Source organism: Acanthochromis polyacanthus, chromosome 21 (genome assembly GCF_021347895.1).
Source record: "Acanthochromis polyacanthus isolate Apoly-LR-REF ecotype Palm Island chromosome 21, KAUST_Apoly_ChrSc, whole genome shotgun sequence".
NCBI lineage: Eukaryota > Metazoa > Chordata > Actinopteri > Pomacentridae > Acanthochromis > Acanthochromis polyacanthus.
In genome coordinates, this window is record NC_067133.1 from 24192471 (window position 1) to 24323078 (window position 130608).

At 41.0% G+C, this 130608-nt stretch overlaps 3 protein-coding genes and 1 long non-coding RNA gene across 4 annotated transcripts in view; all 4 read right to left on the reverse strand.

Annotated features, from left to right (window-relative positions):
• Positions 1-2214: 2214 nt before the first annotated feature.
• slc25a17 (solute carrier family 25 member 17) lies at positions 2215-9496 on the reverse strand. The gene is made up of 9 exons (XM_022214514.2): positions 9229-9496; positions 8683-8743; positions 8533-8599; positions 7440-7591; positions 7064-7180; positions 4723-4871; positions 4355-4450; positions 4126-4211; positions 2215-3024 (listed from the first exon to the last, which is right to left on the reverse strand). The coding sequence occupies exons 1-9, from the start codon at positions 9289-9291 to the stop codon at positions 2871-2873; spliced, it is 945 nt and encodes a 314-aa protein (XP_022070206.1). The 5' UTR covers positions 9292-9496; the 3' UTR covers positions 2215-2870.
• A 1677-nt stretch (positions 9497-11173) lies between these two features.
• rpusd1 (RNA pseudouridine synthase domain containing 1) lies at positions 11174-14998 on the reverse strand. Its single transcript, XM_022214515.2, has 6 exons — positions 14859-14998; positions 13272-13493; positions 13053-13176; positions 12797-12899; positions 12543-12644; positions 11174-12104 (listed from the first exon to the last, which is right to left on the reverse strand). Exons 2-6 carry the CDS (start codon positions 13460-13462, stop codon positions 11701-11703), a joined length of 924 nt encoding a protein of 307 aa, XP_022070207.1. The 5' UTR covers positions 13463-13493; positions 14859-14998; the 3' UTR covers positions 11174-11700.
• Positions 14999-23183: 8185 nt separating this feature from the next.
• LOC110965450 (rho GDP-dissociation inhibitor 1-like) lies at positions 23184-89110 on the reverse strand. The gene is made up of 6 exons (XM_022214511.2): positions 88466-89110; positions 70689-70862; positions 66385-66468; positions 31463-31539; positions 26969-27032; positions 23184-25524 (listed from the first exon to the last, which is right to left on the reverse strand). Exons 1-6 carry the CDS (start codon positions 88536-88538, stop codon positions 25328-25330), a joined length of 669 nt encoding a protein of 222 aa, XP_022070203.1. The 5' UTR covers positions 88539-89110; the 3' UTR covers positions 23184-25327.
• A 40547-nt stretch (positions 89111-129657) lies between these two features.
• LOC127531615 (uncharacterized) overlaps positions 129658-130608 on the reverse strand; it is a 4648-nt gene continuing 3697 nt past the window's right edge. Inside the window, exon 2 of the long non-coding RNA XR_007938747.1 lies at positions 129658-130608. This exon is cut by the window's right edge and continues 2385 nt beyond it. This is a non-coding gene — a long non-coding RNA (uncharacterized LOC127531615).

Genomic DNA, 130608 nt, shown 5'->3' on the forward strand with positions numbered 1-130608 from the left:
ATTCATATTTAACTCACATGCTGTCCATTTCTTCTGATCCTCCTCGAGATGGTTCTGCTTCTTTATTGGAGTCCAGCTGTGTTTAATTAAACTGATTGGACTTGATTAGGAAAGGCACACACCTGTCTATATAAGACCTTACAGCTCACAGTGCATGTCAGAGCAAATGAGAATCATGAGGTCAAAGGAACTGCCCAAGGAGCTCAGAGACAGAATTGTGGCAAGGCACAGATCTGGCCAAGGTTGCAAGAGAATTTCTGCAGCACTCAAGGTTCCTAAGAGCACAGGTGGCCTCCATAATCCTCAAATGGAAGAAGTTTGGGACGACCACAACTCTTCCTAGACCTGGCCGTCCAGCCAAACTGAGCAATGGTGGGAGAAGAGCCTTGGTGAGAGAGGTAAAGAAGAACCCAAAGATCACTGTGGCTGAGCTCCAGAGATGCAGTCGGGAGATAGGAGAAAGTTCCACAAAGTCAACTATCACTGCAGCCCTCCACCAGTCAGGGCTTTATGGCAGAGTGGTCCGATGGAAGCCTCTCCTCAGTGCAAGACAGATGAAAGCCCGCATAGAGTTTGCCAAAAAACACATGAAGGACTCCCAGACTACGAGAAATAAGATTCTCTGGTTTGATGAGACCAAGATTGAACTTTTTGGTGTTTATTTTAATTCTAAGCGGTATGTGTGGAGAAAAGCAGGCACTGCTCATCACCTGCCCAATACAATTCCTACAGTGAAACATGGTGGTGGAGCATCATGTTGTGGGGGTGTTTTTCAGCTGCAGGGACAGGACGACTGGTTGCAATTGAAGGAAGGATGAATGCGGCCAAGTACAGAGATATCCTGGAGGAAAACCTCTTCCAGAGTGCTCAGGACCTCAGACTGGGCCGAAGGTTCACCTTTCAACAGGACAATGACCCTAAGCACACAGCTAAAATAACACAGGAGTGGCTTCAGAACAACTCTGTGACCGTTCTTGACTGGCCCAGCCACAGCCCTGACCTAAATCCAATTCAGCATCTCTGGAGAGACCTCAAAATGTCTGTCCACCAACGTTCACCATCCAACCTGACAGAACTGGAGAGGATCTGCAAAGAAGAATGGCAGAGGATCCCCAAATCCAGGTGTGAAAAACTTATTGCGTCATTCCCAAGAAGACTCATGGCTGTACTAGCTGAAAAGGGTGCTTCTACTCAATACTGAGCACAGGGTCTGAATACTTATGACCATGTGATATTTCAGTTTTTCTTTTTTAATAAATTTGCAAAAATTTCTACTTTTCTGTTTTTTCTGTCAAGATGAGGTGCTGAGTGTACATTAATGAGAAATAAAATGAACTTTTTTGATTTTTGGCAAATGGCTGCAATGACACAGAGTGAAACATTTCAAGGGGTCTGAATAATTTCTGTACCCACTGTGTGTGTGTGTGTGTGTGTATATATATATATATATATATATACAGGCTGTCCTAAAAAATGTATACACACTTTAAATAATTGTAAACCAGGTGTTTATTATAATTCGTTTAATTTTCAATATGTAAAAGAATTTACAAACATCATTCTATTGTTTTGTCACTGCCTCTTCTCAAATTGATGTCTGTTCTGGTCCAGACACTGCCGACAACACGAAGCGATGGAATAGCACACATCATGAAACAATTCCCTTGGTATTTGTGTGCATTCACATTCAATGGTTGCTCTCAGTTCAGTTTTGTTCAGGTTATCCTAAGTGTGTTGAAAAGTTTAAAATAGTTTTTTGTCTGTGTGTTGTTACTAAAACCATGACCTATATTCAAATCAAATACGTGAATATTAAAGTTAGTGGTTTCAGGAAGCCACTAACGTTGAGAAGTAACAGGAATGTTGTACTCATGACCTTGTGATAACAGTGAATCTCTGTCAGGATTCTTTTTATTTTTGCACCGTCCAATAAGGTCCACTGTCTGCATATTTAACTAAAGAGATGTGTGATGCATTAACCCACTACCTTGTTTCTTCAGGGAATTTGAAGACAGCACCAAGAGAGACAAATCAACATTGAGCTGGACTTTTATATGAGTGCAGAGGAAAAGCCAACTGTGGTGGAAACAGTCCAGGAATCTAATTTGAGATTCAGATCTCAGCTGCCACACAACCAGACACATTTTTACAGAACCCCCCCCCCCCAAAGAACTGAAATCGATATAATTAGACACAAAGGTTTATGTTGGACACTTCATGAGTAGAATGCTTTATTGGACGGAATATTTGCAATATGAGGTCACCATTAAAGATTCACTGACTACGTTTATATGCCATCAATATTCGGGTTAAGGTCAATATTTCGGTTCTGAAACATTTGGAATAACCCGTTTACATGCCTAAACAGACAGTTACTCCTGTTGTGTGACGCTGTGCTGACGCTGTGTGGGTTTCGCCATGTCTGTTTACCTCTCCTTGTGTATTTCCGGTGGGTCGCGTGGCATACAAGTAGTTGCCGTACTCAAAAGACCAAGATTCCTTTCGGATGAAACATGCGCAGAACGCAAATTAATATTTCTTTCTATGGGGATATTCCGATGCACGTTTATATGACGAGATATTCGGGTTAGAAAAGGAGTAACCCAGGGGTCTTATTCAGGTTTTTAAAAACCGGAATATGAGCATAATCGGGTTTTTGCGGGTGTTTACATGGCCGTACGCAACCGGGTTATTGCTAATATTCCGGTTATGAAAGGGTTTTTGACTGCATGTAAACGTAGTGACTGTTTGGAAGAGAGTGACAGGTTTGCAGAGAATTGAAGCCTGTATCATGGGGTTAGCAGTGATTTTTACAGTTCTTCAGTGCTTTAATGCTCTCAAGTGTCTTGGGTTATATAATGTTTTGCCAGCTAATGCTTCTTGTAGTGGTTGCTGTTCAGTCCCATGGCTCTGAAGGTACAGGCGGCAATCTTCTCATAGAGAAGAAACATGAGGGCAGCAGTCAGCACCGTCTGCAGCAGCTTGGCCTCCAGGCCTTTAAACAGACCCAACACGCCGTACCTCCTATAGCAGAAAATCAGGATCAGAACATCAAAACTGTGTTAAATAGTCATGTGAATCTCAGGAAGTGTAGTTTAGTTTAGAGTAAGCAAAAGAGTAAAAGCTTGTTGGTACAAATTAATGTAGATTACATGTTACAATATTTAAACTTATGTTATCCTTCAGAGCATCACATCAGTGGATTTTAATACCAGAGTCACTTTGACAGTCCTCATTTTATTGTGTATTTAAGCATTTTTAAGAAATAAGTCATTGGATTGATTATTGACAATGATGCTGTGTTCTTCCAACTTTAACAAGATTACGCTCATAATATATTAGTTTTTTCAGATGTATTCTAGTGTTTCCCCCTTTATGAACTGCCCATGTTTATTTGTATTGGAGATGCTTTTATTAGAATATAGGTTGAATTAACTAATGCACATAGAAAAGATAATGAAATGCATAATCAAGGGTGCGATTCTACATGTACATATGTGGCCATTGATGTAATTAATATAATGGCTAAAAATTGATTTTTAAATGAATTCCTCAAGTTTCAGTCTCTAGTTAATTGGATGTAACCAGGGAAGATTAATGGATTCAGAAAAGTGCAATGGTTTCTTTGATAGCAACATGGACATACAGCATTTACACATTCCAACATGAGATTTTCAAATAAAAAATACATCGCTGGTTAGATGAATAATAGAGATGCATTCATACAGACATAAAGTCACATTGACTAATTGTACTCTATGTTACTGTATGTGTCTTTTTAAATATACAGCACGGTTTGAGAGACAATACAGAGATATGCTCTGTTATGAGTGGTTCAAATTAAAAGATTCAATTTGGTAGTTGTCATCCCCGTTACCCAAAGGCACACTGATTCGGATAAATATATGCCCAAACCAGATTTGGCTGCTAGCCAAAGTTAGCTTGCCACTCGTTTTTTCAAATTTGATACCTTGTAATTTGCATGCTAAAAGCACTCTAAGTCAAATGAATGCTCGGACATTGCATTATGCACTATATCTAAATAGAGCTTAAATTGAGCCAAACAATTAGACAATTACAATCAAATATGAAAACTCAACATGCAGGTTGTGTGTATATACTCACCTCGCCCTATTGAGCAGCAGACACTTGACAGCCCTGAGACCGGACAGTAGCTTTGACTTCTCTGTTGATGTGTTGAACTGACCAAACTGTGGTAAATTTAAAAATGTATGAAAAACATTAAAATAGGGTTACAGCATTTGCATACAAATTTATACAGTGCATGCACATAAATGTATTCATCTAAATTTTAAGACATGTGAACAACACATGACAAAGACACAAAACCTACCCTGAGAACTGACTGTATCGTCTGCAGTGGGTACGTAACAGTGGTGGCAACAGCTTTGGCAACAGCACCAATCAAGAAGACCTCCAGAGATGACAGCTTTGAAGAGACAGAAGAAAACCTAGCACATTTTGTTCTGGCAAAAATCCTGAGATGTGGTTCCAAGTCTTTGGCAGACTGCAAAAATGTCAAAGTGCATGCAGTGTGAAATAGAGCAGGTGCACATGTGGAGGCTAACCTCTAACCTCTCCCTAATCCACACAAAAAGTCATGTGAACAGAATTACCAAGTGTCGGCATATCGAGTGTCTTTTCATCCAGATAATGTCTACATACTCTTACAGCTCTCTCACCTCTCTGTTTCTCACTCACCTCTCTAGGGACTCCTTTTCTTAGCTGCCTCTTCAGGCCTTCGTAAATCATGAACTGGATGGCAGGATTCAGCACCAGCAGCAGGGATGGGAAGGTCCCGTTCCACAGTGCTCCCACACCCTCATCACGGATGATCTGCACAAATGCATCTGCATAAACAAAAAATAAAATAACTTTAAAAAAAGAAAATGAAGGAGATCAGATGATATGGGCATCCAAGTATTGCTTGCTATTAAATAATATATTACTGCATCTGTCATAGATAAACACTACCATTCAAAAGTTTGGGGTCACTTAGAAATGTCCTTATTTTTTGAAAGAAAAATATATTTTTTAAATGCAGATAACATTAAATGAATCATACACACGTGGACAAAATTGTTGGTACCCCTCAGTTAAAGAAGGAAAAACCCACAATTCTCACTGAAATCACTTGAAACTCACAAAAGTAACAATAAATAAAAATTATTGAAAATTCAATAGTCAAAATCAGCCATCACTTTTGAATTGTTGATTAACATAATTATTTAAAAAAACAAACTAATGAAATAGGGTTGGACAAAAATGATGGTACCCATAACTTAATATTTTGTTGCACAACCTTTTGAGGCAATCACTGCAATTAAACGATTTCTGTATTTGTCAATGAGCGTTCTGCAGCTGCCAACAGGTATTTTGGCCCACTCCTCATGAGCAAACAGCTCCAGTTGTCTCAGGTTTGATGGGTGTCTTCTCCAAATGGCATGTTTCAGCTCCTTCCACATATGTTCAATGGGATTCAGATCTGGGCTCATAGAAGGCCACTTTAGAATAGTCCAACGCTTTTCTCTCAGCCATTCTTGGGTGTTTTTGGCTGTGTGTTTTGGATCGTTGTCCTGTTGGAAGACCCATGACCTGCGACTGAGACCAAGCTTTCTGACACTAGGCAGCACATTTCTCTCCAGAATGCCTTGATAGTCTTCAGATTTCATCGTACCTTGCACACTTTCAAGACACCCTGTGCCAGATGCAGCAAAGCAGCCCCAAAACATTACTGAGCCTCCTCCATGTTTCACCGTAGGGACAGTGTTCTTTTCTTCGTATGCTTGGTTTTTGAGTCTATGAACATAGAGTTGATGTGCCTTACCAAAAAGCTCCAGTTTGGTCTCATCTGTCCAAAGGACATTCTCCCAGAAGCTTTGTGGCTTGTCAACATGCATTTTTGCAAATTCCAGTCTCGCTTTTTTATGAGTTTTTTTCAGCAGTGGTGTCCTCCTTGGTCGTCTCCCATGAAGTCCACTTTGGCTCAAACAACGACGAATGGTGCGATCTGACACTGATGTACCTTGGCCTTGGAGTTCACCTTTAATTTCTTTGGAGGTTGCTCTGGGCTCTTTGGATACAATTCCAACGATCCGTCTCTTCAATTTGTCATCAATTTTCCTCTTGCGGCCACGTCCAGGGAGGTTGGCTACTGTCCCGTGGGTCTTGAACTTCTGAATAATATGAGCCACTGTTGTCACAGGAACTTCAAGCTGTTTAGAGATGGTCTTATAGCCTTTACCTTTAAGATGTTTGTCTATAATTTTTTTTCGGATGTCCTGGGACAATTCTCTCCTTCGCTTTCTGTTGTCCATGTTCAGTGTGGTACACACCTTTTCACCAAACAGCAGGGTGACTACTTGTCTCCCTTTAAATAGGCAGACTGACTGATTATGAGTTTGGAAACACCTGTGATGTCAATTAAATGACACACCTGAGTTAATCATGTCACTCTGGTCAAATAGTTTTCAATCTTTTATAGAGGTACCATCATTTTTGTCCAGCCCTATTTCATTAGTTTGTTTTTTTAAATAATTATGTTAATCAACAATTCAAAAGTAATGGCTGTTTTTGATTATTTAATTTTCAATAAATTTTTATTTATTGTTACTTTTGTGAGTTTCAAGTGATTTCAGTGAGAATTGTGGGTTTTTCCTTCTTTAACTGAGGGGTACCAACAATTTTGTCCACATGTGTATATCCAGTCTAGACGTTGTTAATGTGGTAAATGACTATTCTAGCTGAAAACGACTGATTTTTAATGAAATATCTACATAGGGGTACAGAGGAACATTTCCAGTAACCATCACTCCAGTGTTCTAATGCTACACTGTGTTAGATAATAGTGTTGAAAGGCTAACTGATGATTAGAAAACCCCTGTGCAATTATGTTAGCGCATGAAAAAAGGTGTAAATTTTCATGGAAGACATGAAATTGTCTGTGTGACCCCAAACCTTTGAATGCTCGTGTATGTGCAAATATGTGAGTAAGTATCAATAAAAATATAGACAAAAGCTAATCTAGATAATGTCCAATTACCAAGAGTGCCAGAGTAGTTGGTGGGCCGGATGTCTGCATTGCGAAAGTTGGAGCCCTGAAGCTTCAGTCTGGTATTGACCACCCACAGAGGGGTGGTCACTAATACATTCACAATACCTGAAGTGACAAGGAGGCAAGTGAAAATCAATGGTGGCTATTTTTAACATTTGCACATCTTGTGGCATTCACAAGGAAATGTGGAAGACAAAATTAAGATGTTAAAATGCTAAAATGGCAAGATAATGCGATATACTGTCTTAGGATGCTCAGTCATTGGAAAAGAAATGTCGGAGTTAAATCTCAAATTAGATAAATTTTCTTGTCCTGACTAAGTAACACAAAGTGTGTTTAATTATCTGGACAGTGATGTTCTCACCTGCAGCGATGCCTGTGATTAAGTCAGTTCTGGGTGTTGACTGTTTTCCCTTCTGCCAGCTGGCCTTTAGGCAGTGGAAACAGTAGAAGTAGACAAAGTTGGAGCAGCAGAGGCTGCAGATGACCGGGAACCATCCTCTGTAAGGAGCAAGTCTGAAGGGGGGCAACAAACACAGGAACACAGCTTAAAGCCCTTCCCCTGCTCGCTACACTCTATTATGATTTGTGAGTGAAAAATATATAATTTGTAATGTATAACTTTGACAACTACTTCAACAGAACAGGCCTAAAATGTGTCTGCACTGATGAATAATAATAAGTGGTCCAAAAAAAGAAAAATGATTAAACAAACAAAGGTTCCGTTGCACCAACAAAAATGTATTTATTCTAAGATGTGTTCTAATCAGGATTAAGCAAAACTAGGTTTAAAATTAGTAAATCATGATTTAAATGTAAGCAGAGCTTCATTCCCCTAAACACTTTGCTGACAGTAGAGCTGTGTTTGGCCAAAGAGATCCTTGTCCATGCACTGGAAACATCCAGTGGTACAAAATCTCAGGGCCAACATGAGTTGCAGCATTAATGGTACAGCTGTATTCCTTCCACTTCCATGTTTACCAAGTGATCCATTTATCCTGCAGCTCCTTAACAGTTTTCTTGCTTAATTGATATCATGAGAGAAATTCAGCAGCATCATAAAACTCAATTGGTTTGAGTCTGTTCCCTGACTTTCTTCGAGAACCTTCAGTATTTTTTGCTCAATTTACTCCACAAAGTAACAACTTCAAGTCTAAGGTTAAAGGTAATACTGGATCACATGTTAAATTGGGGTTCAATGTTTTGGAGCAAAAGAATACTATTTAATCTAGGTTTAGAATAAAAACTAAATTGAACTTAAAAGAGAGATTTGTTTGGAAAATGGGTCAACACAATTTAGTGTTAAACCATGACTTAATGACACAATTAATGACGTAATATTTCTGGTGCAACCCAATATTATTTCCAAATTCCCAGCAAACACAAGCAAAAACACACGCTCTGACATGCATCTGCCAGGAAACACATTAAATCAGCAATTTCTTCATTTCACTTACAGCCCTTCCTCTTTGACAATTTCTGCCAGGATGGATGGAGTTGATTTTGCCTTCCTGTTCTCATCCACTGAATGCAAACGCAGGAGAAGCTGTTTCAGGCAAATACATTACACTGATTTCTTAAACTACTGCTACTAAAACTTGTCTTACCTTGAAGTCTTAGTCTGGCAGTATCAAGAGGGAAGAACACTGTCATTGCAGTCACACTTCCCTAAAAAAAGGTTAGTCAGAATTCACTGGAAAGACCAAGCCTTTATATGCACTTTTGCACTTTTTTTCCATATACAAAACAACCAAAATCAAACTTACATGTGTATGTGTGTGTGTGTGTGTGTGTGTGTGTGTGTGTGTGTGTGTGTGTGTGTGTGTGTGTGTGTGTGTGTGTGTGAGAGAGAGAGAGAGAGAGAGAGAGAGAGAGAGAGAGAGAGAGAGAGAGAGAGAGAGAGAGACAGAGAGACAGAGACTCCATTATTGCCTTATTGAAAGGTTGAAGCTAACATTTCACACTGTTCAAGCAGGTATTTTAAGCAGCATCTGGTCAATTATGTTCAAAACACGAGTGCACGATCAATTTTGGACTAACTTTCTCTTGATAGGTACAAACACTGACACGAGAACTATTGTTATAGCTACGGCCGTTTATATAGTTTCACTATTCTTTTGCAGAAACAAGTAGTGACAGTGAAACTAACTTACCACTGCTCCTGATACAGCATGAACCAAGCTCTCATACGAAAAAACCTCGGAGGCCATTGTCATTGTTATTTTTGTGTGTGTGTCCGAGATATTGCGCGACAAGAATAAAATCCCTTCTTTCTCATGAAAACAGTGTGTTTTTTTGCCCTTCTTCTCTCGTTTCTCCTGTCTGCTACTGTCAGCTGTTTGGGTTTTTAAGCCCTCGCTTCCTTGTGGATTGTGGCTTTCTGCCGCTAAGGCATCATGGGTAATGTAGTTGTTTTCACACAACACCATTGACTTTATAATAAAGATGGACGTACAACACTGGCGATAGTTTGAGCTTTAAATCCACTTTCAGTTCAGCAATCAAAATGTGTTTTAATTTTTGCAGTTCCTTACTGTTCAACATTTTTGGCATATTTACAGGATCAGCACATGCAGTAATTCTGGGAGGAGGTTCATATAAAACTTAAAAATAACAAAATGGTTTAAAACAATACATAATGTCACTTTCAGATTGATTTTTCTTATATATGCATTTTTTAAGCTGCAAAACTGTTATCCCACACCTTCACACTGCGATTCATGCTTTGCATTTTTCTCCCTCTCGCTTCATTCTGCTTTTTTTCATTCTCCTCGAGGTTTAGCAGTAATGTTGGGCAGAGAAGAATTTAAATTAATTTTCAGTTCAGCATTCAAAATGTTTTTTTTAATTCTTGCAGTTCTTTACTATTTAACATTTTTAGAATATTTACAGGCTCAACATAAGTAATAGTTCTGGGAGGAGGTTCTTACAGAATTTAAAAATAATAAAATGCTTTAAAATAATACATAGTTACTTTAAGATTGATTTTTCTTATATATGCACCTTTCTGTGCCTTTAATTTTTTTTGCATTGTTTGTAATCTGTACAACTGTTATTCCACACCTTCACACCGTGATTCATGCTTTGCATTTTTCTCCCTCTCATTTCATTCTGCTTTTATTCCATTCTCCTACAGGTATAGCAGTCATATTGGGCAGAAAAGAATCTTGGTCCTCCCCAGAAAATCTATTTTTTAATTTTTTGCAGATGTCCAGTCATGTCACTTTCATTTATATCTCACTACATAATTGTTGTACGGTACAAGCAACAGCAACAATGCATCCATTGCAATAAAATGTGATGATAGTCAGTTTTCAGCACTCCCATGCTGGACATCTTAAAGACCCCTTAATGCATATGTAGAGGGTAATGCAGCATTAATTAGGCCTTTTTCAAAAAAGTTGGAACTTGGGCTGCAATATCAGGACATCGAACTGCAATGCAGAATTAAGTCACTTCACAGAATAATTGTGTAGCTTTTGAGGTGTATGTCGTTGCTACCTAATGTGATGCACTACAACAGGTAGCAGGGATGATGTGTGTGGCAAGCTAAGCAAAAACATCTCTCATGGGTAGTTTCACAAACACGTCTGCAAAACCAGTCTATTGCACTGAAGTGATGTTTTCGTGACTGCAGCAGCATGTAGCATCTGTTATCAGGAACAGTTGGTTCCCTCTTAAGCCTGACTACTTCTATATTTTGAGGGCAGCCTGTTGTTGAGAGATAAACTGCGGATACAGTATGATTCAAACTGCTGTTATTGTGCTCTAAATGATATTTAGTGCTCTGGAATTGTCCCTGCATCCCTGCTCCTGATTGATATTTAAGCAGACTTACCATAAATTCATTTGGAGAGCTTCTTCATCTTGTGATGTAGTTTTTGACAAGAAATTGACAAACCAGCAGCTTCCAAATGCAGCTATATGCAGCCTAAAATCTTTGATTCCATATATTTATGCTACATTCAACCTATTGCACTTCTCTATAAATAACCAACAACAATAATACTAAACTAAGATTTAAATAAATGCTTTTTCACATCAGTTGGCATATTTCAAAGCTGTAAAATTGTCCTCAAGCATAAAAAAGACTAAAAGGGGAATTAACATTTTAATAGACACAGTAAGTTAGGAAGGAAAAATATGCTTCTATATGGGGTTTCATGTACATCAGTGCCATGCAGCACACATGGACTTAGCGACACAGAGCACAACAACTGCTGCTGTTCACATCAGAGGCAAATATGTCACAAATTTGGCACATTAACCTAAAATTATTTGCAGACACGTTTTGTTAAGTTGCTAATTAAAAGCTCTCGGGAGAATTAGAGAAATGACATAAACTGAACATCTGACTTGTTAACATGACTTGAAGCAAGGCACTTATTCCTTAGCTGTTGCAAGGGAGTTGCTCAGTGGCAAAGTATAAATAAGTGTTTGTAGAGTCACAAGTAATATCCTCACATATGACTTTGAGAGGAATTGTGAAGGAATTAAGGTGCGAACCCATTTCCTTACACTTAAATGTACCAAACGTGGTAACAGAGAGTGTGCATGCTGAACAGGGCTTGAATGAATAGACAGCTAAAATAAATAAGTAAATAACACAAAAAATAAAAAAGCCATCAGTCTCCAGCCCATTCGGTCAGCCACTCCTGGCACTGCCTCCTTTGCTCATCACTCTCCTCCTCAGTCCTCTGCTTTTTGCTTTGTTTCCTCCTCTCCACCTCTCTCTTTCTCTCCTCCTCTTTACTCTTCCTGTCCTGCTCCACCCTGCGCTCCAGCAGACTCTCCACAGTAGCCGTCAGTGTTCGTAATGAGCGCTCTGGGACCCACTTGGGATCTGTTGAGGGGACAAAGGGGTCTCCTGCAGTGACGTGCAGGGGCTGGAGTTCCAGGGGAATGTGGAGGAGGTGAGCGTGCAGCATCATGCGGTACGGAGCATCGTCTGTTCCCGAGCTGTAGGTAAAGTCACCAACGATGGGGTGACTTATAGCGCTGCAGTGGACCCTTAACTGGTGGGTTCGGCCTGAGAAAACCCGCCAGAGAGAGAGACGGAGCAGACGTTTCACAACTGTGACAGCACTTTCATGAAATAAATGAAGTACCTAGAGGTCTAGATAATCCCCTACAGTCCCTTGATTGTAAGCATGAATTTGTTAGCAAACAGAGCAAGATGCTACATTTGTGTAACTCTTTATTAAACAGTGATGGATAATTCATCTATCAGATTCATGTTACTATACTTTTTTGGCTTATTTTGATAGATGAATTCCAAACCAAATAGGTTAAATTGTTCAGGAAATGAAGTGTCTTTAGTACTGATTACTGATTGTTAATAAAAAAATCTCATGGTGAAAAATAGTCAGTGCAATAAGTTTCTTTTCATCGCAGTATAAATATTTCATCGTGAAAAGAGAAATTCTTAATTTTTCTAATGTAAAAGTAACCAAATGAGGGCACTTACCAGTAAGTGGCTGCAGAAGCACCTTAGTGACAGGATCTCCATCATACATCCCATATTCCAGCACTATCAGTTCAGTTTGGCAAGGCTTAGGGTTCACACAACCTGAGGAGAGAAGGATGGGAAAGATGAGCACATTTAAGTTTATTGGCAGAATGAAAAATGATTTAATACATTTCACAGATTGTTATCCAATTCTAAAATGTAAAGTATTGCAGTTTACTGAAGTGCCACCAAAGAAGGGCAAACCAGTGTACCTTCTGTTCCCTCAATACACATCATGTGTGTTTTTCCCTCTGTGGAGTTCTTGCCAATGGAGAAGTCCAGAGTTTGTGTCTCTTCTTCAACCCACCCACGTAGCTGGAAAGTAATATAAATAATTAAAACCCATTATTTGAGACATTTATATAAACACAGGTTAGAATAATGTTCATTACAGTGTCACATACAGATGGTATCATGAGAGATGATGGTAATAACACTGCTGCAGGTCACTGTGTTTGGGTTCCATACCAGAGCAAGGTAAACTTTGGTGACGGTGCGATCCTTGAAGCAGCAATAAGCCCGGCCGGCAGCAGCCTTATTGAGGGCAACACAAAGAGCCCCGCTGGTGGAGAAATCCAGCTGATGACAGAACCTGGAGAAGGAAGGTGGAAAAAAAAGATAATGAGACTACTGTTCTTTATGATGTATTTGAGTAGATTAATTGTGATTCTTCATTGTGATTCTGACCTAAATCCATAGTAGGTGCTAGGGTCTGCCAGCTGGGGGAAGTGGTGCCGAAGCTGTGCCTGCACAGTCTGTTTCTCGTACCACATCTTGCTGTCAATGCGGATGTCCCAATGTTTGTCCACCACAATGTAGTCCTCACTCTGGTACAGCACACACAGGCTCTCCAAGCTTGCAGGCTCTGTGGCCATCATGTGCAGCAATTAGCTGACAACTCATACAGGCCTGTAGGGACAATGTGGTTGTGTTGATATTTCTTGCACAAGGTTTAGAAAATTATCTGTCAAGCCACACCACAGTGGAAACAAAAGTTATCTTTTACATTTGTTGATTATCTGTTTCCTTTTTACATATTTACGTGAATTTGGAGGTAGGTTTGCAGCTTGATTTGAGTGGACTGTCATTAAATCTACTCAGTGTATGTGTGTGTTACATAATAATCCAAGAAAAGAGAACAAAAGGCTCCAGCTCCATCCAATGAGAGGCTACCACAGGTTAAATTTACAGAAGTATGTACTACCAATCAATTGAAAGGAACTCTTGTGTTTCTGTACGCTATTACAGCTGTCACATTTGTGCTTTTTGCTTACTTCCCTGAACTTTGTTACTCTCCATTTAGCACACAATATTAAACTTACTAAGGACCAATAAAATTTATTTTGCGCTTACAGTCGTAGCTTTTTTCCACCACAGTATCTTCGAGGTGTCTGTCAGTTGTTTGGTACCTAAAACTTGCACAGTATTTTATATGGTGTATAAGTCAAGCAAGCAATTAACTCTATTTTCTGTCACTTTGAGCAGCCTGGCAGGGGAGAAGCTTTGAATCTGAAATAAAGGTTTAAATTCTACAATATGGAAATACTACATTCATGCAAAACTCCTGTATTCAAAGTATTATTCTCAAAATACAACATACATAAGGTAGGAAAAGTATAAGAAATTACAATACCTCATGGCCTACTTCATACTGCTGTATGAAGCTGTTGGAGTAGAGCATGTTGTGTTACTATTGCTAATATGTTAATGTAAAGTTCAATTTATAACAACGTGTCATGTTTTATAAAATAACCAGATTGTTAAAAAATTGAATCTGGTATGTCACAAGTGCTGAAGAAATGCCGAGAGGTGAAAAGTAAAATACTGCTGTATGAAATGTAGTTCCAATGCTATTTCTAAAAGCATAAAGAGAAAATGCGCTTAGTTTTATAGCTGGAAATGCACCAACATAGACGAAAACAAAGTTTCCCAGCCTCAGCAACACTAGTTTAACTGTCTCACCGCAGTGCGTCAATTTGTTCCAGACTGTGAGTGGAACAGAACATTTTCGTGTCTCTAAATATAATAAACAAATTAAGGCTATAAATTGACACCACCACATTTGTGGCTGTTTCGGACCCTTGCTGGTTTTGTGGCAGCAAATTGTCATGAATGTGTTAAGTACAACAAATAATGTACTAACTAGTTAGCACCATTGGTGTGCTAGCTTCCCTGTGCTAACATCATAAGATAACTCGCTGTAGCTATCCAATACTGGGATTATTTGAGTAATATACCTAATTATGAATAGCTTCAGTTACCCAGAGAACTTACCTCTAATAGCGAGCCAAAACGAATATATGAAATATATTTTTTGGCAGATGTAAACAAAACCACAAGTGATACGGTAAACCGCGCAGGCGCAACTTTCTTCTTCTTCCAGTGTATTATGGCGGAATTTGTTCCGCCCGGTTCCAGTAAAGTGGACAGTCCACAGCGCCACCACATTACTGGAGGGTGTAACACAACGACATTGTTTATTTCTATTTCAAGAAGTAGAAAAGAGTTGTCTTGCGACTTAGTTGTGGAATACTCTTGAAATGTCTTCATCCAGCTAGCCTGCAATAAAAAATATAAATAGCAAATCCTTGTCTATGGAGGACAACAATAGGCCGTGTAGTGTACAGTCTGTGGAAATTTCTTAGAAGCAGAAAAAGAAGAATATTAACCACAAAAGAATTAGAAACATATGTTTAAGATCAGTCAACATTATCAGCTTTTTAAGTTTTATTCAAGGAAGCTATTCCAAACAAATGAATACTCCACATACTAACTTATTTATAAGTTTCATCCATCCATTATACACAGCTTTATCCTCAACTGGGTTGCAGGGGGCTGGAGTCTATCCCAGTTGACTTAAGGCGAAGGCAGGGGACACCCTGTACAGATCACCAGTCCATTGCAAGACTACATATACAGACAAACAATCACAGACAATTTAGAGGTAACAGTTATCTTCAGCATGTTTTTGGACTGTGGGAGGAAGCCAGAGTACCCAGAGAAATGCATGCACAGGGAGAACATGCAAACTCCATGCAGAAAGATCCCGGGAAGGCCAGGACGTGAACCGGGGATCTTCTAGCTGCAAGGTGAAAGTGCCAAGCACCATGCCACTGTGCAGCCCTATTTATAAATTTGACAAATAATAAATTAAATAAATGTAGGTTTCCAACCTTTTCACCCCAATATCCCTCAAAATAAAACAATTTACGCTATGTGTAGCCTCTCACTACATGCTGTCTTTGTTATATGCTTTGTGGAGATTTCAACACTAGAGTGATTTTTCCACCTGAGTTTATTTCACTTGGATATGTTTTTTTCATACTTCCTATATTGTTAACTACATTTTTTTTTATGGTTCCAGCTTATTAGATGTGAATATTTGTTGTTTTCCTTTGCAATTATTTACATATTTTAATTATGTTGTATAACTTTAAGGTTTGGACCAAACAAGCATTGCAAAGGTGTCATTTCAGGCTCTGGGCAATTGTGATGGCATTACTTACATTTTAAGATTTTTATTTTTATTTTTACAAACCAGACAATCACTCAAGAAGCAGATTAATCAATAATGAAATATAAGAATGCAGGAAATATAAGATTTTCTTCAGCCTGCTCCTTTTTTGAGCAGGGGTGTGTATGGCATAACATGTGTGTATGACTGGTCATCTGATGATCATAAAATGTGTATTTCTGTGCTACACATCCTTGACGAAATAAATAAATAAATAAAATCTTCTTAATAATGCATGATTAAGAGTATTTCAATATTAAAGTATATCTATAATAATAGCGAGTACTTTCATTTTCAATACTTTAATTGCACTTCCCTGATCAGACTAAGAAGCTTTTAATGCCAGACCTTGTAAAAAAAGAAACTTTTACAGTGCAATATTATTAGTTTTACTTGAGTAAAACATCTAACTACTTCCTCCACCACTGATTAGTGCATGCATTGCATTTTGATACCCAGTCAAAGGGCTCTGCTATCACTGACTATCTTGTGTGACATTTGGACATTGTGCAGAGCTCTATCAAACGCTAAGTGACACACTACAAATACTGTGTGTCTGTAGCTGTGAATGTGTTTTATCTTCAGTCCTGTAACAAATTGGGAGTGTCCAGGATATACATACAGTTACAAACCTGACCAACCATTTGCTTTGCCTTCAATAACAGTATTTTGAAAACCTAAATCTTAATCTTCTTTATGGACTATAATGAGCTTTTGGGATTATGGCAACCTGAAATGTTCATCATTTTGACAGAGGGGATTATGTTTATTGAATTTGTGTTATTTGTTTCTGCTCTGTCCAGGTGACTCACCCATAATTGTGATGGTAATAATCCCTCACCTCGACCTCACCTCAATGCTTCTATCTGACTGGGGTCAACGGCTCCAGAGACAATGTGGTATAATGAGCATGTGATGTTTGAGGTAATGGTGAAATACATGTAAAAATACATGCACAAAATTCTAAATTTTGTGCATGTATTTTATCCAGTATTAAGATGATTTGCACTTTATGGTCACAGTACCTACTCTGTTATCTCCTGTTGATACCAAGTTGTGTTTTCTGATTGTTGTAATTATTTTTATCCCCCAGGTGTAGCAGCCTGTATGCTTCCAGTATGTTTGATCAGTCAATGAAGACAAATCTCTGGACCAGTAGCTCCAAGGGAAAAAGGAAGTCCTGACGCTGCAGCAAGGATATTTGGAGAACAGATACAGTAGGCTCTAAATTTAGGGCCTCACCCATGCATTGATCTTTTTTGAAGCATACATTTTTCTGTGCGGTTTCAATTTCAGGTCACTGAAAATGGAGGTATTTGAAAACTCCTGATGGGATGAAGCTTTTCAGAAACTCTGTTTGATAAACAAACTTCCCATGGCGCCACACAACTGCAACGGTTTTAAATTTCAGTGTGGTGGTTCTGGCTGTTGCCATCTTTACTCATCTGATTATGCGTTGTCTTCTCCTTACTCATAATTCAGTTAGAAATTCGTATTTTCCATACGCAAGGTGCTACTAATGAACGTTGTCCACTTGGTGGACGTGCACTAGCGAGCCACTAGGTGGTCACATGACAGCTGCTTTACCATTCAGTCCTGTAGAGGCATTGAATCAACATGGCAGCTCAATCACAAGCTTTCTCTTTTTTATAAAAACAGTGGCATGAAAAGCATTTCTGAAAACATTTGAGGCGAGAAATAGATTGTGTAGTTGCTAAATCTGTCCTCACATTGGTTCAACAATGACTAAATTAGCCATTGTACGAAAGGTTCGTGAGGAGTGCTTGAGAGTACCTCATCGCTTGATAGCCCTGCCACACTACCAACATGAACTTGACAGATCCTGTGGACATACACCATGAGAGAAGCTGTGGTGGGTCATGTAAATGTCTTCATGAACTTTCCTGTGACAGCAGACACTTGTCTCGCATTATTTTAATAATAAAACTGTCTGACAGACAGTAACAAATAACAATGATAACAGAAATGGGGATAACCGTGGGAAATGGAATGAAGGGGGTGACACGTGACACTAATGTCTAAAGGTATGCTATTTTCTTCATCAGTAATGATGAAGATAATTTATGATTTAAATAAGGTTCATCTGGACAGTCTGAACCTTAGACATGGAGCCAAAGTGCCGGTAAATTTAAGGTGGACCAAAGAGGTGGCGTAGCCCTAAAAAATTCAGTTTAGCCAATCCTACGACTTTGCAATGCCAGGTTAAAATGGAAAACTTGAGCTGCACGTTCAGAGTGAAGCCTAATAAGCATTAAAATGTCAATTGCAGCTTCTCAAAACACTTCTGCAACAATGTCTATTCTCAACGTTAATCATTTCTCCAAACTAATTCCTTGTTATACTATGACCTCCTCATAGGTCAAAGCTAAAGCATTTCGTGACAACTGTTTGAACATATCGTGCAAAAACACGCTGGTGTCACATTGGTGCAGACTCATCCAATAGGTAATCCCCGAACACCACCTGGTATAAATGTGTCTGGAGCTAAGAAGATCAGGAATTAAGCTAGAGACCTACCTGGAATTTCTATTACTCTTACATAAGTAGCATTTCATAAGCTAATCTGTCCCCCTGTGTGTGCGTATTAATCTGTCAGGTGTTACCACAAAACGGGACTCATGACAAATGCTTCAGTCAGATGATGGAGGAGGAAGATGATGAAGAGGTTATGGGCTGAACTGACCGATTCTGAAGAAGGATAGACACATTCATATTAAGTCATTTGTGGATATATTGTATTCTCTTTGGTCCACATACAGGGGTTTTTCAGCTTTTTGTTTGGTCCACGTGAATAAAGACGTGTGGATTTTTTATTACTCTGGATGTTGCAGACTCTATGTGTTTCAAACCAACTTTTTCCATCTTGGATTTATCTTGTGCACAAGTTGCACGTTTGGAAGTCTTGATGCAGATTGGAGGCAGTCTGAATGTGTCAGCAGTAGCAGCTTTTTGGGAGGTCTTATTTGGGGTCTGCTCCCTCAACAGATGTGACTTCAGGTGGATTCAAGTTGTCTAGTTAGAGTATATTTAATTAGAGTGAATTATACCCAGTTTGGTTGGTGATACTGGCTCTAGAAGCATTATTAATTTCATGAAAAACAAGAAAGCCTTTTGTAACACCTTCATTTTGGCAAGATGTTGCATTTCTCAACAGACCGTTGTCTCATCAGACGCTTTGTAAACTGTCTGTCCACCCTGGATAATAAGTCATATCTGCAGGCTCGTTGTGAGGAGCCAATAATGACCTCGGACTGGGGTGTCCCTCTGCTTCTGGCTCTGCTTGTTCTGGCTCTGATCTACTCCTTCATCTACCTGCCGGCCGCAACCCAGCGAGCGCTGCTGGAGCAAGCGCTCAGCAGCAACAACACCACTACTGCAACTGACTGACTCACAGATGGAAAGACTGACAGATGCTTTGTAGGTGGACAAGAACAGCTGCCTCCTGCACAGACTATCACAGTGCAAATACCGTGGATCAGCTTGATTCCAGGTGTGAATTTTCATTAAGACTGCCTTACTAGATAGGAAATGTACGTACAGAACCCTTTCTGGATTGAAAACTGGCAGGTAGGAGGGAAACATCTGTACTGTAAAATTTGGAGTTGCAAACATGCACAGTGAGTTACTCAGAGAATAAGAACAATATGTATCCAACTTACTGTTTTTAAGTAAAATTTTAGAAAAACTGGTTTTTAACCAAGTCAATGACTTTTTAAATAGAATTAACATTTTAGAAAGACATCAGTCTGGTTTTAGGATGAACCACAGTACAAAGACAGCACTTCTGAACATTTTAAACGACATCAGGTGAAATATGGGTAATAAAAAACTCAGTGTTGGTTCTACTGAATCCAGGTGTCGCTTTTGACACAGTAGACCATCACATTTTATTAAACAGAGTCAGACACCGGATCGGCCTCTCAGGTACTGTTTTTAACTGGTTCAATTCTTACCTCACAGGCCGATATTTTTATGTAAGTATGGATATGTGTTCCTCAGGAACCCATGAAAGTAGGTGTGGGGTTCCCCAAGGTTCAATTTTAGGTCCCATTCTTTTTCATCTGTACATGCTACCTATTGGGGACATCATCAGGAGACACGGCATCAGTTTCCATAGCTACGCTAACGATACACAGCTGTACATTGCCGTGTCTCCTGATGACACAGGGCCGATAGATACCCTTTTAACTGTATTTTAGACATCAAGTCATGGATGGCAGTGAACTTCCCACAGCTCAGCCATAACAAAATTGAGGTTTTAGTTATAGGTCCTGAAGGCCAGAGAGAGGAACTTTCATTAAAACAATATGATTTTAAACTGGCAGAATTCATAACAAATCGGAGTGTGATTTTTGACTCTGAGCTGAATTTCATCCCAAATATTAAAAATATAAAAAAAATAGGTTTTGATCATGTTAATATAGCCAGAGTCTGCCTGTTTCTCTCTCAGGCCAGTACAGAGGTGCTAATGCATGCCTTTGTCTCTTCTCATTTAGATTGTCCTGCTCTCCGGTCTTCCCAAAAACAGTATTTTAAATCTCCAGTCATTACAGAACTCTGCCACACATGTGCTGATGAGAACCAGAAAACGGGCCCACATTACACCACTTTTAAATTTGCCGCATTGGCTTCCCGTCCACTTCAGGATTGATTCTAAGGTTCTTTCATTAGGTTTTAAAAGTGTTAGTGGCCTTGCGCCTTATTTATCTGATCTTCTTTTAAGATATCGACCCTTGTGGATCCTGAAGTCCTCTGGCAGCAGCCTTTTATCCATACCAAAACCCAAAACTAAAACCCACAGCGAGTCGGCATTCAGCCATTATGGCCCCCGCCTGTGGAACAGCCTGCCAGAGAACTTCAGGACTGCAGAGACTGTCGACGTTTTTAAAAGAAGGTTAAAGACACATCTTTTTAATCAGGTTTTAAATTGATCTTTTGAATCCTTCTTATGCTCTCATCATTATGTCATTACATTATCTTATATTATTTCACTCTTTTAAATTTTCACCTTTTTACTTATCTTACATCAGACCTTTTATTCTATCCCATATTTTAAAATTTTTAATTTTTAACTCCAGTGTTTCCTCAGGGGGGTCCTCCACAATGGGGGCTGTATCCGGTCTGCTGCTGGGGGTGCTGTCCATAGGTCCCTCGGCCTGGCTGGTTGGTGGGCTCCCCATCTCGGTGTGGGGGTCCCCCTGACTGTCAGGACTGCGCTCCTAGCAGGTATGGCCTGCAACTCCTCCCAGTGTGGATGGCCCCAGTGGTGACGTTTTTCACAATCGTCAGTACCATGCCATGTCTCCCTGTGTGTGTGTGTGTGTGTGTGTGTGTGTGTGTGTGTGTGTGTGTGTGTGTGTGTGTGTGTGTGTGTGTGTGTGTGTGTGTGATGTGTGTGAGTGCATGTGTAGTTGTGTGTATATGTGTATATATGGAGGGAGGGAGGGATGGATGGGTTTTGTTGTTTTTAATGTTTTAAATGTTGTAAAGCACTTTGTGTTGCATTTGAATTGTATGAAATGTCCATCCATCCATTCTCTATACACCGCTTTATCCTCACTAGGGTCGCGGGGGGTGCTGGAGCCTATCTCAGCTGACTCGGGCGATGGCAGGGGACACCCTGGACAGGTCGCCAGTCTGTCGCAGGGCTACATATACAGACAAACAATCACACTCACATTCACACCTACGGGCAATTTAGAGTCATCGATTAACCTCAGCATATTTTTGGACTGTGGGAGGAAGCCGGAGTGCCCGGAGAAAACCCACGCATGCACAGGGAGAACATGCAAACTCCATTCAGAAAGATCCTGGGCACAGGCTGGAAATTGAACCAGGGAGCTTCTTGCTGCAAGGCGAAAGTGCTAACCACAATGCCACTGTGCAGCCTGTATGAAATGTGCTATATTAATAAAGTTTGACTGATTGCTTGAATATGTATAAGTGTGAAAGATAGGACAGTTTCTTAAGTTCTAACAGGAGCTATTCTTTCCTTTATATGGCTTAATGCATAATTCAATAAACCATCTCACTGCAGTACGAGTTCTATGAATTTCTTGACTGTCTGATTGGACGTGTGTGTGTATACATACATATATATATATATATGTATATATATATACATACATATACATATAACTGTATACTTGTACTGTGTAGCTTAAGTTGTGATTGTCTTCATATTTCACATTATTTTGACAATGTGATGTAATAAGGTAGACAATAAAACCATGGTTTACTCTGATTTTCCTTCCATTACAAATAAAAATTTCACAAGTGCATCTGTGTGAATTTATCCTCCATGTCAATGCTTTATGAGGCACACTGGTAGACAATAACAAAGTAAATTTACTTAAGTATTATTACATTTTCTTTACTTCAGCCATTTCTTTTCTACTTCTTCTCCAGTACATTTGAGAGAAAAAATGCACTTTTTACTGTACTACATTTATGTGACAGCTTTAGTTAGTACCTACTTTGCAAATTTAGATGTTGTACACAAAACCTACAAACTTGTTTTCTGGTAAATTAAATTACCCAACAAGCCATATGAATACAATTTAAATGATTAATCAACTGATCTATTAATTAATTAACAAAAAATTGGCAACTTTTGAAAATCTTTCAAAACACCTGTGACAGAATTGATCATTATTTATGGAATGTTTATATATTAAAACATTCAATTAGTAAGAAATCAATGGATAACTAGCAGATTAAGCAAAAATGTAAATAAGAATTTGTTGCAGTTGGAAATGAAATGTAGTTCAACCTCAACCAACAACAGTAAAGTAAATAAACTAACAATATCGTAATGATATGATATATAATGGGATAACAGTCAAGGAGGCATTTTTCTGTATTGAGTTATTGTGTTTTTAATACTTTGAGATTGTTTTTAACCTAAAACTGTTTAAATGCAGAACATATGCTTGCAATTGAATGCTTTTACAGTGTGATATTAGCACTTTTATGCAAGTAATCACTGACACGCCATGGGAAAAAAGTTACCCATTTTGCAAAGAGTCTTGATTCTGCAAAACATATACCCCAAAGGAGGCATCTTACTGGTTGTTTGAATTGCCTTTATTAAAAGATACAGAATACCAGATTCGACACCAATATTTGAAGATGCAGCACTTGATTGTTACAGGCTGAGGCTTGAAATACACTCAGCTTCTTCTAGCCACCAGTACCTTTAAAACTATCCCATTACCTGGCAACCATTGACATCTGGATATTGCGTCCGTATTATTTATTATTCTTTAATTACGTTAAATCTTCGAGTAAAGTTGTAAAAAAGGAAAGAGAGAATCTTGCTAAACCATGCAACACCCAACAAGCCAACATTTACAGTTAGTCTGAGACCACAACGATTCACTCAAATGGTATTTCAATGTTCAATATGTTCGGCTACAATGACAATATCATATCTAAACACAATAATGATATTCCTTATTTTTTAAGGGACCTCAGTTTGTCCCCTGATATACTTCTCTGACAGAAATCCAGCATCTTCCAACGTCAAAGCAGAGATTTATTCACATCTTGTGTCCTTGATACAGGAGGAAGGGCTAACTTTGTTCATTGTTATGGAGTGAGTAGTATCAAATCCTAAAGGACACACATGCATCTCTTTCTACAATATACACAGTTCAGTTACAGTCATTCATTGGTGTGCTCTACAAAGAATTGAGAACACTGGTGCATCGAAAGCAAACAGAAATTTCAAAATACAGCTCGTCCAAGTTCCATAAAACATAAAAATCTTTGTAAAAAAGCGGTTATTGGTGTTTTTCATTCTGGTTTGAAAACACAATGACGGTTTAGTCAGAGGCTAATTTCATTTTAGTGGTCTAAAACTTTATTTTTTTTACTTTCTGAAAAGATTAATATGTCAAATGGAAATAATAATGAAAATGTGGAATTTAGTAGAAGTCAAAACAGTTGTTTGCATTATGGTATAAAAGTGAGAGAAAAGGAAAAGTAAAAAAGAAAGAAGCATGCAAACAAAATATCAATGTAAAAAAGATGCATTTACATATCTGTTTCTTTAATCCTCTAATGCCCTGTTGCTTTTAACCAGGAGGTACAATGATGCCTTTGATTCAGCAAGTTATGGCAGAATGATCATCTGTTATCATTTACTGTCTCTGGATTTTTTGAAACGGAAAAAAATAACACAAAACCTGAGTGATGAGGAGTCTTTTTCTATCATGTTTAAGCTGCTTTATGTGTGTTAATTTGTGTTAAACATCAGACGTGATGGTTGTTCTCCAAGCAGATGTTACACTGAATGAAAAATAGGTTTTAAAGTAGCTTAATTGCCTCCTTCTGCAGTATTTAACTGTGCAACACCAGCATGTATTTTTTCTATCATCTATACTTTTATTTCTCCCCCTGCAGCCTCCTATTTTTTAACCAAATCTACTTACACCCCCTGTTTGAAACAGGTTCTAATTTATTTGAATGAGAAAGTGTCTCAAAACTTTTGACAGGGGGTGTATGTATGAATCCAGATTTCTTCCTGACTCTCTAAAAGCATTCTGCATTGACATATTTCATCTCCTCTCTTTAGGAAACTCTGCCAGTCAGATATTAAATGTCTGCTTCACACCGTTCAGGGCATCTTCTTTCAGGATGCTGAACAATGTTGCAATAAATCAGAACAAATGGATGTTCCAGGCTACAGCATCATCATCATCATCTGCAGTTTGTTGAGGTGTTTATTTAATTTCAGCTGTAAAAAAAAAAAGATTTTGCCGTGTTGATATTCTGTTTCCCTTTACGCCCTAAACTGACTAAGCTCAGTGTGTATACCTGACATGATGAGGAGGAAAGCTCAGAGAAACTGAAAACAATAGAAGAGGGAGATTTCAGCACGTGATGATTCAGGATAGATTGGATCACATGTAGTTATAATGCAAGGACAAATGGCAGAAAGAGACAGGGATTCTCTTCCCTAAATGTCCTGGTCAGACTTTTAGAGGACTGCATTTAGTGCATTAAACAGACCAGGAGGAAAATGTAGAAGAGAAGAGTAAGGAGGAAGAGGAGGAGGAAGACTAGAGCTACCTGTCTTGGCCAGTGCAAGGCTGCTCTATAGCATGAAGAGAAAGAGGGTGAGAGAGAGGAAGGACAAGAGGGGATGAAGGATAGGTGTTAAAGAAGGGAAGAGAGAAACATCATCTCCCTCTCACACTCTCCGTTAATTCCAGTCCTTGCTGATGTTAAGGTTCCACTCCCAGGATAAGTAGACGTTCTTGTCGTCATCGATGAAGCAGGACTTGATCTGATACTGGCCGCGGGACATCAGGCCTTTAGGAGCCTCATCAGCAGGGCATAGAAATTCCTGCTCCTCTGCCCGAGGGCCGTAACTTCCCACCATGCACACCACCTTGCTCACTGAGGGTAGGTATAAAATGACAGTTTAGTGACCTCAGCCTGCATTGATCATACTAGCAAATGTAAAATGATCTGACAAATCTGTTTAGGACTTGGGGAGGACTACAGAATACGTGAAAAAAGTAGTCTTGTCTTGTCTTGCTCCAGAGGAAGCACAGTGAAATATGATAATATGATCAGATAATGTAATCTGATAATGTGACTTGTGAACAGAGTTAGAAAGAAATTAGCTGCTCATCTCTGCTTGAGGCTACTAGCTTTTGAAACATCCAAATCTTCAGCTGTGACATCCAAATCTTTATCTTTAAAAAGAGACATGTCCTTTTTGAGTCTCAAAGATTATAGTAGTAGAATGTTAATCTCTGTTTCTTTTAAATATAAGAATTAAATCAGCTTTTTTCATATCTTATAGTTAAAAAATGGTTTTAAATTGATTTAAAAAAATCCCGTTAGATATCAAAAAAGGTGGGAATACAGAATGAATATGCAACCTTTTACATTTATTTGCAATTTGGTTTGAACATTGACATTACCTGCTACTTTTTCCCCCCATTCATTCAGGATGCAAACACTTCAAATGGAACTAGCACTGATGTGTATTTGCAATACTTTTTACGCAACTTTGGCAAATACTCACAAAAGGATTTCGTGAGAAGTCTTGTTTCCTTTTTCCTTCTTCCTTTCATTTCAGCTAATTCACCACAATATAGATAAGATATATAGTGGCTTGTTGTATTCTGATATCAGTGTTAATATTGTCCGATACACATCAATGTTAAAGTTTTACCTTTACAGAACAACGCAGGAAAAGACGCTTTTGATAATTTAGAAATGGGGTTGTCACATAGCGCAGTATTATAGCAAAGCAGCTCCAAATTCATGTTTAAATTACTCTCGGGGCTGTCGGCTGCATGTGCTACCGAGTGCATATCGCACCTGAGCACACAGTGATGCAGAGCCAAATGGCGTCTTATGATTGATACAACAATATCAAAAAAATTTTTACTACTTAAATTGGTATCACTATCAGCCATAAAAATCTAGTCAGGAGTTAGGCTTTAATTGTAAATGCTGTTGGAGATTAATTGGAATTAATGCACAAACAATAATCTTTTTAAAGACTAAAATTAGAGATAATTAAACAGTAATTGCTGACTAAATTGCCAATGATTTCTCACTCTTATGTCTCATTTACTTGGTAAATCTGTCACATTGTCTTTACACTGTTGTGCTTTCATTCTTGTACACCTGCATGTAAAGAAATCATTCACCTACTCAAAAAACAGGATCCTGAAAAGGATGTGTCATGATAGAAAAAAGGCATATCTTGATGAATAAATGATTTTTTTTCTTGGTCATGAAACTAGAAACATGCTTATTCTTCTCTACAAGTGCACATGATGGTAAATTTCATTTAATCATGCATTGACTGAGCTGAACTCACTTCTTACTCCTTTTCTGTAAGTCACATGACGGTACTTCAGACCAGATACGATTTCTCTGTTCACCTGCAGACAAGCACAGTTTTGAACATTTTGATTGGTTGAAACTTGAAAATAAAACTCTCCCTTCAGTGCTTTCAGGTCATTTTTGCCTTCCACAAGCCAAATCTGCTTATTTGCTCCCAATAGATTTTAGGCAAAAGGTTGGATACAAGAGTTTACCTGCTGATCACATGGTTGACAGACAGAAAAACACACTTTAAATCATATTTAGTGTCCATTTCACTTAAAAGTGTTAGGGAGAGTCTAGGTGTTTGTCAGAGGAAAGTGGAAAATGCAGCTTAAATCCACATAGACACATTTCGACACACGGAAACTCAACACAACAAAATTATACATTTAATAACTTTAGAGAAACTCTTTTTTTAAGTTGCACATATTCATCCAGACCCTCTTTAACAGCTTTCAAGTATGATTTTGTGCTGATGACATTTTTCAGATGAGACCACAGCTGAAAACACTGTTGACGTGAACTGTTCATGGGCTGTTTGTCTGCAATAGCATGTCTTCTAAATCGAGTCTAGTTGTTTTTCCGAACAGTTTGTTCCTATAATGGAGAGAGGTCAACCTTTGGGTCTAACTGAACCTAGACATAAGTAACAGAATAATATAAGGAACATTTTTGGTGTTTTTCGTGAAAAAATGAGAAACACTCCTTTATGTATTGCTCATATAACAGCAGCAGCAACAACAACAAAAACAAAATATAATTCTATTTAATTTATATTAATTATTTATTGCTTCAATGTTATTTATCATAATAGATTTAAATCTGAGTTTGGTTGAATTACTTTGAAATTACTGAATGCAAATTATGTGACAGTTTTTGTAAGTATTAATTTAATCCATTGGACTACAAGAAAATGTAATCTGAATACTTTCCTTTGCAGTTTATACTAAAAATTAATGCTACAGAATTTTTTATTTTACTGCAATTAAAATTAATTTTTGGTAATCAAAATGTACCGTTGGTTAAGTCAAGTTACTTTCTCACAACTACAGGTGCAAAAGTTCGGGCCACATGAAGGACTTTGTTCTTGTAATGCCAGAGGAACACTTACTCAAAACGGTTAATCTTCCATTTGAGTGCGAATAAAAAACAATAAAAATTCCAATATCCAAACACCATCATCAAAAAACTAAATCAAAAACTCGCTAAGTTACTAAAACTGGCAACCTGAGTGGAATACACTGAAATACAGTAGTGCTCTTAGGTTCTCAGTTATTAACAGTTATTAACATTGTTTATCATTCAAAAAAAGTTCTATAATTTTAAAGTCAAATGCAGTCAGGCAACCCTTTCGATGTAGCTGGGTGATTTTTTTCTAATCTGGGCTGCTGATAGCTACTTATTCTGTTAATCTCATTTCATAATTTAATCCTGATTACAGTTTTATCCGTTACTGCCCAACCTTGGTTTCAGTAAGGTGAAAAGAATCACGTGTCAAAGGGAGAACAATTGGAGAAAAAAATGTTGCTATTGATATTACTTTTAGTTATACGGCAGTGAATTCAGCCTGACCCTATGATGATGTGAAGCCTCTGTGAATGAAACACTTTTAAACAGCCTGTAGTGATGCTATTTGTCCAGCAAGTGTCCTCACAACACAGCAGTCATTTATTTAGCATTTATTTAACCAGGTTAGTCCCATTGAGATCAGAGATCTCCTTTACAAGGGAGACCTGGCCAAGAGGGCAGCAGCAGTTACACTGAAATATCAGAAGTGAACTGTTACCTTTGTCAGAATGAGGAAACATAACTCTGCTGGATGCTTCCTGTTTTTCTAGCTTTAATATAGTTATAGGAGGCTACACTAGTAGGCTTCTAAGACCAGCACTCAATTTTATTCTAGCCTTATTTTAGCTCACTTATTTTTATTTTAGTAACGCATCGTACTTACACTACAGTTCAAATATTTGGTGGCACTCAGACAATTTTATGTTTTCAATGAAAACCCACACTTTCATAGCCTAGCCGCGCGAGACAACCCACGGCAACGAATTTAATTCTCTGCCAGGGTGGGTCTAGTTACCCTCCAGAAGGCTCGAGGCTGGATTCTCCTAAAACTGGCCGGACGAATCACCATGAAGTGTAGAGTCAGAAGGCGGGCGTAACGAAGTGACGACAGAGGCGTGACGATTCTGACAGAAACAACCAACGCACAATAAACAGTTATCTTTTGACTCGGCTTTGGCCACAGCCCTTAGAGATCTGAAGCTAAAATTCAACTTGAAAGATAAACAAAGGACAGCACTGAAGAGTTTCATTGAGAAGAAAGACGTATTTGAACTTATGCCGACGGGATATGGCAAATCCTTAATATACCAGTTGGCTCCGCGGCTCCGCTGGTTGGGAAGCTAATGGGACTTAGCCACAATCCGCCGGTGCTCTCGGAACTACGTCAGCCTATTCGTTGCGTTGATTGGTTGTATACCTACCCAATTGCTGCAGAGGGATTTGATAGACAACCTTTTAGCCCACCTCCCTCCCTGTCGAGCTTCCCTAGAGCCTTGTGCCTTCAGAAACATGGGTCTAGCGTGGCTAGGCTAACACTTTAATTCATCTGCTAACAAAATTGTACAAGTGTTTTCTAATCATCAGTGAGCCTTTCAACACTATCAACACTACAACCATTAGCTAACACAAGATACCATTCAAACACAGAAGTGATGCTTGCTGGAAATTGGGCTCTGTACTCCATGTAGATATTCCATTAAAAATCAGTTGTTTCCAGCTAGAATAGTCATTTACCACCTTAACAACGTCTAGACTGGATTTCTGATTGATTTAATGTTGTCTTCATTGAAAAGAACAACTGGTTTTCTTTCAAAATTAAGAATATTTATAAGTGACTCCAAACTTTTGAACGGTTGTGTATATCTTATTGTTTTTCTACTTTTTGCGTGCTGCATTTCTTATGTTTGAACTTTTTGGGGAAGGTTTCTGAGCAATATCTGACACAAAAATTTCCTTCGGGATTAACAAAGTTTGGAACTTGTCTTGTCTTATTTGGTATGTTTTGTTTGGTACTTAAACAACCTGATTTGTTTTGTTTGTTTGTTTTGCATCATTGAGTGTAATTTGTATTATGTATTTTGTCTTGCATGTCCTATTTGCTTTAGTTTTAGTTTTAATCATGACCTTCCAGAAAACTGCACATCAAAATTAGTTTTTGGCTAATTCTAGTACAATGTATCAAATGGTATCATTCATGTTTAATATTGTACATGGTTAGATACAATTAGTTTTAGTGTGCAAATACAAATATCTGTGGGAATGAAATTATAGCTCTGCCTGTGTTTGGTCATAAACAAAATGCTGATATCGTAATGGCCCTAAAAGAAAAGTCATCATCAAAGTGATTCCAGTTCATTCTGAGAAGAACATGAAGGTCATGCCCAACATTTCACAGTGATGCATCCTTCTAATAGCTGCAGAGACATTTAGCCACAAATAGGATCACAAATGGAAATCTCATGGTGGTACGAGAGGAAAATTCAGAAGATCAACAAAGTCATGAGGCTGTTTATTTCCACTGCAGGAGCTCTTAGGACAGTTTAGAATATCCTTTATTAATGCTAAGATTCAGGGCCTTTTATTGGCAGAAAAACGTAAATACACTGGAAAACTGTCAGGCAGAGCTACATGCTGATTGGTTAAAGACAAGTGATATTTTTTTGTGTCAGTTGTGTCCTTTTTCATCAATAATGTCTGCTGTCAGGACTTTAATAATGAAAAAGCTGTTGGGTTCTACACTACAATGAAAACAGAAAAGCTGAAATGGCTGATTAGGGAATCATTTGTATGAATGTTTGCACTTGTCTTGAGTTCCTGCAGGGGAAACCTACATATTAAGACACATCCATCTGGCCAGTATGGATGTACAAAATTCATGGCTATCCATAATTTGGTTGTTGAGATATTTGAAGGAAAATAAAGATGTCAACTCACTGGTGACGCTGAAAGTTAGAGGAAAGAGATAAAATCAGCAGGCTTCATCTGTAGGATGAATTTTTGTCTCAGATTTCTTCTTAATTTGTCAAACTTTGTTGAGATATTTCAGTCTGGACCATCAGTTTCAAACTGTTGGTTTGTCGACTGACAAACCAACAGGCTTCTCATTGATTAACCCCCCAATATAACAATAATCAATTGTCTGATTGAGAAACTTACTTACTGAGATTAAACAGCATCTCCAGGAACTCTTACCGGCACTATAAAATTAAACAGCACTGAAAAACTCATTAAATATGATAATGGTCTTGTTTGATGTTGTGGTTTGATTTTATACTTCATGAGATGGTGGCTGACTCAGCACAGTCCCTTTCATTCTCTTTATCACTTACAGTAAATACCTGATCATCTGTTATATACACAGCAATCCATCTGCAGTTTAATGCACAGTAAATCCCTCCATTTGCCACATCCATCTTACCTTGAAGTGGATCTTTAGTCTATATTTCACTCCATCCTGTAAGGTGAAGCTCTTCTCCTTCAGAGCGCTCAGGTCTCCTGCACAAACAACAACAAAGAGACAATAAAATATGCTCTAAATGACACGTATAACTCTGTCTGCATGATGATGACAACATGCACAGTGACTCATTATAGAGTCACACTGTCACTGACTCACATAGAAAGAAATGTAGCTCACATTTTTCATAGCAGGAGTTCACAAACATTTACAAAGGGCACCTTCAACCTCAAATACTGTACAGCCATGGCCATAAGTTTGGACACAAGTACCATGACGCTTGTGAATCTTAGAAAATACCTACAAAATTGTCACTTACAATACAGTACACAACTCCTGAGAACTATATTAAGTTTCATATTTAAAAAAACATCAAAAGAGTTTGGTGTCATTTTGTTATTCTTACCAAATTCGGTTGTGAAAGTACTGCATTTTTTTTGTTATTTTCTTCTAATATTATGTTTTGGGAACAAAGTTGTTCCAATTGTTGGAATTTATTGATAATATTATATCCCTTGTTGATTTGTTGACTAATTAAACTGGTGCTGTCAAAAAATATTAGTTATGTTCTGTAATAGACATCAAAACAGACATAGTAAGTCATGCTGTGTCCAAACTTATGGCCATGGCTGTATATTATGAAGCAATGCAATATGGTATTATTTTTTTCAAATGAATGTGCATTTATTAAATTTACACTACATTTGAAACTTAATTATTAATTGGAAATTCTGTCTTCATTTATATCAACTGTAACATCAATGGCAATCTGTAATCACTGTTTTATTTGCTTAAGGCAGGCAAATATTTCAAAGTTTTTGGTTACATTAAAGTCTCTTACAATATATAGAAACCATAAAAAACTTACAATATGACCGATACAATCATAATACACCTCCTATGATAATGACAGTATCATGATACAGCAATTTCATGATACTTAGTAAATTGCAAGATAATCATTAAAGGTCTGACTCACATACAAAGAAATGTAGCTCACATTTTTCATAGCAGGACTTCACAAACATGCACAAAGAGCATCATCTTCAGCCTCAAACACCACATGTATTTGTATTTTTGTACAACACTTTAACAGATAATAGTTTGGGGTCTTTTTTATAGAATTTTCAAGCAATACTACACAATATATGCTCTAAAATGATGCAATGCAATACAGTTTTCTTTCAGTTTCATGGACTGTTTTAAAATGAACACAATTTTTTTTTTTTTTAAATACACTGTAAGCTTGGTTTTTCAAGTTTGTCTTTATTTTTCTCTAATGTAATATTTGGGAAGATCTGAAATCATAGATTGTTATTTTTCTTTTGCTTGAGGGAGCAAAATGTTTCAAAGCTTCAGGTTGTATTAAAGTTATTTAAAAAATCCATCCATCCATCCATCCATCCATTCTCTATACATCACTTTATCCTCCTAGGGTCGTGGGGGGTGCTGGAGCCTATCTCAGCTGACTTGGGCGAAGGCAGGGGACACCCTGGACAGGTCGCCAGTCTGTTGCAGGGCTACATATACAGACACACAAGCACACTCACATTCACACCTACGGGCAATTTAGAGTCATCGATTAACCTCTCTTCTTGCTGCAAGGCGAAAGTGCTAACCACTACGCCAGTGTGCAGCACTATTTACAAAATATACTGATAAAATATATACATACTATAGTGATTATGATGATATTACAATATAGTAATTCTACAGTACTCGTTATATTGCACAATAATCATTTAAGACGCATCATGATATCTGTGTACGTGACAAAGAAAAAAATACCCTCAAAAAAGGCAAAAAGTAAGCAAGAAAATCAAGAATTATGTACGCATTGAAAGTATAGTGGTGTCGATGTGAGTGTGTGTTATCATTATTGTTCAATTCTATTCATGTGTCAGTTTAATTAATTTGCTGTCTTGATGTGCACTGACCTCCATTTTCCTCCTGTGAGTTTCGTCTTCAGTGCAATTTAAATATTTTCTGGTCATTATTCCCTAATTTAATATACATAATCAACAAATAATCCTTACTCTGGTTAGTCTGTTTAGAGTGAAAATATCAGAATATTGTCACAGCCTCAGGCTCAAGATAGTGGCAGTGTTGTCCCCTCCCCCTTCCTCTGTTTTAGCCTGGTGTGTGCAGGTGGTGCTGGAAGCAGCAGGTGTGCCTCATTGTCCAATCAGCCTGATTGGCGCGAGCAGGTGGGAGAGGATCCAATCGCCACTCTTCAACCATAAAAGCAGGTTGCAGTCACTACTCCACGCTGGACTGTGAACAACCACTATCTGGTCTCTGCCTCACCCTAGACTCCTACCACAGCCATTGGCCTCCATCACCATCTGGATTCCTGGACTTCTTCACCCCGTGAACTGGACAACCTGCCAACCTCAGAAAACCACCTGCCTTCCACACGCTGTCACCTGCCTCGACCATGCCACCTTCCCTCCCCAACTCTGGACCCCCAGCTACAGCCATGTTTCCCTTCATCTCCCTACTATCAGCTAAGTTCCTCTACTCCGGAGCCAGACTGTAGCTTTATTTATTGTAGTTGTTTTGATAGTCTGATTGGCTCGTATAGGTCGTGTTATTTCCTGGTTTAATTCCAGTTGACTTTCGGTTAGCATAGTTTTTGTATTTCCTGGTTAAACCTACCAGTTGCTTTTCCGGTAGTGTAGTTCGGGATATTTCATGACTTGTTTCGACAGTCTATTCTGATAGAATAGTTCTTGTAATTGAAGAGTTCATTTGCAAAAACAGGTAACTCGGGTTTTCAGAAAACTAATTTTTTTTTACTTGAGATAATAATAATAACACTAATAATTTATTTTTCTCTATTTTGTCATGTATTTTTCTACTGAGTCAAATCCACTCAACTTCAGTTTGATATTATCTCAATAAACAATAAAAAAAGTTTTCTGAAAATTTATCAAAATGGAGTTATCTGTTTTTTGCAAATTAACTCTTCAATTCCTGATTTATCTCACCAGTTGATTTGTCACTCTGTATAGCTCGTTTTCTCTCAATTAACTTGTTAGTCTTTCCTGCCTGGGTCTTGCCTTTTGTGGCAAGGTTAGCTTCTGTGTTTTTCCAGCATTGTGTCATTATCCATTAGTGGGCCTTAGCGTTCTTCCAACTTCCGTAGTTAACGGTGACGTTAGATCACTTCTGTTTGTAGTTCTTTGTTTAAATTTGTAGTCTTTGCTCTCTGTCATTTGCTTATTGTAAAGAAACCTTGGGGATTTTACATTGTGTCGTTTCTCATTTCCCTTACACTTGAGCCTCACTGGTGAACCGTAACAAATATATCTATTTGCTGTGTCACTTATTCTGTTTTTATATATTCCTCATTCCTCTTCATATACATTTGTATTTGCGTGCACAGCATTAGAAGACAGAGCAAATACATTCTATAAAAAATACAGTGTAACTGCCACATTTTTATTTCCCTGTATTTTCTGTGTATTTTGCTGTTATGGTTTAATGCCACTAGTAGGCGCTGTGGCGCGAGAGTAAGCCTTTGTATGCTGAGTAAGGTTAATTTCACGTGAAGAAGCGATCTCAGAGAGAGAATTAAGTATGAGAAAAACTAAGACAAAAGGTTAAAAGTTGAAGGAGATTTAAGATAAACAAGAAGAAAACCCAAGCTAATTCCTCTCTCGGTACTCAGCCAACGAGGTATTTTGTCTGTTTTATTATGTAGTAGTTTTATTTTGTCAGTTGTCTTTGTTTTCTTTAAGCTAATTGTTGTCTCATCTGTGTTTTTAGTTTTCACGGTGCTATTTATGAATCGGTGGATTCAATAAATTCATCAGTTGGAGAAAGCCACTTGTGTCTGTCGGTACCTGGAGGAATTATAGTGAAAACTGGGACTGATCTGCGCGAGTGGAGAGCACATGGCGAGGCAGCATGACCAAAGGAGCAGCAGTCTTGTCGGAGCGCGATCAGCACATGCATGGAGTGGAGCTGTGAAGGGACAGTGGAACCGGGAGCGCGCACGTGACCAAAAGCACGCAGTTTGAAGAGCAACACTTCAAGATAAGGCCATAAGAAACTTGGGCACTCATAAGTTAAGAGTTTGTCAAAGCTAAAGGGCATGTTTAAGGGTTGACTAATCGAACTGTGAATGAAAGTGAAGTCCTGCCATCCCAGTTTTTCTGTTTATATGTCACAGCTACCGTAAGTTTTAAGGCATACAAGTTGAAGAACGAAGATATCTGATTTCATTTTGGACATTTGTGACAGTCAAGTGAATGCTGTATTTTGTTTTATGGTTTTTTAAAACATAATTCATATTTTGAGAGTATTTAAGTTGATTTAAGAGCAATCTAAGTTGAATTCGTATTTCCTTAGTAAGGTTACAAGTTTTATTATATTTAATTTCCCCCTTGATTACAAGGGATAAGAAGTTAATATTTTAAAATACCTACAGCTCGAGCTAACTTCAACTGTACATAAGGTGTTTTCACAATTGAGGGACAAGTTAATGTTGATACATTAATATGACTGAGCCAAGTGAGCCCACAGTTAGCGTAGAGGTTAGGGCAGACCTCCCAAAACAGTTTGAAGAAGAACAAGTCACGGATCTAAGTGAGCAGCAAGAATTGTTGCAACCAAGAAGAAGCCAGAGAGTGAAAACACTCACAGAGAAAGGAAGAGAAATGCAGGATGAAAGAATTAAAGGACTCCAGCAAAGATTTAATTACAACTATGAAAAGTGGAGAACATGTGCTAAATCATCCAAGCAGCCTCTCTCTCTCTCTCTCTCTCTCTCTCTCTCAGACCCCTTAAGTGAAGACCTACTTCAAGACATAATTGGTGATGTTGCAGGTCTAAGAGCGGACGTCACTAAGGTGTATGATGAGTTGCGAAAGCTCACCCAACCAGATCAAGAGACACGTCGCAGAGTGGATCTTTGTGTGGAGATCTCAGGGTTTATTGTAAATAGAGCAACCAATCGTTTGAATGGAAAGATGGAAGAGGATAAAGACTGGCCAGATGCTGGCTCCCTCTTTCAGACAACAAGTAGTAAGTCAGGCTCCTTTAACACAAGTAAGAACGTGTCTGAGCATTCAAGTAGATCCTCTGTTAAGCATCAAGAAGCTGCAGCAGAAGCAGCTGCAAGTGAAGCTGTTCTGAAAGTGTTACAAGAACAAGAAAGGGAACAGCAAGAGATTCAAAGACTTGAAGCTGAAAGTCAGGAAAATGGCTGCAGAGCAAGAAGTGTTGGCTAAACAAAGGCGCTTGGAAAGAGAAGCAGAGGAACTTAAGCTGAGAATGCAAAGGGAAGTTGACGAAGCAAAGTTAAAGGCTCAACAAGATGAGGAGCATGCATCTTTGTAAAAAACACTTGAAGAAAAGAAAGGTACAACACCTGGAAAAGGTTAAAGATCTCAAGGCAGCACAAGCGAGGATGCAGGTGTATGACCGAATGAGTGTGACACAGGAGCATAAATTCATTGTAACAAAGGTTGAAACAGAAGTTCAAGATGATAAACATGTAAGTTTCCCATCTCTGCTTGAACAAGTCTTACCCCAAGCTTCATCCACTTCTACAAGTGATAGTACATCAGATCTTGTTAAGGTGCTAGCTAGTGCGCTGAGTGCTAGTCGTATCCCTGTCCCTGAACCAGCAGTGTTTAGTGGGGATCCCTTAAGATACAGTGACTGGAAACTTTCATTTCAAACACTGATAGAACAAAGGAACATCCCAGACAATGAGAAAATATTCTACCTTCGGAGATATGTGGGTGGACAAGCTAAGAGTGCACTTGAAGGATACTTCCTGCTTGGAACTGAGTCTGCATATGTTGCTGCATGGAAGATTCTGGATGAAAGGTATGGAAATCCATTTACAATCGCCAAAGCTTACAGAGACAAGCTACAAGCGTGGCCCAAAATTATTTCAAGGGACAGTTTTGAACTAAGAGATTTTGCAGATTTCTTGCACAGTTGTGAAGCAGCAATGGTTCACATCAAGTCTTTGGAGATTCTTAATGACAGCAATGAGAACAGAAAGATTCTTTCCAAGTTACCAGACTGGCTCACTGCTAGCTGGAACCGCAAAGTCATGGAAATCGAAGAACAAACAGGTCAATTTCCCATGTTCAGCCAGTTTGTCACATTTCTAACAAGAGAAGCGAAGATTGCTTGTAACCCTGTTACATCGCTGCAGTCACTAAAGCAAAGTGATCTTGACAAGTCAGAAAAGGCGAAACCCACAAGGCAGAGACAAGTTGGAGCTAAAACACTGACTACAACTTCACAAGAAAGGACACAACAGACATGTATATTCTGTAAGAAACCTAAGCACAGTCTATTCAAATGCAGAAGTTTTCTGGAAAGGGCTCTGTCAGACAGAATCAAGTTCATTCAGTCAGAAAAGCTGTGTTTCGGTTGTCTCAAACCAGGTCACCACTCGAAAGACTGTACCAACCGCAATGCTTGTGAAAGGTGCAGTAGACAGCATCCTACCTGTCTTCATGAAGATAGAACAAAAACAACCACCAGATAAGCCAAACTCAAGTAATGAAAAACCAAGTCAAAACGAACAAGCTCAAGAGCAACAAGTTACAGCCACAGCAACAACAAACAGAGTTGTCGGTCAAGAAAGTAACACACAAACCGCTGCAATCATTCCTGTGTGGCTTTCATCTTCTGCAGGATCCAAAGAAGTCCTCGTATATGCCTTACTGGACTCACAAAGTGATACAACTTTTGTTCTCAGTGAAGTTGCAGACTTGCTAGAGACAAATAAAGAACCTGTCAAGTTAGAACTTTCTACTATGTCTTCCCAGACTACAGTTGTTCAGTCTCACAGACTTCAAGATCTTCATGTTCATGGTTTTAACTCACGCAAGAGCATCGCTCTACCTTCTACATACACACAAGAGTTTATTCCAGCCAACAAAGCTCACATTCCAACTAGTGAGACAGCTAAAGCTTGGCAACATTTGGAACATCTGAAATCGCACCTCTCCAAGATTGTGAAGTAGGGTTGTTGATCGGATACAACTGCTCACAAGCTCTTCTTCCAAGAGAAATTGTGTCTGGCAAAGAAGATGAGCCATACGCTCAGCGGACAGATCTTGGTTGGAGCATCATTGGACAAAGTAATCCTTGTCTGAATTATGGAGATGCAATCGGGATTAGTCATCGCATTATTGTAAAGAAAGTCATCCCAGAGCTCGAACCCTCTGTAAAGCTTCAGAAGAAAGTCCACTATGTAAACAGGACAGATAGAGCTCTTTATTGTCCCGAAGGAAATTTGTTTTCACAAGCTGTCATGTCACAACATCATAACATACATACAAAGACAAAATTCACAATATTCACAATATGACACACAAAAATAAAGTTCAAGTTCAGCGCGGTGGCTTATTGAGGATGACGATAGCTGATGGAACAAAACTTCTGTTGTAACGGACATAATGCCATCTCAGTGCTCGAAATCTGCGTCCAGAGGGGAGGAGCTGGAACATGTGATGAAGAGGGTGTTCAGTGTCCGAAATTATTGATCTGGCGAGACGGACTATTGCCTTATCATTAAGTTCAGATATGTTAGGTGTGGGTTGATGTATAATTTTAGATGCAATACGTGTAATTTTAACAAGTCAAAACAAAAGTAAGAGATGTCACTCCTTCAGACATTATCAAAGAACTCGAAGCAGACTTCTCTGAGAGAGCCATCAATGACACTCCTGTGTCCCAAGAAGATTTAAAGTTTCTCAAAAACTCAATGAGAATATCAAACAAAATGAAAACGGCCACTATGAGATGCCTTTACCATTTCGCGACAAAAGACCCAAGTTACCAGACAACAAAATATGTGCAATGCATCATCTTAAGTGTTTGGAAAAGAGACTAAGAAAAGACAAAACATACTACGATGATTACATACATTTCATGGATGACATCATCTCAAGAGGTGACGCTGAAAAGGTCCCTGACGAAGAGTTAGAGAACAGTCCAGCATGGTACATACCACACCATGGGGTCTATCACCCGCACAAACCACGAAAGATCAGAGTAGTATTTGATGCCTCTGCCAAGTACCAAGACACTTCCCTCAACGACCATCTGTCCTGACCTGACGAATGCATTGGTGGGCGTTCTGTGTCGTTTTCGCAAAGGTTCTGTCGCATTCATGTGTGATATAGAGCGAATGTTTCACCAATTCCACGTCGCTAAAGAAGATCAGGATTATTTAAGGTTTCTCTGGTGGGAGAAGGGAGATCTGGAAGCAACACCAGCAGTCTATCGAATGAGGGTCCATCTGTTTGGAGCAGCGTCTTCTCCAGGCTGCAACTTTGGCCTGAAACACCTTGCAGCACAAGGACGAAGTCGATTCCAAGAGAATGCTATACGCTTCATACAAAGAAACTTTTATGTTGATGACGGCTTGGCAAGCGTCCCTACTGAAAGTGAAGCTATTCAGCTTATCAAAGACTCAAGAGAGCTATGCTCTATAGGAAGGTTAAGACTCCACAAGTTTGTGTCCAATAGTGATCATGTTATGTCCACTGTTCCTGAAGAAGAACGCGCCACAGTTAAGAATCTGGACATGTCTCTAAGTTTACCACGCATTGAAAGAGCTCTTGGAGTTGAATGATGCATCACATCAGACACTTTCAAGTTCAGAGTTCAAGTCAAGTCAAACCCACTCACAAGAAGAGGTGTACTTTCCACCGTAGCCTCTGTTTATGATCCCTTAGGCTTTATTGCACCATTTGTCCTTCAAGGCAAGCAGATTCTGCAGCAAATGTGCAGAGATAAGGTTGACTGGGATCAAGAGCTTCCAGAGCATTTAAAACCTCAGTGGGAGTCCTGGATCAAAGACCTTCCAAGTTTATCTGATGTTAAGATTCAAAGATGTTTTGTTCCTACAGATTTCGGACAAGTGAAAAGCTACGAGCTTCATCACTTCGCAGACGCCAGTGTCAATGGGTATGGCGCATGTACTTACCTGCGAGTCATTAACCAATCAGATCAAGTCCACTGTTGCTTAGTGATGGCCAAATCAAGAGTCACACCAACTAGAGTCATGACTATCCCTCGACTCGAGCTCTCAGCAGCAGTTGTTGCAGTTAGAGTCAGCGATCTACTCAAAACGGAACTTGAAATTCCAAATATTCAAGAGTTTTTCTGGACAGATTCCACTGTCGTTCTCGGCTATGTTAATAACGACGCCAGACGGTTTCAAGTGTTTGTAGCCAATCGCATACAAAGAATCAAGTCAAGCACAAAACCAGAGCAATGGGCATATGTCACGTCAGCGCATAACCCTGCGGACTATGCCTCTCGAGGTTTAACAGCGGAACAACTCAAGTCCTCAAATTGGTTCAAAGGACCAGCATTCCTCTGGAAAAGTGAACTACCTGATAGAGAAGTCAAGGTGGGAGAGATCAAAGAAAATGATCCAGAACTTTGCAAAATTTTTGTGTGTGCCACCAGTGCAAAGGAAGATGGAACCATTCTCGACAAATTTGAGAAGTTCTCTGAATGGTCCAGATTGATAAGAGCACTCACGATCTTGAGGAGAAAGGTCAAAGAACACAAAGGCAAGATACAAAAGAGCAAAGAAAGCACGAGTTTGGAAGAAAGAAAAGAAACAGAACTGTTTGTCATTAAACTTGTTCAAGAGAATGCTTTCACAAAGGAGATAAAGAGTCTGAAATCAAAGAAAACAGTTTCCAAGACCAAAGACAGTAAACTGTACAAACTAAGTCCATTTTTGGATGAAGAAGGAGTCCTCAGAGTTGGCGGACATCTGAGTCAGGCTGTGCTACATCCACATGTGAAGCATCCAGCAATACTCCCCAAGGACAGTCATATCTCAGTTTTGCTCATTAGACATTTTCACGCGAAAGTTCAGCATCAAGGTCGTGGAATGACAATGAATGAACTGCGAGCCAACGGTTGTTGGATACTTGGAAGCAGCCGTGCAGTTTCATCATGCATTTTCAAATGTGTCAAGTGTCGCAAGCACAGAAGGAAAACAGAGAACCAAAGTATGGGAGATCTACCAGTAGACCGGACAGAACCTACTCCACCCTTCACTTATGTCGGAATGGATTGTTTTGGCCCGATTTACGTCAAAGATGGACGCAAAGAGCTGAAGAGATATGGACTCATTCTAACCTGTCTATGTTCACGAGCCATACATATTGAAGTGGTAGACGACCTAAGTACAGACTCATTCCTCAATGCTTTATGGGCGTTTATTGCAATCAGAGGGAATGTTCGTCAACTAAGATGTGACAATGGAACCAATTTTGTTGGTGCCCAGAGAGAATTTGCAAATCTTATTAAAGATATGGATCAGGAGAAAGTGAAAGTACTTGGATGTGAATTTCTCATGAATCCCCCATCAGCAAGCCACATGGGCGGAGTGTGGGAAAGGCAGATAAGGACCATCCGTAGTGTTCTTTTAGCCATCCTTGACCGGTCAACAAAGACACTCGACAGTACATCTTTGAGAACCTTGTTGTACGAAGTTATGGCGATTATTAACAGCTGGCCACTCTCAGTAGAACATTTAAATGATCCTACAGGCCCTGAACCGTTAACGTCCAACCACATTCTAACTATGAAGTCAACCATCGTTCAACCTCCTCCAGGAGAGTTCATGAAAGAAGATTTGTATCTTCAAAAGAGATGGAGAAGAGTCCAATATTTGGCCAATGAGTTTTGGATTCGTTGGAGGAAAGAATATTTGCTCAACTTGCAACCAAGACAAAAATGGAATGCACACAGAAGAGATCTGAAGATAAATGATGTCGTGCCTCTACAAGAAGATCTTGCACCACGCAATGAGTGGAAGCTAGCCAAAGTCACAGATGTCTATCCTGGTATAGATAACAAAGTGAGAAAGGTTCGACTTTTGGTTAGTGAGAAGACACATGATAGGCACGGTAGACTTACAACTAAGACCGTTTCACTAGAACGACCTATACATAAAGTTGTTGTTTTACTTGAAGCTGACTAAGTTTTACAGTTATTTTCTACAATTGAACTATGTGTCAGTTGAGTTCAATCACAGAAATCCCACTGTTAGAGTTGTGAGATTTGGTGGGAGTGTAACTGCCACATTTTTATTTCCCTGTATTTTCTGTGTATTTTGATGTTGTTATGGTTTAATGCCACTAGTAGGCGCTGTGGCACGAGAGTAAGCCTTTGTATGCTGAGTACGGTTAATTTCACGTGAATCTCAGAGAGAGAGAAGAAGAAGCGATCTCAGAGAGAGAATTAAGTATGAGAAAAACTAAGACAAAAGGTTAAAAGTTGAAGGAGATTTAAGATAAACAAGAAGAAAGAAGAAAACCCAAGCTAATTCCTCTCTCGGTACTCAGCCAACGAGGTATTTTGTCTGTTTTATTATGTAGTAGTTTTATTTTGTCAGTTGTCTTTGTTTTCTTTAAGCTAATTGTTGTCTCATCTGTGTTTTTAGTTTTCACGGTGCTATTTATGAATCGGTGGATTCAATAAATTCATCAGTTGGAGAAAGCCACTTGTGTCTGTCAGTACCTGGAGGAATTATATACAGAATATGACAATATAGCATATTTAATACAAAAGGAGCTGGAAAAATGCACCTGCATATTTGCTGATCATGTATGGCTCACTGTAGCACACATTGCATTTCAGCTAAATCAGGAGGAGAGTACATAAAACTACTTGCTTTCAATTCCAGTGCAAATTCTGACATTTATTGTTTATTGGTAAAAACCAGAATGGCTTCTTTGTACATTAAAGTGTCTTATAGTTGTGCTGTGAAGTTGAATGAGTTGATATTGAAGGGCTGAAAAGCATCTTGGTCCATTGTGAAAGCACAGAGTAATCAGAAATGCATCCACTGGCTAATCACTTTATGTCAATTTAAACCCAAACCATCAGTCCTGAGTGCTTCCTAATGGACAGGGAGAAGCAGAGGAAGGAAAGGAGATAGGAGAGGTGAATAAAAAAAAAAAAAAACTAATGCGAGAAGGAAGAGAGCCAGACATGGAAAAAGGATGAAGGACATAAACAGGGCTACAGTAGTGTACAGGGTGAGAGGTTTGCTGTCCCCCCACATTAAAAATATATGCACTTGTGGCACATTTAGGCACTTTAAGTAAAAGCCTCCGACAAACAACATATTGCTGTTGATCTCCTTGATCACGCTTGTGTTGACTGTCATGTCTTCACTTTCATTAAGAATCTGCTCGTCGACCTGCGGTTTGGGAGCTTTTATGCCGCCACATGAAATACTTAAAATCCTCATTAGATAAAATCAAACATGTCATTAAGCTGATAAAGCTGTTCCCCAGTAGCTGATATTTTGGAGTTTTTTCACGGCCCCAACTCTTTCAGTCGACCCATCTTCCTCTTTGAACTGCAGAATGTAACTCCCCTGTCAGCCATCCTCCTCCAGATGCATCTCCTTCTCTCCCTTCCTCGTCTCAGGAGACAAAGAGAAGAGAAAAGATGCTGGCCTCCACCGGGAACGTCTGACTGAGAAAATAGGTCAGCGTGGAGAGCTGTCTACCTGTTCTCCTCACACTCAGTCACACGGGAATGAACACATGCAAGTATGCATGCAAGGATGTGCATGTATAGGTAAATCCACATACTGTTTTTCCTGCTTAAACTGCACTCTTGGCAAATATTGCACTGAGAAAACCAAAAATCCCAGAGAATAAATAAGCAGAAACATTTCTCTCCCACGATAAAATACCCATGTAAGTTTATTTTTGTGATGTAGTTAACAAAATATGCCACAAAATGTTCTATTTTCCTTTTAAAATTTATGTTGGGTCACGTACATTAAATGCAGACACACTGAAAATCAAACAGCAAAAAAAGAACACAATATTTCCCCCTAAATCTTGATCCCTTCACTCTCACAGAGCAGGGAAGCCAGATATTTTTTTTTGATATACTGGGCAATGGCGAGTCCAATAACTACCTCCAGTGATGAATTTTAAGGTGTGTGATATACTGCATCTAAGCCCTGGAGTGGGGAACTGGCTGCCTCTTTTTCTTAAATAAAAGAAAGCCTCATTTATCTCTAAACAGAAAGCTCAGGTTTGATAACCGCATGTCAATATGGACTTTAGAAGTCATTTTTCATAACCCCAAATGCCTAGATATGTATAGTGTTGCACCCTCCGTATTATGGTGTTATCAAATGAATACCATTGTCAATATTTCTCGCATTCAAAAGCAGCATCCTTTTTTTTTTTTTTTTAATCTTTGCACAGTTGAAGAGCAGGATTGTATTATAAAGTTGTGTTTTTACAGAGGTTAAATGAAAGCTGTAGGTTCAGAATGGAGGCTGAAATGGAACAGAACATAGAAAAGTAAAGGGCTATATCATCTGCATAAAGTTAGAAGTTACAACTGCACAATGCAGAGGTTAATTTTTTTTTAATACATAATGAATTAAAAAAATGTTGTAAGACTATTAGGGGTGAGGATGTGGTTTGTCTTTATTTTATTAAAATAACAAGAACCAAAACATATTTTAGTGATGTCAGAAAAGCAATATCATTTTTTTCCCAGCTATTTATCTGACAGCCAAAGCTACTATATTAAAGTTTAATGCTTAGTTTATATGTCATGCATTATGACAGATTAAACTCCCAACAGAATATAAAGTAACCACTAGCAGTTTGTGAGCCTGTGCTTTGTTTGACTGTACAGTGGTGCTTTGAGAAAAATGGTGTTTGGTCTTGAACCAAAGTACAGTGCAAGTTACCAGATTTTTTTTCTTTGCACAGTAACAGGGTGAAAATGTTTGACAGAGGTTGAATGTCTGAACCATATTTCGTGACCATCAATTAAATAGTTGTTCAGACACTTCAGTCTACCAAAGTGGACTGATAACGCTGCCATTCTTAGAGCCATGCACCCAGCCTGACTAAAAGTGCTGCCTGCAGGAATGCTGCTGCAATAAACTGTCAAACATGAATATATTTTTAATAGCTGGCTTTTGTACTTAAACAGACATATAACATACACTGCCATTCAAAAAATTGGGGTCACACACAGTGGAGTAATGGTTAGCACTTTTGCCTTGCAGCAAGAAGATCCCTGATTCAAATCCTGACTTGGGCCCGGGATCTTTCTGCGTGGTGTTTGCATGTTCTCCCTGTGCATGCATGGGTTTTCTCCAGGTACTCCGGCTTCCTCCCACAGTCCCAAAATATGCTGAGATTAATTGGATACTCTAAATTGCCCGTAGGTGTGAATGTGAGTGTGCTTGTTTGTCTGTATATGTAGCCCTGCGACAGACTGGTGACCTGTCCAGGGTGTCCCCTGCCTTCGCCCGAGTCAGCTGGGATAGGCTCCAGCCCCCCCGCGACCCTAGTGAGGATAAAGCGGAGTATAGAGAATGGATGGATAATCAGGTTAGTCCCACTGAAATCAAAGATCTCCTTTCAATGTTCTAATGGTTCATTGTGTTAGAAAATTGCATTGAAAGGCTAATTGTTGATTAGAAAACCCTTGTGCAATTATGTTAGCACATGAATGAAAGTGTGACTTTTCATTGAAAACATGAAATTGTCTGAGTGACTCCAAATGTTTGAATGGTAGTGTAAGTTTGAATAACTTGTTTGTAATTATTTTTAAACTATGCTGACACTTTTTAGTTAAATAAAGGAACTGAACAGTACTTTTTGGTAGGTGTAAGAGTATGGCAGTTAATGGTATCAAATGCAACAGACAGTCAGCCTGAGCTCATGCCAACAGTGTAAATTCCTCTCTGTTGTTGTTTCAACCCCTTAAGTCATCTCCTCATATCAAAGGGATATATTGAGAAGGGTTTTTTTTTTTTTTTACATGAAAATGATCCCTCTAAACCCTCTCTCCCTGCTCATTGAAGCTCAAGTACACCAGCTCACCTGCGACTCTGCTCAAACACTGGAAAAAGATTCTGTCATTCATTACAATGGCAAGTTGTAATATTGAAGTAATTCAGCCATGCGTGTTGGAGCTAGAAACCAATTGTGAAGAAGAATATCAATAGTCCCATCCCACTAGCCTTGTGCTAGCAGACATGGATTCTGCCAGCAGGGGGTGCTGTTATTTTTTTATGCTCATTCTTTTTTCACTGCTACAGCCAATAGGAATGATTTAGTCAGGTAACAAGATGGGAGTGGCTTATGTGTAGGTCAAACTGAATGAGAAGAAGAGAATCTTTTTCACTAGTTCTGAAGCTGAGAAGGAGATAAACAGAGCCAGAGATCAAAAAGACCAAGCCATAAAAACTGCCAGGGTCAAATATAAAAACAAAGTGGAGCAGACCTTTGCAGCTTGGAACCTCTGCACAGCCTGGCAGAGCCTGAAGAACATGGCAGCAGTGAATTCTGTCTCCACCAACCGCAAGTCGCAGGCCACAGCTCCACCTCACTCCCCAACGACCTTAACTCTTTCTTCTCCAGATTCGAAAAGGATAATGGCTCCCAACTGAATTCAGTCATCTCCTCACTCAGACATGATGATGAGGTTGATGTTGACTCTGTCCACATCATCAACACAGCAGAGGTGGTGAAGGCCCTCATAAGGACAAAACTCAACACAGCTCGGGGGCCTGATAACATCTGTGGATGGATTCTCAGGTATTGTGCTGAGCAGCTGGGAGGTTTGTTCCAGCATCTCTTCAAGAGCTCTGTGACCAGCAGCACAGTCCCTGCATTGTGAAAACACTCCACAATAATTCGTATCCCTAAGAAGGGCACCACCAAGATCCTGAATGACCTCATACCCGTGGCTCTCACCTCTCCGGCTGTGAAGGCCATGGAGAGAGTTATCAAAGATCACATCACCAAAGTAACCAACCCCATCATGGACCCGCTACAGTTTGCCTATCGGGCTGGCAGAGGTGTAGATGATGCCAAGATATTTAAGCACCATCCATAAGCATCTGGAATCACCTAACACCACAGCCAGACTCCTGTTTGCAGATTTCTCATCAGCATTCAAGAGTATGCAGCCCCACATCCTAGTAGAGAAGCTCATCACAGGCTTTCATCTAAGCCATCAACTCACCCTGTGGATCACAGACTTTCTCACAAACAGGTCACAGAGAGTGCTGGTGAACAACATCCTGTCCAACACCCTCTTCACCTCCAATGGCTCACCAAAGGGCTACGTCCTCTCTCCACTCCTTTACATCTTACACACAGATGGCTGTAGATCTGTTCAGCCAGATTGTCATCTTGTGAAATTTTCTGATGTGACAGTCCTCCTGCCCCTGCTCTCAGGCCACAGACAACACCCCGGTTTGCCCTGCAGAACTCTGTGCAGTGGTGTCACAGCTCCTGCCTTGATCTCAACATTGACAAAACTAAAGAGATGATTGTGACCTTTTCACAAAACAGTTATCTGAGTCTGTCCCCACCATCATCTATCAGAAGCCTATTGAGATGGTTGAGGAATATAGGTACGTGGGAACCATCTTTGACAACGTGCTGAGATTTTCGAGCAACATAAAGGACATTGTAAAGAAGTGCCATCAGAGACAGTACTTAGGAAGCTAAAATCCTTTGGTGTCAACAAAGACATTTTGACTACATTTTATTATGCTTTTATTGAAAATGTGATATCCTTTTCTTTTACAGGTTTGTTTTATTCCATCACACTGCAGTCCAGAAATCACCTGCTGAACACAGCGAAAGTCTGCCCCAAAATCATCGGGCAGTCTGTCTGTGTTTTGTGACCAACAGACTATAAAGACAGCATTGCAGGATCTTACTGGACTCTTCCCACATTCTGTGTCCTGAGTTTGAGTTGCTTCCCTCAGGATGCAGACTAAGCTGCCCAGGCTGCCGGACGCAGAGGAGAAAGTTCTCCTTTGTCCCTAGAGCTGTCCTGCTTCTTAATTCAGCTCAGTCGACTTTTTAAAATTTATTTTGACATAGTATTTAAGAGTAGCTTATTTTATTTAAAACACGGACATTCTTTTTAGCATAGTATTTAAAAGCAGATTTTTTATTTAACACGCATTCTTTTAACGTAGCATTTAGGAGCACTTTACTGTCCCATACAAGAGGAACAAAAGAAAAGCACTTCAAAATTACAGTGCTCTTTTTAATGTTTTGTCTTTTGTTGTACAATTGGTTGTCCTTTTAAAGCTGTTTGTCGGCCCCTTGGGGACAAATAATTTTTTTGAATTGTTCAGTTGTGGCTGTCAAGGACAGAGGTCAGAGTTATCACAGTTAAATCGGCATCCGTCCTTCTTTGTTGTCTTAAGGAAAGCATTGCCTGTGAGTATTTTCACTTTTATCAGTGATTATTGTGATATTGCAATGACTATGTTTGTTTAGGCATATGTTTATTACATAGAACCTTTTGATATGATAAGTGTCTGTTTTGCTGTCTACATTTTGCAATGTCGTCTTTATACACTGCTCAAAAAAAATTGAAGGAACACTTTTTAATCTAAGTATTGCATCAAATCAGTCAAACATGTGGGATACTGATTTGGTCAAGTAAGTAAGTGAGGGGCTTTTTAGTCAGTTTCAGCTCCTTTGGTGTTCATAAAATTAACAGATGCACTGGAGGGGTAACAATGAGACAACCCCCAAAACAGGAATGAGTTTACAGGTGAAGGCCACTGACATTTTTTTCCTTCCTAATGTTTTCTGACTGTTTTTCACTAGTTTTGCATTTGGCTAGGGTAAGTGTCACTTCTGGTATGAGGCGATACCTGGACCCTACAGAGGTTGCACAGACAGTCCAACTCCTCCAGGATGGCACATCAATGCATGCCATTGCCAGAAGGTTTGCTGTGTCTCCCAGCACATTCTCAAGCACATGGAGGAGATTCCAGGAGACAGGCAGTTAGTCTGGGAGAGCTTGACAGGGCTGTCGAAGGTCCTCAACCCATCAGTAGGACAGGTATCTGCTCCTTTGTGCAAGGAGGAACAGGATGAGCACTGCAAAAGCTCTACAAAATGACCTCCAGCAGACCACTGGTGTGAATGTCTCTGACCAAACAATCGGAAGGAGATGTAATGAGAGTGGTCTGAGGGCCCAGTGTCCTCTAGTGCTCGCTGATCGGCACCGTGGAGCTCGGCTGGCATTTGCCATAGAACACAGGAATTTGCAAGTCCACCACTGGTGCCCTGTGCTTTTCACAGATGAGAGCAGGTTCACCCTGAGCGCATGTGACAGGCATGAAAGGGTCTGGAGAAGCCGTGGAGAACGTTATGCTGCCTGTAACATTGTTCAGCATGACTGGTTTGGTGGTGGGTCAGTGATGGTGTGGGGAGACATATCCATGGAGGGACGCACAGACCTCTACAGGCTGGACAGTGGCATTCCGACTGCCATTAGGTATCAGGATGAAATGCTTGGACCCACTGTCAGACCCTACATTGCTGCAGTGGTCCTGGATTCCTTCTGGTGCATGGCAATGCCCAGTCTTATGTGGTAAGAGAACTCATGCAGTTCCTGGAGGATGAAGAAACTGATACCATTAGCTGGCCCCCATGCTCACCTGACCTGAATCCAATAGAACACCTTTGGAACATTATGTTTTGTTCCATCCAACACCATCAGGTTGCTCCTCAGACTGTCCAGGAGCTCAGCGATGCCCTGGTCCAGTTCTGGGAGGAGATACCCCAGGACACCATCTCTCGTCTCATTCAGAGCTTGTCCCGGCATCGTCAGTCATGCATACAAGCACATGGAGGCCACACAAACTACTGAATACCATTTTGAGTTGCTGCCAAGGAATTTCAGCAAGATGGACTAGCCTGCCACATCAGTTTTTCACTTTGATTTGGGGGTGTCTTGAATTTAGCCCTCCTGGGGGGTTGATAATTTTCATTCCCATCAAACAATGTGGCACTTTTCATTCCTAACACATTATCCAGTCTATATCAATGCTAATATCCAGTTTGTTTTTTCCCCGTATTGAAATATGATGTATTTTCAAAGTGTTCCTTTAATTTTTTTGAGCAGTGTATTTTTAAAGAGTTAAAACCCACAAATGTTATTTTCATGCTTATTACACTATTACCCACTGCGTGAAAAATGTGATTTTTGTTTTTCTCACAGTATCACGCTGTTAGCTTATGAAGGATATGTCTCATTAAAGAAGATAATACACCTGTAATTTTGTCGAGGAGTTTATCTGTCTGCTTCGCTGTGTTTACGTCGAACAGTGAGGGCAGAATAGTAAAAAGGCTTTCCGTCTACAGCAACAAAGCTCTCGTGGATACACATGCTTACCCAGAATGTCTCAATCTTGAGATCATAAAGTCATGTTGACACATACTGCGACAGACTGGTGACCTGTCCAGGGTGTCCCCTGCCTTCGCCCGAGTCAGCTGGGATAGACTCCGGCTCCCCCGCGACCCTAGTGAGGATAGGCAGTGTATTGAGAATGAATGAATGTTGACACACAGCCACACATCTGAATCATCAAAGTGCTTCAGTAAGTCAGCAGCCAGCATCGCTGCAGTTGATGCTAAAGCAGAGGCAGCGCGGACAAAAAAATTGTTTGCTTAGAAAGAAATTGACATGAGAGTTTGACAAGCAGAGCTTAAAGTGGAAGAAATTCGTCTGGAAGCCACATTGGAAGCACTTTATCAGCAATGTGATGCAGAGCTTCACATTGCTGAGGCTAATGTATATGAAATTGCAGCATGTAAAATAGATGAACATAAGCTGCGACTTTCTTCAGTCACTGGGCTCAGTGTAAGGCACCAGTTGGTACGTAAAAGACCAATTCTTTTGAAAAGAGGAATTCATTCAACAAGAAGGTACAAGGTCCCGAGAGGTGACAAAGTGTTCAACATTTTTCCCACTCAATAAGTCAGCCGATGCGTCCAATCCTGGTATTGGATCCGACAGCTCACTGAATCATAAAAAGAATGAGAACAATAGCATCTCGCAGCCATTCCAGCGTCTTATGGCACATGAGCCACCTACATTCTCCAGACCTCAGATCCCCTCACAAGACACCTCAAATATGTTTGACATCACCAGATTTCTAGCCAGATATGAGATGCTTTCTGGAGGTTTATCCAAGTTTAGTGACAAGCCAAGTGACTACTGGGGATGGAAATCCTCATTCGAAAATATCATTTGAGGTTTATACTTAACGATTAGCGAAGAATTTGACTTATTGACCAAGTGGCTAGGTGAGGAATCCTTGCAACGTGTGAAACGTCTCAGAGCAGTGCACATCAACAACCCTTCCTTTGGACTGGCTGAAGCATGGGAGAGATTACAAGAGTATCGTGGTTCTCCTGAAGCTGTAGAAAAAGATCTGTTTGATAGACTGGAACATTTTCCCAAAAGCACATACAAGGACCCTCATCTGCTACGTGACCTTGGGGACCTTCTTTCAGAAGCAGACTCTGTCAGGCGTGAAGGCCATTCCAGGACTATTCTACCTCGAGACAGCACACGGAATCCATCCCATAGTGGACAAGCTCCCATTTAGCATGGACTATACACCCTGCCACGGAGCATGTTACCGATGACGACGGGGAGCAGGAGTTGCCTCCACCTATCTGTCTCATCTATGTTTACCCAAAGGATCACAGCGACAAGAGCTTATGCGATTCTGGATGACTAAAGCAATAGGTCTCTGGCCAGGTCTTCCTTTTTCGTTATTATTGGCATTGCAAAAAAAAACTCTTCTCCGTACACTCTGAAAACTTGTGCAGGGGTGACTGAGGTAACTGGGAGGAGAGCGAGTAATTTCATTGTGGAATCAGCTGATGGGCGATTCAGTTTTCCCTTGCCTACACTGATTGAATGTGACATGCTAATGTTAATCGGAATGAAACCCCAACTCCTGAAGCTGCTCACTCTGATCCACACTTCAAGGACATTGCACCAGAGGTTCCAGCACTCAACCCTCAGGCTGACATTCTTTTGCTACTCGGGAGAGATATTATTCAGGCCCACAAGGGGGTTGTTCAGTGGTATGGGCCTCCAAATGCTCCCTATGCACAGAGGTTGGCTCTGCGGTGGATAATTGTGGATGACATTTGTCTTGTTGAGTCTCATAAACCCAAGTATGCAAGCGTTTAAGACAAACATCTTGGATGACGGTAGACCAATCTACTTCCTCCCATGTCAAAACACCATCAATGTAAAGGAAAGCTTTAGCTGCAGAGATCCTCACAAAATCAGCTCTCTCATTCCCTGACAAAGAAACAGGATAGTTCAGGCTAAGGCCATGGGAGAAACAGTTTTTGAATGCACAAGGGCAGATGAAAGACCTGCTCTCTCAATAGCCTTCCTGAAGATAATGGAGAAGGAAGTCTACCAAGATAGCACAAACAGTTGGGTGTTTCCACTGCCTTTTCGCTCTCCGAGACCACGTCTCCCCAACAACAAATGGCAAGTCAGCCAATGCCTTTCCTCCATTTGTCGCATATTGAAGAAGTGACCTGAAATGAGGCAGCACTTCACTGATTTTATGAAAAACATATTTGCCAATAAACATGCAGACCCAGCACCACCGCTGAAGGAACCAGAGGAATGCTGCTATCTTCCTTTCTTTGGGGTTTATCACCCTCATAAGCCAGACCAGATAATGTAAGAGTGGTCTTTGACTCAAGTGCCGAGCATCATGGGGTGTCTCTATATGATGTCCTTCTTACGGGCCCTAGTCTTAACAACAGCTTGCTCGGCGTACTCATGAGGTTCCGTGAGGAGCCAGTGGCAGTCACTGCTGATATCAAGAAGATGTTCCACTGTTTCGTGGTATGGGAGGACCACAGGAACTTCTTGTGCTTCCTCTGGCATTGAAACAACAAGATGGAGGAACTTATTGTGGAGTACTGCATGAGAGGACATGTTTTTGGGAACAGCCTATCACCTGCTGTTGCGATCTATGGACTCAGGAGAACATCTCAAGATCAAGATGATGATGACCATAAGATAAGACAGCTTGTGGAAGGACATTTCTACATGGACGGTGGTCTTACGTCATTCCCAGGCTGTTGCCGTTGTCAAGAAAGCAAACGCTGGCTGCGTTCAATTTTGTGTTGCACAAGTTTGCTTCTAATAGTGTCAATGTAATGATGGGATTTCCCAAGGAGGATCTGGCAAAGGGCCTAAAAGAGCTTGACCTCGGAGCAGACTTTCCACCTATGCAGCAAAGTTTGGGAATACACTGGGACGTTGCCACAGATGAGTTCACTTTTCGGGTGTCTGCCACACAGAAGCCTTACACTTGGAGAGGAGTGCTATCGACGGCCAACAGTCTGTATGACCCACTTGGTTATGTAGTTCCAGTCATCATTCGAGGCAGGGCCTTTTTAAGAGAGCTTACTACAGAGGTCTGTGAGTGGGATGACCCACTTCCAGTGAAAAAGCTTGATGAATGGCACTTCACTGACGGAAAAGTTGTCCTCAGTTACATTCACAATGAATCCCAGAGGTTTTACGTCTATGTCAGTATCCGTGTGCAGAGGATCAGGAAGTCACCCTTACCAGAACAATGGAATTATGTTCCCACAGATGTAAATCCTGCCAACCAAGTTTCAAGGCTGATCCCTGCAAACACCCTATCGTCCAGCATGCGGCTTAAAGGGCCAAACTTCCTGTTGAAACCAGAAACAAAGAAGGACAACACTGACAACAAAGCATCCTATGAGCTAGTTGACCCTGAGTCTGACCCTGAGATCCGTCCTTCTGTGGTAACTTCAGTCACTTAAGTTGTAGAGACTCCTTTGAATCCAAAGCACTTTGAGTCATTCTCCGCCTGGAGATCGTTTGCAAGGACTATATCCAGGCCGATCCACATAGGTAACTCCTTCAAGCAAGCAAATAGCAAGAGTGACTATTGAGGCTGGCACATATACAGAAGTCTCTATCCAGAAGACCTCATCAGAGCCAAGGGTGTCATCATATGTTGCCTTCAATACAAGGCCTTCCCTGAAATCTTTGCATGAATTCAGGCAGGGAAAGAAATCCCTAAACAGTGCCAGCTCAGTAAGTTGTGTTCATACCTGGATAAAACAGGTTGCCTCAGAGTTAAGGGCCATTTGTCACAGGCTGATCTTGAACATGACAAAAGGAACCCATTCATTATTCCTCATCATCACCATCTAGCAACCCTACTAGTATGACGCTACCACCAGCAAGTGCAACATCAAGGCCGTCACTTCACAGAGGGTGCAGTGAAATCGGCAGGTCTATGGATCATTGGTGGAAAGCAGTGCATCAGCACCATCATTCGCATGTGTGTGGCCTGCCAGAAACTCTGATGGAGAACAGAGACACAAAAAATAGCTGAACTACAATTGCACTGTCTGAGCAGCAGCTCCCTGTTTTCTTGTGTTGGGGTGGATGTGTTTGGGCCTTGGACAATCACTTCTCACCAAACACAAGGAGGCTGCCCCAGTAGTAAATGGTGGGCAGTCATTTTTAGCTGTACGAGTACCAGAGCTATTCACATTGAGGTAATCGAGTCGATGGAGTCTTCAAGCTTCATTAATGCACTGCGTTGGTTCCTCTGCATCCGTGGTCCAGTGAAGCAGTTGCGTTCTGACTGCAAGACAGCTTATTTACACGCTCCCACTGACTATGAGATCTACACAGATCAACCAGAAGGTTATGAAGAAGGGGAAGGTCTAGTGTGTAAGCTGGAAAAAAATCATTGTACGGTCTCAAACAATCGGGCCGAAACTGGAATAGGATCTTACATGACTGTCTAACCAAAAATGACTTTACACAAAACCCACCAGATCACCTAGCAGTGATCTGCTGGGTCAGGAGACAAAACAAGGAAAAGTGATTATGATAATCTGGGTGGATGATCTGATAATTGCTGCCAGCAATGAAGAAATAATGATGGATGTGAAAGAGATGCTTTCAGAAAAGTTTAAGATGAAGGATTTAGGGATGCTTAAGCATTTTCTTGGTATCACTTTTACTCAGTCTGATGGATGTGTGAAGATGTCACAGGAAACATGTTAACAAGATATTGGAAAGGTTTAACATGCAAAACTGCAAACCAAGGGAAACTCCTTGTGACCAAAAACTGTGTTACACAGAAGACGCTGCCAAGATGCATGATGTTAAAATGTATAGAGAGGCTGTAGGCAGTCTCATATATTTAACATGTACACGCCCAGACTTAAGTTTTGTGGTAAGCAAGTTATCACAATATTTTTGTGAACCAACAGAGGAACAGTGGGTAACTGTGAAGCACGTTTTCAGGTACCTTAAAGGCACTGCAGACAGGGAGCTGTGTTTCAGAAGAAATGACAGTAAGGGTTTAGGCCGAGTAGCCTACAGTGATGCAGACTGGGCGTCTGATACCACTGACAGGCGCAGCACCACTGGTTACTGTGTGAGCTTAAATGAAAACAGTTCTTTAGTTTCATGGAAAACTAAGAAACAATCTACGGTAGCACTCTCAACATGTGAGGCAGAATACATGGCCCTGGCATCTGCTCTACAAGAATGCACATACTTAGAACAACTTTTGGATGGTATTGATGACTACAAATACACACAAACAGTGGTGTATGAGGATAACCAGGGAACAATTGCCCTCGCTAAAAATCCCGTGAGCAGACAGAGATGCAAACATGTGGACATCAAATATCATTTTTAGTCCATTGTAAACGAAGGGAACGTGACTCTGGTATATTGCACTAGTGAGGGAATGGTTGCAGATGTTATGACCAAACCTGCCACAAAATCAAAACTGAAAAAGTTTGCAGGTATTATGTTTGGAGTTTAAAAGAGTGGAAGAGATCCACATCTAGTGATGTTACGCTCGAGCCAGTTTGCTCGACACAGTGCCGAGCTTTTGAAGCAAAAGTGTTCCGAGACGGTGTTTCGATCCCTGCTTCAGCACGCCCACAATCACGTGACTATCGAGAACGAGGCCTCATTACGTCACATCGTGTGTCGCGCGAACTTTAAAGGGGTGGGACATTTCAGTCTGTCCAGGTCTTAAAAGGCATAGGGGTCTGATTCACTCCTCAAATTGTGGGTTTTTGAGAGGAGGAGATCACGCTAGTGCATTTGCCATTTGTCATTTTGAGAGAAGTTAGGGAGAGTATACATTTAGTTTAGATATATCTAGTTGCATTTCATACATTAAATAACACAGATACATACACATAGATTCACTCATACACAACACACATTCATTCATAGAAACACACTACACATATATGCACACAAACATACATATATAATTTTTAAAACATTTATTGCAAGTACAAAGTCGTGTGAGACAAGCAGTTCTGAGGCTTTTTCAGTTTTTTCCCACTTAGATGCAGTTCTGACACAGGACCAGCAGATGTCACTCTTCTGGTTGTGTCAAATGCTTCGAAGCAATGCATCATTCTTGAAGCAGATGTGTCAAAGTGCTTCATTGCTTCATGAAGCTTCGATTTCACCATCACTATCCACATCTATTGTTACGAATAAGGGCTTGGAGGAGAACCCAGGGACAGACACAATTGACAGGTAACCAGGTGTTAAAGGAAAAGGGGTTTATTGCAACAAATCCAAAAATCACTACAATCAAAAACTGATACTAAGGAGGCACAGCAAAAACTAAACTGTGGAAAACGGCAGGGCTACAAACGGTACTCACAAACAGGAGGCAAATGACAAAGGCGAAAACAAACTTAAGTCCATCCAAACTGAGTCCATGGGGGAAGCAGAAGAGTCCAAAAACTGTATGTAATCCAGAAGGAGATGGTGTGGGGAATGGCATGTGGGTCTATGCAACAATGCTCCCATGACCACTGAGGGAAGCAGAGGGCTTATATACAGAGGAGGGAAACAGGTGAGCAGAATTGGCTGATTACTTCCAGCTGAAGCTCATGCAGCACTCAGCTGTCATCCAGAGGGCGAGCGGCCGGGAGAGAGAGAGAGAGGCAGGAAGGAATAACAGGGCAGGAGCTGGAATAGGATCCTGACATCTATATTATGAATACGTTTTGTTTGGATTTACACAACCTGAGTACAAGTGGGGGTGTTAACAGATATTCTCTAATTTATGTACTCGGTTGTTATACGATGAGGCTGTATTGTTTGTAACAAGGTGCAGTACTTTTTCTTCGCCACTGTGAGGCACACATCTACGTTTCAGGAACTGTATTGTCTTCCTCTTGTTTGTTAAGTTCAGAGGTTGTTCCCTCCACAATGAGAACGAGTAACATGTATTAGGTTGAGCTGTTACCCCTCAATAAATAAAAATGCCAGCAAAGGCTAAAGAGTATAACTGCCTCCACCAAGTTACTCCCCAAGTTCAATGCTGGTGATGCTGCAAAGCTCAACAATCCTTCTTTGTTGTCTTAAGGAAAGCATTGCCTGTGAGTATTTTCACTTATATCAATGATTATTGTGACATTGCAATGATTATGTTTTGTTTAGGCATATGCAGGGGCGGATTGAACATTATTTCATTCGGTCGTTTGACCGAAGGGCCGGTCCACATCTGGGCCGGTGAGCTGGTATTTATTAAATAATTTTGTTTATTTATCCATATGTGGCCGAATGGGATGAGCGTCCAACCATTCATCAGCGCTGTAAAGGCACGCAGGCCCACATGCGTCACACCACACGCACGCTCAGCCCCGCCCTCAGGTGACAGCTCTGGGCTGAGTAGAGTTTAGACTTGATATCGCGGTGTGTGCAGTAAAGCCCAGCCAGGCAGTTGGAGATGGAGAAGAACGTCAAAAAACGTAAAGGAGAGGCTAAAAAGCTCAGAGAAAAGAGAAGAAAAGCTCTCGAAGCGTCCGCTGGACAGAGTAAAACAATAACAGACAGTGCAATTTGTGGCCCGTGTACCTGTGATGGACCGGCAGCAGCTACAGCAAACATTTCTGTTATTGTTTTACTCTGTCCGGCCGACGCTTCGAGAGCTTTTCTTCTCTTTTCTCTGAGCGCATCTTTGCAATGTGTTTCTTCTTGCGTGTTTGTGTGCTGTATCGTGACGTGACGTGATGGCTTTGAAGAGGCTCTAGTGTGGATTGGAAGAGTGGTACATTTACTACCTCAACATTGTTACTTTGGTTACTTCTTTGTGTAATTAGTAATTAGCGATAAAACTGTAATATATTGTAATTTTCAAAATTGTTTTGAAGTTGTAGTGTATGTGTGTATTTGCGTTGCAGTGATTCCACTTCAGCAGTATACTGTATGTGAGAAATTATTAAATACAGTGTACAAGTTCAAAGGTTTGTTGTTGGTTAGTGCCAACCAGGACTCTGTTGAAGAGGTCGGTTGCTGTCTACATTTTGCAGTGTCATCTTTATATTTGTTTGTAGAGAGTTTAGCTAAAACACACAAATGTTATTTTCATGCTTATTATACTATGGCCCAGAGCTTGAAAAATGTGATTTTGTTTTTCTTACAGTTTCACTCTGTTGGCTTATGAAGGATATGTCTCATTAAAGAAGACAATACACCTGTCATTCTGTCAAAGTGTTTATCTGTCTGCTTAGCTGTGCTCACGTCCAACAGTGAGGGCAGAACAAGCCTCTTTCCAGTCTGTTATCAAAACCCTGAAGTCTGAATCCATGTCTTTGAGATTGTCATTGGCACAGTGCAGTTGTTTATTTCCCTCATGATGCCTATCCAACATAAAAAAAAACACCATATGGACATATTAACAAGATTAAACACTTGATTCACCACAGGCAGTGTTTAGGAATCCCGTTGTCACAGTTTCAGTGCATTGATTAGACCTAAAATCACAGCGAAACGAATCATTAACATCTTGCAAATATGCAGACAGGCAGATTAGACATTGGCCTGTTCTAAAAGCATTTATCCTCTTCCTCCTCTGCTTGTTTGCACACGGACTGTTTCATCCTGTCCTGCTCAAATGGCAGAGGAAATTCAGGAAAGCATCCAGTTCTGTTGAATTAATAACCATGTTTCCTATTCAACCCTAATACACTTTATAAAGATCCCTCCCATTATTATATGAATTTCACACATAAAGTGGCACTGAAGGGTTCACGTATTACACACAATGCAGGATATACGTTACTGAGACTGCTTGGTGTCAAGTGTATGTGATGCTTGGGTCCCCAGTGAAAACAACCCTGGGAGCATGAAAGTTTAACTAAGTTAGACTTGCATTTAGGGCACCAGAGTACTGACATGTCACAGTCATGGTGGATGTTGCTTTGTGTAGTGTGGTCTGACAGCAGTTTGTATATTTACTAGAGTGTGCTAAACCTTACTACGAGATCGTATGAGGTATCTAGTGTGCATCAACTGAGATGTCAAGATAAAAATAACTAATAAATGCAATTCAAGAATAAGAATATGGTTAAATAGACATATCTTACTAGATTCATTTCATGAAATTCTGTCACATAGAGTTGATTTTTGTGGTATTTCTGCTTAAAATTTGACATACAATGTGCTCTTTAGATGAATCTAGGTCACTGTATGTGCCCACATGTTTTCCATGGGTGGCCACGTTTGAAAATATATCTGTCTGCCTGCTTTTCTTGCTGCTGCAACTACTGAGACACAAGCTGTTTTTGTGCTGCCGGCTCAGCTTGACAAAAAGCATTTTTCATGTTTCAGTGGATAAACATTCTTTCCCATTGATCAAAATGCAAGAAATAAAAAGCAGAAAGAGTGAAAATGACAGAGAAACACTGGGTCAGTTCCTGTTGACAGTCAGACCTGCACTCATGTAAAGAGATATTGAAAAAATAGTCATAGGCAGGATGAAATTTAAAGCAGAGAGTGGCATGTTCAAAATTAGAAACACCAAATAACTGCATATGAGAGCTGAGGATCAATACAATTAAGCAATGAAAGTTTCTCTGTCAGTAAATTGGAATGCAGGCTTGTTTATTGACTGGGTTTTATTGTTGTTATTTGGCCATCTTTTTCTTTTCTTTTTAAATTTTTTTTTTGCTTAGAGAACCAAGATTTCTGCACTTGTCCAATAGGACAAGAGTGGATTTTGTAAATAATCCCTCCTTGCACATAAGCTCGGGCATACATATTGTAAGTGTTTCAAATTGTGGAGTTTGCTTGCTCGACTTTCTTGTTGCATTTGATTGCTTTTCAGTGATTTTAGTGAATGACTTTTCCAGATCTAAGTCACTGCTTTGGTGAGTATAGTGCTACGATTATAGAGGAATAAGAGCCAAAACTACAGAAAGAAACCAAAGTTGTAAAATCTATGGAATTATCCCCTGAGGTCAAGGTTTTGAGATTACTTGTTTTTAGTTTATATCAACAAAACTGTGATTCATTTATCAGTCATGAGTTAGTTATAAGAGGTCAGAATGACTCTCATTTAAGAAAACAAATGTGTAAATGCATCCGTATACATACAGAAAAGCCCAAAATTACTCATATCCATGCCAGGTTTTGATTTATAGTTAGTTTGTAATTGGACTAGTCGGTTTCTTCTGGCAGGAAATGGCACAAGCAAGACCAAAAGAAGGTAAGACTCGAATTTTAATGATCACCTATAATGTTCCAGTACAATTTTATCAAAAATGTCATGCCCAAAATTCACTTTTAGGAGAATCATTCAGCCCCAAGTACACAATTCTCACAGTGAAACATGGTGGCAACAATGTGACAACCTTGTCATCTTTTCGTCTAGTGGGTCAGCCAGCCTTGTTAAAGTAAACAGCAGAGCCTGTCCTCAAGCAAAAAACGACTACATAGGTCGTCTGTACACGCCCGTATTACGACTGAGTGTTACGTTTTGACGTTATGCGACCTCTAGCGGTTGAGTAAATATCGACACTCCGGTGTCGCAGGTGAAACGTCACCATGAGCAAACTTTTATCTAACACTATCCCTATCCCTAACCCTAACCATAACCCTAAACCCGTGTTGGGAAAGTGAGGAAAAAGCTGTTTCGCGAGGGAAAAGCCGTTTCACGAATGAAATCCCGTAATGCGTTCCTTTTCCCCGTAGGGGCGCTAACGTAAATACGCTCTCATGGGTTGTATTCCAGTGCACGTTACATACGACCTCTGTGGTCGTATGAATTGGAGGACTTGTTGAAACAGCATCATGAAAAAAATAGGGCTGCATTAAGATTCTGGAGGAAAACATTAAGCAGGATTCAACAGGCTAATGATGGAAACATACAGTCAATGTAGTGAAGAAATGGTACAGAGAAAACAATATCAACATTTTGGAGCCAAAGTTCAGGCCTGAATCCCATCAAGAGTCTGTGGAGGAAACTGAAGACCAGAGTGATGGCAATGAAGTCTTCAAAGCTCAGAGGAATTCATCACAAAAGAGAAGTGGAGCAAAATCTCAGCAGAGATAAGCAGAATGAAAACGGTTAGCAATTATAAGAACAGTTTGATCTCTGTGATTACAGAGAGATGGTATGAAGAATTCTACACATGGCATTTTTAGTAATATTGGAAAAAAATATAGATATTTTGTCACTTGTTTATGTCATTTCCATCCTGAGAAAATCTATTGATCAAATCTAAATTTGTTACAGATATGGATTTTTTTTCCAAACTGGACCACAGAGCAAAAGCTCAGAGCACTCGACTTCTTTCTGACTGTCCTGCTGTTATAACAGAGATTCAAAGGTTATATCCAACAAATACTTCACCCCCTCTGAGTGCACGAGGGAATAGTTATGATCTGAGAAGTTAAGGTTGAGACAGAAACCCAAACAACCTTGCAGGAGTGAAAGGTTTGTGATGGGATGACGATTCAAGCATGCAGAGAGACTGTCTCCTGTCTCTTCTCCGTCCACAGCAATCATCTCTACTCTGCTGCAATGAATCTCACCCTGTACTTTTCCATCCCTTTAACATCAACACACACACACACACACACACACACACACACACACACACACACACACACACACACACACACACACACACACACACACACACACACACACACACACACACACACACACACACACACACACACACACACACACACACACACACACACACAACTGCACTGTTAGCAGCCCATAGTGTATAATGGGATCTCTAATGCATTCAGCCACCAATGGAAAGTCCATTTTGCATCCAGTCCAGCACGCCTGGCTATCTTACTGCAACATGATACACCAATGCAGTGGATTATTACACTGCAGCTACTCTAAAGGTTTTGTAATGGAAGATATTTTCCCTCTCACACTGCGTCTCTTTTTTCCCTTTAGTTCAACAACGCACTTTCATTCTAATTAAAAACAATCCTTGCTTAAACAGATTCCAGAGAAAGTACACAGAAGATCTGCAGCTTTGCCATTAAGTGGGCATGACTATCACAGTAATTAGAGTAAGTTTCATATACAGTGTATTAGATTTACAATATAATAAAGAGTTTCTAAAAAAGTCCTCCACTGTCAAAGAATATTTCCTGAACTGGGTTGAAGGCTTTTTCTCTCCCTCGCTGTAGAAAGTCAGATAACACAGAATGCCACATACAGAAGGAACTCTCCACCAACCTTTAATCTTCTTCAAATCATCAGGAGACTGTTTCACAAAAGCTATTTGTGAGCTGTGCTTACATGCAGCCTTTTGAAATGAGAGAAAATCACTTGCTAGCTGCTTTCAGCCTAAAGATGGTCACATCACTTTGTCCAAGACTGGGAAGGATTTCCATTAATGTGTTGGTATGAGTATTCCAAACTGTGTGCTAAAATAAAGCTCATATACAACCAGTTTGCAATAGAAAATGATGGAAAGCAACTTGTGTTCGTTTTTTCCCCCAAAATGACAAGGACACATTTTATTTGACTGTGGCCTTTGTTAAATATTTAAAAAATTCAAGTGTAATTAAAAGATAAAAATGGTCAAATGTTTAATTAAAACACACACTGTGGTATAAGAACCAGAAACTCTCTGGAAAGGCCAGATCATCCAACATAACTAGGAACTATCTTCGATCTCTTCTTAGGGTTGATCAGAATATTTTGAAGCTGTTGCCATGGTAATCAACATCTAAATCAGTATTATATATAATACTGAGATGGAACCATTTGTGTATAGTACAGTCATTTTATTGATAGCCGAATGGACATATTAGTGTATTAACATATGCTTGAAAAAAAATCTAAATTAATTTAAGCACCTTTTTTCTGTTTTGTTTTCAGCCAGGGACGCATAAATAAATGTCGTCAGAGGTCAGTAAAGTGACTGGCTTTACAACTGCCCCCTTGTTCACCAGTATGCCCCTTGTTCACTATTCCTGTTATTTACCATTGTAAGACATGTTTTTCAACCAGTGGTTCTCAAGTGGTAGGTCAAGACCCAAATGTGTGTTGCAGGGCCATTCTTAGTGGGTTGTAAATTCAATAATCTTGTAAATTTTGTACATTTTTTCAAAGTTAAAACTTGTTTTTATATCTGTCTTTTTCAAAAATTGTGACTTTTTTCTCCAAAAATTGTGACTTTTGTGATTACTACCGTTGTTACAGTTCACTATTCATTGTGTTGTAAATGGGGCTGCAGTTTGCTCTCAGTTGGTTCTTATTTATTTCTTCCATTTTAATCTCAATTTTGTTTTACCTTTGTCCCAAAGTCACACATTCTCACATTATTTCAGTTTTTCCAAAGATGCAATGATGAGATCTCATCTATGACTTACATTTCTCCTACACATCTCAGAAACTCAGTCTCACATTATTTCAGTTTTGTTCCTAAGGGGGGTGTAGGAGCCATAATTCAGATTGAGGTGATATTCAGAAGAAAGGCAATTGAAACCTCTCTTATAGCTCCTATGTGCTCCTTCTGACTTTTCAGGAGCAATAAGCAAGACATGAATGAAATCATAAACATACAATGACGAGAGCTTACATTATCTCATGTTTGCTCCTAGACGGGGTTTAGGAGCAATAATTGAGATTCAGATGATCTTAAGAAGAAAGGCAATTGAGATCTCTCTTCCAACTCCTTAGTGCTCCTCCTGGTGTTTTAGGAGCAAGAAGCAAGACATGAATGATATCATAAAGAGACAATGATGAGATCTCATACAATCTCAGTTTTTCTTCTAAGAAGGGTTTAGGAGCAATAATTCAGATTGAGATGATCTTAAGATGAAAGGCAATTGAGAGTCCTCTTACAACACCATAGTGCTCCTGACTTTTTAGAAGCAATAAACAAGACATGAATGTGATCATAAAGATACAATGAAAAGATCTCATCTATGACTTACATTTCTTACTTATGACTTACAGTTTAGCTCCTAAGGGGGTTTAGGAGCAATAAATCAAATTGACGTGATCTCAAAAGATACACAATTGAGATTGAAGAAATCTCATAAAGATCTTCAACTGAGATCTCCTTGCTGTCTTGAGAGTTCAAAAAAAGACTATCTTGAGCAAAAAAGTTTTCTTCGGGACTGGGCTCGTTTGTGATAGCATAGCCTGTTAGATGGTCCTAATACTTGATGTGAGTAAAACCGTCAAAACACTGCATCTTAAATTTTCCATGACATAGCTTTGTTAAATCTTCTTTTCTCTTTTCCCGATGAACACCCACATCTTTTAAACTCCACATTAGCACTTCGTATCAAAGGCTTCCTCAGTCCAAGCTGCAATGATCCCGAAGACTCATGACATCCTCATTTTCTCAGACTTGACTCAGCTCCTCACAGTAGACATCATGCAGCTATTTTCACATCCTGATTAGTGCTTCTATTGATGAGTAAACTAGGGATGTTCAATAAACTCACATTTTCCAACTCTTTTTGGCTGCTGCCCATATATATATATATATATATATATATATATATATATATATATATATATGAAATCTCTAATTCCTGTTGTGGAATTAGGCTCCAAGACAGGAGCTGACTTGAAACAGAAAGCTTTTCAAAGTGCACGTTCACTGCGGAAAAAAAGAAAAGTACTTCGACTTATATGTAACATATGGAAGTATATAAAATTTTCAAACAGAACTGTAAACTTGTCCGTCAGGTCATTTTGAGCAGCTGATGCAGCCTTAATCGGCCAGTACTATCATTGTGCATCTTTAAAGTAAATTAAGCTTGATTATATTTGTCCATTAAACTCCTAACTCCCAGCCTGTATGCAACTTCCAAGCTCAACCTGAGATTACTCAAGTGTAATCCATCTTTCCTTTCATTCCCTCCATCAACTGTGATTGAGATGAGATCTGAAAGCTGCAGATGTGGAAGAACAGAGTGCTCTTCCCACTTCGTGCAGTTCAGCAGATCTTCCATTATAACACGGAAACGTGCGCATTAAAGGCTGTTAGACGCTTTCTGTGGCTCTGTGTTTGTATCAGAGATACACTGCATAGAGTCAGTATTGCCTAGCAACCAGGTGACCTTTCCTATTAGCAGCCGGTGACTGTGTCTTTTTCTGTGTGAATGTGCATTCATGTGTGTCCCTGATTGCAATAGGCAGGGAAATCCTCACACAGAGTGAAATCAAAGCAAATCTTGCATGCATCAAAGTCACACACATACCAAGAGAGGTTTGCCAGACACACCCTGACACAGTCACACATCAATTACAGGCAAACACACACTCACACACACACGTACGCACACACATACACACGTACACACACACACACACACAAATCGTTCCTTCAAACTTAGTCTCCTGAAGATTGACATCATTTTTTTTTTTGCCACCATTACCAGCGAGGCAGACACACATATAAACTAACAGACACACCACTCGCCTTCCCTTCACGTTCACTCAGGGGAAAAAATGCCCCTACTGTCCACTAAGCAAACATTTAGCCGTCTCCTCCCTCTCAAAGCCTCGGCACACCCACTGCACGTGAACTGCAGCGCAGTGGAGTGGGATGCCTGCTCCAGGGTGCATCAGTGATTTGTGTCAAAATTGTACAGAATAGCAACACCAAAATGATTAAAAATAATAATACTGAATACAGTCAAATAAACAGATCGGTGTAATGGAGGAGAATATTGTGTACCTGTCAGGTCCATGGTGATTGGTTCAGGAGCATCATCACACAACAGGGTCAGCCTGGTCACCTTGACATTGGGCCCAGAGAGGTCTGGAGAAGAAAAACAGAATCATTTATTTGTTCATTTCTTCCTTCATATCATTGCATATATGTTTGATTTGACATTTGAAGACATTTGCTTTATTTTATCTTTTTAAAAATTATTATTTCTTCCACTGTTGCATCTATCTGTTGATAGATTAGCTCAACAAAAAAGGCAGAAGGCAGGGGGGAAAAAAGCAGTTACAATATATATCACTCTTTTAATAGATGCTGTAGTAGACAAATAGAAATTCTGTCCTAATCATGGTAAACTATTTTTAAAAAGGATGACCATTTGTGCTTTGGCACCTCCAAGTTTTATCCTAATGTATGTAATAGACACTAAAAATTACAGTCTGACCAAAATGATCATGCTAGCAAGTTGTTTTCTGATCAGTACATGTAAAATTATCATAGTTAACGTTTCAGCGATGGATAAAGAAATGCTTTCTTCAACACTTATATTTAGAATTGATACCGACTCAGACTTGATGCAGAGGTGGAAGAAGTATTCTGTTTTTTTTTTACTAAAGTAAAAGAAACAATTTGAAAATACTCAGTGGCAAGTATAAATCCCACAGTGCAAAGCATGTAATCAGCAACATCTGGTATGTTGTAGCCTGTTACTAATGCCATTTTGCATGAGGTAGGACTGTTTGAATTCTTTTTTCATATTGTAGGATAGAATTTGCTGTTTCCCAAGTCACTGCATTTTAAATTATTACAGTTTTTTTTTATTGCTAACACGCATTGGTCGAAACTGAAGTCACATGTTCAAAACTCATGTGTTCTTGGTTTTTGAGTTTTATCTCTTGATTTCTAGTCTGCTCCCTGAATTCTGTGATTCTACATTTTATTTTTCTTTACAGTAAACTTTTTATTTTTTGTAAGTTTCCAAATTACCGATGCAAAGGCACAGAGAAAATATGTAAATGTTGTTGAAGTAAACTGCTGTATTCCCGATTCATTCTTGTTGTTTCAATATATCACAATAATTTAGAACATTCAAAGTGCAAAGATCGTATTTTATAATAAAATACTGATTTATCTAAAAAGAAATCATTCAAACTTGAAAGATTACAGTTTTTTCGATTGCTAACACGCTTTGGTCAAAACTGAAGTCCCATGTTCAAAACTCTTAAAGGCCCTGTCACACTCTAACGTATAGAGCCAGCGTCTGAGGAACGTATGTACTTTTTGGGAATGCGCTGACATACACTGAAACACGCTAGGGGTACGCTGGAATACGTTTCTAGTACGCCGGGGTACGTCGGTGTAAGCTGATGTATGCTGACGGCCCAAAATTTTTTTGAACATGCACAAAAATTTTCAGCGTATGCCGACGTATGAATTTTACGCTCCTCATACATTAGTCATACGCTGAACACGCTAGAGGTACGCTGAAAGTACGTTACACATACGTCGAGTACGCTTCTCATACGTTGAAATTGAGTGGGCCAGGAAACCTAGCGTTAGAGGAGCGTATAATGAACGTGTGTCTGACGTGTGTCTAACGAATGGCTAACGTTATGATGGTAGTTCTAACGACAGTCTAACGTACTCAACTTATGACTAATGTGTTCTGAGCGTACAGCCAATTTATCCCATGCGTATTACATGCGTATTTCCAACGTATGGGGGGTATATAAAGTCTCACATTTCCAAATCTGTATCAGTTTGTACCAGCAGTTCAGAGATTGAGGTTTCTGTGCTGCAACATCACCAAGATTTGTTACAGTTGGCAGTTGAGTATGCTAGACACAGAAGAAGAAGGCGTAGAATGAGACGTGCAATCTGGGTGAAACCTTGGATTAGAAGGCGGCGTCAATTTGGCCTTTATGACCAGCTTATGGTTGAACTGAGAAATGAAGATCAGAGAGCCTTCAGGAACTTCCTACGCATGCCTCCAGAAATGCATGATAAACTGCTGGACAGGGTTGGTCCCAACATCACCAGCTGTGTACGCTCCTCATACGTTAGGCTGACGTTCCGCATACGTTTCTCATATGTCGGTATACGTCCAACTCAAATACACATCAAATCACATACGCTCACATACGCTGACATACGCTATGTGCTATGCACTACTCAAACGCTACTCATACGCTGACGGTACACTAGGCTCACGTTACTCTAACGGTCATTAACCGAAAATCGACCGCATACGCTGAAAAGTTGTGCGTATAAACAATTTTTCGAAATATTCGATACGTTCCTCAGACGCTGGCTCTATACGCTAGAGTGTGACAGGGCCCTAACACGGTCTGCAAAACAGCAATCCATGTGGACTGAACTGTGAATCACTTTCCATTGCTTTCACACAAAATGCATTCAGTGACCACAGTCACCAAAATTTATGAACTCTTTTCTCAGTTACAAGTTCACCACCTGCAAAACACTAGACTTTTACAGCATATTTTTCAAATGCAAACACACTGTGTTCAAAACAGTTAAAACCACAATCAAAACAGAATGATTGGGGAAAAAACATGGTGAATTTCTGCTGCAGCGACATTGAAATTTATTGAAAATCATATCAAAATATTGACAATAAAAATAAATTAAAAAAAATATGTAATTCCAAACACAGCTGAGTGTAGTTGTCAGCTGAAAACCGATTCAGGTGATCTATGTTTGGTCTCATCAGGAACCATATAGAAGGAGACACTCAAAAAGGTTCTAGCCACAATGCATCTCCAGAGAAGACATCAGATGTAATGGATGGAAATATGAGGCCAAATGCAGACGACAGGTTGTGAATGTTACAGTATACATGTACATGTTGTTGGTTTTTGAGTTTTATCTCTTGATTTCTATTCTGCTCCCTGAATTCTGGATTCTGCATTTTTTTTGTTTACAGTAAACTTTCTATTTTTTGTAAGGTCTCAAAGTACCGATGCAAAGGCACAGAGAAAATACATCAATGTTGTTGAAATAAACTGCTACATTCCCGATTCATTCTTGTTGCAATATATTACAATAATTTAGAAAACTCAAAGTGCAAAGATCTTATTTTATAATAAAATACTGATTTATTTAAAAAGAAATCATTCAAACTTGAAAGTTTACAATTTATTTCATGTAATGCTCTCTGTTGTTAGTATTTTGCAGTTCAGTGTCCTAAGACTGACAGCATTTGTTTCCAAAGTGAGACTATTTGCTAGTGTTGTGGTTGAATGAGCTTATTTTGAGACATGTATGAAGTGTTTTGTTGGTGAGAAACAGTTTTGGGGACAAGATTTACTGTTTAGCTGAGATGCATGATGGAAATGCAGGCTGTGTGAAGAGTTTTGAACATGAGACTTCAGTTTCGACCAATGCGTGTTAGCAATCGAAAAACACTGTAAACTTTATTTCATGTAATGCTCTCTGTTGTTGGTATTTTGTAGTTCAGTGTGCTCAGCGTGACAGCGTTTGTTTCCAAAGTGAGACTATTACTAGTGATGTGATTGAATGAGCTTATTTTGAGACATGAATGAAGTGTTTTGTTGGTGAAAAACAGTTTTGGGGATGAGATTAACTGTTTAGCTGAGATGCATGATGGAAATGCAGGCTGTGTTAAGAGCTTATGGGTCTTCAGTTTTAACCAATGCTTGTTAGCAATTGAAAAAAACTGTAATTATATTATGATTTGTCTTGATATACTTCAAGTAACTACATCTGTCAGACAAATGTATTGGAGTAAAAAGTATAATAATAATAATAATAATAATAATTTTAAGCTCTAAAATACAGCTGGGTCATGGCAGAAAGAAGCATAAAATTAAAATACTCGATTTAAGTACATGTACCACAGAATAGAGCTTGCATAAAATTACATAGTCACCTTTCACTGCTTAGATTTATGGCCTCAGTTTGAGAATAAAGTCCTCCCCGCTCTGCTTTCCATCCTCTCATTATAACCTTTCCTACTGAATTCAATACTGCTAAGCTGCAGATGAAGTGGTGTAGAGTTACAGCAGTGGGCTATTTTACTGATATCAGCTGTCATAGCCCAGCTGCTGTTGCTGCTGCTGGATTAGAGATGCTGAGGCTAGCAGGTCTGTCTGTGTGTGTGTGTGTGTGTGTGTGTGTGTGTGTGTGTGTGTGTGTTTGATCTGATGATTGTGAAGAAGTTTGCAGCGAATCGTTACACTGAGAGAAAGGCAGTATTCAAGCAGCAGTAACACTGAGCCACCAGAGTGAATTATCACTGCTTCCACAGGTAAACGCCAAACACAAACACACACCTGCCATAGCTGCTTCTGGCCCCAGCAGGGTCTGCTTGTACTTCACCAGACTCTCATCGTCTTTGTCCAGCTCCTGAATCTCCTGCAGTGACTTCTGCGCCGGAGGATTGTAGTTGAGGTTTCGCTCATCCTCTTCCTCCTCGATAGGCAAATCATTCTTGTCAGCCATCAGACCTTCCAGGGAGACAGAAGGAGATGATTAAAGATATGTATTCTTACTCTGACGTGCCGCAGTGTGTGCAGGTGATTTTCTAAATCATTGTTTTTTGACTCATGCACACTGTTTTTTGGTATTGGTTTGGTTGATTGGTGATGATAATACCAATTAAAGTGGATATTTTTCCACCCAACTGCAGAGAACATCAGGTCTCTCTTGTAGTGGAAATTACATATTATTTTGTCCATTCTGGTCAATGCACACATTTACTGGGCTAAATATTATAGATACAACTTCAGCTCACATGTAATACATAACATGCCTGTTTTGATTAAATATTTCCTCCTATCTGCTCGTCAGTGTTCATTTTTATTTTAAGGTTTTTTAAAATGTTTATTTAAGTTTAGTTGAGGATTGTCTGGGATGACCTGCTTCATCTGCTACCTCTGACCCCAGACAAATGGAAAAAAAATTGATGGATAGAAGCTTAGTTGCATTTGTTGGAGCAGCAGAAGGTAGTAGATGTTTCATTGTTTATTTCCTGACAATTTCAACAATTTAACTCCATTACTTTTAGCTGACTGTTCAAAAGTAGGTTTAGAGGTGTTTTCACTATTTGTTTCGCGTTTTAGATCTAATTTATCCAGACCATAATTCCAAACCATTTCCAACAGAAAAACGAATGAGCAAACCATACACATAAATAGATTCCTTATTCATTTTTTTAAAAATGTTATTAGCCTATTTCTTCCAATTTTGGTTTTGATTTTTACGTTTCGATTTTTATTATTTTTTACAGGGATTGTGAGCAATGTCAAACAAATGAAATCATGAGCAACAAAAGTGAATACTAAACCAGTATTGGAAGTGTGAAAATACAGAGTAGGTGCACACATCATGGCAAGGAGCCTTGAACACTCCTCCACCTTCACGGCAGGCAATTTATCACATGAGAAATAAAATTGAAAGCACTGGTTCGGTGGTTCATTTACAGTACCTACTAAGTGTAAGCCTACTTTTGGCCCACCCTATATAACATCACATTTCAGTCCATGTTTTAGCCAACTATCCATTATTTTTAGAAATCTATCTGGCTTTCAGTTTCAACTACAGTGCCTTGTGAAAGTATTCGGCCCCCTTGAACTTTTCAACCTTTCGCCACATTTCAGGCTTCAAACATAAAGATATAAAATTTAATTTTTTTTGTCAAGAATCAACAACAAGTGGGACACAATCGTGAAGTGGAACGAAATTTTTTGGATATTTTAAACTTTTTTAACAAATAAAAACCTGAAAAGTGGGGCGTGCAATATTATTCGGCCCCCTTGCATTAATACTTTGTAGTGCCACCTTTTGCTGCAATTACAGCTGCAAGTCACTTGGGGTATGTCTCTATCAGTTTTGCACATCGAGAGATTGAAATTCTTGCCCATTCTTCCTTGCAAAACAGCTCGAGCTCAGTGAGGTTGGATGGAGAGCGTTTGTGAACAGCAGTCTTCAGCTCTGCCCACAGATTCTCGATTGGATTCAGGTCTGGACTTTGACTTGGCCATTCTAACACCTGGATACGTTTATTTGTGAACCATTCCATTGTAGATTTGGCTTTATGTTTTGGATCATTGTCCTGTTGGAAGATAAATCTCCGTCCCAGTCTCAGGTCTTTTGCAGACTCCAACAGGTTTTCTTCCAGAATGCTCCTGTATTTGGCTCCATTCATCTTCCCATCAATTTTAACCATCTTCCCTGTCCCTGCTGAAGAAAAGCAGGCCCAAACCATGAGGCTGCCATCACCATGTTTGACAGTGGGGATGGTGTGTTCAGGGTGATGAGCTGTGTTGCTTTTACGCCAAACATATCGTTTTGCATTGTGGCCAAAAAGTTCGATTTTGGTTTCATCTGACCAGAGCACCTTCTTCCACATGTTTGGTGTGTCTCCCAGGTGGCTTGTGGCAAACTTTAAAGGAGACTTTTTATGGATATCTTTGAGAAATGGCTTTCTTCTTGCCACTCTTCCATAAAGGCCAGATTTGTGCAGTGTACGACTGATTGTTGTCCTATGGACAGACTCTCCCACCTCAGCTGTAGATCTCTGCAGTTCATCCAGAGTGATCATGGGCCTCTTGGCTGCATCTCTGATCTGTCTTCTCCTTGTTCCAGGTGAACGTTTAGAGGGACGGCCGGGTCTTGGGAGATTTGCAGTGGTCTGATACTCCTTCCATTTCAATATGATTGCTTGCACAGTGCTCCTTGAGATGTTTAAAGCTTGGGAAATCTTTTTGTATCCAAATCCGGCTTTAAACTTCTCCACAACAGTATCTCAGACCTGCCTGGTGTGTTCCTTGGTCTTCATGATGCTCTCTGCACTTTAAACAGAACCCTGAGACTATCACAGAGCAGGTGCATTTAAACGGGGACTTGATTACACACAGGTGGATTCTATTTATCATCATCAGTCATTTAGGACAACATTGGCTCATTCAGAGATCCTCACTGAACTTCTGGAGTGAGTTTGCTGCACTGAAAGTAAAGGGACCGAATAATACTGCACACCCCACTTTTCAGTTTTTTATTTGTTAAAAAAGTATAAAATATCCAATAAATTTCATTCCACTTCATGATTGTGTCCCAAATGTTGTTGATTCTTGACAAAAAATTACAATTTTATATCTTTATGTTTGAAGCCTGAAATGTGGCGAAAGGTTGAAAAGTTCAAGGGGGCCGAATACTTTCGCAAGGCACTGTATTTATCCACATGTCTATCCATGTGTACTTGGAAATATCACTTATTTTTAATCAGCTGTTTTGCACCATTTATTCATCACTGTTCCAATATATCTGCTTGTTTTCAAACTTGGTTTGACATAGTCATACACAGTTCACATATTGTTCAGGTGCTACAGATGACTCAGCATATTTTGAAGTTAAGATGTCATTTCTATCCTTGAAATTGGAGGGGCTTTGGCACAGTCCATCCTCCTAGCTCTTGAACTTCAGAACAACCATTTGTCATAACCTTTCTCCACTAGCTGGGAATCACTACACTAAGAAAAAAGCAAAATAAGTGCAAATTAAGTAGTTTCTTTGAACTAAAGAAAGCCACATTTGAGACCGAAAACCGTATGTGTGCCATAGTGTTGGATTTTTAGAATTCTTTTTTGCCTACAACAAAATATTTGCAAAGATGGCAAAATGCTTCATTTATGTCCTTCAGTTTATCATGTCTGTCCACTTAAAATCTTAATTTTATATAAATTTTTGCAGCAAACTTGCTGTGTGTGCTTCCCTACAGTATACGCTACAAAAAAACTGTTATAAGATAATACATTAAATATATAATAAATAAAAAATAGTAACACAAATGTTCAAACTTCTCTTTTGGAAAATATCCGTTATATATCTGTATAATGTTGTCATATTACATTAAAAACATCTAAGCTTATTACAGCTTCTTTCCATCTGATGAGTTTGACAGGTGCATGTATCTGTAACAGTGTCAACAAACCAAAAAATAAAAACTGCCTCTCCAAATCTATTTTTGAGTCACCTGCAAACTGCCAGGAAAATGCAGACAACATTTTCAGCTGCAGAGCTTTTCAGGAGAAAGTATTTCTGTCATCTCACTGAGTGAAAACTTGGGTAACACAGACCAGATTGCTGGGTGTCGGCTTCAGACGTGTATGAGACTATGTGGGCCAGTTACAGCCATCCGGGTTAATTTCATCAGGGACTTTGATTCAATATGAAACTTTACAGATATTCAATAATGTATTCTGCAAGCCAGAATTTCATTTTAGAATCTCTGTCTCATCCCACCTCCAGAGAGGGAATACTTGCAGACTGGAATAATCATGTAACTGGAAGGATTTGACCACAAGGTCATGAAAACTGGTTGACAAACAGCAACTCCTTTGAAACTGTCTGTATGTTAACAGAAAGGTGCATGCATTTACCAAGATATAACAAGGTATATCTAACAATTAACAAACTTATATTATTTCTAATCAAGTCATATTAATACTTCAGTTAATATGGGTTACTGCAGGTAGTCAATCAGAGTGGGATAATTTACTTGTGTAAATGCTGTGTGTGGACTTTCTGTCTACATTACAGATATTATTAATGCACCTTAGAGCATAATAAACACTAAAAAACCTGATAAGTTTGTCTCAACAATGGATGAACTTTTTACTTTTTTTGTCACAACTGTGTATTTGAAAGCTTTGATTTTAGTAGTTGTCATTTTTGTCACATTCTACACTTCTCTTATTAATTTACAACTCACAGACAAGCTACTCAGAGGAAGGTAGCGCCTTACATTAAGACATTAATGGATACAGACTTAAATGCACAATGCATACCTCCAGATTCCAATTATCTGGGGAAACACACACAAACTGTGCCGTGGATGTCTGTTTGCTGTGCTATAACAGCAAGGTGTAATGACTTCTGCTTCTGTTTTTACTCCTCATAATGAGATGACACAGTGTACATCACCTCGGAGCTGCGTTTACAGGTAATTGGATGACACGGGAAGTTAAAAAACACACAAAGACACACACACAGTCAGATACAGAAGTGTACCTGTGCGCTCTTCTGTGCCTGTTTTGTGTGTTACTTACAGCAGCACCCCACCCAGTAAGGACGAAACACGGCTGCCTTTCGCCCGTCACCATGGCAACCCTTTCAACTCTCTTTGCAGTGACATCACCTTTCCAGTGAATCTGTTTCATAGGAGTGAATATACAGTGAGAGGGATTCACGGTGTATCTGTGTTAATGCACCCTGGGCACATGCAGGCACATTTCCATAAATCTTTCTTGACCTAGATGGTATCCTCTTGTTTTTTGTTCTTAAACCAGAGTTTTTTTCATAATCTATACCTTTTACATAATGTTTTTCTCTTTTTTGACATGTCTACTATCCCTAAACACGCTGTTCTGACTGATTTTGGCATCTCCAGCTACTTCTCATCATTTATTAAGTGAGGAAGTGATAATCCATCCGTTTGCTCGACCTAGAGCCATTCCCTGGCTGACACTGAATGAGAGGAGGACTGCATTGTGGACAGACTGCCAGTCATCACAGCGCTGACACACAGTGACTGACAGCCCATCACGCTCCTGTTCACACATACCAGCAAATTGGAGAGACTGAGGAAGGAAGCCAGAGGAGCTGAAGAAAGCCCCTGAAGGCACGAGGAGAATGTAAATTCCACAGAGCACAAACCGGCCCCGTTGGGCAGCTTGGTTTGAGGAAACTAACTACTGCACCCCACTGTTTAGTTGATTTCTCCTTTTGAGAGTAATCCATCCATCCATTATCTATACACTGCTTAGTCCTCATTTTAAGGTCACGGGGAGCTGGAGTCTATCCCAGTTGACTTAGAATGAAGGAAGGGTACACCCTGGACAAGTCGCCAGTCTATCGCAGGGAAATGTATAGAGACATATAAGCACGCTCACAGTCACACCTACGAACAATTTAGAGTTACCAATTAACCTCAGCATGTTTTTGGACTGTGGGAGGAAGCCAGAGAACCCAGAGAACATGCAGAAAGATCCTAGGAAGGCCGGGACGCAAACCGGTGATCTTCTAGGCTAAAGTGCTAAACGCCAAGGCACTGTGCAGCCCCTTTTGAGAGTAATTTAAAGGTTAAATGATTGTGACACTACATAAGATTTCAACCTGCAGGAATATTTAATGCACATTTCATTAAATGTATCATTATCAGTTAAGTGAGTCGCAAGTTATGATTTACATTCAGGTCATTCTGCCTCAATTCAGCATATGCTCCATACCTGACCGTCTTTAGTTTGAAAGTTGGGGGTGAATATTGATTGAACAGACTTTTGGCATGTACTTTAAAACAAAGATTTAATGCTGGCATCAGTGCACCATTCCTTGATGCTATCAACTTTCCTAATAGTGTTTCTGTGTGACTAATTCTTTGCTAACAAGGTTATACTGAATTAAACCAGATCTGGTGAAAGAAAAAAACATATGTCTGACATATGCACATGGTTGCTTATGGTACCATTTTTCGTAAAATTATTTTAAGCACTATGAATTGAAAAACCATGATTTTTCTTTTAGCCCTGTAACAGTATCATATAACTTTTCCAGAGTGGTTTCACCTATCATACCTGCTCAATGCATGTTCAAATAGTGGAATTTCAGTAGCTTTTCTCTCATAAAGCATAAGCATTGGCAAAAACTCTACATTTTTAAAGCTCCTATTGGTGCCAATCACACGAAAAAAATATTCAGCCTTTGAGGGTGAAAAATAATGGTTTTATAGTTGGTGGAATATTGGAACAGAAAAAAATACGGACGTTTTTGGGCCAAATTTGCGCCATCATATAACTGGTTTCAAATACTGTTCCACAGATTGACATGAAGAAAAGATGACGTGACCCCTCCCCTCTTTAAGAATTTTTAAGTTAGAAACTAATGTGACCCCAGATTTGACACATTTTACTTAATAACAGATGTATGCACAGAAAAAATCTGACTAATATGAATTGGTCAGGGGTGAACTTTTTTGTTAATTGACTGAATTGAGGTAGAATGACGGTTATCTTTAATGTGAACACAGATCAAGATCAAACATAAATTATGTTTTTTTTTCTTCTTTGACCGGCAGAGTCAATTAGTAGGGTTTCCTACTGACATGCAAATTTCTCAATGACTCTATGGTTAAAATCTGGGGTCTCCCTGACAAGTTTCTTTTCCATAGAGAGCATGGCCAGTGCATTAAGACGATCCTGCGACATCGTGTTCCTGAGGAAGGTCTTGATTCTTTTTAGTGTTGAGAAGCACCTCTCAGATTCAGCTGTCGTCATTGGAGTCGTGATGAGGATCTTCAGGTGAGACACAGTCTCTGAGAAGGTGTCCTGAAGATTGTTGCTCATGAAGAGCTGGTACAGAGCCACAGCACCATTGCAACTCCTGAACTCTGTGTTGCTAAAGATGAGTGACAGTTCAGCGCAGGCTGACCCGCAGTTCAGCGGTCAGCCTGCGCCCCGCTGTCTCCTATCTCGTATTGAAGAGGAACGAACTGCGCATGTCAAAGTTATAACGAGAGTCAATGGGGAAAGATGAGTGCGCCCCGGACGGATATATCTCCACTCTTAGTAATTGTAGACATCGTCGGACGTTTCTAATTTGACTTTTTATTACAAATTATACATTTTAGTAAGTCTCTACAGGCTCTATTATCCATTTTGCTTGTTAAAAACATAGGATATACATGTAAATTTAATTTTAAAAACATTTTATTAAAGGAAGGGCTGTGACTCTGCATGATGTGAGACAGAGGGGGTGGCGCCCTAGCGCCCTCTATTGACCAGCCGCCCCTGGTTTAATAAGTGACCAGAGAAGAACTTACAATTTATACATGTCAAGACCAAAGGTAACTAATGCACCTTTCTTTTAATCCTAAAATTGTCTCTAGCTGCTCTTGAATTACAGCAATAAATATCAACATACTTTGAAATAACAACAGATTGATTAATTGTTTGGACAACTAATTGGGGGTAAAGTCTAAAACATAAAAAATATTTGCAAACAGTAGAGGAGAGCAAGTATAAGTTACAATTCAGAATTAGCTGTTGTACAGAGAAATTTAGTGTCATTAAAGAGCTGAGACACATGAGCCAAGATAAATCTGAGAATGGTAGCACAACACAGTGTGCTGGCAACAGGAAGTTACATGATAGATTTAGCCGAGCAGTAGGAGATGCTGCTTGCTGTTGTTATATGTTGCTGTTCAATTTTCATTCATGAGGGTTATTTGATTACTTGTGGATGTTTCTTTAGTGGATATCTTTTTTAAAGTTTACAATCAATGCACTGCAGACAGTGAAGATGTAAGTTTAACTTTGTTTCCTATTATATTTCTCTAATTTACATGATTCAATTGTTGTATTGCATTTGGTGTAAAACCCAACAGCAACATGATATTAGCATTATTAGCCACTAAGCTCCCTAAATATCTGCATCGGCATCAGCCATCGAAAAAACCTCAAACGAGTTGATAACTGTGACATATTACAGATTGAGCAAACTTTTTGATCCAAGCCAATTGGTGTCAGATATTACCAAAAAATCTCTCGTACTCACACAGCCATATATTAAACGGTGTAGTATGTCAGATATGGAAGGTTCGTGTCTTCATCAATGATTCTCGTTATTTATATATCGAACTCTGCAGTCCTCCCTCACATGAGCATTTGTGTGCACATGTCCATGCACTGCAGGGTAAACATGTTTCTGGGCTGCTGTTAAAGCCAGTTTCCTCTCTAACATGTGAGAGTTCCTCTTTGATCTGCAGACTGCTGACCTGTCACATGAGCTGAATCAATTAGCATTTATTTTATAAGGCAGGGTTCGGTTATGGTCTGGAGAGTTTTAATATAGATTTCTTTGAAAGCATTTGATAGTGGAAAACCAGCAAAGTGTCTTCTTTATTTTATCTAGGCCAAAGCAGGTGTTACACTGTCTGTGCCAGTTAGTCTGGCTTTTTATTAGGATATGACTGAAAAAGATGTAGATACTAATGTCCAAGATACAAATCAAATGTGAAAATCTGGCATTTCCTGGCTCAGAATAGGCTTTTGATGGAAAATCGGTGTGCTTTCAGTAAAGACAATGAGTCTGTTTTACCTTATTTGACATTAATCTTTGCAGTTTTTCATTATTGAATTCATGGGAATGAAACCAAAGCTAACAAATCTTATTTGGGACACTGGTATTTGTTCATCCTTCCATACGTTTTTGCTCTATGCAGGTATCCTGCATCTGACTTTAAATAAATATCTTCATTACAGAAGAAAGTTAAAAATCCACTCTTTTCGTTGCCCAAAAGTGTTACGGTAGGAGGAGGGGTTTGAACACAAAGTGAGAGCAGCACAGAGCGGATGGCAGGCGGACTGAGGTGTACAGGCTTTTATTTACAAAAAATACAAAAACTATTAACGCCAACTAAGGCCAGAAACTCACTACAAGCGAGAGGAGGGGGAAGGCGGGCTCCCATGGGGCGGCAGTGGAGGGGGGCAGGCACGCGCTGGTGCTCTGCACCAGGTGGAGCACGTGTGCGGCAGCCAAGAATGACACCAGGTCCTTCTTGGGGAGTGGGCTGGCCCATCAGGGCAGTCCAGGGGGAAAGGTCCATGCCCTCTCTCCCAGAGGGCGGCAGGGGTTCACGTCCTCAGTCCAGAGGACGGAAGGGGAAAAAGCAGGCTGCTATGTCAGCTCAGGGCTGTGTCACGTACCGTAGTCAATGCGTGACTGGCAGTAGAATCCCAGATCGGTGTGGGGAGACGGTCTTTATATCGGAGGTAATTGGGATGAGCTGCAGCTGCGCATACTAGCAGCTGCTCTCCATCAGCACTGATCACCTCCAGTGGCTGTGACAAAAAGTGATATAGCAGCTGCATTAAGCCTAAACACCCAGCGCTAAAACTCTTGTTGCTTCATTCCCAAGAAGACTCATGGCTGTACTAGCTGAAAAGGGTGCTTCTACTCAATACTGAGCACTTATGACCATGTGATATTTCAGTTTTTCTTTCTTAATAAATTTGCAAAAATTTCTATATTTCTGTTTTTTTCTGTCAAGATAGGTGCTGAGTGTACATGAATGAGAAATAAAATGAACTTTTTTGATTTTGGCAAATGGCTGCAATGACACAGAGAGTGAAAAATTTCAAGGGGTCTGAATACTTTCTGTACCCACTGTATCCTTGCAAAACAAGGCTAAGACACTTGTCACCCCTATAAAGAGAAGTGCTCCATAGAGAAGACATTACTTATTCATATGAATTTGTAGGAGCCTCTGGCTGCATTCGGAGTGCTAAAAACCAACAGTTCAACAGCTTAGTGATCATTTATCTTCCTCGCTTTTACATCAGTAAATGAGAATGTCAGATTCCTCTCCCACAATTTCTTTTTTGACATACCTTCAGCCAAATTGCTTTTTTTTTTTTTTTTTTTTTTTAGTATCTACTGAAGCAGCCTGTATAGATGTAGGTAAAATCACAAGACACAGACTTTGTGTTTATCTGCTGGCATTCACAGCTAAACCAACACATTTAGTGAAAATCAACAGAGCAATCTGTTTGGCAGCAGAAAGGCAGCTTCGGGGGAAGAAGGATACAGAGAGGACTGATTGCATGAGATCTGCAAAGCATACATGGTATGCTCATGTAGGCACAAGGCACAAACATGAATAGACACACTGAGGTTGTTCTTCTGTTGTCCTTGGTTGCATGCATAATGTAGCTCAGTGAGATATTTAAATCGTTAATGTCGCCATCACTTAAAATAATACACAAACATCACTGTCAGCAGTTTGGCAGAAGGGAATGCCAAAGAAAATAATGTTCTTGTGAAAATCTTTAATCATTTTAATGTAAATTATGATACTATATAAGAAATCAGTTGATCTTAATTGCATCTGTAGCAGCAGAATCTAAATCTGAAGAAATCTTGAATTATTATCTCAAATTCTGCAATTAGTAAGGCATGTTGGTAGCCTTGCCGTGCTAGACAACCCACGGCAACAAATTTAATTCTCTGCCAGGGTGGGTCTAGTTACCCTCCATAAGGCTCGAGGTTGGATGCTCCTAAAGCTGGCCGGACGAATCACCATGAAGTGTAGAGTCAGAAGGTGGGCGTAACTAAGTGACAACAGAGGCGCGACAATTCTGACAGAAACAACCGGAAACAACTAGCCTCGCCGCGCTAGACAACCCATGGCAACGGATTTAATTCTCTGCCAGTGTCGACAACAAAAACGACAACAGTCGTTGAGCTTCATTAGCACCGACTCTGAATAATCTTTCTGTTAACATGTCTGTAATATACTTGAGCTTCACCCATTGACTGTATAAATAAGGCTTCACCGAACTACCGCATCCTCTGATTTCCGGTGCTTTAGGAACCTATTCGTTGCGCTGATTGGTTGTATACCTACCCAATTGCTGCAGAGTGATTTGATAGACAACCTTTTAGCCCGCCTCCCTCCCTGTCGAGCGTGCCTAGACCCTTGCGTCTTCAGAGCATGGGTCTAGCGCGGCTAGGCTAGCATGTTGGTTGAAAATTCTAAAACATTCTTTTAAAAAGAGGTTTTTAAAAGCTGAGCACATCAACAATATTCTTTCATATCAAGATTTACGAGGACCCCATGCTCATTTTGTAATTGTAAATATGATGCTAGAGGCCCAAAAAAGGTGTGTACATTTTAGGCTTCAAAAAATAAATTTAAATGATCATTTTAAGTGTTTCATTTGAACAAAAACTGACAAAAAAATTATTTGTCTTTTTATGGGCAATTATATATCAGATCATTCCATACTAACACAATATTTAATGCACTAACATAATGAGATTGCAGTTTTTAATATGAATTCAATACAGAGTACATACATAGGAAAATGTATAATGTACTTATTTTTTTAATGTTTCAGATACCCCAGAAGATGCATTTGACACTATCTTTGGGGGCACTTGAAGGCCACTGTATATCAGGTGAAGATCCGAGACATAAATCATCTCAAGGAACATATCACCAACGCTATTACAAGCAGGACTTTAACTGTGCTAATGCAAGTTCATCAACAGTGGAAATCACGAATTAATGTGTGTTTTTGAAACAATGGTAATCATATAGAGCACATTATATAAATAAAAATGGTTGTCCAACATAACACACACACACACACACACACATAACATTAACATTAATATATATATATTCAGTTTGTAGAGCATAATATTGGATTTTGGATATGGTCAATTTCTTAAAGCAGTAAATTTCTTCAGTTGTTGATTATATGGCAGCTAAATAGTCACATAAATCTAAGTTTTTTACAGTATGATGATTAAATTGATCATTGTTTGTATAAAAAGATGGGTTAAGCCTCAGGGTCTGAAAAGTAAATTGCATAAGAACCTAAAATCTGCATTTTCTCAAATAACCAGCAGGAGGCATCTCCTTCAGTTGCAAAAAGAAGCCAGATTGTATAGAAGTCTCTGAAATATAACCCTACTTTTCCCATGACTTGTTACCTCAGCTGAACATTTTACTGATGACTTTATGGTCTCAATCGTTAAATCGTTAGTTTCTAGCCTCCTATAACACAGAATGCTGATCATTTTGTAAATTATGATGTCATTTTGATGAAAATAGATGATTAAGAAGCTTTAGAGACTTGACTACCTTGTGATTGTGAAGATACAGAGTCAGATACAGCAATCACTCCTCTGCGGTAAGGATTCAGACTGAGTACAATCCAGTGAGCTACTGGAGCGCTGCTATATCAACTTCTTCTGTAGGGTCTATGATCTTCTCATTCAACTCTGCCAAAAAACATTTTTTTTAAAGTACAAGTGAATTGTTTCTCTGTGTACAGTTGTTATCCGCACAAAGAGATGAAAATGGAACCAGGGAAACGCATTTGTTTTTGACATTTATTTAAAATATGGAGTCACAAACAGGGCATGAACGGAAAAGGAAATGTATCTCATTGTGAGTAATCAAAGTTTAACTGCTCCCCTTGTGAAAACACAAGCAGCTCTCCTGCTTGTGTTTTCATAATTGCTTCCTGTCTGCCTCCTCTTCCTTTAACCCAGATAACCATTCACTGTGTCAGAAAAACACTTTTTCCTCAATATGTGTGTGTGTATGTGTATGTGCCATGAGCGTTGATTTGCTGTTTTTTCATCGTCCTTTGAGGCTTGCTGTCACTGCTCTGTTCTAATACTATAACGAGACCTCTGGGACACCAAGACACGCACACACACACACGCACGCACGCACGCACGCACGCACGCGCGCACGCACACACACACACACACACACACACGTATACAAAAAGACACATAGACTAGCAGAAGAGAAAAAGGAAGCTGTCGGGCATACGCAAAGCCAATAACAGCTTTTACAATGAAGGAAAAGGTAGTAAAAGAAGAATGATCAACACAACGTTTCAGGGGTCTACAGGTTTGCTGCCATCAGAGTCTGGATGTTTCTGCCTCAACATGACTATAACTGATATGTCACCTGTGAGATTCCTGAGCACACTGCCCAGTGGTATAGTGGTTAGCACTTTCGCCTTGCAGCAAGAAGATCCCGGGGTGGGCCTGCGATCTTTCTGCATAGAGTTTGCATGTTCTCTCTGTGCATGCGCGGGTTTTCTCCGAGTACTCCGGCTTCCTCCCACAGTCCAAAAATATGCTGAGGTTAATTGGCTACTCTAAATCGTCCGTAGGTTTGAATGTGAATGTGCTTGTTTGTCTGTATATGTAGCCTTGCAACAGACTGGTGACCTGTCCAGGGTGTCCCCTGCCTTCGCCCAAGTCAGCTGGGATAGGCTCCAGCGACCCTAATGAGGATAAAGCGGTGTATAGAGGATGGATGGATGGATGGAGATTCCTGAGCAAAGGTGTCGACGCCCCGTCAACACCGGAGACACTTGTAACACTTCATTGCACTAACCAGCAAATGATTGAAATTGCAGTTTACATTCTTCCGTGCCGATGAAAGGCAGAGATGACAAATACATGACACCAGCTGCTGAGATGATACAACTCCTGGCAAAAATTATGGAATCACCAGTCTTGGAAGATGTTCAAGTTGTTTAATTTTCGTGAAAAATAGCTGATCACAGACATGCCACAACACTGAGGTAATTTTAAATGGCAACTTTCTGGCTTTAAGAAACACTAAAAGAAATCAAGACAAAAATTGTGGTAGTCAATAACAATTTTTAGATCAAGCAGAAAGAAAAAATATGGAATCATGAAAAATAAACAAACCCCCCCCCACTACAACACACCACTAGTACTTTGTTACACCACCTCTGGCTTTTATAACAGCTTACAGTCTCTGAGGCATGGACTTAACGACTACAGTCAGCTCAGTTTTATAAGTCGTTAAAAAACATATTTCAAAACATAACAATCATTTATCTCAATTTTTCATTGATTTAAGGGATAAAATGTTTTAATTGTGCTTTCACATAGACAAACAAAACACTGTGTTCACATTACGTTACACTACATTCTTGCTAATCTTTCAAAATAACCTGAATTCAGTGTATCTCCTAGAGGCAAAGTAGAAATACCCAAAACACCTTACTTTCTGAACATCTGCTTACCAATAGACAATACAATTTACCACTGTTCCTTAAATGCCTCACATTCAGACTGTGACTGCTGCTAACCCAGCAGCTGTGCACAGTGAAGCCTCTAGTCGCCATTCAGTTACTGCAGCCCAGATAAATGTGTGAGCAAAACTTAGATAGAAAAAGTAAGTTCTAATGTCAGATTTACAAAAGTTGAAGCCAAGTGATTCTAATCTTCATGTCATCGTCAGCAGGCAGCTGACATAGTATTCACTTGTAGTCATAGTTAAAATGATGCTGTGTCGCTGTCTCACAATGATACAAAAATCTTTAATAAATCCGTGGATCCAGGCTATAAGCTGTATCACTACCAAAATCTAATCACTTGGTCCTTGTGTCACTTCTGACCTTCCCTGAAAATGTCATCCAAATCTGTTAGTCCGTTTTTAAGTAATGTTGCAAACAGACAGACAGAGAAACAGACAGACAGACAAATGTATGATGTCACAAATTACTGCTTCCTTTATTATCTCCGTTAGAATCGGATACACTGGTCCAGAAATGTATGCTGACCCACAGTTCCTTGCAGCAGCAACATTAAAAGTGACCCAACATCCACGATGGAGCCATGCTCACAAATATATACAGTCATGGAAAAAATTATTAGACAACCCTTGTTTCTTCGGTTTCTTGTTCATTTTAATGCCTGGTAAGTAAAGGTACAGTAAACTGGCTGGAGTGGGCATCAACTGAAAATTGGATTCATCACTGAAGAGAACCATAGCCCAATCATCAACAGTCCAATCCTTGTGATCTCCAGCAAAGAGTAACGGGGCTTTCCTCTGCCTTTCGTTAATGAAGGACTTCCTCCTTTTAATCACAAGACAATAACATTTTTATGCACCTAAATGTGCCACCGTATTCTACAGCCCATTGGCTGAACATAGAGGAAAATGAATGTGCATCCACCCCTTTAATCAACGTCCTCTTTTATTAATGTTTCTCTCTCTCTCTCTCTCTCACACACACACACACACACACACACACACACACACACACACACACACACACACACACACACACACAAACACACAAACACACAAACACACATTAATATGTCCTCAGCTGCTCTGTCAGCCTTGATGAGACAGCAGGTTGTCTAATTGACTGACATGATTAGTCTCGTATGTGTCTGCTCACCCATGCAACCTCTTTTGTCACTCCTGGGACAAAAAAAAGGGAGGAGGAGGGTTGATGTGAGAAGCAGATAGAGTACAGCTCCTTCAACGCTCTCATCTGACAAGCTGACAGTGTGTGTGATGTGAGTAGAAGTGAGCAGGTAAAGAGAGGAGAAGGAATTGAGGCAGGAGAAGGAGGATTAGTGATCGAAGTGTGGAGGTTGTGTTCCCTAATCTGGTGAGGGGAGATAGAGTGAGAAAGAATAAATGACAGACATGAGGAGAGAAGAAAAGAAAGGAGGTGAGGAGTGTAAGAGGATGAGAAAAAGAAAGAATGAGAGAGAACAAAGAGGGACGAATGGTGAATTGTGTGGGTTAGAAAATGCAACATGAAGATGGAGAGAGCGTAGAAAGGAGAAGAGAGATTTCAATTAGCCTGTTTCAAGGCCTGCTGCTCGCTGTGTGAACTGCTGTTTGCTGATTGACAGATCACGAAAAGCGTTCAGCCACATGGGCCTCACCCACTCTCTCTCCGCCACAAACAAAACACACTTTGTAAAACATCTTGAGCTGCTCTCGTTTCATTTTTTGATAACAGCTGCTGACAGAACACATTTTCCCTTTGTTTGCCTAATTTTATTCATCATCTCTCCTGATTTCACCTCTCTCATGTAAACAATTCCTCTTCTTATATCTTCCAGTCCACCTACTCTTCTTCTTCACTTCCTCTTTTCCTCACACCTTCTCCAGACCTCTCTACTCCTTCTCCTCGTCTCATCAGCTTGCTCCTCGCTATTGCTATTTATCTTCCATTCAGTCACCTCCCACGTTCCTCTCAAACTCTCCTGCTCCTCCTCATTTTTCAAAACTCTATCCCAGCCAAGAGCCTTTGACGGGGAGTTGATATGCCATAAAAATCCACATAAATTGCAGTGATCACTCAAATATCTCTTGTAAGAAGCAGTTTTTTGACAACAATGAAATTATACAAGTTTTATCGCATTTACATATATAATGTGATTAATGCTACTGCTTCAAAAGTGGCTCTGAAATGTCTCACACAGGTTTCTCAGATGAATAAAACAATAATCCTGCTAGTTTTGTATTGGTTCTAATATGGCTGGCATTATTGAGGCATTACAATACTTCCAAGTGCATGAATTAAAGCATGAGAGAGTATTAGCACAACAACAAAATTAATTTAAATTTCTAACTTTCAGACAAATTGCAAGAAAGCAGCTGTCTCCAGTTTAAGAAATGAAAAACTCTGATACCATTTCTGCAGGAGAAACAGGCAAAAAACGTACAACACAGATCAGCACTTGCTGAAGAAATTAAATTGCTGTTTAAAATTCACATTTAATAGAACAGATTATTCACAGCACCTTTGACTCTAAATCTAAATTGCTAAATTACACCTCCACTACTCTCTGTCTTTCCTGTTTCTGGTTCTCTCTTTTAAATGACTTCACACTCTTTTTACATCCACGTCCCTCCCTCTTTTCCTTTTTTTTATTTACCTCATGAAGCACACACTCTTATACACACACCTGTGCGAGGGGAAACCCCAGCACCATCTGTAACTGCTCAACAATGCTGCAGTGTAACAGACACACACTAACACACACAGCTGCCTTATCTTGCGTTTATCATACTGTTGTGAATACTAAAGCAAAAAATAAATAGTGTTGGAAGTTGGAGCAGACGTTGGTGACATAATTTGGTTCATGCATATGCTGTGTCTTCACAGACACACACCCACACACACACACACAAACACACACACCTTTTTCTTTCTGCCAGTGTTTGTCACAAACGCACACCCTTTTTGCATGAGCAGTTCAAAATACAGTTCAAAAAGCTAGCAGCACACATACACACACGCACGCACGCACACACACACACACACACACACACACACACACACACACACACACACACACACACACACACACACACACACACACACACACACACAGAGAGACACAGGCTTGGTGTAGGATGTGATCAATAGCTATTGATCTGCCACCTTTGGCTTGTCTTGGCAGCCCTTCATGTTAGACATAAAAATGTCCACACCCGCCAGGATAGAGACATATGGCACACACACACACACACACACACACACACACACACACACACACACACACACACATCCTTAAAAACCAACACATACTCATTATTTTCTTTTAAATTCTACTCGATAAAAGCTTCAAACTAAATGCCATAAAAAATAGATCATTTAAGAGCTCTGTAACAACTTGAATTGCTGAACTTGTACTAATTCACACACACACACTCCTCATCTGGCTGGCTCACCTCTGTAGCACATAGTCAGCCACAGCACCTCCAGCACCTGACCCCCGAACTCACACACGTCCAATCCCAGCATGGTGCCTCTCTGCAGGGCTGAAGAAGAACCGTGGAACTGAGGAACGTCCACAGGTAGCAACAAAGTAGGAAAAGATGAAATAGAAGAGCATCCACAAGAAAAAAAGTCTTTGATTGGAGATTTTTTTTCAAAAAAGTGTCATGCGAGCATCTCTTCCTCAGAGATTTTTTAAAAAATGTAGCTGGAGGGGTTAAGGAGGGAGGGCTGCTGTTGGAGAAACAGCGCACGAGAGAGAGCGGCAGGGAGGGTATCTTTGGGTGTGGATGTGATGGGGATGTGTGTGAGCCAGAGAGCGAGAGGATGGAGGGAGGCAGGGAGGGAGGGTGAGGCAGAAGCAGCAGACATGAAAAGCAGCAGCTGGGTTTCTGCACTACTTCTTCTTCTTCTCTCTCATAAACTAGAGTTTAGTGAGAGAGAAAGAGGCTTTTTTCCCTTTTTTGCATGCAAGGATGCTGGAAGGAAGGCAGACGCTGCTTCAGCCGGCAGAATCTGTCTGCAGTTGTGTGTTTTTGTGCTCAGACACTGGCTATCGATTTGCAGACAAGCAGCGAACCCCTCCCCTCCTGCATCCCTCTCTCCCTCCTTCCCTCTCTCCCTCCGTCCCTCCCTCCCTCGTGTCATCAGCACAGTGACTGCAATGAGCTCATCCTTTACCCCCTCCCTCCCTGCCTCCCATTGCTCGCTCTTCCTCCCATCCTCCTCCTCTCTTTCTCCACACCTCATTCCTTCCTTCTCACGCATCCTCACTACCCTCCAACTCTTTCATGTTTGCATTCCCCTCCCTTCATTTTTCATCACTTCCTATGAATTCTCACATGCCGTCCACTCTCCCACTCCACCTATGCATCATCATGTCACACCGACCATCTCTATTTATTTTATGTCTCCCCCCTCCACCCTCCTCACCTTCTCTATCTCCCTCCGTTCTTTCAGTGACCACGCCCTGTCAGCGAGCATGCTTCAATCATGACTGTCTCTCTCAGTCTTTTCTCCCCCGTCTCTTTTGCTTTTTCCTCTCTCTTTTTTCTTCAGATATCCCCAGAGTGATGAGAGAGACTGTAGTGTGGCAGAATAGGAAAAAGGGGGTTGCTTCTCCCAGCTGACAATCAGACACACTCCCTTTCACACACGTCTGCACACACACGTCTCGTTAATTTGTCATTCAGGGGTCGTCCGGCTGTCATGTAGCGTGCTATGGGAGACAACTTCCCTCTTTCTCCGTCTCTCTCTCTCAGACTCTGGCGAACCTCGGCAGGGTGTTGACTTCCACCCACAGATGTGAACGCACTTTAAAAATTTGCTGAAACTTGCTGAAATCTGGATAATTTAACTGGGAGGTGATTCAGGATTTAGTCAAAAGCTGCAAAAAAATTATTTGAGCACAATTCCTTCAAGAGATTTCCCAGCACTCTTGAATTCAGATGTTTTTTTTATTAACCTACAGCTGTCATATTATCAGGCAAATCATTTACACCATGTGTCTGCTGTCATAAACCACTTGTTATTCAATAAAGATCAAGTCGTGAGGAATTCAACTGAAAATGGACACTGCATCATAACTGAAGCACATATAACAGCAAAAAAGACCAAAATTAAACCAGTCGCTTTCATCGCAAATCAACATTTCAAACAAGCAGCAGTTTCCTTTTGTTTTCCTACTAAGAACATGAACAGATTATGTAAAGAGATGAAGATATTGTGATTCAAACTTCCTGAATGTACCAGTTTGCACATTTTTTGCACAAATATTCAACAATCTTAATATGATAACTAATTTAATTCAGTAATTTGAATGACATCTGACTGAGCATTGGCCAATAGTGGTCATGCTTTTTGTGCAGGCTCATGTGTAATTGTGCACAGTTAGGTGTTGAAATACACCAGCATTCACAATCATTGTGACATTTTAAAAAATGAAATATTGATATCATGTTATAATACAATGCAATGCAAACAATACAAGTATAATACATATACTATGATACTGTCATAAATAATTCAATTCAATTCAATTCAATTTTATTTATATAGCGTCAATTACAGTCAAATCGTCTCAAGACGCTTTACAGAATCCATATGCCTGACCCCCAGAGCAAGCCCAAAGGCGACAGTGGCAAGGAAAAACACCCTTTTAACAGGGAAGAAACCTTGAGCAGAACCCGGCTCTATATAGGGGGGACCCATCTGCCTGCTGGCCGGGCGGGTTGAGAGGGACAGAGGAGGGCAAGGGGGAGGGATGGGAGAAGAGGGAGGGGTGGGAAAGCAAGGAAAACACAACACACATTTGGATACATGCATGACAGGATATGTGACACAGACAAAGTATAAGCTAACATTGAATAAGGCAGCAGCAGTAATAATCTGGTTGACACATACAGTTTAGTTATGGTTACAGAATCTCTCTGTGTCCCTACACTCTCATTCTCAGTGTAACTGTAACAATGAACAACTGACTGAACAGTTTTCTTTAAAAAAAAAAAATCATATACATATCACTTTAATAATGTTATTGTGAATTCTTTTGGTCAAGATAATTGTGCTGTAAATAAAAGATTTTGTGACAGCCCTTGTTATGAATGGTCACACCGATGCATAGACAGTCCTTACAGACCACGTGAATATAATGCGACAAAACTGTGCACAATTTAGCTCCAAGAGAAAATAAACACCATGTTATGTTTTTAAAAAAGGATCTTAATTTTATTTTCTTTTTCCTCAACATGATTGTCAGCCACCATCTACTATTATGCATTACTTGAAGCCTTAATACAATTTAAACAGATGAATTGTATTAAAATCCCCCCCCATACAGTTGTTTTGAATGAAACCAGCTATAGAGACTAATGCCATTCTTTGGTCCAGGCTGTAAACATGTTTATTTCTGCAGTGAAGTTGGTCATTTCAACATGGTGATCTATGGGGTTTGATTCGCTTTTGGAGCCTCAAGTGGCCATTTGAGGAACTTCAGTTTTTGGCAGAAGAAGATTTGATAAGGATGCAGGAAAAGACAACTGTGGCATATTAGCTTTATTTTTCAGCTCCAGAGGTTGCTTCCTGTCAAAATGTTGTATTGATCCAAATATCCACTGGTTTCTAAGTACCTCATTAACACCATGTTGCTAAAAGACCGTTATCGCCTGTAAACTACTACAATATAACAGGTTTCTACCACTTAAAAACAGAATAATATAAACAGAAACATAAGTTTATCATAGTTTGATATTCAAAATATACCTCAAGCATTGTACAGGGTGTCCCTAAAGTCTGGACACATAGGAAATCTGTACTATAATTGTTTTGCCTCTGCAGATGAAATATGGCTTTGTTGAAAGAAGAAAGACTTGAATTGGTACTTCTCAGTGAAGGATGGACATATCGAAAGATAACAGATGAATTTAATGCACGTCATCCAAGGAGGATTCCACTTAGCTTTTCCATGGTGGTGAAGGTAGTTAAAAAGTTTAAAGAAACGGGCAGTATCATGGACAAACCCCATTCTGGATGACCAATTGTACCACCCTAAAGAAATGGTCATGGCTAAAATTCATGCTAGCCCCCCCAAAATCCCTTCCCTAACCCTAACTCAGAACTACTAGTTCAATTCTTTCTTCTTTCAGGCAAAGCCATGTTTAATCTGTGGAAGCAAAAAATATATTGTCAATGAGATTTCCTATGTGTCCAGACTTTAGGGACACCCCGTATAAAGTAATATCAGAATGTGAATAATACATCATAACAACACATTTTACCAAATAAGGCTAAGCATTGCAGTGACTCCTATAAAATACTAACAAAAGGATTTTTGTTTAGTTTAAATCAATTTCAGAGATGATAACAGAAAATACTAAACAACACTAAATGTGTCAAAATTACAAGCCATTTGGCTCTCGGAATGTGATTACTGAGGTGGTTTCCTCGATTAAAAACATCCCCTTAAACTTCACCTTAAGCCTCATTGTTCAAATCCATCACTTTCAAATGGTTAACAACAGTAAAAGCTGGTTTAATGTCATTGCTTTGCCCTACCAATCATCCCTGACAGTGTCAGCAGTGACTGAGCCTCCGACCTAAAGCAAGCGGTGCTATAAACTCATTATATTCATATTGCTTTCTGGAAATATAAATCAGCAGCAGTAGTGGTCCCGGTGGGGTGAGCGGTATCATAAAATGTGTGCTTGAACATTCCAGCTACGTATGGTGTCATAAAAAGTGTCTCAGTTTAAAGGCCCCCCAGGGTTTAGCGATGCATGGCCACAATTCTCCTCAAACAGGGAAAGTCCACTAAAATGCTAAACAGGCACCAGCCAACCATCTGCTCCACTTTCATCTTCATAACATTATGACATAGCTTAACCCTCAACTAGACCTGTTCAACATCTGCTTGTCATATAGCTGATGTAAACAAATCTGATAAACAATGAAATGCATCCAATACAACTGAACACAAATGCATGCAGACCAGGATTAGAGCTATAATTCAACAGTTTGGGAAGTTGCCTTGTTTGCTTTCTTGCTTTAAGTTTCATACCATTCTCATGTCCATATGATAAATATAAAGCTACAGCCAACAGCTGGTTAGCTTATGTTTGAATAAAGAACGGAAACAGCAGGACAGCTCTGTACAAAATCCAACTATTAGCCACTCTTGTGCTCACTTATCTTCTTATGTCTCAAACAAAAATACTTCTTGCCATCAGTTATGAAATCACAGCTCCTCTAAAATTACAATCCATTGCTTAATATTTTTGTCAAACAGGTATTTAAACATAACTGAATATTTTTGTTGCTCTGTTTCTTAGTGATAACAGTATGCTCTAGAACTGCTCTAGAAAAAACTTTCTAGAGCAGTTTCAGAGCAAAATCCAGCTCCTGTCCAGAGTGTCCTGCAGTAGGCTAAAACAAGGCCACAGAAATCCATCCCAGACTTTTCATCTTGGAATGTGGACTTGTTTACAATCATCTTCATCTGATAACAACGTGCAGAAATGGGGTTGTGCAGGAATTTAAGGCCCACGTGAAGCTTTAGAGAATATGTGTTCTGAGGTTGCCACACCACAAAACAAGAAAAGCACTAAGGGAGTGCAGTACTCTGCCAAGGCTGCTCATTCCCCTACATGACATTGTCAGAAATGTAGCTTTTTTTTCTAGAAATGCAACTTTTGTTTATTAGTGATTGATGATCAGAAATTATGGCAACATAGAATGTGGCCATTTAACATAGATTTACCCACAAACAAAATTACCTCACACTAAGCACAGGCGTGTGTTATGCATGTATATATTAAGTACAGATACCGAATCACATAACCTATATATGTAGTGGGAACTGATGGGACTCCTACAAATACACCCCTACAATTTAACCAATTGTTCCTTGTATCACTTCAGACAAATAAGTCCCAATAAGTCCGCAGTGGTGGATTTGTAGTAGGATTGCAATCATCAGTTACCGTGATGCCGTGTCGCTATCTCGCAATGATACAGAAGTCTAACAAATCCGTAGATCCAGACTATAAGCTGCATCATTGCCAAAATTCGTTCTGTCTAAATAACCGTCCAGAAGCAAAAATAATAAATATGTTATAATTCAAGACCAGATTCTTACATCTGACTTTTTTGCCTAAAGCCTACTTAAACAATTACCAAAATAAAATAATGGGGGTCCACAAAGAACCATCTTAAACATGGTTATTTTAGAATCTGTTTTTGCTGAAATTCATTTGAACCATTTATGGTGCCTAACGGCATAGTTTCATGATGGTTCTTTTAGGGCACCTTTGGGGAACCTTGAAGAACTCATGGAAGTAAACTTGATTCTTCTGCGATATTAGCATTGTCTACAATAGAAAAATCTGTTCAGTATATATTTAATATGTGCAATATCAGTATTTCTTTATCAATGATTTTGAAAACTGATGAATTTGTGTAATGTCATTGTTTTTTAGTAATGACAGTATCATTATTTTCCACATCCAAAGGAATGTGTGCAAAATCAGAATTTTCACATATGGAAGAATCTGTACAGTACAGTTCTATTGATGTTCCCTTTTGCTACTGTAACACTACAAATTGTCCTGCTGTGAAATTAATAAAGGCTTTTCTGATCTGATATAATCTTGAAAATTCTTTTTCAATATTCTCTCATTTTCCTTGAAAGCCACATTCCTTTTCCGTGCTGTAGCAAAACCAAACAGTCCCAGTTATCCGCCCTACTGCTAATGAAATCACAGTCAAATGTAATTTAAAAGAGAAGAAGAAATACAGTTATCATACACTGTAGCACACCTCAAATTGAATTCTGATATCACGTGGATTTGCAAGTGTAATCTGCACTGATTGGGCAAGTTATTTTATTAAGCTGTGGCTACATGAGCAGCGGTAATTGCTTTCTATCTCAGACACACACAGAGAAATAGTAAGTAAGCTATACAATGGGGCTGCATGTATAAGCAGTGTTTAAATGGTTTCCTGACAGAACACTAGGTGGGAACATTTATCTCCTCTTACTACAGAGAAAGTAACCCAACTCATTTGGAGCCTATTCATCCATAGCCACCTGAATTAGTCGGACTGAGAGTGACTGAATCATGTTAATTCTCTGAATAATTATGTGATGTGGTACATTGCAGCAATGAATGAATAAACACAAAGCTATTTTTCAAACAACAATAATAACAATATGGAGGTAATCAGGTTTGTTGGTGGATGAAGGAATGACAAAGAGGCTTTTCTCGTCAGGTGATTAGAATATTATGTGGAAAAAACTGTCTCAACTAATCAAATGAAGAGGAAGGTACTCTGAGCAATTATGCGACACAAAACCACATTTTTTTTGCTTTTCACTTTCTGTCACTACACTACACAATTTTAATTGTATATATTGGCTTTGTTTTTTTTAAATTACAGATAACTATAAATAAGTTGCAGAAAAAATGTATTTTTATTGTATTTTGCTACTTTACAATGCTTGACTGGAAAATTACACTTTTATTATTATAAATTAATTATAATTTAAAAAAATCTCATTGGTTTATTTTCCTTTAGCTATACTTGTAATATGGATCTCAAGCTATCAGTCCTGTCAGATCCATCCATCCATCCATCCACGTCCATCCCAGGACCTGAAGTGGGAGCCGAACATCACCTCCATAACCAAGAAGGCACAGCAGAGGATGTACTTCCTGAGGCAGCGGAAGAAGTTCAGCCTGCCAAAGACTACGATGGTGCACTTCTACACGGCCCACGGCCATCATAGAGTCCATCCTCTCCTTCTCCATCACTGTCTGGTACCCTGCAGCCACCGCTCGGGGCAAGAGCAAGCTGCAGCGCATCATCCGCTCTGCTGGGAAGGTGATCGGATGTAACCTGCCATCTCTCCAGGATCTGTATACCTCTAGGACTTTAAGGCGTGCAACCAAGATCTTGGCCGACACCTCACACCCTGGACACAAACTTCTTGAAACCCTCCCCTCAGGCAGGAGGTTGCGGTCCATCAGGACTAAAACCTCTCGCCACAAGAACAGCTTCTTCCCCTCTGCTGCATCGCTGATGGACATTGCCCGTGACCCACCCCACACTCTACCTGACACCAGCTCCCACTGTAAACCCACTGCAAATCAGCTCTGTTGATTACATTAATTACTACTGTGTAGTAACTGTGTATATCTTTGTCTATTTGTCTAATTTATTAAATATTTTTCATATCTGATTCTATTTTTTATTATTATCAATGCATGCACCTTGACTTTTACTATTATTATTGTTATCTTTATCTTTTTGCTTACTATTCTATTTGTACTTGCACCAGGAGCACCACAGAAAATTCCTTGTAAGTGTAAAAACCTACTTGGCAATAAAACTGATTCTGATTCTCTATACACCGCTTTATCCTCACTAGGGTTGCGGGGGGTGCTGGAGCCTATCCCAGCTGACTCGGGCGAAGGCAGGAGACACCCTGGACAGGTCGCCAGTCTGTCGCAGGGCTACATATACAGACAAACAATCACACTCACATTCACACCTACGGGCACTTTAGAGTTATCTGTTAACCTCAGCATGTTTCTGGACTGTGGGAGGAAGCCAGAGTGCCCGGAGAAAACCCACGCATGCACAGGGAGAACATGCAAACTCCATGCAGAAAGATCCCGGGCTCAGGCCAGGATTTGAACCAGGGATCTTCTTGCTGCAAGGCGACAGTGCTAACCACTATTATACTGTGCAGCCCCCTGTCAGATCCACTAGACTTAAATTTTCTGTGGATCCTTTGTCACAGCTCCCTTCTCCTCTGCCTTGCCTGTCTCCCATCCGCTCCTCTGCCCTGTCTGTCTTGTCTGTCTCCCATCCACTCCTCTGCCCTGTGTCTTTCCCTGCAGCTCGGTGCCTGAGTGGAGTCTGGCTTCTCAGCTGACTCCACTCAGGCAATCAACCACCTCCACGGCTCCCGGACAGCTGATGATCATCTCTCTAATGACTCACCTACAATAAGTACCGGCTCAGCCTTCCACTCCCTGCCAGAGTATTGAACCTGAAACCATGCAGTTCGGTTTGCTCTCTAGCCTTTGACATTTTCTGTTTGAGTTCCTGCCTTATTCTAACCTTGTTTTTCTCCTGCCTCCACGCAGCCAGCTGTCCGGGAACCCCACTCCTGCCTGGTCCCCCACTCCTGCCTGGAACCCCCTCTCCTGCCTGGAACCCCCTCTCCTGTCTGGAACCCCCTCTCCTGTCTGGAACCCCCTCTCCTGCCTGGAACCCCCTCTCCTGCCTGGAACCCCCTCTCCTGCCTGGAACCCCCCACTCCTGCCTGGAACCCCCCACTCCTGCCTGGAACCCCCCACTCCTGCCTGGAACCCCCCACTCCTGCCTGGAACCCCCCACTCCTGCCTGGAACCCCCCACTCCTGCCTGGAACCCCCCACTCCTGCCTGGAACCCCCACCCCTGCCTGGAACCCCCCGCTCATGCACTCTGGTTTCCCCATCCTGGCCATTATTCATCCCCAACAATAAATCACTCTTCATCTCCTCTGGTCTTGGAAGCGTGGCTCTCTGCTTGGGTCCAACCAGCTCAGATCCGTGACAGAATACTCTGGCCAAACATGGACCCGGAGAACTCACCGCCAAGGCCGGACCAGCCCATTCCATTCGACATCAGGCAATTTCACCAAACCTTCCGTCTGCTTACTACAAACTATCAGAAGATGAGCTCTCAACTCACCGTTTTAGCCAGCTAGATATCCCAGGAAGCCCCTGACCCGACCCGGATAATTCAATACAGCCAAGCCCTACAAGATGTTGCCGCCACAAAGGCACAATTAAACCACTTCGTCGCCCTGCTCAACCAAGTTTGCTCGTCTCCAGCCCAGCCCGAACCATTTTCCCTTCCACCAGTGCCATCAGTCCCGGACCCAGCCGTCATCCAGACCCTAACCCAAGGCACACCCGTGGACATCTTCTCCTCCTGCGAGGAGCACAGCATTTTTTTCAATGTGCTGTACGAGTTGTGGGAGAAGTGGAGGGAAGATCCCCAAGACTCACACATAATCTTGGGCCGCAAGCTAGCAGGCCAGCGACCCGGATTAGTCGACTATTTACCTGCTTACCTTCGTGAATTCTTGGGCGCTCCGCTGACTGACCCGCCTGCTGACTCCCCTGGTAGCCAACCGGGCCCAGTCTCCTTGCCGCCTAAGGAACCGCCTGTCAAGCGGCCTGGCCGTCAAAGACGCAAAGCCAGGAGGCACCATGACCCCCCGGCTCCCGCTCCGGCCCCGGAGGAGTTCCCGGCCCCGCCTCCAGTCCCCGCGGAGGTCGACGACGCCCCGCCTCCAGTCCCCGCGGAGGTCGACGATGCCCCGCCTCCAGTCCCCGGGACCTCAGCGGCCTTAGAAAGACATAAGGCCTTCCCTGAGTCCCTTCAGAGGCTCTGTGCCTTCCCTCCTGCGCCGCCCCCAGAGGGGTCCCAGGATCCTGCGCCGCCCCCGGATCCTGCACTGCCCCCGGAGGGGCCCCCGGAGGGGCCCCCGGATCCTGCGCCGCTCCCTGAGGAGGCCGTCGACGCCCCGCCTCCGCTCCCTGAGGAGGCCGTCGACGCCCCGCCTCCGCTCCCTGGAGCCTCGGCGGCTTTGGAGGGGCCTGGGGTCTCCCCCAAGTCCATGAAGATGCCTTGCGCCTCCCATCCGGCTCCGGCCCCGGAGGACCCACCGGACCCGGCTCCGGCCCCGGAGGACCCACCGGACCCGGCTCCGGCCCCGGAGGACCCACCGGACCCGGCTCCGCCCCCGGCTCAGCCTCCAACCCAGTTGTTTGTCCGGCCGCCCACCGGAGCGGCCCCTCTGCCCTGTCCGGCCCCCGGGCCGGCCCCTCTGCCCTGTCCGGCCCCCGGGCCGCCCGCCGGAGCGGCCCCTCTGCCCTGTCCGGCCCCGGGCCGGCCCCTCTGCCCTGTCCGGCCCCCGGGCCGTCCGCCGGAGCGGCCCCTCCAGTCTGTCCGTCCGCCGGAGCGGTCCCGCCAATCTGTCTGGCCCCGGAGCCGTCCGCCGGAGCGGCCCCGCCTGTCTGTCCGGTCCTTACCTGCCCAGCCCCTGGGCCGTCCGCCGGAGCGGCCCCGCCTGTCTGTCCGGACCCCAGGCCGTCCTCGGAGGAGGACCCTCCGGCGAGTCCGGCTTCTGCCGGCCCCGCCTCCAGGCATCCCTCTGAAGCGTGCCCTCCGCCCTGTTCAATCTCAACTCGTCCCGCCTTCAGGCCGTCCCCCAGAACGGGTCCTCCGGCTTGCCCTGCCTCGACCAGTCCGGTCCACGAAGTGGATCCTTAGGCCGGTCCGGCCTCGACCTGTCCCGCCTTCGGGCCGTCCCCCGAAACGGACCCTCCGGCTTGCCCAGCCTCGACCGGGCCGCCCACCGGAACGGACTCTCCGTCCTGCCCATCCACGTCCAGTCCGATCCCCAGGCCGCCCACTGGAATGGACTCTCCGTCCTGTCCATCCCCGGCCAGTCCGGCCCACGGTCCGTCCTCCGGAGCGGATCCTCCGGCCCACTCATCCCCAGCCAGTCCGACCTACGGTCCGCCCGCCGGAACGGATCCTCCGCCCACCGGAACGGACCCTCAGGCCCACTCATCCCCAGCCAGTCCGACCTACGGTCCGCCCACCGGAACGGACCCTCCGGCCCACTCATCCCCGACCAGTTCTGCCTTCGGGCCGACCCCGGAGCTACTGCCTGGCCACTCCAGTCCCCGTCCTGCCCTGCTCTCAGTCCAGTCCAGTCCTGCTCCCAGTCCAGTCCTGCTCCCAGTCCAGTCCTGCTCCCAGTCCAGTCCAGTCCAGTCCTGTCTTAGTTCAGTCCCTTTTCCATTTCTCTCCCTCCTGTCCTTCCTGTTCCTCCCGTCCTTCCCTCCTGTCGTTTCGGTCCCTCCCAGCCTTCCTTCCCTCCCTCCCACCCCTCCTGTCGTTTCCGTCCCTTCCCTCCCTCCTGTTGTGTCGGTTCCCCTCGTCTTTTCTGCCCTTCCTGTCCTTTTGGTCCCTGTGTCCTTCTGTATGTCTGTCTGCTCCTTGGTTGCCCCGGTGGGCCCCTTTTTGGTTGGGTCCATGGGGCGCCGGGAGGCGCCCGTTGAGGGGGGGGGTACTGTCACAGCTCCCTTCTCCTCTGCCTTGTCTGTCTCCCATCCGCTCCTCTGCCCTGTCTGTCTCCCATCCGCTCCTCTGCCCTGTCTGTCTTGTCTGTCTCCCATCCGCTCCTCTGCCCTGTCTGTCTTGTCTGTCTCCCATCCGCTCCTCTGCCCTGTCTGTCTTGTCTGTCCCCCATCCGCTCCTCTGCCCTGTCTGTCTTGTCTGTCTCCCATCCGCTCCTCTGCCCTGTCTGTCTCCCATCCGCTCCTCTGCCCTGTCTGTCTTGTCTGTCTCCCATCCGCTCCTCTGCCCTGTGTCTTTCCCTGCAGCTCGGTGCCTGAGTGGAGTCTGGCTTCTCAGCTGACTCCACTCAGGCAATAAACCACCTCCACGGCTCCCGGACAGCTGATGATCATCTCTCTAATGACTCACCTACAATAAGTACCGGCTCAGCCTTCCACTCCCTGCCAGAGTATTGAACCTGAAACCATGCAGTTCGGTTTGCTCTCTAGCCTTTGACATTTTCTGTTTGAGTTCCTGCCTTATTCTAACCTTGTTTTTCTCCTGCCTCCATGCAGCCAGCTGTCCGGGAACCCCCACTCCTGCCTGGAACCCCCACTCCTGCCTGGAACCCCCCACTCCTGCCTGGAACCCCCCGTTCATGCACTCTGGTTTCCCCATCCTGGCCATTATTCATCCCCAACAATAAATCACTCTTCATCTCCTCTGGTCTTGGAAGCGTGGCTCTCTGCTTGGGTCCAACCAGCTCAGATCCGTGACATCCTTTTTGTATTCAGGCAGTGAAATCAAAGCATGGGGGAGCAGAGAGGGTGAACACTGCGGGTATGTCTTATGCAACATAACCATTTAGTAACAGAGCGCCCCAATACTGAAATGCAATGACATAAAAAGCTATACATAAATTCATGGCCCCCAGCAAGTGAATTGTACCAACTCTGGTGATCAACTGGCTTTTCCTGCAGTGTTTGTCAGTCTCATGGTGTGAACACATGATGGCAGGATCTAAACAGAACGTACTACAGGCAGACCCCAACTCTGATAATTGGCATCTGTAGGACAGCAAACAAGCTTGAATCTTGACCTGAACACCTGGGAAGCTGTAGCCTCAGAATGATCAGGTTGGAGACATGTTGTGCAGCAAGACTTCTCCAGGTCTGAGGAGATGATTGCCCACCAGTCAAAGGAAAGAGACACAAAGCCAAAAGGGGACCCTCAAGACGATCTTGACTCTATAGTTTACTGACATTGACAGATTTATGTGATGATGAAAAGTGAAGAATATTTGTGATTTTTAGGGAAATGCTCTCAGGTTGAATTATAAACTAGTGACAGAGGGTCAAAACTGCCATTTATTAACTATTTTGAATTAAGACCAATATCTGAAATGTATTTGGTCATAAAACACAAGTTTTTTTGTCATGTAAGTTTTTATTAATTTAAACCTACGGAGAGAAACAGCAAAATACACACACACATATATACACACATAAATTAATTTAAACAAACAAACAAACAAACACCAAGACTCATACATTACTCAAGATGATGTGGACAAAATATGTGGTGACCATGAGTCAGTAAAGAAAAACAAAAACAAAAGAGAATGGAAATAAAGGGGCAGCAGTCACGTATCAGTTTTACATCTTATGAATATCATTGATATTTTCTACAGACATTAAGCATCACTAATGTGAGCCAGGAAAGCCTGCCACATTTGGCTAAATTTACTTGGGACATTGTTTACTCTGGCGATCATATTCTCGAAGGCAACTGTCTCTATCATAAGCTTAGGCCACTCTGCAAATTCTGGCTTATATGGGCTTTTCCAGTTCCTTAAAATGATTCTGGCCCCAACTATACAGCCTGTTAAAATCAGTCTAAGCTCTGCCTTATGCAGGCTTGATGGTATGACAGACTTATCTCCTAACAGACATAGCTGAGGTTATTCTGGTAGAGATAGTTGCAGCCACTCCTCCAGTTTTTTCAGTATCATCTTCCAGAAAGGAAGTACCATTGAACAGTCCCACATAGCATGAAGAAATGTACCTTCTTCTATATTGCATTTCCAACACTTTTTGTCCTGTATTAACCCCATTTTAAACAACTTGACAGGTGTAAAATAATTTCGATGCACAATTTTATAATGGATAAGTTTGCTTGACCTGGCAAATGATCTAAATATACATTCAAATCGTTTTAATGTTCATGATTTTAGCCATGAATTGTCTGTGTTTAAAGGCGCTGCCTTAGCAACAGTACAGTGGCAGTGCATGTCAACAAGCAGAGGGTACAGATGGTGTTCCGTGGTGTGAAGGAGAGGAAAAGCCCGAGTCCTGATGGGATTGGAGGTCGGATCCTGAGGAATTGCGCCGAGCAGTTGGCTGACATCTTCAGTTTCATCTTCTCCTGGTCACTTCATGTCCACAGGGTGCCCCGCCTGTGGAAGGACTCGATTATTGTCCCTGTGCCCAAAAACAAATGCACGAAGGTACTGAATGACTTTAGACCCGTGGCACTTACCTCTCTGGTAATGAAGTCTTTTGAGAGGACTGTGAAAGAGGATCTTATGAACACTGTCCAGTCAAACTTGGACCCTCTTCAATTTGCGTATCAGTCGGGGTGGGGGGTTCATGATGCAACAGTCACCCTTCTTAACATGATTATGTCGCATTTAGATGGCATCAATAATTTTGTCCACCTTCTCTTTATCGACTTTACATCTGCTTTTAATTGCATTCAGCCCCACATTTTGGCCGAGCGTCTTCTAAATGATAAGATTGACAGGAGTTTGATTTACTGGTTGTTGGATTTTTTAACTGTCAGATCACAATGGGTCAGGGTCAATGGTGTTCTGTCTGACGTTCTCTTTTCCTCCACTGGCTCCCCCAGGGATGCGTCCTGTCGCCCCTTCTTTTTGAGTTATACACAAATGCATGTCGGAGCTCATATGAGAAGCGTCATATTGTAAAGTTTGCTGGTGATTCTGTGATTGTGTCCCTTCTCAGCCATGATGACCCTGTGGCCAGCCCTGTAGTAGAGGACTTCATTCAGTGGTGCAAGTCGTCCTTCCTCACTATTAATGTTCAGAAAACCAAAGAAATGATGACTGATTTTAAGAAGTCCCGTTCAGTCATCGCTCCCCTGTCGATTAACGGTCAAACTGTGGAATCAGTTCAGCAGTATAGATATCTATGGCTTGTATTTCCTTCGGAAGCTCAGGAATATAAAGATTGAAACTAAGTTTATGTATATGTTTTACTTATGTTTTATCGAATCTGTCCTGACATTTGTTTTATCTGCTGGTTTGGCTCAGTCAACCTTAAAAACTGAAACAGACTCCAAGGTAGGACTGGGCGATAAATCAAATTAATTTGATTAATTTGCGTTTTTAAAACCTGACGATTTGAAAATTTGCCAAATCGTAAAATTGAGCGAGCTTAAATATAAAACAATACAGATTCTTCTTCTGCCTTTCACAACTTGTGCACTGGCGTTTGCTTCCGCCTCTCATCTCCTTCCGCCAAAACAATCACATCCCCGTCATGGCGGACACAACAGCAAAAGAAGAGTTGGTCGCGAGAAAAGGGCCTCATGTTACAGCGATTATGGAAGTGGTTCGGCTTTGACAAGACTGACACAGAGCAAACTACAGTCATGTGCAAGGTTTGCAAAAGTACTGTGAAAACGAAGAGTAGCAGCGCAACTAACCTCTTTCAGCACCTCCGGCAGAAGCATCCTAAAGAATGTGAAGAGTGCTCGCAGCTACAGGAGTGCAGCATGGCTAGCACAAGCCATAGCAAACAGACCGCAAAGAAACAACAAAAATCGATTAAAATCGTAATCGTCCAAGATGACTAAAAAAATTGAGATTTTTTTTTTGGCCATATCGCCCAGCCCTCCTCCAAGGTATTGTCAAAATGTGCAGCAAAATTGTTGGCACTCCACTGACTGACATTTCTGTCCTATAAAAGACTAGATCTTTGAAAAAGACAAAATTCGTCCTGTTTGACCCCAGTCACCCTCTTGCTACTGAATTCAGGGTGCTTCCATCTAGATGTAGGTTTCAAGTGCCTAGATGTAGGACAGACAGATTAAAAAAATAATGGGTCCCATTGGCCATTGGTCTTCTTAATAATGAACTGTTTTTAACACCTTTATAATGCACTCTGCTTTGTGGTCATTTTAACTTTCCTTAGATTTTATTTTTATCTTTGTATCTTATTGCATTTTAATTGATTACTGTCATTGTTGTTGTGTCTGTTGTGTATTTTATTGCTGCATATCACATTTTATTGTGTTTGGTTGTTGTTTTTGCTGCTGGCTGCACTAAAAATTGCCCCGCGGGGACAATAAAGATTTCTTGACTTGACTTGCATCCCTCGTAGCCCACCCCACATTAGAAATCACATCTTGCCATGTTTCCTCATTAAACTCTTTACCAAGATCTTTCTGGCATAGCAATCTCAGACTTTCACACAATCTTTTTTGTATGTTAGACTTTTTTTTTTTTTTTTATAATAACCTGACGCAGAATGTAAAGTATGAGGTAATCTTAGAAATTTTTGGATCTCATTCTCCTCTATCTCTACCCTTTCTGGTTTAAAAATCGCTTTCATTTTGCTGGGATAGCATTTCTACAACTCCAAATGGAGCTGCTAACACCTTCTCTATTTTTACCCATCTTGGGTTAGATCCATAATTTGTCCAATGATAAAACACAAGTTTTGTACTTCTTTAGCTTCTTTCCGCAACAAGTAGTAAAACAAAGTCATATTATTTCCTTATACTGTATACTATTAAGCCAATCATCAGTATGAAAATGGATCTGTGGATATTTGATTTAGTCTTTGGTTTTAAAATCTGTTTATATTTGAAATATACTTACAAATGTTGTGTTGGCAGCAGATGTTCTGTTGCCAGCCCTCTCTGATCTGTTAGATCTTAGTGCAGCGTTTGACACAATCAACCACAATATTTTATTACAGCATCTAGAACATTTAATTGGCATTAAAGGGACAGCACTGGACTGGCTTAAATCCTACTTATCAGATAGGTTCCAGTTTGTGCATGCCAACAATAACTCTTCTGAGCATACTAAAGTTAATCATGGAGTTCCTCAGGGTTCTGTCTTAGGACCGATACTTTTCACATTATACATGCTTCCTTTAGGCAATATTATTAGGAAGCATTGTATTAATTTCCATTGTTATGCAGATGACACACAATTGTATTTATCTATGAAGCCAGATGAAACTGATCAGCTAGCTAGACTGCAAGATTGTCTTAAGGACATTAAAACCTGGATGATTTTTAACTTCCTTCTGCTAAATTCAGACAAAACCGAAGTCATTGTATTTGGCCCCAAACATCTTAGAAACTCGCTTTCAAAGCAAATAGTTACTCTGGATGGCATCACATTGGCCTCCAGTACTACTGTGAGGAATCTTGGAGTTATTTTTGACCAGGACATGTCCTTTAACTCACACATAAAGCAAGTCTGTAGGACTTCCTTTTTTCACCTGCGTAATATTGTAAAAATCAGGAACATTTTGTCTCAGAGTGATGCAGAAAAATTAGTTCATGCTTTTGTTACTTCCAGGTTTAACTATTGCAATTCCCTATTATCGGGTTGTCCAAATAGCTCTCTCAAACATCTACAGTTGATCCAAAACGCTGCTGCGAGAGTACTGACAGGAGTTAGCAAAAGAGATCATATTTCCCCTATACTTGCTTCTCTTCACTGGCTTCCTGTTAAATCCAGAATAGAATTTAAAATCCTTCTTCTCACATATAAAGCTCTTAATAACCAATCTCCATCATATCTTAAAGATCTGATAGTACCATATTATCCTAGTAGAACTCTTCGCTCTCAAACTGCAGGCTTACTTGTTGTTCCTAGAATTTCTAAAAGTAGAATGGGAGGCAGAGCCTTCAGTTATCAGGCGCCTCTCTTGTGGAACCTGCTCCCAGTTTGGGTTCGGGAGGCAGACACCCTCTCTATTTTTAAGACCAGGCTTAAAACGTTCCTTTTTGACAAATCTTATAGTTAGGGCTGACTGGGTGACCTGGAAGGGTTCGGCTTGTGTTTTCATTGCACAGCTGACTCCCTCTTGGTCGTCCCTTCGTTCTGCCTCTAGTCATGCTGCTATAGGCCTAGGCTGCTGGGGGACTTCTCTTGATGCACTGAGCCCTTCTCTATCTACCTTTACATTTAATATGTATACCGTTATTGCACTACATTCACTCTGTTTGCCCCTGTGTTATTTCTCCGAGTGTCCCTGGTCCCAGAGCTGGATGCTTCAGATCTGCGGTCGATGTTCCACCAACTGGTCTAGTCTCCACCATGTCCACTGTGGGATGCTGCTGCTGACCTTCCTCCAGCCCTCCGCTTCCAGCTCCCCTTTTCCACCAGTCAACTCTGCATCGCCCTCACTATACTTGTTATGCTAATCTACATACTGTTTGAATTTTACTGCAAGCTATATATGTAGTATATTTAATGTCAGAGCCGTACAGCATAAGAGTAAATTATGAGTCAGTTTTCAATGTCAGCTTATACTTTGTTTGAGTCACATATCTTGTCATACATGTATCCAAATGTGTGTTGTATTTTCCTTGCTTTTCCACCCCTCCCTCTTCTCCCATCCCTCCCCCTTGCCATCCTCTGTCCCTCTCAACCCGCCCGGCCAGCAGGCAGATGGGTCCCCCCGATATAGAGCCGGGTTCTGCTCGAGGTTATTTCCCTGTTAAAAGGGTGTTTTCCTTGCCACTGTCGCCTTTGGGCTTGCTCTGGGGGTGAGACAATTTGATTGCAATTGATGCTAAATAAATAAAATTGAATTGAATTGATCTCAGATCACGCTTCCAGTTAGCCTTCTTTCTTGCAAAAACACACTGAAAAATATTACAAATCTTAAATTACACATCCAACCATGCATCCATTTTCTATATACCGCTCAATCCTCATTAGGGTCACGGGGGTGCTGGAGCCTATCCCAACTGGCTTGGGGTGAAGGTAGGGGACACCTGGACAGGTCACCAGTCTGTCGCAGGGCTACATATACAGATGAACAATCACACTTGCACTTACATCTACGGGTAATTAAGAATAGTCAATTAACCTCAGCATATTTTTGGACTGGGGGCTGCACAGTGAAATAGTGGTTAACACTTTCACCTTGCAAAAAGAAGATCCCTGGTTCAAATCCCAGGGTGGGCCTGGGATCTTTCTGCATGGAGTTTGCCCGTTCTCCCTGTGAATGCTTGGGTTTTCTCCGGGCACTCTGGCTTCCTCCCACAGTCCAAAAATATGCTGAGGTTAACTGATGACTCTAAATTGCCCGTAGGTGTGAATGTGAGTGTCATTGTTTGCCCCCGAGTCAGCTGAGATAGGCTCCAGCACCCCCCGCGACCCTAGGGAGGATAAAGTGCTGTATAGAGAATGGATGGATGGATATTTTTGGACTGTGGGAGGAAGCCGGAGTACCTGGAAAGAACCCACACATGCCCAGGGAGAACGTGCAAAGTCCATGCAGAAAGACCCCAGGAAGGATGTGAACCGGTGGATCTTCTCGTTGCAAGATCATAAGAGTGCCAGAGAACCCCCATTTTCATTGGAAGTGATTGAAGCCATGCATGCACAGTAACAGGCCTCTCAAGCACAAGCATAACAACAACACAAAATAATACAACAGCCATGATATTATTTTACAGTAAACTAACATCCGCTAGCAGAATACATCAGCCAGTCATCTCCATGTGTAAACGGTAATGAGTAAACAGCATGTAGGAACAGCAGACTCATATATTGTTGCTTTTATGTACAAATTTTCATCTCATTATTGTAATTTCAACATAAAATTTACCATAGAATTTACCTAATGTGAGTGCAACGAGTCCATTCTGGGTTTAATTCTGTTAGTATAACATATCTCAGTACAATTCAGTTAAATTAATTATCAATAATGAAAAATAAAATCTAACTATTTAAACAATAATAATAGATAAATAAAGGTAGAAAATAAGTGTGAATAACTAAGTAAATTAAAATATCAACTGATTAATTGTTAACATTGTAATATGCAGCTGTGTATTTGTATTTTTGTTTCTCTTGTCTTCAGATTTTCTCATTGAGCTCTTGGTAGTGTTTTGTTAAATTGTATGATAGGTGTGTAGAAGGATGTAGGTGTGTGTGTGTGTGTGTATATATGTATATATACAATAAAAAGTGTATTGTTTGTAATGAATATGAGAAAGACCCCAGGAAGAATAGCCTCTGAGCTGTGTCAGAGGCTAATGGGGTTCTTAATAAACAAAACAAAACAAACAAATTAAGCTGCACTGGAAACTGCAGCTCCTAAAATGATCATGAAGCTGAATCAACACCTCTCTAACAGTAATTTTATCCAATACTCTACATAGGATTGAATTGGTTCTAGCTGAGTTTTGTCTCCTTCAGTGTTAATCTTTGCCACAGGTATAGTTAGCAAGGTTCTGCTCAAGGACTTCACACTGTGGACTAATAGTCAGAGAGGACTGACTCAGAGACAAAATCCGGATGTGAACCACGAAGTGGTTTAAAATCAATGAGTAAATTCTTCCACTGCAGTAGAAGAAACAAATAGGTGATGACAAAATGTGTCAATTGAGAAAAATCACAAAAAATGGTGAAGAAATTCAATTGTTAAATTAATTTGCATGATTTTACCTTCAAGACAATGAAAAGGGTTTCACATGAATGTCATAGCACTAAAAGGGTGTGCAAATAGTGAAATTAATGATCCCGTTACGCAGCAGCTGCTTTCAGGCTGGAATTGCAACAACTGCTTCCACATGTCACGACTTCCTGACAGACCAGAGGAATCACTTTGACATGGCTGTGGCCATTACTGAGCATTTTAACAGCAGGTTGTGCACAAATATTTGGCTGCCTAAAAGGCTTTGTGACAGTTTTCTTGTTTTACTGTTTTTCAGACTGACAAGCAAGAGCTACAGGAGTTTGCAAAGTATGACTGAGGCATGTGGCTTAGTGTTGTCTAAACAGGGTGTGGCCGAGTGGATGAAACCGCAGAGAAAATTTGCCAATGTCAGTTTGACACAATGCTCCAGCCAGTTTTGAACAAATATTCTAGACAGTCTGTGTTGGAATAAAATGAATGGTTATTATCAGCTGCCATGAACAGATGGGTAAAGTGATGCATAAAGGCACACCTGGGATGCAGTGGAGGTGTTCAGTCAAGCGACCTGCAGGCTGGGCTGGTTGGACTGGATGGAAAAACTGGCCAGAAGCAATTACAGCCCTTTAGCATTACTACTCTGCCAAGGAATGTGGCGGACTTATGTGACAATCGGCATACATTTGTGCATCTATCTGTGTGTTCGCAACATTAATTAAAACAGACTAACGGATTTGGATGGAATTTTCAGGGAAGGTCAGAAATGACACAAGGACCAGTGATTAGATCACGGCAGTGATGCGGCTTGTCACGGGACGCGTGGAATTTCGAACTCAAAGTGAGATCATCAGAGTAGTCGGAAGGTAGGTGTAAACAGAATTTATTGTTCAAATTAATAATGAAATTAACAACGGCCAGCACTCACTAGCTGGAATGGGGAAAAGAGTCAGGCTCCAGGGGAGTGGAAGTCCGGTTGGGCTCACGCCGGCCGATCAGGGCAGTCCAGGGGGGAAAGGTCCACGCCCTCTCTCTCAGGGGGCGGCAGGTGTCCACGTCCTCCTCCAAAGGACAGCTGGGGGAAAACAGGCTGCTCTGGCAGGTGCAGGGTCTCACCGAACTTTGCACGTCCCGGTGTCTCTCACGACTGAGGCAGTACAAACTCACATTCCCTGCCGTGTAAAGCCAGTCTTTGTAGCGGCTGATTGTATGAGTCGCAGGTGCGGGGTTCTCGCAGCTGCAGCTTATCCACTGATCAGTAGCTGTAGAGAGCCTCACAGACCAGAGACACACTGGCAGGGGAGCGAATGACCGGAAGGGAGCGAGGCTAGACCAGGCCCATAACAGGAAATTATGCAAGAAAGAGCAAATTAAATTTTTGGGATGTTTCGAAGTCCCCTCAATTCATTGCAAGGTCATTTTGTTTGTGGGTACATCGTTAAATCCCAAATTTTTCCCTGCAAAATAAGTTCATGTATTTCACTCCATAGAACTCCCTAACACATAATATGTATATGTTTTTTTCATTTCATGTTAGTTTTGTCAGTGAAAATGTAGGTTTTATACTTGACAACAATTGTTGCCGGTGGGAAACCGCATAGTCTAAATTTACACAAATTTATCAGTTTGATCTATTTACACATGAAAAAAAATAAGAATAACAGTAATAACTGTAATATATTATAACTAGGAATGGTTATATGATACATAAAGATACCATGACAGTGAATACTTAAAAGAACTAAAATTGACAACATTGCAATTACTGCATTTCACAGTCTCATAAAACAGTTAAATAACTATAGAGCTAAGAGTGATTGATGCTACAAAACAAGAACTGTCCGTAGTTTACAAAAACAAAATAAATTCCCATTGTGGCAGTAGCTTAAATTGACTATGTACTGACCATTAACATCATGGCCAGAAGATGAGTGTACAACATTAGCCAGCAAGAACACAACTCAGTCCAGGTAAGTCAAAACCTACCTGCACTTTGTTTGGTCCTTTCATTAGTGATGCTAAATGAGGTGAAAAGATTATCATGCACAAATGTGCATCCTGGAGCAACTTCTGCGTGTTCACACAGACCAAAGACTACACTTGGGCCCTGTCCTAAGCCAGTTTCAGGAAAATGTGTGTGGAGTCCACAACAGAGATCCATGTGAAATATGTACCAAGTGGGTGAAGCAACGCTCCAAAACCTGTACCCAAATCGGACTGGTTTTCCCCTGATAAACGTCTTGCAGTCATGTTTGCCATAATGCTTTCATGCAATTGATAGCTGTCTTGTGTATGGAATCATCTTGTGAGCACCCTTAGAGATAGAGGATACATCAGCAGGACCAAATCAACAGTGTCTGATTTAACTGCAGTGTGCTGCAGTTGGTCCACAGGTCACAAAATCTGGTTTATTGGATGTGGCTTAGCCCTGCGACAGACTGGCGACCTGTCCAGGGTGTCCCCTGCCTTCGCCCGAGTCAGCTGGGATAGGCTCCAGCACCCCCCGCGACCCTAGTGAGGATAAAGCGGTGTATAGAGAATGGATGGATGGATGGATGTGGCTGATCATCGTGACATTTTAAAAATCCTGTTCCTGTTTTGCGTATTTTAAAAGGGTAGTTATTGTGTTGGTCTGGACTTATCAGGTGAACATCTTCTTCATCCTCCAGATTTGTCACCTCTGCTTCATCATTCAGGAGTCGAGCAGGCAAATGGCCTGTTTCACCTCGGTACCTGGCACTTTCTATCTGAGTGGTCAATATCAGTCAATTTTAACTGCAATTTTTTCAACTGTAGGAATGACTATGATGTAGTGCATGTCAGTTTGGGACTCTTTTAAGTCTAGAAGATTCAAAACCTCTCATGGTTTTAAGCTGTGTGGAAAAAAAAACATAAGATGAATAGGATAAACAGTCAAAACCTTTGACACGTAGCACAAAACTTTGACTATGTATTATGCTCGCGGCAACAAATGTTGTCATGCGTACGTTTCCTCTTCTTATGATCAAAAGATGCATGCAGGCATAAAATTCTCATTATATATCAGTTGTAGATATATATCATGGAACATATTAGGAGAATGGCTGAAACAAGCGCACTACAGACCAGACAAAACACCATGATGGAAACTGTTGCATCCAGATCTGTTAGAGGACTGAAAGAATGAAGGTAAGTTAGATCCATTATTCTAACAAGGAACGCAGAAGAGTTATGTGACAATTGGCGGACATGATTAATTCCTCTGTTAGCAGCATTACTCAAAAACGAACAAAGGGGTTTGGATGAAGTTTTCAAGGAAGGGTAGAAATGACACAAGGACGAAGTGATTCGATTTTGGCAGTGATGCGAGTTATAGTCTGGATCCACGGATTTGTTAAGGATTTCCCATCGAGGTAGTGGAACGGCGTCTGACAGCGGCACGGTAACCGTGGCAACAGGTGAGCGCTACCTCAGCAGCCTGGTGATGATCACATCATTGCGATCCTACTACAAATCCACCACTGTGGATGTATCAGAAATTATGCAAGGAACAGCTGACTAAATTGTGGGGGTGTTTCAGAGTCCCATCAATTCCCGCCGCCCGCTACATATTTAAGTCACGGGATTCATAGCGTACACATGCATAACACACTCCTGTGTTCAGCACAAGGTCAGGTAATGAACAGTCTTGGTAGAATACTGCACTCTCTGTTTTCTTGTTAATTGACGTGACAAGCCATGAGCGTGTGTGTGTGTGTGAACATGTGTGCCAGGAAGTAAAATCAACTTTTTAGGCTACTCAAAGATATGCCCAAATGTGATTCATTCAATAGTAAATTATCACTTTGTGCCTTAAATCTACCAACCACTTCATGTTAAAACAGTATCTGGCTGCTGCTAATTTCTCACCGTAGTGTGCCAGTTTGTGTAAATGAATTGGAGCATTACATAATTAATTTCCGAATAAATATTGTCAATTACAATGTTGAAACATGTTCTAAAAGCTGAAAAAATTCAACTTTTTTTAATCAATTGTCACTGTCTCCCTCAGTTTCATTGCAATAAATAACCTTAAAACATCGCAATTTTTTAGAAAAGCATTCAGGCATTTTCGGCCACAACAATCTCGAAAAATGCCCAGGAAATCCTAGAAGGACTGAAAGTTATCATGCATGCAATGCATCACATTATGACAATTGACAAGTGAAGTAAATAACACTGATTATCTCTTCATCATGGCACCTGTTAGTGGGGTGGATATAATAGACAGCAAGTGAACATTTTGTCATAAAAGTTGATGTGTTAGAAGCAGAATAAATGTGCAGTTGTAAGGATTTGAGCGAGTTTGACAAGGTCCAGATTGTGATGGCTAGACGACTGGGTCAGAGCATCTCCAAAACTGCAGCTCTTGTGGATTGTTCCCGGTCTGCAATGGTCAGTATCTATCAAAAGTGGTCGACGGAAGGAACAGCGGTGAACCAGCAACAGGGTCATGGATGGTCAAGGCTCATTGATGCAGGTGGGGAAGATGGATGGCCCATGTGGTCTGATTCAACAGATGAGCTACTGCTGCTCAGATTGCTGAAGAAGTTAAAGCTGGTTCTGAGAAAAAAAAGTGTCAGAATACACAGAGCATTGACAATAGAATAGAATAGAATAGAATAGAATAGAATAGAATAGAATAGAATAGAATGGCTTTATTGTCATCAAACATGGGGGCATGACGAAAGTATAAATAGCTTCTGCTGGATGGTGCGTTAATAACAATCAATAAGAAATAAAATATCAACATTAAATAATAAAATCAAATGTACATATATAGCAAGACAATATTAAAAGGGACAACATATGCAAAGGAGGCCAGATATATACAATATTGGAGGTAAATGAAATGAAATAAAAACAAATAAAATAGAATAAATATGGTCAGGAAATTGCACGAAAGCAGCAAAAAGTGACATTGTGCATTCGGGTAGACAGGTGTTTTGAGTTCAGGAGTCTGATGAACCATGGGTAGAAACTGTTTCTCAGCCTGTTTGTCCAGCATTTTGAGGATCTGAGTCTCTTCCCTGATGGCAGCAGGCTCAGCAGCTGCTGGCCAGGGTGTGTGCTGTCTGCCCAGATTTTTTTCCTCTGCTGATGCAGCAGCCTCGAACTTCTCCAGAGGGGGGGCAGAGGGCAGCCGATGATTTTCTCTGCTGTCCTGACAACCCTCTGCAGAGCCTTCCTGTCTGCGGCTGCGAACCAGACAGTCACACAGTAGGTCAGCACAGACTCCATGGTGGCCCCATAGAAGGACACCTGCAGTCTCTCCTCCCAACCCGGTCTCACGGGGATTCGTGAAACTGTCACGTAAGTTTTAGTTTCGGTTTCGTGCGCACCAACACGATTTCGTCATGTTTTTCGTGCCGCTCACCACGAAATGTTTTTCGCTGTGGTAATCACATCTGAAAGTGGTTTATACCGGCGGATTCATGACGATCTAAGCTGTCCATCGGCGTATACTGCTTGTGTGATCGCGTTTCTTGAAATTCCTATGCAAATTGGTAAGTGTACCACCGGCTTATGGTTAGGTTATGGTTAGGTTATGGTTAGGGTTATGGTTATGGTTATGTTTAGGGACGATGTCATGCAAAATATAGCGTTGGATTCGCCACGGTTTTACATTAAAAATATAATATACACATTCTTTTGAAATACGTTCTGAGTGGCACGAAAAGTCCGCCGTTTAAAATACATTGGTGCGCATTTCGTGGTGAGCGGCACGAAAAACATGACGAAATCGTGTTGGTGCGCACGAAACCGAAACTAAAACTTACGTGACAGTTTCACGAATCCTCGTGAGATCGGGCTCCTCCTCCAGGTGGTTCCTCCTCGGATAAATGAGGAACTTGAGGGAGGCTACTCTCTCCACACAATCCCGTTAATGGATAGTGGAGCATAATTCCCCTTATGCCTCCTAAAATCAATGACCATCTCTTTGGTCTTCTTGGTGTTTAGCTCCAGGTTGTTCCTGAAACACCACCCTGCCAACTCCTGTTTTTCCTCTCTGTACGCCTTTTCATCATGCCCCCGAGATGAGGCCACAGTGGTGTCATTGGCGAGCTTAATGATGGTGTTCAAAGGGTGGATGGGTGGATGGGTATACAGTCGTACGTGGAGAGGGCTCACAGGAGGGGTCTCAGTACACAGCCCTGAGGGAGCCAGTGCTGAGTGTCAGGATAGGTCAGGTTGTTGCATTTGGGGATGCATAGCTGCAGACCAGTCAGGGTGCCCATGCTGACCCCTGGGCACCACTGAAAGACCAACAATGGACATGTGAGCACCAGAACTGGACCACAGAGCAATGGAAGAATTTGGCCTGATCTGATAAATCGTGTTTTCTTTTACATCATGTGGATGGCCAGGTGTGTCATTAACCTGGGGAACACATGGCACCAGGATGTATTTTGGGAAGAAGGCAAGCCAGTGGAGGCAGTGTGATGCTTTGGGCAATGTTCTTGCTGAGAAACCTTGGGTCCTGTCATCCATGTGGATGTTTCTTTGACACGTATCACCTACCTGAGCATTGTTGTAGACCATGTAAACCCTTTTATGAAAATGGTATTTCCTGATGACTGTGACCGCTTTCAGCAGAATAATGTGCTGTGCCACAAAATAAAAATGATTTAGGAATGGTTTGAGGAGCACAACAAGGAGCTCAAGGTTTTGACTTGGCTTCCAAATTCCCCAGATCTCAATCTGATTAAGCATCTGTAGGATGTGCTGCATAAACAAATACGATCCATGTAGGCCCCCTTCGCAACTTCCATGACTTACTAGATCTGCTGCTAACATCTTGGTGCCAGATACCACAGCACACCTTCAGAGGTCTAGTAGAGTCCATGCCTCGATGGGTCAGGGCTGTTGTGGCAGGAAAAGTACACTATCAAGGCACTCCACAGCCAGAACCAGCCGCTGATGGACCGATGCGATGACCTTGAAAACCGCTTGCAGAGATTTAATTTCCGTATATTAAACTTTTCCAAAGGAAGCGAGGATGGGAAAGACCCCGTAAAGTTCATGTCAAATGTTCTGATGGAAGCGATGGGTCCTGATGTTTTTTCTACACCGCCTGAACTGGACAGAGCACACCATACCCCGACCTCAGAGCCGAGCAAACATTGACTCCCTGTACATTCCTGGTCTGCTTCTCCAGATTCCAGCAGAAAGAAGCTGCACTGCGCTGGGCCAGGAATCATGAGCTCAAATACCAGGAGGCCACTAAAAGGATCTACCAGGATGTCGGCGCAACACTTGCTAAAAAGAGAGCTGCGTTTAACCGCATCAAGCAAGCCTTGTATCAGAAGAACATCAGATTCCACCAGCTCTACACAGCCCGGCTGTGAGTGATGTGCAAAGACGACTTGTTCACCTTCGACTCACCGGATGAAGCCCAGAAGTTTTTCGACCGGAGGTTCGGTAAAGAATAAGACTTTGTGTCACGGGTTAGTCTCTACAGCAGCCTCACGATGACTATTCACCTGAGATCGATGACATGTAAGTTTACCTTGTCGGCATAGCTGCCAACCTGCGGTCCGCAGACCCGAGGTATGGACATTCAGTGATTTTATTGCCGAACCAATCAATATTATTAGAGCCAAACACACGGGAGGTGAAGATCAGCCTGCTTCGACAGGAGCTTAAGGCGTTTTTCCATACGGGTCTACTCGGCGCGGTACAGCACGCCTCTACTTTAACTGACTTGGCTCGTCTCGGTTTAGTTGTTTTTCTATACAACCTCCGTGGGTGGAGTCACAATAGCATGGCAGTCTGAAACTCCGTTACCGTCATTTGTGTGCAACACAAACGCAACACAACAATGGAGATGGAGGCGATGGTATACCTGCTGCTCGGTCTGTGGCTTTCTGTCAGATTCACAGTAATAGAAGAGTCAGAGAAAGCTGAGGGTGGCAAGTTGAAACGCTGAGGAGACACAGGAGAGTTTGGGAGGTGATACAGCAGTATTAAGCCGAAGACAAGAGGATATGAACTAGACGACATATGAGGATAAGCTAATGCTAGTTCGCTAGCTATCCTATATAAGTCCTGTGAGCGACACTGTAATGGCTGCAATTTATCGCCAGTTTGCCAGTGGTTTTAAGACTGTGAGTTTGGGCTGTAAAGACCCAAACTGAAGCATGTGCAGTCTCTGTGGTGTCAGGCCTTCATGTTCCTGGACTCGCCCACGCAGATGTTAGAGGTGTCATTCAGAGTCAAGCATAGAGATGGCTCATACATGCTTTATGCTAGTTCTGGACAGATGAAATGTTTTGAGTGTGGAGATGTGGGACACAAGCGCTTTGCCTGTCCACACAGGCAGCAGGTGGAGGATCACTCTACCGCTGCGCTGAGAGGCACGGTCAGCAGCGGCTCCGCGGCTGCGCCTGCGGAAAGTCAATCAGTTGATGCCGCTCCGGTGGCGGCGGCGGCGCTGGCTAGCGCCGCGCCTCCTGCTCTGGTGGCGGTGCCGACTTTCTCATCCATCCGGAGCTCACGCTCTACCCTCCACCTCAAGATTGGTCATTTCTAACCCCTAAATTCCACATAACGCGAAACCGCCGGGCCGCGCAGCGCCGCGCTCTTGAATCGTACTGCGCAGCACTTAGAACCCATTCTCTTCTATCAGACAATTTCCACTGCACATGCTGTGGAGCGCCAGCGCCGCGTCTCTAAAGCACCGGGGCGTGTCACGGCACTGGAGATTCGCTGGAGAATTTGTTATTACACCTCCGGAAGCACAAGCATCAGGTCAACAGGATCCCAGATACAACACGACGCCATGGACAAGAGAAATTACCGTTTTTTATATAGAATAAACCATACAAAATTAACTATTGGATAAAGAAAAGCACTCATTTGAGATCAAAACATAAATCATGTACTCTACCATGCTAGAAGTACTATAAATCACAGAGCAATGTGGCTGGGTCAAGCAGAGCGACCTTGTAGAAGCGAAATGAGGTGTGGTTTATTTTCTGTTTATATCATGCGTTGTTATCGCGTGATATCGCTATTCACGGGAGAGCCTCTCTGAGGAGCAGCCCTCCCCATCCGGACGGCACCCCGCTGCGCTGCGCTTGCAGTGTGCTTTGACTTTCGGAGCAAGACGGCGGCGCTTCATTTCGTTGCATGGCGCGGCGCAATCGCATTATGTGGAAATTCGGGGTAAGACCATGTCCTGGATCTCTGGATGGATGAACGCCAGGAATGTGGAGACTATGTCTTTGGCTTCGTCTTTGGCAAAGGCCGTGGGTCCAGGAGCCGTGTGGAGCCTTAGAAGGCCCTCGTCCTCGTCTTCGTCATTTCCACCCGGGTGAGCTGGGCGCCCGGCTCCCTTGTCTCCATCGTCGGGCGCGCTCCTCGGGCTTGGTTCACCTCCGATGTACTCGTATCGCGGATCGAGCTGCTGGAGTGTTGTCCATCGCACGTCGGTGGTTCCTTTGTCCGACTCAAGGGGGCCAGAGGAGGCCGCTTCGGTCCTAGGACTCTGAGGTGGTTCCCGTTCCTGTTCCCATTCTCGTTCTCGTTCTTGTTGATGGTGGTATTAGTGGTGGTGCCGTTGCTGTTGTGCAGTGGCAGTGGCAGCGGTCTCTTTTCCCCCATTCATGAGGGGTTTTTGAGGTTTTATTTGTTGTTGATGTTGTTGTTGTTGTTCTTATTCTTCTTCTTCTCGTCGTTCTCGTCGATCTCGTTGTTCTCTTTTTGTTCTTGTCGTTCTTGTTGTAGTTGTCGTTGTTGTCTTTGTCGTCGTTGCTGTTGTGCAGCGGCAGCGGCGGCCTCAGAGTCTCCCCGGGTCCCGAGAGCGGGGTCTGAGCACGAGGAGCATGTTGTCCTCTTCCTCCAGCCCGTCCTCGATCCGCATCGGTGACCTACTATCCGTAGCTGAGGAGAGCCACATGGTCACGAATAAGGGACAAAGGAAACAAAATCTGGTCGATCTCTTTCGCGTGTCACTGTCATGTTTATATTGTTTTCGTTTTGCCCGACCAACCGGCTCTTTCTTCTTACTCCATCCAGCCAGGTCGGGGCCATCCGACAGGCTGTTACTCCTCCCCCATCCAACCAGGTCTCGTTTTTTTCCCTTTTTTTTCTTTTTTGGTTTGGTCCTGTTTTTTTGCGGTAGGGGCCGTCCGACGGGCTGTTACTCTCTCTTTTTTTTTTTTTTTTTACACACGCACACATGCATGGAAAAAGAAAGACAAACACAATAACCACAAGCTTACTCTGGTGTGGTGGTCACATACGGTTGTTGTTTTATTTTTGCTATAGTTGCTCACATTGGCTGAACACGTCAAACACAACTTGTCACCGAGAGTGACTCCACATGAACACAACCCCCCCCCGGGGTCGTTTTCTTTTCTTCTTCTTTTTTCGTGTCCTCTTCCTCATCCTCATCCTCCTCCTCCTCTTCGTCGCTGTCATCATAGTCGTTATCTGGTCGCGCTGACTTGGCCAGGTCGCGTCTCTGAAGCCTGGCTATCTGCCCTCTCGCCGATCACCGATCTTTTTTTTGTTTTTTTGTCGTCCTCATTGTTGTTTGTTGTTCGTGTTTTTCCTCCCCTTCACTGTTGCCAACTCCTCAGTAAGGAAAGTCGCTATTGGCTGTCCTAAAAGTCGCTAGAAGTCGCTAAATGACGTCGTCTACTTTGCATATTTCCCAGTTTGCATGTAATTGTAATCAACGCTGTAGGAGAGAGGAATAACGTTGTGGAAGAGACCAAAAAGTGAGTATAAAACACCCAAAATATGTTTTTTCACTAGAGGCTAAATGCTGTGGTTTATTTTAGCATGACAGTGAAGAAACATTTTCGTTTATATGGCCCCGTAAGTCTGGATGGGATCTGTAGTGACTTTGCCCATGCGCGATTCATCTGCCGTCTGGCCGCGGAGTGATGTGGGTCTCCCCCTCCCCTCACTGAGACTGCTGCGGGGTTACTGGACTGACAGCCTGTGCTTTGGAAGGGGGAGAAGCTCACAGCAGCACCTGCTGCTTGTTGAAAACAGTAACTGCAGAATGAGCTGAGTTTTCCTATCAGAGTCTCCAAAACGGCAGAAAAAGTCGCTAGATTTGTCGCTAGTCGCTTTTGACAAAAAAAAGTTGCTAGGAGCTTTGAAAAGTCACTAGATTTAGCGAGAAAGTCGCTAAGTTGGCAACACTGCTCCCCTTGGGTTAATGGCAGACTCTCTGGCCGCTTTGAGGCGGATTATATTCCCTCGCATCCCCACCCCCCAACCCTCCACCCCACTCTCTCTCTTTCTCTCTCCCTCTCTGTCTGTCTCTCTCTCTCTCTAGGACGTGCACATGAGACATTTTTTTTTTTTCATAAATAATATTGTAATAAAAAACACGCTCTGAAGGTGTCCATGTCTGGTCTCCTAGGAACCTGGGGTTGAATACTCACCCACCGAGGCGGGGATCGCGCACAAGGGTTAACACCTGACAGAATGACAAAGATCTATGTGGATAAAGCGAAATGCTTGTCGAGCTGATCAGTAGCACAATGAATAAAATGGTGGTCTTGTAATTTTAGATAACATGGTTTCGAATCCTCTGAAAATCCGGGTTTTTTTATTTCGGCCCACACATTTCTTTTTACTGTCTGTAGATAATATTTACGTGGATATAGACTTTAGGGCTGGACCCGAATATCTGAATATTCATTCGCTACGGCGGTATCCGGATATTAATTTTGGTATCCGAAAATTCGCTGCCCCCCCATCCCCCAGGTCGGACGTTACCGGGCGGAAAGAATATGCGGCGCTACTGTCTTTCCTCCAACTTCGGCCCACATCGGCCCATATCGGCTAATCTCATCGTGTGATCACATAAACATATACACGTCTATAAGTGATTCTCACAAACATGGTACAACTTATAGCGAAATTGGAAAAACATTAACTACACAATTTTTCCTCCCCTTTTTATAAAATAGGATCTCAAGTCAATATTCAGTTTGAAATTATAAACTATATTCGCATTTTTTAGGTATTTTCAGACGTTTTTCTTGAGACTTTGAGGAAATAAATTCATTACCGTAACACATTTGTAATTATGAAATATGAAAGAACAAAACTTTTTTGGCCTTTTTTTGACAACAAAGACTTTCTTGTGATGAAGGGTAGTGGGTACCACAAAAAAAAATTTCTTACTAACAAATCATATTTTTGTACAAACATTTATTTCATCTCCGTAACATGGAAACAATTTTTACATTGATTTTCATTGTGATTTTGTTTATAAACATTACATTGAAAAAACGATAACACAGCAGTGAACAGGCTCTTTCATATTTAATTAAAATATTAGACATTATGAATAATTAATTAATGTAACTGTAAAAATTCATCAAAAAAATGTAAATTGCGGTAATGAAAAAAATGTAACGGTAATGAATAACAATGTTTCGGAAATTAACACTTCATAACTTAACTATTTAAATTACACATAAACAATAAAATGAATTGCCATCTACTCCTAAACTCCCCAATCTATTAACAAGCAACTATATACAGTCACCTCCAAAAGTATTGGAACAGCAAGTGAAATTCCTTTGTTTTTATTGTATACTGAAGACATCTGGGTTTCAGATAAAAAGATGAATATGACACAAAAGTTCAGAATTCCAGCTTTTATTTCATTGTTTTTACATCAAGATGTGGTAAACAACCCAGGAAAGATGACCTTTTCTTTGAACCCACCCACTTTTCAAGTGAGCAAAAGTATTGGAACATGTGACTGATGGGTATTTCTAGTTCTATTAACCCTTTACGCTTCAGTGTGTCGTAGGTGTACCGCCGGCGGTACACCTACTAATTTGCATAGGAATTTCAAGAATGTCCGACGGCTGCAAACACGATTATACAAACACTATACGCCGATGGAAAGCTTAGATTCTCATGAATCCGCCGGTATAAACCACTTTCAGATGCGATTACCACAGCGGGTGAGAAAAACACATTTGTCCGACAAAAACAAATATTCATCCATCCGTTCTCTATACACGGCTTCAACGCACACGGCTTCCGGGTTTATTATTACACACAGAAAAAAAGATTCCACAAAAAACGGCCTTAATCCAACCTTTTACATCCAGATGACACAAGCCAGTAAACTATTTTGTCCAAAACATGTCCTGAAGTCGGTATAAAATCCCCGAATCGGTCGTTTTCAAGGAAATGCACCTCGCGATGATGACCCAAGTTCCAACTTTGATCATCTTTTCAGACTCTTCTTGTTTCCTGTGAGTGAAAACAAACTCCTTTGCAGTGAAGCAGTCACAAAAGTGACTACAAAAACATGACACCTCTCTAAATTTGATTCTCCCAGGCTCGTTTGCAACAATCTTTGGAGAAAATGAAAAAAGTTTAGTCATTTACAATATGAAAATATACAGCCTAGACAGATTGATCATTATTAGTAACATCATTTAGATGTGGTTATGGCCCTATAGTACAATGTACACAATGTGAAGAGCAAAAGGAACAATTTCACAAACGTGTGTTCTGCTATTCTCTTTCCCTTATTTAGGCCTATCTTTCTCTTTCTTTTTCCTATACTCCTGCAGAAGTACTGGGTCGCTGTAAATTTTCTGTCTATGTTTCTCCACCCTAGCTCTTGATGCAGCTCTCTTTTTTTCACTTTCTTTTGTTCTTGAGGAATTTAGGTTGGCATAAGTCAGTAAAACAATATGGACAATAATAAACATTTTAATCATTATGTAATAAACAACAACATTTATGAATAGTTTATGTATTCTAAACGTTTTCTTATTTTTTAAAATAAACTGTTAATTACCGTAATCTTATCTTTCATTACTGCAACAGGCCTCCAAATTACACGGTAATGAAAGCTACACATTACGGTAATGAATGACATTTACCTAAGCTAGCTTAAAATGGCAGTATGCTATAATGACTCAGCAAAAATTTTTAACCAGCAGTGTCAGCTCTCTACTATTTTCTTTACAGTAAACTATCTAATTGAAGATTTTTTAAGAACATGAAATATTACACATTACGGTAATGATCCCCATATGGTGTGGAAGTAGACAGATGTAACTATTAACTTAAGGATTATCAACATCAAAAAATGCCAAACAATCTTACCTTGTAGCCATCTTTCCTATTGTGTTCTTTGTGATGCATTATGGGTAAGAATAACTTTATTTAAAATAACACTGTGATTATGACAGGGCCATGAACAAGGTGCAACAGTAATGAAAGCTGCATGTTAGGACACTCCATATTCCTCAAATATTTTTTTATACAAGTTAGGTAACCATTATAGCTTATCATAATCTACTAAATAATATAGTTTTAAACAGATTTATATAATATTCTGTAAATTTGCTTGAATATTCATGATGCTACATTGAGGTGAAAACATTAAATTTTTCACTGGACGCATTACGGTAATGAATTTACAACTCCAAAATCAGTTAAAAAAAATAAATTTGGCAACAAAATATGGACAATGCCACATAACAGATGTAATGATCTTTAAATAAAAATTAAATATTTCAGGTTTCAGGTCAAGTATGTCCCTAAAATCTTTGAAGACATAGCTTAGGTTGACTTAATGAGAATCTATGTGATCACCCCCTCCTCCCCCGAGACGAAAATATTCAGAGCTTGTCTCTTCCCTGCATCTTCGGCCCACTTCAGCTCATTCCGCCGTGTTCTTTGGCTCATCTCAGCTCATCCATTCATGTTTGTAAACACCACCTGGCTGCCGACTCTGACATCACTCTTCACTTCGTTGCATAAACACAAGACAAGATGCAGAAGACCTCCGCTGTTTGGGAATTCTTCAGTTTAACTGAAGACAAAACAAAGCCAAAATTTTGGACCCGGGAGACCAGACAAATGGATCCCCACCACCACCACCACACACACACACACACACACTATTTGGGCCAGCCCTAATAGACTTTATTAAGTAGTGATGCCGACGTTTTTCGGCGGGGTCTTCTTTATCTGGTATCTTTATTTAATGTAAATCCAGGTCTGATCGTGACAAATCTGCGGACAAAACATCTGGAGACTACAACTATCGCCAGTTAACCTGATCACCAGTTAAACTGGAACACAGGGATTTACACCTGCAATAATAATAGTTCCAAAATCAACCATGGTCTCTGTTTACGGTGTCTTACCGGTGATAAGACATTGCTGTGACGTGCTGGAGGTTGATGCTGACAGTGTCGATGTCTGGAGTGGAGACAGGGGAGCTGGGGGCTCTGTGACGGAGGTGGAGGAGGCTTTGCATGTGGAAAGGGATTCTTGAACAGATATAAACACTCACTCTAAGTGTAACATAGTTAAAAAAGTTCAGGTTAAATCCAGCTAAATGGGACAACTACGCCGCCTGCTGTCAGAAAGAATTCCCTGCATGTGTAATAGTAGCAAAGGATTATGGGTAATCCTCAGAGCAACGGAGGATTTATGAAGAGGTAACATGTCTGTAAATGTCTGTGGGCAAAACAATGCTAACTACGTTCATAACTATGTAGAAGTTTAGCTGGCTTTAATTGGTTACTTTTTGTGTGTCCCAGAATCATTTCGCCATGTGTTTTGAAGCTGACTGTGCGTTTGGATGTGTTTTATCGTTGTAAAAAAAATTCTACTGCGTAGCTAGCTACCGCTAACACGATGCCGTCTTTCTGGACAGAGCACATGCTGTCGCCCACAAGATGACGATTTACTGAACTCCATTGTCCTTTGTTATGAACGCAGGTATGTTAGTGTGTCCCTCTATAATGTGATGTTAGTTATTATTGTTATTGCTGGATGTTAGAAATACGTCAATGAGTTATATTCGCCGGTTTTTATTAATTGTATTTTGTACTGTGTTAGCTGTTGTGAATCTATGAAATATAAAAAACAGGGGTAACAGTCCAGGAAAATTTGTATTATTATAGTAATTTCTTGTAATTTTCCCTCAATAATCAAGAGGACACTTTCTGTTTTCATGAGTTTATTTTATTGTCTTACCTGAATTTAATCCACTATACGATCACTTTAATTATGTATTGTACTGAGTGTAAAGAGATATGAAGGGGTAATCCTCAGAGCAACGGAGGATTTATGAAGAGAGCACATGCTGTCGCCCACAAGATGACGATTTACTGAACTCCATTGTCCTTTGTTATGAACGCAGAAAAGGGAATAAACCTGCTGTTGCCACCAGCCTGACCAGCTCCTGATCGTCATTTTAGAAAGGAAGACATCTCACATGGGTTACATTGGTGCCGTGACTCGTCCATGACCACGTCGGACCGGGTGGATGTCTTCACTGCATCGATTTGGAGCTGCATATCTTTTGTTTTCATGCTAATAGACAGGTGTTCAAATACTTATTTGCAGCAGTATCATACAAATAAATTGTTAAAAAATCATACACTGTGATTTCTGGATATTTTTTTTAGATTATGTCTCTCACAGTGGACATGCACCTACGATGAAAATTTCAGACCCCTCCATGATTTCTAAGTGGGAGAACTTGCAAAATCGCAGGGTGTACAAATACTTATTGGACCCACTGTATCTATAGTAGATGCTCAGTATTCTGTTTCTCCCTCCCCTGTGCTCTACAAAAGGAAGATGGACCTCCAAACGCAATATAATTTACTATCAACAGAAAAAACAGAGTCTCCTATTAAAAGCATAGGGATATCTCTATGAGCATGGTGACTCTTTATGCAGATGACTTATTAATGTATGTGTCTGATCCTGTTTCCTATGCTCTCTATTTGTGGGAACAGTTTGGAGCTGGCCCCTTCCTCTTCCAACATGACTGTGCACCAGTGCACAAAGCAAGGTCCCTAACAGAGTCTGGTGTGGATGAACTTGACTGGCCTGTACAGAGTCCTGACCTCAACCCGATAGAACACCTTTGGGATGAATTAGAGTGGAGACTGAGAGCCAGGCCTTCTCATCCAACATCAGTGTGTGACCTCACAAATGCGCTTGTGGAAGAATGGTCAAAAATTCCCATAAACACACTCCTAAACCTTGTGGACAGCCTTCCCAGAAGAACTGAAGCCGTTATAGCTCCAAAAGGTGGACCGACATCATATTGAACCCTATGGATTAGGAATGGGATGCCACTTATGTTCATATGCGAATCAAGGCAGGTGAGCAAATACTGTTGGCAATATAGTGTATATATATACACACACACACACACACACATATATATATATATATGTGTGTCAAATGTCAAATGATTAAAAATTTTAATCAAATTGATTACAGGGTTGCTGTGGATTAATTTCAATTACTCACAATGAAATATTTTTCTTTTTCTATATTAATCACATTTCATTTTGCATGAGCAAACAGATTCAAGAAAGAAGGGAACATATATGCAATTAACATGTTTATTAAACACCTGTGCTTTGGTGAAAAGAAAACTCCTTCCTGTAGAGTGTGTGTGTTCACCTTATTCAGGAAGTGAGGCAGGGCGGTGCCGTTTTTGAGAGCGACTTCCGGTTGACCGTGTTTGCACTACAACAACATCGAGTCCTCTCGCTACTGTAGCTACTTTTAACTGTTCTTTTAAGCAATTTTAACATGTTTGGCATCAATTGCGCTGTCCGTGGATGCCACAACAACTGGGGAAAGATGAAGCTTTCTCTCTCTCAGAATTGTTTAGAGCACGGAAAGGTTAGATCTGAATGCTGCGGACCAGCTTTCAAACTATACCCACCTCCGTCTAAAGAAGAAGACCTCCGCTGCTGGCTCAAGGCACTCAATTTAAAAAAGCCACCAAAGCGTCCGTATGTGTGCTCCTTTCATTTTGAGGACCTACATCCCACACCACTCCATCCCTATCCAGAGAAGTGGCTGGCCTACAAGGCTGTGTTAAAGAAGCCACGACGGAAGCTTGAGAGACACGCAGGTAACGAATTATATGTTAAATAATAGCTGTTGCAATTAGAATTGGGATAATAAACAATGTAAATGATAGCGTCATGATTATCCTTGGCTTGTGTAGATAATTGTCAAAAATATCAGGGCTCCTCATGGCTATGTAAACACACAGCTTCCATCGGTCACTGTCAGCGCAGCTACAACGATTCTACCAAAGTTCAGTTTCCACTAAAGACCTAGCTGTGCCATCAGTGAGGTAAAAAGATACTCTCTGCTATTTTGAAACGTTGTTATGACTGCGGTTTGGTCAGAATCAGTTTTTTGTTGCTCCAGGGAATTAGCATTAGCTTGTGACAGGGCTAATAACACAGTAAACCGCAGGAGCTGTTTCAGAAATGACAATAACAACCTCCGTTTGCACAGCCACAACTTCCACTAGCACAATGGTGACTATGACATGATCTATGTCAAAGAAAATAATAGTTTAAAGTCAAATGTATTCATATTTCCTTATTTGTTTCAAATTAAATGAAGTGGACCATAGTCTGTTGACTTTTAGTGAAAGATATCCTACAAAAGTATAAAGATGAAACTCAAGTGCAATTTTATTGTGACGTAAAATTTCATTATTGTCCCATCCCAAGAATATCTGGATTAGAGACATACTGTTTTGTGCAAGCATCCACTGTAGAGGTTGCCTGGCCAGAATGGTCAAGGAAGGTGGTAGGGAGACAAACTCGGCAGACTTCTTTGAGTGACAAAGAGGTGCAGATGTTATTGTGCCGTGCTTCTCCATTTTTGTGAAATCAAAGTTACAAAACAATACAAATAATTCACAAAGAAAATTAACTTCAAAATAATCTTGTAGCTACACAACAGAAAAAAAAAAAACAACTCACATTGAGGCAGCACAACCTCACCTCTCTCTTGAGGCAGCAAAGCTTAACTGCTTATATAGGGCTTTCAATTGACACTTGTTCACCTGGATTCTACCACAATACATTATAGTGACCTACTGTTTGACCTAGCTGACAACAACTCGCTTTACACCACAACCATAGACACTACCAACCTCTACAAATGTTTAAATGATTATCTGCAAGGGTACATGTAAAAACATTGCTGCTGGATGCTTTGTAAAACAAAAGAAACATTAATCCAAAGAAAAGAAAACCCTCCACATGGTCTGGTCCAGTGATGTCACTCTGACATCAGCAACACTATAAAGTCAGAAAGTGGTGGGCCGGCCTCCTCCCAAACACCAGTTCCACATGATGAACCAGAACAAAGGAACACACAAAGGTAAGTATGAACAAAGAAACAAACAATTCATCAACATTTAACCTGTAACTTAATAAAGGATAACTGAAACTAATAATGGCTGTGCGTTTTCCTTTAACTCATGGATGTAAACTGCAACAATTAACACAAACAAACCCGGGATAGTAAGTGCTAAAATGTTACAATGGCATGGTTAAATTAAAACGGAATAGACAAAAGATGCTAGTGTTGTGTAATGTGAATGTTTTAAGGGACAAGTGGTGAGGTGAAATGACAGTTCTCACCCACTTTGTCACATCACATTAGAAGATACACTCAACCTTTATACACACCTTTTACATCTATACATTGTTTCCATCACATCAGGTAAGAAACACATGATCATTGACAGAACATTTACAAAATATATAGGTTGGAAAAATATATTTCATGTTATTGAGTAACTGGGGACTTGTCTGATACAGTGTTTTTGTATCATAATACCTGAAATATACCCATCATTGTTTTTCCTCAGACGCACCAACCAGTACTAGGAGTGAAAGTAGTGCGCAGCCACACGACGAGCTACAGGCTGAACCTTCTGCCTCCTGCCTTCCTTTGTCAGACCATGACTATGCTGGAAGCCCTGTTCTCTACCAGCCATTCCAATGTCATCGAGCAACACCCTGTTCAACACCATCCGAGCTGCATCGAACACTCTTACGCTCTGACCATCTCTGCCTCGTCTACACTGGTCTCCCTCTAGACACTTTTAACTTTTTAGCAGATCAACTGACAAAAGACGGTTTCACGGGGATTCGTGAAACTGTCACGTCAGTTTTTGTTTCGGTTTCGTGCGCACCAACACGATGTCGTCATGTTTTTCGTGCCGCTCACCACGAGCGAAACCCGCTGTGGTAATCACATCTGAAAGTGGTTTATACCGGCGGATTCATGACGATCTAAGCTGTCCATCGGCGTTTGCGGCCGCCGGACATTCTTTAAATTCCTATGCAAATTAGGTGGATTCATGACGATCTAAGCTGTCCATCGGCGTTTGCGGCCGCCGGACATCCGGACGCAACAGCGGCCGGATCACATCTGAAAGTGGTTTATACTGGCGGATTCATGACGATTTAAGCTGTCCATTGGCGTTTGCGGCCGCTGCTGCGGCCGGATGTCTGGCGGCTGCGGCGGCGGCCGCAAACGCCGATGGACAGCTTAGATCGTCATGAATCCGCCGGTATAAACCACTTTCAGATGTGATTACCACAGCGGGTTTCGCTCGTGGTGAGCGGCACGAAAAACATGACGACATCGTGTTGGTGCGCACGAAACCGAAACAAAAACTGACGTGACAGTTTCACGAATCCCCGTGAGACCGGGCTGAAAGACCATGTCAGCACCTTCCAGCTTGATGTCCGAGACCAGATTCTGATGACGCACATGAAGCTCCGGCAGAACCCCATGCAGGAGGACCTGGCTGAGAGGTTCAGTGTGTCACAGTCTGGAGTCAGCAGGATCATCTCTGCATGGTTGGACATTCGGGCAGTAATATGTAATACAAATTAATTTAATTTTTACGGAGTACCTAATAAAATATGACATATTACAACTTTGAAGTAACTCGCCCAACACTGCAGCATAATAATTTGGCACACCAGATTTTGATTGTGGATTGTGTTCAGCCACACTTTATTTAACAGTAACTCATCAACTCAAACACACATTATAAGACATTAAATTTTACACTGTTTGGATTGTAAAAGAAGGAAAATTAATTATATTTGTCATATAGAACTTTTGTTAAACAAAGTGTTTATTTTGTCCTGCTGTATATAACCTTTGATATTTAAACTGCACCATCTAGTGGACTGTTCAAGAATTGTCAATTCAGTAAAATATCACTGCTTTCTGACTGACTGTTTTGTGATCTCTCAATAATTGATTAATACACTACTACATTACGATAGGAAACAATTGAAAACAAGGAACAGAGCATGTTTGTGAAGGCTCTCAAAGGAATAGAAAAACTTTACAAAGGAATACAGCCCATTTAAATCAATAACTTAACTTTAAATTTCAGAAGAAGAACTAGAATCATAAAAATGCCTTCATTTGAAGTACTGTTTTTAATCACATTTCATTAAACTATGAACAATTTCAAGCCCAAGTACTTTTCGTTTTTATAGGGGCTGAAACAACTGATTAAATTAATCCAATCTATGGAAGTATTTATCATTAGTTGTGGACTCACTCTTAATCATACCATGAGCTGAAACGAGGTTTATATCCAACACTTTGAGATGAGAAGAAGCCATTAAAGAAAATCATCTCTACCTGACAAACTATTAAATTACACCTGAATAATGTCTAAATAAGGCCTAGCATTCCAACACTCAGACAGAATTTACCTTGACATCTATTGTACCCCTTCCAATGGTTCCTGTCAAAAAACAAATCACTGGTAGTGAACAAAGTATTAACTTTTCTTATTTAAGTAAAAAGTACAAATACAGGAACAATAAATGTACCTTAAAGTATCAGGTTTAAAGTTCTACTGAAGTAAAGGACAAAAGTATCAATTTTCAAAAATATTTCATGAGAAAAAAAGTTATGTCACACAGAT

Coding starts and splice junctions, on each gene's coding strand:
- rpusd1 (XM_022214515.2), bottom strand. CDS start 13,462: ATGATGGCCACAGAGCCTGCAAGCTTGGAGAGCCTGTGTGTGCTGTAC. Junction 12,900..13,052: donor CCAAAGTTTACCTTGCTCTG/GTATGGAACCCA, acceptor ATTACTTTCCAG/CTACGTGGGTGGGTTGAAGA. Junction 12,645..12,796: donor GTGTATTGAGGGAACAGAAG/GTACACTGGTTT, acceptor TTCTCTCCTCAG/GTTGTGTGAACCCTAAGCCT.
- LOC110965450 (XM_022214511.2), bottom strand. CDS start 88,538: ATGCTGGGATTGGACGTGTGTGAGTTCGGGGGTCAGGTGCTGGAGGTG. Junction 66,469..70,688: donor GCCAGAAGCAGCTATGGCAG/GTGTGTGTTTGT, acceptor TTTCTTCTCCAG/ACCTCTCTGGGCCCAATGTC. Junction 25,525..26,968: donor TTACAGAAAAGGAGTAAGAA/GTGAGTTCAGCT, acceptor ACCTACCCTCAG/TGAGCAAGGTGGTGTGCATG.
- slc25a17 (XM_022214514.2), bottom strand. CDS start 9,291: ATGACAATGGCCTCCGAGGTTTTTTCGTATGAGAGCTTGGTTCATGCT. Junction 4,451..4,722: donor GAAAAGGAGTCCCTAGAGAG/GTGAGTGAGAAA, acceptor GTCTCTTCAAAG/CTGTCATCTCTGGAGGTCTT. Junction 3,025..4,125: donor CTGCTGCTCAATAGGGCGAG/GTGAGTATATAC, acceptor TTTCTGCTATAG/GAGGTACGGCGTGTTGGGTC.